The sequence below is a fragment of the Arachis ipaensis genome, chromosome B4 (assembly GCF_059453495.1).
Source record: "Arachis ipaensis isolate K30076 ecotype BB chromosome B4, ASM5945349v1, whole genome shotgun sequence".
NCBI lineage: Eukaryota > Viridiplantae > Streptophyta > Magnoliopsida > Fabales > Fabaceae > Arachis > Arachis ipaensis.
In genome coordinates, this window is record NC_142439.1 from 131004470 (window position 1) to 131148648 (window position 144179).

The 144179-nt window shown below is 35.3% G+C and overlaps 4 protein-coding genes, 1 non-coding gene and 1 pseudogene across 5 annotated transcripts; 4 read left to right on the forward strand and 2 right to left on the reverse strand.

The window, feature by feature from the left end:
• Positions 1-36251: 36251 nt before the first annotated feature.
• LOC107634950 (uncharacterized) lies at positions 36252-38411 on the forward strand. The gene is made up of 3 exons (XM_016338282.3): positions 36252-36832; positions 37400-37503; positions 37894-38411. The coding sequence occupies exons 1-3, from the start codon at positions 36671-36673 to the stop codon at positions 38201-38203; spliced, it is 576 nt and encodes a 191-aa protein (XP_016193768.1). The 5' UTR covers positions 36252-36670; the 3' UTR covers positions 38204-38411.
• Positions 38412-69781: 31370 nt separating this feature from the next.
• On the forward strand, positions 69782-72553 carry LOC148569239 (uncharacterized; annotated as a pseudogene).
• Positions 72554-73627: 1074 nt separating this feature from the next.
• Positions 73628-74693, forward strand: LOC107634952 (AP2-like ethylene-responsive transcription factor SNZ). Its single transcript, XM_016338285.3, has one exon. It carries the CDS (start codon positions 73857-73859, stop codon positions 74412-74414), a length of 558 nt encoding a protein of 185 aa, XP_016193771.1. The 5' UTR covers positions 73628-73856; the 3' UTR covers positions 74415-74693.
• Positions 74694-74721: 28 nt separating this feature from the next.
• Positions 74722-78530, reverse strand: PFC1 (Ribosomal RNA adenine dimethylase family protein). The gene is made up of 10 exons (XM_016338283.3): positions 78144-78530; positions 77676-77825; positions 77362-77418; positions 76724-76822; positions 76402-76497; positions 76121-76205; positions 75863-75915; positions 75651-75734; positions 75317-75427; positions 74722-75184 (listed from the first exon to the last, which is right to left on the reverse strand). The coding sequence occupies exons 1-10, from the start codon at positions 78351-78353 to the stop codon at positions 75119-75121; spliced, it is 1011 nt and encodes a 336-aa protein (XP_016193769.1). The 5' UTR covers positions 78354-78530; the 3' UTR covers positions 74722-75118.
• Positions 78531-78822: 292 nt separating this feature from the next.
• LOC107634953 (5'-3' exonuclease family protein) lies at positions 78823-82637 on the reverse strand. The gene is made up of 8 exons (XM_016338286.3): positions 82252-82637; positions 81552-81728; positions 81203-81373; positions 80884-81065; positions 80343-80583; positions 80120-80255; positions 79530-79996; positions 78823-79211 (listed from the first exon to the last, which is right to left on the reverse strand). The coding sequence occupies exons 1-8, from the start codon at positions 82447-82449 to the stop codon at positions 78951-78953; spliced, it is 1833 nt and encodes a 610-aa protein (XP_016193772.1). The 5' UTR covers positions 82450-82637; the 3' UTR covers positions 78823-78950.
• Positions 82638-102399: 19762 nt separating this feature from the next.
• LOC148569240 (small nucleolar RNA R71) lies at positions 102400-102507 on the forward strand. Its single transcript, XR_015882639.1, has one exon. It is a non-coding gene; the product is annotated as a small nucleolar RNA R71 (small nucleolar RNA).
• Positions 102508-144179: the final 41672 nt, after the last annotated feature.

Below are 144179 nucleotides of genomic sequence, written 5' to 3' on the forward strand. Positions count from 1 at the left end.
CCATAACCACATCTCACATGGCCGAACTTGGAGAGGAGGAAGAGGCAGTGATCCCCACTGAGGAAGACCTCAATGGACGCCCACTAACCTCCATGGAGTTCCCTAATGAGGAACCATGGGAATCTGAGGCTCATACGGAGACCATAGAGATTCCATTGAATTTACTTCTGCCATTCATGAGCTCTGATGAGTATTCTTCCTCTGAAGAGGATGAAGATGTTACTGAAGAGTAAGTTGCTAAGTACCTTGGAGCAATCATGAAGCTAAATGCCAAGTTGTTTGGTAATGAGACTTGGGAGGATGAACCTCCATTGCTCATCAAAGAACTGAATGACTTGACTAGGCAGAGATTACCTCAAAAGAGACAGGACCCTGGAAAGTTCTCAATCCCTTGTACCATAGGCACCATGACCTTTGAGAAGGCTCTGTGTGACCTAGGGTCAAGCATAAACCTTATGCCTCTCTCTGTAATGGAGAAGCTAGGGATCATTGAGGTACAAGCTGCAAAAATCTCACTGGAGATGGTAGACAATTCAAAGAAACAGGCTTATGGGCTTGTAGAGGATGTCTTGGTAAAGGTTGAAGACCATTACATCGCTGCTGATTTTATAATCCTAGAAACTGGGAAGTGTATGGATGAATCCATCATCCTTGGCAGACCCTTCCTAGCCACAGCAAAGGATGTGATTGATGTTGACAGAGGAGAATTGATCATTCAAGTGAATGAAGACTCCCTTGTGTTTAAAGCTCAAGGATATCCCTCTGTCACCATGGAGAGGAAGCATGAAAGCTTCTCTCAATACAGAGTCAAACAGAGCCCCCACAGTCAAACTCTAAGTTTGGTGTTGGGAGGCCACAACCAAAATTTAAGTTTGGTGTTGAACCCCCACATTCAAACTCTAAGTTTGGTGTTGGGAGGTTCCAACATTGCTCTGAACATCTGTAAGGCTCCATGAGAGCCCACTGTCAAGCTATTGACATTAAAGAAGCGCTTGTTGGGAGGCAACCCAATCTTTACTATTCTATGATAATTTTCTATTTTCTATTGTTACTTTATGTTTTCTGTAGGTTGATGATCATGTGAAGTCACAAAAACAATTGAAAAAGCAAAAACAGAAGGAAAAACAGAATGAAAAACAGAACACCCTGGAGGAGAAACTTACTGGCATTTAAACGCCAGTAAGGGTAGTAGAATGGGCGTTAAACGCCCAGTCTGGCACCATTCTGGGCGTTTAACGCCAGAAATGGGCACCAGACTGGCGTTTAACGCCAGGAATGGGCAAGAGGCTGGCATTAAACGCCAGAAATGGGCAGCAGCCTGGTGTTTAACGCCAGGATTGGCAGCAAGGGGCGTTTTGCACGCCACATAGTGCAGGGATGAGAAATCCTTGACACCTCAGGATCTGTGGACCCCACAGGATCCCCACCTACCCCACCACTCTCTCTCTTCTTCACCCATTCACCAATCACCTCAATACCTCTTCCCCCAAAACCCCTCACCTATCAAATCCCACCATTCTCTTCACCATTCACATCCCTCTTTCATAAAACCACACCTACCTCACCATTCAAATTCAAACCACTTTCCCTCCCAAACCCACCCATAATGGCCGAACCATACCCCCTCTCACTCCTATATAAACCCATCTTCACTCCTTCATTTTCACACAACCTAAACACCACTTCTCCCCCTTGGCCAAAACACAAAGCCCACTCTATCTCCTCTATTTCTTCTTCTTCTACTCTCTTCTTTCTTCTTTTGCTCGAGGACGAGCAAACCTTCTAAGTTTGGTGTGGTAAAAGCTAAAGTTTTTTTTTTCCATAACCATTTATGGCACCAAAGGTCGGAGAAACCTCTAGAAAGAGGAAAGAGAAGGCAAAAGCTTCCACCTCCGAGTCATGGGAGATGGAGAGATTTCTCTCAAGGGTGCATCAAAACCACTTCTATGAAGTTGTGGCCAAGAAGAAAGTGATCCCCGAGGTCCCTTTTAAGCTCAAAAAGAGCGAATATCCGGAGATCCGACATGAGATCCGAAGAAGAGGTTGGGAAGTTCTCACCAACTCCATTCAACAAATCGGGATCTTAATGGTTCAAGAGTTCTATGCCAATGCATGGATCACCAAGAACCATGATCAAAGTGTGAACCCGGACCCTAAGAATTGGCTTACAATGGTTCGGGGAAATTACTTAGATTTTAGTCTGAAAAATGTAAGGTTGGCATTCAACTTGCCCATGATGCAAGGAGATGCACACCCATACACTAGAAGGGTCAACTTTGATCAAAGGTTAGACCAAGTCCTCATGGACATATGTGAAGAGGGCGCCCAATGGAAGAGAGATTCAAGAGGAAAACCGGTTCAACTAAGAAGGTATGACCTCAAGCCCGTGGCTAGGGGATGGTTGGAGTTCATCCAACGCTCAATCATTCCCACTAGCAACCGGTCTGAAGCTACTATAGACCGGGCTATCATGATACATAGCATCATGATTGGAGAGGAAGTGGAAGTTCATGAGGTTATATCCCAAGAACTCTACAAGGTGGCGGACAAGTCCTCTCCTTTGGCAAGGTTAGCCTTCCCTCATCTCATTTGTCACCTTTGCAATTCGGTTGGAATTGACATAGAGGGAGACATTCTCATTGATGAGGATAAGCCCATCACTAAGAAAAGGATGGAGCAAACAAGAGAACCTCATCAAGAGCATGAGGAAATTCCTCATGAAACCCCTGAGATGTCTCAAGGGATGTATTTTCCTCCACAAAACTATTGGGAGCAAATCAACACCTCCCTAGGAGAATTAAGTTCCAACATGGGACAACTAAGGGTGGAGCACCAAGAGCATTCCATCCTCCTTCATGAAATTAGAGAAGATCAAAGAACCATGAGAGAGGAGCAACAAAGGCAAGGAAGAGACATTGAGGAGCTCAAGCACTCCATAAGATCTTCAAGAGGAAGAACAAGCCGCCATCACTAAGGTGGACCCGTTCTTTAATTTCCTTGTTTTTTATTTTCCTGTTTTTCGAAAATTATGTTTTATGTTTATCTATATTTGTGTCTTTATTACATGATCATTAGTGTCTTAGTGTCTAAGCCTTAAAGTTATGAATGTCCTATGAATCCATCACCTTTCTTAAATAAAAATGTTTTTAATTGAAAAAGAAAAAGAAGTACTTGAATTTTGAATTTTAAAACAGTTTAATTATTTTGATGTGGTGGCAATACTCTTGTTCTCTGAATGAATGCTTGAACAGTGCATATTTTTGAATTTGATTGTTTATGAATGTTAAAATTGTTGGCTCTTGAAAGAATGAAAGAAAAATGAGAAATGTTATCTGATGATCTGAAAAATCATAAAATTGATTCTTGAAGCAAGAAAAAGCAGTGAATAGAAAGCTTGCAGAACAAAAAAAGAGAGAAAGAAGGAAGAAAAAGCAAGCAGAAAAAGCCAATACCCCTTTAAACCAAAAGGCAAGGGTGATAAAAAGGATCCAAGGCTTTGAGCATCAGTGGATAGGAGGGCCCACAGGAATAAAATCCTGGCCTAAGCGGCTAAACCAAGCTGTCTCTAACCATGTGCTTGTGGCGTGAAGGTGTCAAGTGAAAACTTGAGACTGAGCGGTTAAAGTCGAGGTCCAAAGCAAAAAGAGTGTGCTTAAGAGCTCTGGACACCTCTAATTGGGGACTCTAGCAAAGTTGAGTCACAATCTGAAAAGGTTCACCCAGTTATGTGTCTGTGGCATTTATGTATCCGGTAGTAATACTGGAAAACAAAGTGCTTAGGGCCACGGCCAAGACTCATAAAGTAGCTGTGTTCAAGAATCAACATACTTAACCAGGAGAATCAATAACACTATCTGGATTCTGAGTTCCTATAGAAGCCAATCATTCTGAACTTCAAAGGATAAAGTGAGATGCAAAAACTGTTCAGAGGCAAAAAGCTAAAAGCCCCGCCCATCTAATTTATACTGATCTTCATAGATGTTTTTGGAATTCATTGTATATTCTCTTCTTTTTATCCTATTTGATTTTTAGTTGCTTAGGGACAAGCAACAATTTAAGTTTGGTGTTGTGATGAGCGGATAATTTATACGCTTTTTGGCATTGTTGTTAGTATGTTTTTAGTATATTTTAGTTAGTTTTTATTATGTTTTTATTAGTTTTTAAATAAAAATCACTTTTCTGAACTTTACTATGAGTTTGTGTGTTTTTCTGTGATTTCAAGTATTTTCTGGCTGAAATTGAGGGACCTGAGCAAAAATCTGATTCAGAGGCTAAAAAAGGACTGCAGATGCTGTTGGATTCTGACCTCCCTGCACTTAAAGTGGATTTTTTGGAGCTACAGAAATTCAATTGGTGCTCTCTCAATTGCGTTGGAAAGTAGACATCCTGAGCTTTCCAGAAATATATAATAGTCTATACTTTGCCGGAGATTTGATGGCCCAAACAGGCGTTACAAGTCAGCTCAAGAATTCTGGCGTTTAACTCTGGAACTGGCACAAAAGTTGGAGTTAAACGCCCAAACTGGCACAAAAGCTGGCGTTTAACTCCAAGAAAAGTCTCTACATGAAAATTCTTCAATGCTCAGCCCAAGCACACACCAAGTGGGCCCAGAAGAAGATTTATGCATTAATTACTCATTTCTGTAAACCCTAGGCTACTAGTTTTCTATAAATAGGACCTTTTGCTATTGTAAAAAAGAATCTCTGGACACCTAGTCCTTAGACCATGGAGGCTGGCCTCACGGCCATGCCTAGACCTTGTTCTTATGTATTTTCAACGGTGGAGTTTCTACACACCATAGATTAAGGTGTGGAGCTCTGCTGTTCTTCATGAATTAATACAAAGTACTACTGTTTTTCTATTCAATTCACGCCTACTTCTTCTCTAAGATACTCATTCGTTCTTCAACTTGATGAATGTGATGATCTGTGACACTCATCATCATTCTCACCTATGAACATGCGCCTGACAACCACCTCTGTTCTACTAGCAATGGCTTGAATGCGTATCTCTTGTGTTTCTAATCTAAGATTGGAACCTTCGTGGTATAGGCTAGAATTATTGGCGGCCATTCCTGAGATCCGGAACGTCTAAACCTTGTCTGTGGTATTCTGAGTAGGATCTGGAAAGGGATGACTGTGACGAGCTTCAAACTCGCGATTGTGGGGCGTGTGACAGACGCAAAAGGATCAATGGATCCTATTCCGACATGATCGAGAACCGACAGCTGATTAGCCAATGTTATGACAGAGCATCAGGACCATTTTCACTGAGAGGACGGGAAGTAGCCATTGACAACGGTGATGCCCAACATAAAGCTTGCCATGGAAAGGAGTATGAATGATTGGAAGAAGGCAATAGGAAAGCAGAGGTTCAAGGGGGAACAAAGCATCTTCATACGCTTATCTGAAATCCACCAATGAATTACATAAATATCTCTATCTTTACTTTATGTTTATTTTCATCACCTTAAACTCCATAACCATTTGAATCCGCATGACTGAGATTTACAAGATGACCATAGCTTGCTTCAAGCCGACAATCTCCGTGGGATCGACCCTTACTCACGTAAGGTATTACTTGGACGACCCAGTGCACTTGCTGGTTAGTTGTGCGGAATTGTGACAAAGTGCGATTCACGTTTAAGAGCACCAAGCCTTTGGCGCCATTGTGATGATCACAATTTTGTGCACCAAGAAGCGATATAAGGAACAATACACACAATAAAATATAAACATTTTTCTCTCTCCTTGTATATATATTATATATATGAATCATCTCTATTATATTGAACAGAAAAGCTCTGCATCCATGTATTTTTTACATGGTTGTTAACCAAGTAATTTCCTCCACACGCGCGTCCCCCACCCCTCAATCGTTTGTTATACACGCGCTACATATAACGTGCTGCAAGCTAAAGTTTTGCTCAACGTAAACCTCCTCCTCATTCTTCTTCTTCTCCTTCTCCTTTTCCTTCTCCTTCTCCTTCTCCTTCTTTTTCTCCTCCTCCTCCTCCTCCTTCTTTTGCTCCTTCTTTTTCTTCTTCTTTTTCTTCTTCTCTGCTCGCGTTCTTCCTTATTAATCTGCATTGCCTTCGTCGTTCTCCTCTGGTTGCGTTCATCTTCTCGTTTTCTTATTTTGATCTGGTTGCATTTATTTTCTTCCTATTCTTCTTCGTTTTCTTCTTCGATCTGCACTTCTAAATCGAAACAATAAATGACTCAACTTCAAATAAGGAGAGCGATTTGGATTAGTCTTCTGAAATGAATCAAACTGACAAAGTTTGGATTATTCAATTTTGAATCGAATTGAATGGAATGCAATTGCTAATTTGAATTGAATTAAATGGACAGAGATGTAATGAATTGAATTGAATTAAATTGATAATATGTAAATTGTAGGCAGAGTTATTTGAATTTGATTTTATATAATGGATTATGTTTCGTTCACTCAGTACTATACAATTGTTTCACCATGAGTACTATGTTCAGTTCACCATGAGTATGTGTTCGGTTCACCATGAGTACTGTGCTCGATTCATTCTGCACTATTCAAAACTCTTCTTCCTCACTTTCTACTGCTTCTTCACCAGAGAGAGAAGAAGGAAAAGACAAAAAAAAAAAAATACAGCAGCAACAACAACAAAAGAATGACAATAGGGTTTCAGGGTTTAGGGTTTTAGGGTTTAGGATTTATGGGTTCAAGGTTCAGTGTACATGGGTTCAGTGTGTTTCAAACTTTCGGATCGCCCCGTGTATTAATTTCAGTTCACCATGTTCATGGTTGAGGGTTTAGGGGTCTAGGGTTTAGGGTTTAGGGTTCAGAGTTTTAGGGGTTTAGGGTTTACGGTAGGGTTCAGGGTTTAGGGTTTAGGGTTTATCATTCAGGGTTCAGAGTTCAGTGTTCAGGGTTCGGGTTCAAGATTTAGGATTTAGGATTTAGGGTTTAGCATTCAAGGTTCAGAGTTCAGAGTTCAGGGTTCCGGTTCAGGGTTTAGGGTTTAGGGTTTAGGGTTTAGAGTTTAGGGTTTAGGGTTTAGGTTTTATGGTGTAGGGTTTAGGGTTTATGTTTTAGGGTTTTAGGGATTTAGGATTTATGGGTTCAGTGTTCAGGGTTCTGGTTTTAGTGTTTAGGGTTTAGGGTTCAGTGTTTAGGGGTTCATAATTTTTTGGTAAACAGGAGAGCGATTTGGATTACTCTTCTGAAACGAATCAAACTAACAAAGTTTGGATTATTCAATTTTAAATCCAATTGAATGGAATGCAATTGCTAATTTGAATTGAATTAAATGGACGGAGGTGTACTGAATTGAATTGAATTGAATTGATAATATGTAAATTGTAGGCAGAGTTATTCGAATTTGATTTTATATAATGGATTATGTTTCGTTCACTCAGTACTATAAAATTGTTTCACCATGAGTAATGTGTTCGATTCATTCTTCAGAAAGCTGTTTGAATTTGATTTTATATAATGAATTATGTTTCGTTCACTCAGTACTATACAATTGTATTGTGTTCAGTTCACCATGAGTACTGTGTTCGGTTCACCATGAGTACTGTGTTCGGTTCATTCTGCACTATTTAAAACTCTTCTTCCTCACCTTTTACTGCTTCTTCATCAGAGAGAGAAGAAGGAAAAGACAAAAAAATATAGCAGCAACAACAACAAAAGAATGATGATAAGGAGAAAACACGTGAAGAAGAAGGAACGTGGAAAAGGAGGAACGCGAAGAAGAAGGCGAAGAAGAAGAAGACGCTCCATGCATAAACGAGCATGAGAAGAAGAAGAAGAAGAAGCGTGGAGGAGAAGAAGCGTTGGGCAAGAGCGATTTCGTGTGTGTTGGGCGCGTGTATTTCAAGTTTCATTTAATGGTATTGGATTTTTTTGGTGTTGGGCCAACTTGGTTACATGGTTACATGGATGTGTAGCATCCCTGTATATTGAAATAATAATATTAGTGAACATGAATACTACAGTCTTCTGTTTACACTTCTTTATTTTATATTCATTTCTTTTTCTTTATTTATTTATTTATTCTACGACACGTTATCAGCACGAGACTCTGATCAAATTTTAGGAAGACTCAGGCAATAAATTTTTATTATGTCAAAACTCTCTCATCTTGAATTTAATGCTCTTGATATATCTGTAAACAACTATTTATCATGGATACTAGATGTCGAAATCCATCTGGATTCAATGGATCTAGGAGATACCATTAAGGCTAAAAATAATGTATCCCAGAAGGATAAAGTCAAAGCCATGATCTTCTTTCGTCGTTATCTTGACGAAGGATTGAAAAATAAATATCTCACACTAAAAGATCCTGTAGATCCGTGGAAAAACCTTGAAGAAAGGTATAATCATTAAAAGACAGTGATACCTCCTCAAGCCCGATATGAGTGGACGCGCTTGCGTCTACATGATTTTAAATCTATAAATGAATATAATTCAGCAATGTTCCGAATTACCTCACGAATGAAATTATTTGGGAAAAAATAATTGATAGTGACATGATAGAGAAAACTTTCTCGACCTTCCATGCCTCGAATGTGCTCCTGTAGTAGCAGTATTGAGAAAAAGAATTTAAAAAATATTCTTAGCTAATTTCTTGTCTTCTTGTTGATGAACGCAATAATGAGTTGCTTTTAAAAAATCATCAAGCGCGCCCAGCTGGCATCACTTCATTTTCTGCAGCAAATATGGCAAATCATTACCCTAAAAGAGGTAAATGGCAAGGTTTTAGTAACAAGAAAAATTATGGAAGGAAAAAAAAATATGTTTACAAGAAAGGATTTCACTAGAAATGGGATAAAGAAAGAAATAATAGGCAAAATAAATCAATAGAGGATAAATATTTTCGTTGTGGTGGAAAAGGCCATTGGTCGCGTATCTATCATACTCCCAGGCACCTAGTTGACTTTTATCAAGCATCCTTGAAAAAGGATGACAAAGGAAAGGAGACGAATTTTGTTTCAAAGGATGCTGCTGAAAATTACACCACTCATTATGAAGTATCTGATTTCTTTGAGGATCCTGAAGGAAATATTGGTCATTTGATCAATGATGGAAAAGTTTGATATTTGGGTTTAGTACTTATATAAATAAATAATGTAAAAAATTTTTAAGTTTTATTCCTTATATATTTAAATTCCAAGTGTGATGTATATAAATAATATTTAATAAAATATTTATGTTTATGAATTTCAAAATTACTAAATGTGTCAAAGTTCTAAAATAATAATAATAATAATAATAATAATAATAATAATAATAAAATTTTTAGTATATGACACTATTTTTATGTACAATACTTTTTAGAAAAACAATGAAGAAAATAATTTTACTGTGCATATACTTTTACTCATTTTATTATTATTATATGTCTTTGAAAAAGATGGTAAGGATATATAGTGAAGATGTTTGCTTTGCGGATAGTGCAAGTTTGCATACCATTTTCAAAAGTAATATATATTTTACACATCTTATACCAAAAGAAGAATATATTAATACTATTTTTGGCTCAGACAATGTGATAGAAGGCTTCAGAAGAGCTATGATTTTATTTTTCGGAGGAACAAAATTCATAATAAATAATGCATTTTTGTCTACCAAGTCTTTAAGGAACTTGTTGAGTTTGAAAGATATTCGCTGGAATAGATATCATATTGAAACAATGAAGGAGGGAAATCATAAGTATTTATGTATCACAACTCATGATTCAAATAAAAAGGTTATATTAGAAAAGTTACCCTCACTTTCATATGGGTTATATTATACTAAAATTAGTGCAATTGAATCACATGCCATTGTAAACCAGAAGTTTACTAGCCCAAATGAATTTATAATTTGGCAGGATCGATTGAGTCATCTTGGAACAACCATGATGTGAAGAATTATTGAAAACTCCCATGGATATTCACTAAAGAACTAGAATATTATTAAATTTAGTGAAGTTTGTTGTGCTGCATGTTCTCAAAGAAAGCTAATTTTAAGACTATAATGAGTAAAGATTGGATTTGAGTCCCCTGAATTCCTAGAAAGGGTTCAAGGCGACATATGTGGACCTATTCATCCACTATGTGGATCTTTTAGATATTTTATGGTCCTAATAGACGCATCTTTGAGATGGTCACATGTGTGCTTATTGTCTTCTTGCAACCTGGCATTTGCGAGATTACTTGCTCAAATTATTTGATTAAAAGCATAGTTTCTAGAAAATCCAATCAAAGCAATTTGTCTTGATAATGCTGGTGAATTTACTTTCCAAACCTTTGATGCTTATTGTATGGCTAACGGAATAAGCGTTGAACATCTAGTAACTCATGTTCATACACAAAATGGGTTAGCAGAATCATTTATTAAAACGCCTTCAATTAATTTCTAGACCCTTACTTATGAGAACAAATCACCCAACTTCGGCTTGGGGCATGCTATTTTACGCACCGCAACACTTATTCGTTTGAGTTTGAGGCCAACAAGTTACCATCAGTTCTCTCCTATGCAATTAGCTTTTGGCCAGCAGCCAAATGTTTTTCATTTAAGAATATTCGGGTGTGCGATATATGTTCTCATTAAACCATCTTCTCACACCAAAATGGGACCCCAAAGAAAATTGGGGATATATGTTGGATATGATTCTTCCTCTATAGTGAGGTATCTTGAGATACAAACTGGTGATGTATTTAAAGTCCGATTTGCAGATTGTCATTTTGATAAATCAAAATTTCCAACATTAGGGGGAGAGAATGAGGTTCTTGAAAATGAACTTAATTGGAATGCATCATCCTTGATACATCCTCGATCAGGACAATGTGAATTAAAAGTTAAAAAGATTATACATTTACAAAGAATAGCAAATGAATTGCCTGATGCATTTTCTGATACGGAAAGGATAACTAAATCCTATATACCAGCTGAAAATGCTCCAATTTGAATTGATGTCCTAGTCGAACAAATGACCATCAAAACAAATTCACGTCAGAAGCGTGGTAGGCCTATCGGTTCCAAAGACAAAAATTCTTGAAAAATAAAAGAGATAAATGTTATTCCTATTGAAAAAGATAAAGACATAGTAAAGGCACCTGCAGTTGTCCAAAATTCTGATATAGTTTTGATGTCAAAAGACATTCAGGTACCTGAAAATTGTGAAAATGATGAGATCTCGATAAATTATGTCTTTACAAGAGAAAAATGGGATTGAAATAAGACAATTGTCAATTAAATATTTGTATATAATGTGGCATTAAATATCATGCATGAAAGTAAGGATTTTGAGCCAAAAACAGTCGAAGAATGTCGACAAAAGAATGATTGGCCAAAAATAAGAAGAACCTATGAAGGTTGAGTTAGACTCACTTGTAAAACGTGAAGTCTTTGGACCTGTAGTCCGTACACCAGAAAATGTAAAACATGTTGGGTACAGATGGCTATTTGTGAGAAAATAAAATGAGAAAAATAAAGTTGTAAGCTACAAAGTTCGACTTGTGGCATAAGGTTTTTCACAAAGGCCTGGTATAGATTATGAAGAAATATATTTTCCTGTAATGGTTGCAATAACATTGTGTTATCTAGTTAGTTTATCTGCATACCACAAACTACATATGTATTTAATGGATGTGGTAACAGCCTACTTATATGGATCATTAGATCGTGATATCTATATGAAAGTCCCTGAAGGATTAAAGATATCTAAATCATCCAATTAATATTTATAGGGGTTATACTCAATCAAATTGCAAAGATCTTTATATGGTCTAAACCAATCTGGACGAATGTGATATAATCGTCTTATTGAGTATCTGGCCAAAAAGGATTTAAGAATGATGATATCTGTCTATGTGTTTTCATAAAGAAATCTGCATCTAGATTCATTATAATTGCCGTGTACGTTGATGATTTAAATATCATTGGAACTTCTGAAGAGATTCCAACAATTATAAATGCTTTAAAAGAAGAGTTTAAGATGAAAGCTTGGAAAGACTAAATTTTGTCTTAGCCTGCAGATCGAACATACAAAAAATAGGATCTTTATTCATCAAACAACATACACAAAAGATTTTGAAGAGATTTTAAATGGATAAGTCACATCCCTTAAGTACTCTGATGATCGTAAGGTCTTTGGAGGTAAAAAATGATTAATTCCATCCTAAAGAAGAAAATAAAGATATCCTTGGTTCCGAAGTACCATATCTCAGTGCCATTGGAGAACTAATATATCTTGCTAATAATACACGACTTGACATAGCATTAGCGGTGAATTTACTAGCAAAGTATAGTTTCTATCTAACCAGAAGACATTGGAATGGAATCAAACAAATCTTTCGATATCTCCATGAAACGGTTGATATAGGATTGTTTTATCCATATGTATCCAAGTCACAACTAGTGGGCTATGCAGATGCTAGATACTTGTCTAATCCACACAAAGAAAAATCTCAAACAGGATACCTATTCACATATGGTGGTACAGCTATATCATGGAGGTCTACAAAACAGACGATTGCAACAACATCCTCTAATCATGCTGAAATACTAGCGATACATGAAGCTAGTTGCGAGTGTGTTTAGTTCAGGAGTTTGATCCAATATATTATGTCATCATGTGGACTGATTGATCATAAGATAGCTCCAACTGTTCTGCTTAAAGATAATACAGCATGCATTGCTCAACTTAAAGGTCGATACATCAAAGGTGATAGAACAAAGCATATTTCTCCCAAATTTTTCTTCACTCATGACCTTCAAAATCAAGAAATAATTGATATCCAACAGATCCCCTCAAGCGATAATCTGGCAGATTTATTTACAAAATCACTTCCAAAATCCTCCTTTGAAAGATTGATACATCAGATTGGGATGCACCAATTTCGAGATATAAAATAATGTCGGCAAGAGGGGAAAATTGTACTCTTTTTCCCTTAGTCAGGTTTTTCTCCCTATTGGGTTTTTCTTGACAAGGTTTTTAATGAGGCAGTCCTCATTACAAAGGATCTTGTACTCTTTTTCCTTCACTAAAGTTTTTTCCTACTATATTTTTCTTTAGTAAGGTTTTAATGAGGCATAATCCTAAATGGACATCCAAGGGGGAGTGTTGTGATAAGATCAAAATGGATGCCCGTTAATATGGGCGGCTAATTTTATTTTCAACACTAAAGGACTCAGCTTCTCAAGGCAAACCAAAGTTAATGAAGTTGAAAATATAAACTTCACACGCATATAAATAGAGAAGCGATATGAGGAACAATATACACAATAAAATATAAACATTCTTCTCTCTCCCAATACGTGTAATATATATAATATATATGAATAATCTCTATTATATTGAGATAATAATATTAGTGAATATTAATACTACAATCTTCTATTTACACTTTTTTATTTTATATTTATTTTTTTCTTTATTTATTTATTCTACGAAAATTTGATTCATTTTTACATGTATTTTCCACAAATAACTATTACCCAGGTTTTTGTCTTATGTTTCTTAATATATAACTTTTTTTTAACACTCAAAATTAATTAATTATATACAAACCTAAAACGGCTAATTTTTTTTATATGAAAGTAACGTGTGTGTTGTGTTTAGATATGGAAATATGGTGTGTTAGCTATTGGGGTAGTGGTTACTTTTTTTTAATTTATAGTCTAAAAATTAGATTGTCTAATTTTTTTTTGTCAAAATTTTGATATAATTCAAATGGTTCGATTTGTCTAGAGAAAAAAAATTAAAATTTCGAGATATTTAAATCGATAGGTCTGATTTGTATGGTATAATTTTTTTTATTTAGAAAGAGCAAATCGAACCGTCCAATTTGCCTAATTTATTTTTAAATGGCTAAATGCAAATTAGTAGGTCCAATTTGGTGCATATATATACGTTGTCCGTGACCCAGTTGGCAGATCTCTCTTCTTATTTTTTATCTTCCTTTAGCTCTCCTCTCTCATTGTATTCTTATTCTTGCAAAACAGTGAAGCTCATTTTAATGTGAGTGAACAAAATATGAATGATAGAGTTGTGTTAAAGGTATGTTATTATGGTCAGATTTTGTTACAAAAAGTTGAAAGAGTGAAATTTGTATGTGAGAATTCGTTAGATATTGTTATTCCATTCACACTCTCATTTGAAGAACTAAAATGTGTGATTTGTGGGAAGATAGATTCTCAAATGTCAAAGAGAGTGCCATGTATTTTATACAAATATTTTATATCGGTATTTGGTAGATTCATTCAATTTCAAACCAAATATGTAACTGATGAAACGAGCATGCAAGAGATGTTTTCAATGTATATTGAAAGTCGATCTCAGATGTCATTCGTTGCGTCATATATTGAGTTCACACAATCTGAAACCGACTGAAACAATAAATAGGAAGATTACAATAGTGACAGTGAGGAAGAGTTTGAAAACAACTACGAGATTGTTGGTCCAGATGAGAACGAAGATCAAGCTGACGGTACTATAGAAGTAGAAGTGGCAAATACACTAGCAAACCAACATCTGTTTGAGAAGCTATCTTTCATGCATGTATTGGATTTGGAGGCCATGCATGCACCGCAGTTTCCTAAATATATGAATGCAGGTATGTAGTTTGAATATTTGTACGAGAGATTAGAATTTTGTTATTTTTAATATTGTCAGTTATGTAACATGTGAAAACATAGATTATTAGCATTTATTTATGTATTTATTTGGTTAAACGTTTTATTAGCATATATTTATGTACTTATATATTTCTTTGGTTGAAATTGAGATAATTACTTTATTAGAATAAACATGTGTATATATTTATATTAATTTAGTGAATACTTATTTATGATGTATAAATTTAATATAAATTCATAATATTTATTTATTAAATATTTATCGTATGGTGTTGTTGTAGCAGAACATCCTATTGTGACGGATGGTGAATTTGTCGTAGGAATGGAATTCAGTTCCAGGAAAACTATCATTATGGTGATGAAAGATTATACCATCCACAGAGGTGTAGACTACCGGGTGTATGAGTCGAAACTAATGACATTTTATGCCAAGTGTACACAGTATGGATCAGGTTGTGATTGACTGATCAGGGTTAGCATAATCCGCAGAAAGTACTATTGGGTTCTAAGGAGGTATAATGGTAGTCACACTTGTACAAGAGCCACTATTTTTCAGGACCATTCGAAGCTAGATTCCAACACAATTGCAGATGCAATAAAGCCGTTGGTGGAGGCTGACTCGTCTATAAAGATGAAATCAGTAATTGCGAAAGTACAGTCAAATTTCAATTACACTATCAGTTATCGCAAAGCATGGTTGGCAAAGCTAAAGTCAGTAAAAAAATTTTTGGAGGTTGGGAAGCATCTTACGAAGCTTTGCCCATATGGTTTGAGGCTATGTATCACAAAGAGCCATCAGTTGCTGTCTATTTTGAAACTATACCTGCATATCAGGGTGATGACTTGGTGACTGATATCCGAGTTTTACATCAAGTCTTCTAGATGAGAGACACCCTAGATTAAACCAAACTGTCTCCTATACCTATCAGTTGCATGTCACTCAATGCATTCGAATGATATTAACAGCACTGTATCACTCCACACAACTAAATGGGCACTGATGTCTGCCGAAATCATGTCTAGCTCAATCAGACCAACACCATTAGCCTCCCACACAAATTGGACACATTAAAGAAACAAATGATTGCAAACTAAATAATAATAAGGTTAAACCAAACATATACACTTATATCATAAAAACATACTTGGCCTTCTTGCAGTTCATCTAACGACCTTCTAAAGTGAGCTAGAGAATAAAATCTACAAGGTCGGTCAGCATGCACCCAATTACGCCACCTGATATCATTTATTTTATTAGAAAACCGTAAACTGAAACATCAAGATACAATGATAACATATATGAAGTTGTTAGTAGATAGTTTTACCTGTTTGCAAGCGAAAAAAGTCGGGGGTTGACAGGAATCGGTGCAAGAAACGATAGATGGATCCATGCTCAGGTTAACAAAAGTGTTAGTGGATTATCGATCTCGTTGAAGTCAAACTGAGATGTCTTGCAAAGAGCTCTGTATAAGTATGTTAGGCATACCGATCCCAACTAAATTCACCGATATTGGCAAAGTCGCGCATCAAAAGCAAAAATTTTCAGTGCACTACTGTCCCTGACTTGTCTCGAAATAGTATCATCTCGAATAATAATATGATATGACACTTTACATACCTCTTAATCCCAATTTCATCATTCAAGACTAAACGATCTTTCAGGTTCCGTAGCAACGTCAACTTTATAAAACTACCTCTGCAACCTGCCTTCCTAGGAGCCACCCCAAGGTGATCTAAGCATTCAGCCTCTAAGGCATCGAAACTACTAATGGTCACTCCTATCACTGGATGACCATTAGTCGGAAGACCAAGTATAATAGCCATATCTTCAAATGTGATGGAACAATTATCAATCAGAAGATAAAACGTATGCGTATCTGGGTGCCATCTTTCGATTAGTGCGTTTACCATTGTCGATTAACACTGAATTAATCCAATCTGAAAAACGTGATAAAAATCAATCACCCATAAATGCCCATCCACAATGAAATTGTACGGATTCTATGGCAATAAGCGGTTACACGTCAACATCCGTGAACCCTACAAAGTGTATCCAAATTACACGTTAAACAAGGATATCCTTAAAACTTAATTATAATACATATATTAATCATATATACTATATCTCTAACCATAATTAATTAACTAATAAAATTTTAAAACTCACTAATTATATAACTAGAAATATTAAAAACTATTTGAATAACTCTAACATCACTAGGTTAAATTTATTATTATTAATAAATAACTTATTAAAATAATTCCAAATTAAGTGTTAATAACTATTAATTAACTAAATACTTTATTTATTTACACTAAATTAATTATTAATTAAGTAAATGTACGCACAAAACAATCACAATAATATATGTTAATTACTTAACTACTATTATAATAATGATAACAATAATAATTATATCTAAAATCTAAATACTTAATTATAATATAATAAATATATTAATCAACTATCTAACAACAATTAATTCATCATTAAAATCTAAAAACATCTAAAATTATTAAAAGCTATCTAAATAACTCTAATATCACTATAGAACAATCCCGACATTTTGCGGCGGTTCTGAGGTCATATTGCGGCGGTTAAATACCCGCTGGAAGATAAGCCGCAGGTAAACGGTTAGCGGCGGTTTTAGCTAACCGTTGGAATGACCGCCGCTAAATAAAAATAGTTTTGCGTCGGCTTTTACCCACCGCCGTTGGAAATTTGAAATTTGGTCTATTATTTTTGCGGCGGTTTGTAACCGCCGCTAAATGGCAGGGGAATTGGAAACCGCCGCTACATGCTAGAAAACGAACAATATTCTTATTTTGCGGCGGTTAGAAACTGCCGCCAAATTCATGATTCCCATTAAAATTTTAGCTTTTTTTTATTATTGTGCCTCTTTTAAAATAGTCTGTTTATTCAACTTTAATTTATTAGTTACCGATTAATTTAAAGAACTTCCAACCAAATAAAACAACTAAATAACATAACAAAATAAGTGCATCATTAAATATGGAGTAAAATTCGATAATTTAGAGAAAATGAACATAAAGCAATAAACCAACTTAAATTCAATAGTATCTAATAACATTGATTGAAAGTTACTATTTTTGTTGCGGGTCATGGTTGCAAGATGAAGATGGCCTTGCACGCGACGAGGTCGGTGTACTGCCCAAATAATCTAGCTCTGCTGCAACGTCAGATGGCAAATTGCCTCCTTGCTGTTGGATTAGATATCTTAAAACCTTCTCTATTAACTATCTCTTCGCCTGTTCTTCTTCTATCTTAGCTGTTAATTATGAAATCCTCCTCTCATACTCTTTGTTTAGCTCACCAGAACCCGATGGTTGTCCAGCAGTGTTACCAAATACTTGGGTGGGATATGGTCCAGCACCTAAGGCACGAACTCGTCTTGGGTGCTCCTTTCCAAGAACTTGTGCTAGCGAATCATTTTGTGAAAGCTGCTTAGAGGATTCATCCTGCCTCTCAACGTTCGCAATTGCTTCCTAAACATATACAAGAAATCAGAAAGGCATGATTTAAAATTAGCACGATATATACAGTTAGCTAAGTTTAAAATTTTCAGACATTACTTACACTAACAACATGCGCATCGGGATGGATATACAAGCCATTTTTTTCTTATGAGTGATGATAAACAACTCTCCTATACCAACGGGCCTTCCTTATTCTTTCTCCTATATCATTGATATCGACACAATTATATAAATAACAACACCATATTCAGGAAGATTAATCAAAATCTGAATGCAAATAATTACTTATTACCACTTTGTCTTTTTTTTTCTGCCAATATTTTGGAGCCGCCAGTATGTGTGTAAAGTTTCTTGCTCCGATTTAAAGTATTTTGTTTACACTTTTTCTATGAAAAAATAACAGAACAAATATAAATGAGAATAGGATGTTGAATATAAAATGTAAGGAGTATAATATGTATACGCATGTATGTTTTTGTGGAAATAATAAAAAATACCAAGGCTTACCTTTGTTTCTTCCTTCTGGCGATATTCAAAAAACCATTTCCAATGATCTTCTTCTATTCCTTTCGGGCGATGCTCAAGATTTTTCTCAAAAGTCCTTGTTTCTTTGTAACACTTATGATACAATTTGTGTTTGTTATCCTTCCAGTTCTTTCCTAATCTTTGCATAATTTTGCGCTTTATTTTTCTTTCGGCATCGTCCTCATAGTGAAAGACCCGTTGCAATTAGTTGCCATTATCATTAACCAAAACTAACTAACAAGCATAAGACTGGTAATTTGAAGAATATCCACAACCATTACAGGCTACTTTAAATTAAAAAAGTATAACACTCAAATCCAGTACAAGAAGTCGCAGTTATGTATAATATAGAAATGCTGACATAAACATGTGCAAAATGAAATATGGAAACTTAACCAGCAATTTAATTTACCCATGCAAAAGTTCTTACACAAAAAAAACTTGAATACTAAATTTGCTTAATATGTTGAAACTTAAAGATGTACTTTAGTCATGTTGTATGCATGTTCCTTCTTGGCTTTGTTCACGTGCTTCCAACTCTCTTCACATATGGAAAAGTTTGAATAATCAGCACCCAAACTCCTTAAGAAATCACTGAATAGTCCAACTGCCTGACCAATTGGTTACAACTCTTTGTTAAATAGGAGTATTATCTTTGTATTGGAAGGAAGTGCTATAGCCTTCTTCACGCTCAGCTTAGACTCTTTTCTCACGCCATGCTCTAAAAAGTGTATGGAAAAAAATTACTATCTAATAATTGCACAAAAGAGAAATAGAAGTAAAGGACTTTCAAATAACTATTTACAAAAAAAGGAGGAAAAATATACCGATGATAGTAACATTCTAGTAATTTGTATCTTTGCGTTTCTCGTCATTGTTCTGACCTTCAGCTTCTTAGGCAGTAAACAAGTCGTCAATGTGGTCATCAAACGACGAAACTTCATCTGCCTCCGGGTCGTAATCTTCATCCTTTAATTGATGATCAGCCACTTCATCGTGATGCCAAGTATCTATGCATTCTGTGGGAGTTTGAGGGTCATCAACTGTACTTGACAGTGCAAGCCTTTTATCGCTGTGCAGTGCACAAAATGATTCATTGATACGGGAAGATGGAGCTCTATTAGATGAGGATGAAAACAAAGGAGTTCTGTCACGTGGTTGCTCACGTGATATCTGAGATCCTCTGATCATGGATCCAACCTTAAGGCATGAAATCATTTAGAATTATATTGAACAAAAAGATTTAATATTGAATATTAATTGAATTCATAGACTAGTAATTTTTGACAAAAAATTTATAACATAGCTGAATGATACAATTGAAGGCTACATAATTTTCACATAAGATTACGTAAAGAAATGTTAATCACGAACACTTACCGTAGTCTCCTCAGTTTTGGCATTAGTTCTAACATCTTTTGGGGTTCTCATATAATGTTGTACCGTGGTTTCCTAGGCATTCTTACAAACTTTGACAGAAAACAATATTGATAGACAAATATGAAGACACCAATGCTTGTCCAAATGATTGTATGCTGTACCGAGGTGATGATGAAAATTTGACCAGGTGTAAGCGATGTGGGTGTTCAAAATAGAAGCAAAAGACTAAAAGAGGCTCTATTGTTAGGCTCAATGTACATGTGAAGAGAAATGGAAAACCTATAGCAGCCAAGACTCTTCGTTACTTTTCTCTCATACCATGACTGCAACGGTTATTCATGTGCACAAGACATCAACTGACATGTTATGGCATAAACAGGCGTGTAATAACAATGGTTTGCTTACGCATCCAAAGGATGCTGAAGCATGGAAAACGTTTGATGCAAAGTATACTAATTTTTCAAAAGATTCGTGCAATGTTCACGTAGCCTTGGCGAGCGATGAATTTAATCCTTTTTGGAAATATGAGCGCAAAGTATTTCATCTGGCTTGTGATTCTTATTCTGTATAATCTTCTGCCCTGGCTTTGCATGAAACATACATCTTTCATTCTATCCACGCTTATTCTTGGGCCGAAAATGCCAGGTAATGACATAGATGTTTACTTGCAGCCTTTGATAGACGAGTTGAAGCAATTATGGGATGGCGTTGAAACGTATGATACCAAAGAGGAAAACACTTTCAAGATGTGTGTGGCACTAATGTGGCTATCAGCGACTTTCCATGATTAGAAAACGTATTTGGCTGGAATACACACAGTGGGTTTGCGTGTCCTACGTGTAACCTGGATACTAAGCCACATCAGCTGAAAGATAGTAAAAAATAGTGTTTCATGGGCCATCATCGCTTTTTGAATCAGAGACATAAATACATACTAGACCGGAATAGATTTGACGGGCAGGTCGAAGGTAGATATCCACCGAAGTTATCTGGAACAGATGTATTCAGGCAACAGTCTAATGTGCACGTTTCATTTGGGAAGATTTCAACTGTGACATCCAAAAAAAGACGCAATGGCCAGGATGCGGATGAAGATGACTCACATTGAAAAAAGAAGAGTGTATTCTTTGACCTCCCATACTGGGAGGATCAAATGTTGTGTCATAACTTCGATGTGATGCATATAGAAAAAATATTTGTGACAATGTGGTCTTCACTATCTTAAATAATAGCGGCAAATCAAAAGACAATCTTAAAGCTTGCAGAGATTTACAATGCATGGGCATAAGGCCTGAATTGTGGCCAGGCGAAGGTGATAAATATCCTTCTGCAATATTTGTGATGTCGAATTCACAGGGGGATGTATTCTTGAAGACTCTACAGAATGTGGTCTTTCCAGATGGTTACTCTAGCAATGTTGCTCTTTGTGTTGATTTGCGACAGGGAAAGTTGTATGGGTTGAAAAGTCATGACTACCATATTCTGATGGAACAATTACTCCCGATTTTGGTGAAGAATGCACTTCCGAGTCTGGTGTCCAATGTGATTGTAAATTTGTCATCATTTTTTCGAGAACTTTGTGGGAAAGCCATAAATCTTATGTAGCTTGCTAACCTTCAAAACCACGTTGTGCAAACCCTGTGTCAAATGGAAATGATTTTCCCTCCATCATTCTTCACCGTTATGGTTCACCTCATGGTGCATCTCGTTGATGAGGTAACTCTTTGTAGACCAGTACATTATCGTTGGATGTATCTAATAGAAAGGTTAGCTTGCTGATAAATCCCTTTAATACAATCAGTTGAATTAATTGTATATATACTGAGCGTTATGTTGTATTTATATAAAAGGTATTTAGGATATTTGAAGCAATATGTTCGTAATAGGATACAACCAGAAGGCTCAATTGCAGAAGGCTATTTATCTGAGGAAATTCTGATTTTCTATTCTAGATATTTGGATAATATTGAGACTAGAATCAACCGACCAGGGAGAGTTGATGATCAACCCGTTGATGTTACACATAATTCAGGGAAAACTATGTTCCCAGTTATTGTAAGGGCATTAAGGGCTGTTTCGCATTTCGAACTCACTCCAATGGAAAAAGGTCAAGCACATCGTCATGTGCTAGTCAACTGCAATGCCGTGGTTTCGTTTGTTGAGTAAGTATACACATGTATTTTTAAAACACCAATATAACTCTTTTCTCCCAGTAACTAGTTGGACTAATTTTTTTTCTCTCATAAAGTACATTTAGAGAAAAGAGAAAGCGAAGCTTACGGGATCAAACAAGGTCGCAATCTAAGATAGATAGTGTTGTGCATGTGGAATTTCCTCGGTGGTTCAAGCATGAGGTTGATAGAATATTAACCTGGCCAATGTGTTTTTAGCCTAGAATTAGTACTTTATGAAATCCGATTTTAATATAAAGCATGAATGTTATGTGATTTCAGGTTCTAATGGAAAGTACGCTTCATTTGAAAGAAATGAAGTTGCTTGCGTGCGGTCCCATGATTCAGGCAAGACGTCTTCGGGCGTAAAATATTAACGGGTGCAAGTTTAGAACTATCACAAAGGAAGGCGGGCTGAAAATCTAAAATAGTGGAGTATATATATCATCTAATATAAGAAGTTATGCAAACATGCGTGATAATAGAGTGGCTGTTGGTAGTATTCCGTATTATGAAAAAATTGTGGACATAATTGAATTGAATTATAACTATCATTTCACAGTGGTATTATTCAAATGTGTTTAGGCTGATACCACTATCAGTAGAGGCATCAAACAAGATCATTTAGGGCTTACCAGCGTTAATTTTTCTTGTCCGACACACACTGGTGATCGAGAAGAAGATGAATCGTACATATTGGCATCAGAAGCTCAACTTGTATACTATGTGGATGATGAAGTAGCTAAGGAATGGAGTGTTGTAGTTCATGTGAAACCACAAGATTTGTATGAGATGGGAGAAGAAAATGGAGAAGCTGAAGTTAGTTTTTCTCCATAGCCAAGGTTGAACATGTCTGCGGAAGGTGACATTGGAGATTTACTGTTGACAAGGGAGGATGATATAGAAGACCCCACAGAAAATGCTTCAGAGAATTTTGATGATGTCGTGTAATGCTTATATGAAGAATTTTAACGTAATTTAAAAAGGATCTTTGTGTCATGAACTAAGCTAAATAAACTCAACAATGTATGTTATTTTCTTTAGTTACAAAAAACTTATGTATTTTTTATTTGCAGTTAAGTATTTATTGTATTGTGAATTTTCATGAGTAAAAACATATTTTCCGTTTCTTTCAACGATTTTTTTCGTCAAAAGTTAGTTTACGTTAAATCTTTAATGTTGTTTCAGTTGTTGTTTTTCTTAGAGTTGCAGTTTTGATAATCTTGATATCTAATATTCAATATCAATTTCAATAGTGTTACGTTTTTTAAATATTAGTGAACATAACATGACGGTGGAACAGGACAAATGAAAACTGATGACTTTTCGTCATCCTCTGCAAGCACAACATTTGCTATAGAGCTTCTGTCAAAGAAATTTGCCCAAACTACCAACAAAGAAGATGGTAATTGTCGAAAATTTGCGTTTAGTTTTAAAATTGTCTTAGCATATTGTCGTCTATTTTTTTTTAATTCAGTATTTAATGACTTGGGAGTTCTCAGTTTCTTCTGGGTATACTCATTTTGTTGTATGCATGTTGATATTTTCAGTATTACCTAAATATTCCGGAGAAATAGACAGTCTAGATGGAGAAGAGTCTGATTCAAAAGATAATTTAGATGATATCTCCTCTGTTGGAATTGATAGATCCATGTAGTTTGATCTCAATAAGGTTCCGGAAGAAGACAATGAAACTTTAGAAGACCAACAAAGGAAAGATGATATACATGTTAAGAAAAGGTGCTTTAATATGAACAAAAAGTCATGGTATGGAAATAAAATATCAGCTCTTGTAAAACGTGAAACCCATAGATTCTTGACAGAGTATTTTTCGCCAGGTCAATACAATGTTGAAGAGAAATTTCAATCTTTTATTATAAGAGTTACATTGATTCCTTTAATTTAATGATTTTGATCGCAGTTTTACATGTTTATCTACTTTTAGAGTTTCTTAATTTAGGTTTAGTAAGGCATAACTTCAAAGAGGAGTAACTTTAATTTATGCTCATTAGAACTTTATTTTAACTTTATAAATTTAGACTATGCCTTTATTTTTTTCTTTTACATTTATGTTTGAATGCAAATTTAAATGGCAATAAAGTAAACAAGAAAATCTTATTGGTAAATTTGTTCACATGAGTTAACATATATAGCTTATTTAACTTGTGAACTTTTTTACGTAAAACGAATCTAGAAAAAGTGTTACGAGTTTAAGTAACAATGATTTGAACATATATAGTTTAAAATGTTAACTTAACTAGATTATACCCACATGGTTATTACTAAAGAAAACATTGAAATATGTGGTTATACGCATTTTGCGGCGGTTGAAAGAAACCGCCACAAAATATAAAACGATAACTCATCCGACGTTACATATAGCGGCGGTTCTAGAAAAATCGCCGCTAAATACAAGGCTGATTGCAACCCCACTCTTAACCGCCGCGATATACACCGCAATTATTCATTTTAAATCGCCGCAAAGTTTTCGCCGCTATCTGCCGAAATTGTTATAGTGATATAATAATATTTAACACTAAATTGAATAATAATAATGAATTACATATTAAAAATATCAAATTTAGTGTTAATAATTATTAAATAAGTAAATAACTTACATTAATTTCAATTATTCCTTGACACGTAGGCTACCAACACCATATATTGACTACTTAACTACTATTAATATAATGATAACAATAATAATTATTATGTCCAAAAATTTCAAAACATAATTACAATTACGATACCATAAATATATTCATAAACTATCTAAGAACAATTAATTACTTACTAATTAAAATCTAACAGCAATTAACTAATTATATTAAAATACCTAACTATTACTAATATATTCATAATAACAATTAACATATTCATTCCTAAAAAATATTCAAAATTTATTTTACAAAAAAAATCACATAACACTAATTACTAATAATTATATTTCGTAACATTACTAACTTAACTACATGAATGTTTACATCTTTAATAATTTTATATATCACATTGTTAACAATATTAACTATTATTTTATTATTATAAACAATATTAATATTGATCTCTAATATTATTTTTACTATTATTAAATTAAAAAATTGATAATAAAAACATACATAATGAGAATGATTGAAATAATTAACAATGTGAAATTCTTGACGAACAACTTCCTTTATTTTAGGTCTTTTAAGCATGGTGATTTTTTTAAATGTGATGAAAATGAAGAATAACAATGGTGTTGTTGAAGAGCAACGAAGAAGAGGGAAAGAGAACTATGTATTGTGTGTGGGTGGGGTTACTTTGTGAAAGGGATGTGTGAGTGAGAATTACCTTCGCATGCGAAGATAAGGATTGGAGATGGGAACAGAATCAATGATTAGGACTTTGACTCAAAGTTTGCGTTCATCAAGGCCTTTGTAGGAGGGGGAGAAGAAAGAGTTCCTACTGGCATGGCCCATTGCAGATGGCAAACATCGTTCAACAGAGCCATGGCAGTTGACCATGGAAGGAGAGATCCTTCGGCAAGGGCAAGGTCTGAGGAGCAACAGTAATCACCGAGAAAGTAGAAGATGAGGTTTGGGATCATGTATAGGTGTGGTCATTGATGCTTATGGAATGAGCCGTGGGAACAACGACGTCGAAGTTGTCATTGTCCAGGTCATCATCTTGCAAGTCCGTCCTCCCTTTTGAGCAAACCTTAACACCAAGCCTCTCAAAGAACTTAGGAGCAAACTAAGAAGGTGAGACTTAAGGATGTGCCGAAGACACTGACAACAACAGATCTTCGACGACGTCAGGGGCGAAGGAAGAGGGAATTGCGGTAATTTTAATGGCGGTGGTTGAGGGTGGGTTAGTGAGGGTTCGGCGATGAAGTGGCGGGTGTGGTGACGAAGGAGCTGTTTCTGGAGGGCGGATGGGATGGAGACGATGGGATTTAGGGAAGAAGAGAGGGCGTGGAGTTGAGGTTGAAGATAAAAGGTGAGGGTAATTTGAAAATTCTGTTAAAATATCAATAAAAAATTAAGGTTTGGCTACTTTTGTCGTACGGAGTCTATCTTTTATGGGTATAACATTAGTTTCCTTCTTTGACAGATACTTTTATTAGCGTTCACAAAGTTCATGGATACAAATGGTTGTTTTTTCTTTATTTATATATTATTCCATACTGATGATAATTAATTAAAAGATTTATCTATTTTGTGTTTTGAGGATATATGTTAAGATTACAAATTGAACAAGTTTTTATTGGAAATACAAAAAATTTAAATTTTTAATACATTTATTTTGTATTTATTAAATGAAAAGATTTAAAATCTTCTACTAATAGTAAACTTATTAATTTTTAATTTATTAATTAATTTAAAATCCTTAAAACACATATTAACTAAATTTTTAATTTAATAATTAATTTTTAGTAGATAAATAACATATTTTTAGAGACCCAAACTTTTTGATAGTGAATGGAGATTGTTCTTTTGTAAATAAACTTAAGGTATAATTTCGTCTTATGCAATGTTAAGATACATTTTTTTTTATATAAAATGAGTATAAAATGTCTAAAAATATAGAAATAGATACTACAAAAAGATATTTTGATATTCAAAAAAGTTTATATGTGAATTTTATGTGATATTATTTTTCAAATAAAAACCTATCCCTTTTCATTCTTCTGAAATTCCTTTATAAAGGAATGAAAATAAATTATTGTATCTTTTTATATGACTAGTTATCAGTATTTATTAATTGCAGTAATAAGACCAATCATAATATTTTATAAACGCCTTATAAATAAAAAAAATTATTTAAAATCTAATTTTATTATCGATTATAGCCCGTTATAACATATAAATTAGAGACAAATTTCACAAAAATAAAAAGTGTTTCATTTTTATGACCAATTTTTTTTAACATAAACCTTGTATTCCATCATGATTCTCTAAACTACAAGAATCAATAATCAAGTCCTAATCATCTCATTGAAATATGCAAAAATATTAAAACTATTTTAGGTACGATATAATTTCTGTAAACTTCATACATGACTTCAATTACGTTATAACTTGAATGTTAAAATATTTTTACAAGTACTCTAGCAAGCAGAGTTAAATTTTAAAGTAATTTTTGATATTGTCGTCGTGTACTAAAATCGTTTATTAAAATTATATTTTTGAAATTGACAAAAGTATACCACGTTAGTCATTGATTCATTTTTCATTAATGGCGTGTTTATGTGGCTTGATGATATAAACCGTTAGTGACACGTATAATTTTATGATTTGACTACGTATAATGATATAATGACAGGTCGATTAGTGACACATGGCATACTGACGTGGACAGTTGTGCCACGTGTCAAAATATTTTTTGTGCACATGTCATCCGCTATGTCATCATTATAGATGTACTAAATTGGTTTCTAACTTTGCATTAAGTGACTCATTTTAGTCATTGAAATTGAATGTCGTACACCAAATTCTAATTTTTTTTCTATTTTTTTATAACTTCAAAATTCTCAATATCTTTAAATGCACTATTTCAATTTTGTTTTTTCACATGTCGTCTAAATACAACTTTTATAAAATATTTTATTTTTAATTATATATTTTTTTTACAATAATAAATTTTGTAATATATAAGTATGTTATTTTAAAAAAAGAATGATATGATTAATTAAACGTTTTTTTATTTTCGTCTAAAAACACGTGTATTTTTAGCAAGAAATTAAGAATAAAAATATAATTTTTTATTTTTTTGGTTCCTATAAAATATATGTTTATTGGACTTAAAAAATATTTTTTTAAATCAACCATATAATTTTTTTATTGCATAATATAATTATTATTACGAGGCATACCTAAAATTTGTTATGCGTAAATAGGTTAGATGAAAGAGGCACTGAGCGTATTTAAAGTGCCTTCATATTAGGTCCAAGACGATAGTTAGAGGAACTTACAAGGGATTCTGATTCCTAAGTCGGCAAGATAGAGAGTTCAAGCTTATTTATGTAAGAATTGAGTTGTGAAATACCGCAGTTTATTGGTGTATTTATGGAGAGAGTCATTCAAGTTGATGATCTTATCTACAATGAGTGTGTAGTTTTTTCATTTATTGTATAGAAAGTTACCTAACGTTGCATAATTATCAGTATTAAATTATTATGAAAAAAAATGTATGATTAAAACTAAAATCTTAAAATATTTATCAAAAGCACTTGTATTTAAATGTAATGTGAAACATAAAATTGAAAATTAGTGCATCCAACGATATTGAGAATTTTAAATTTTAAAAAATAGAAAAAAAATAAGTGAATAGACTAATTTGGTGCACAACATTTAATTTCATGGACAAAACTGAGTCACTTAATGTAAAGTCAGTGACCAATTTAGTACATCTACAATGATGACATATTGGATTACACGTGGAATAATATTGCGATATGTTGCAACACGTGGTACAATCGTCCATGTCAGCATGCCACGTGGTCAAACCATAAAGTGTCACTAACAATCCACATAATCAAGCCACGCTAACACGTTGTTAATGGAAAATTACTCAGAAACTAATGTGGTACACTTTTGCCAATTTTAAGAATATAACTAGTGCAATTAAAATATCAGAAATAATTTTGGTGCATGACACCAATCTCAGGAACCATTTTCAAGGTTAACTTTTCAGCTTCACGCACATATATTAAAAATCTTGTCTGATCCTTCGTACTCAAACGAACATCATATCTAATTATAGAGTAAATACCGAATTTGATCTCCAAAATTCAAATCATACATCAATTAAATCTTTGGATTTTATAAATGACCAACTACATCCCTTAAATTGAAAAACGTGAGTCCCCAAGTAAACTACCATTACCAAAGCCATCACCACTACTTTGTCTCTATCATCAACACCACAGTATCCTCACCCACTACCACCACCACCACCACCACCACAACCATCATCTTGTTTTTGTCTCCGTCATCAACCGCACTATGCCCTCACCCATTTCCATCACCTCATTCAACTTATTATTGTCCTCTCCATACCTGTGATCCATCATCATCCATTCTCCACCTTCATGCTTACTAACCACTCCATTTTGCTGCCTCACCCTCACTCCCATGTGGCCACGTCACCATTACCATCTCTCTCTCTCTCTCTCTCTCTCTCTCTCTCTCTCTCTCTCTCTCTCTCTCTCTCTCCCCTCACGGGAGTGGTCATCATGACATTAACTGCACATGAAAAATCGCTGCTAGAGGAGAGGAGCAGTGTCACAATATTGCCGGAGCAGAGACATCTTCAAGGAGGAGGACACGACATGTGGTCAAGTAAGAGGCCAAAGAAACTTCTTAGGCAGATTAGGGGTCACCTACAAAGATGATACTCGGATTTTTCAAATCAGGAGAGGCGCGGTGATGGCCTTGCATGGCAATGTCGAGTGTGAGGCTCAGTCTCGGCATCATGCAATATGCAGTAAAGGAGTCTCCGATGGTAATAGCTTCTTGGAATGAAGTGTTGATAGATAAGAAAAAAAGGGAGATGGAAATTCCGAGTCTCAGCAAGAGTGGAGTGGGTTTTAGGTGGATTCTCCTTGAACAACGTCATTTTTATATTGCAAAGTTGACACTTAACAAAACACATCAATGTTGTTAAGATGGCAATTTATTCGGAGACAAACAGAGATTCACATTTTTCAATTTAAAGACATAGTTTTTTTTATCAAAGGTAAAGATATTATTCAATTTAAATTGAAAAAGAATAAAATGTCCAAATATGACCATAGTAATTCAGACAAGAAAGAAAAATCCCAAGGCTCAAGTAGTGAGCAAGAAACATAATATCAATTAAGTGAGAAAAGAAATCCCTAAGTCAAGAATTGGTAACTTGGAGAAGACACATCTGAAGAAAGGAACCGCAAGAGTCTTCTCGCAGCTTCATCAACTTCTTCTGGGGGCTAATTCTTTGTTCAAAAATGGTTTCATTATGGGCACGCCAAATGGACCAGCAGTACACGCTCAATGCCAACAGACTGGCCATCTCCATCTCATACTGGTTCAGGTGAGTATGCTTCTGCTCCCAACACTGGTAGAAAAATTTTGCTTATTCCCGATGGTCCATACCACTGAACGGACTTTTCAGCCATACTTGTTTTGCATGAACACAGGAGAAAAGACAGTGTATGATCGATTCCGCAGCAGCGCTACACCTTGGGCAAGTCTCGGATCTCCTAGGCAGCCGCAGGTGAAGAAGCTCCATAACTGGAAGGCGCTCATGCAAGGCTCGCCATAGGAAGATGCCAATTTCGGGGGGGGGGGCTTCAATTTTCATAAGTTCACCCAAGTGTTTTTCCTCTGTTGGAGGTTCGGGATGAGGTCCAAAGGGGGATGATTGAATTGATAATCTACTCGGTACCCGGGAGAGACTTCATATTTACCAGATTTATGAAACATCCATGTAAGTTTATCATTACCATCAATAATTTTGGTTAGTAAAATCCGGTTGCTAATTTGGGCTGGAAATATGCTTTGAATGATCTGCTGATTGCATTGTTTACTGGGGGTTAACAGGTCACTGACTCTGATTACTGCTTGGTTTGTCGAGAAAGCATTCAGTCGGAAGAGTGGTGAAAATTGTTGAGGGGAAGGAACCCATGGATCGGAAAAGATATTCACATACTGACTAGTTCCAACGCTCCAGATAAGACCTTTCTTAGTGACCTTTCGACCTTCCAGCATACTCTTCCAACCCCACGAAGGTGAGTTCCCACTTTCTGCATTCATAATATCTCTGTATCTGTAATACTTGCCTTTTAGAACTTGAGCAATTAACGAGTTAGGTTGAGTTGCGAGTCGCCAGCATTGTTTTTCTAGTAAGGCCAAATTTTGAGCACCCAAGTCTTTGAAACCCAATCCTCAATCTCTCTTGGGTCTTGACATAGTATCCCAACTCACCCAGGAAGTCTTTCTTTCGTCTCCCTTCTGTCCCCACCCAAATTGTCTTAGAATTCCATGGATCTCGTGGATTAAGGAATAAGGGAGTTTAAAGCACGATAGTGTATAGATGGGTACTGCTTCACCACTGCCCTTGTTAGTACGTGACGCCCACCGAAGGAGAGCAACTTCCGTTTCCAGCCCTCCACCTTCTTCTGCACCTTATCCTTAATAGCACCAAAAGTTGCCTTTTTTTATCTTTGAACAATAGATGGTAGGCCTAAATATTTGTCTTGTGCGCTAATATAAGTGATATTCAGCAGGTTAGCCAGCATAATTCTGTGATCTTGTGGAGTATTATTGCTGAAAAACACAAACGACTTACTCAAGTTTATCTTTTACCCACTATATCTTTCATAATTATCCAACAGTTCCAAAATATGCTCACAAATATAGGGAGGAGCCTTTCATAATAATATAGAATTGTCAGCAAAGAGAAGGTGGTTAATTTTAGGGGAACGCCTGCAAATCTAAACACCATAAATGATTCATTTTGCTTTGCCTTGTGTAGCAAAAAGGATAGACCTTCTGCATAAAAGAGAAAAAGATATGGAGACAGAGGGTCACCCTATCGGATGCCTCTGGTTGGCCAGAAGTAGCCATACGGTTGTCCTTCCACAATAACAGAGTAAAAAACAGTCATCACAACTTCCTGAATCCACCTTATCCACCTTACATCAAACCCCAATTTTTCCATCATAAACCATAAAAATTACCATTCCACCCTATCATAGGCTTTACTCATATCCAGTTTAAGAGCCATTTCTGCTTCAATATCAAATCTCTTTGTCTTCAAATAATGCATATATTCATGGGAGATTAGAATATTGTTCGAAATTAACCTCCCTTTTAAGAAAACACTCTGATTTGCGAGATAATTCATTATGGCTTGTAGTCTATGAACCAAAATCTTTGAAATAATTTTATACATAACACGTGCGTCAGGGACTTTAGGAATGAGGCATATCTAAGTATGGTTGAAGCACTTTAGCATTCGACCTCCCGATAAAAAACTTCTTATTGCTGCAAATACGTCTCCTTCTATAATGTCCCAAAAAAACGTAAAAGAAATTTGCTGTGAATCCATCATCTCCAGGAAACTCTAGGAATGGATACTAAATGTAGCTCTCTTCACTTCTTCCTTTGTAACTGGGTGAAGAAGATTACGGTTTATAGTTGGCGTAACCTTTGACTCAAAATCTTCAAAGACTTGGCTCGGATCCTATATAGCTGAGGTCGTAAAGATCTTCCTGAAATAGGATTTCGCCACTCCCGCAATCTCTATATTTGTGGCTGCTGTAGCACCGTCATTACCCTCCAAACTCCAAATTTTATTCCTCCGAAACCTGATTCTCGTAAATTGATGAAAGAATTTTGTGTTGTGGTCACCTTCCTTTAGCCACTTAATTCTTGCCTTCTCCCTCCAATAGCTCTCTTCATTGAGATATGCTTCCTTCAGTTTCTTTTCCAAAGCTGTGATCTGTTCTCCCCCAAAAATACCTTCATTTCTAAAATTTTTCAGATCCTCTTTAAGTTCTTAAATTTGCTTTTAAGAATTAGCTCTAGAGTTTTGTTGCCAATGAACTAAAGAGTGCTTGCACAATTTCAGCTTTTGAGTCAAAACAAACATAAGAGAGCCCTCAAACACCGATCCCCATGCCTCTTTGACTATGGATTTTACTTCCTCATTCCAGCACCAGCGCTCCTGAAATTTAAATCTCCGTTTTGATCTCTCTAACGGTAGATTAGAATCTAGTAAAATCGGTGCGTGATCTAAACCATCCTCATTAAGCCTTCGGACCACAGCAGTCAGGTAAAGGGAGAGCCATTCGGCTGAACCAATCACTCTATCAAGCCGCTATTGAATTAACTCCTGCCCTCTTCGTTTGTTTGACCATGTAAAGGGCCTTCCTACCATCCCAAGATCTACTAAATTGTTCCCATTAATGAAGTTATTGAAATATGTCACAGCTGAATCTGAAACTGCATTGCCACCCATCTTTTCTTGAAGGTTTTTAACAGCATTAAAATCTCCAAGAACTATACATTTGCCCTAAAAAACTGCATTACTCTAGAAACAATATCAAATTGTTGCACCCAAATCTACTCTGAATAGCTGAAATGAACTCCAATTAGACCCCATGCCTCTTGTTTTGAATCATCCAAAACTCTAGCAGTCACGAAGAAGTCACTTGAGTCAATCACCTCCACATTAATCCCTTCTTTCCATGCAAGTGCAAGGCCACCAACTGCCACTATTGGATTGCAAAGGAACCAATTTAAAAACCACACGCTCTCAACTTTCTTTTTACCTGTCGAGTTGGTTCTTTGTTTCACAGATAAAACCAACCTCGGGGAAGTGGGATCTACATATCCCTTTAAGATTTTGGAATGTCAGGGGCCTCTCCAAACCTCGACAATTCCAAGAGAGCACTTTCATATCACTTGGGGCGCCATTTGACGGCTGACACCCTCCACCTCAGTAGCAGAATTCTGATCGACATTCAGACAGATTCTCTTGTTCGGATTATCATTTTACTAGCCATTTAAACTCCGTTTGATACCACTGCAGACCACACTTCTCCCATCTTTTTTCCTTGCTAGTTTTTTTTTTTTTTAATTTTAATGCTTCTATTAGTCTTTCTTATATCACCAACATTTGACTGTAGTTGCTTAACCACCAAATAAGTGTTAATTTATGTCAGACCATCTTTTTTAGCTGAACTTTAAAAGGTCCTTTTAGTTCCTTCTGGTCACCCACCACCTCCTTATTAGCAGAGTGTGCAAAGTCTGATTTAGTATTGAACGACTTTTTCTTATCCTCCTTCATGAAGAGGCCCTAAAAACAATTAATAAGCCAAGACGGCATGAATTTTTTCTTTGGTAGATTTTTATATTTTTAGTATTTATTCTCCCCACTCCATTTAGTCACAATTATAGCTCAAATTTAAAAGACATAGTTGATCATTATAAAAATCAGAAATTTAATTGACACGTAATTTAAATTTTAAGGATCAAATTGAGCTTTTACTCTCTAATTATATAATTGATTGCTCATGTCAAGCATATATATTATATGTACTAATTTTATTATTTATCATGGTTATGTTATATGAATAGGAAATACGAATAATTTCAAAGGAATACTAACGTGTGAAAATATTCAAACCGGCAAGACATGAAATCTTGTACTTATCCTAATAAGTGAGAAGGTATGGTGGGAGTGCAACAATTGGAGAGTGGTGAGAATCTAAACATCAAAATCCACATGGAATCTCTTCAATTTACTAACTCTTCTTAAATTCTCATTCAATATTTTATATATAGGTAATTTATTTCAATATTTTATACCATTTCTAAATATATTTTTCCCCAAATATATCATGGACATTTATAATTGATCGTTAAAAAGATGATTAACTTGATTTGATTCCATTTAGATCCAGTGAATATATATTTTAGAGATTAATTTTAATATAATAATAATATAAATAATAATTTTATATAATCAATTAATTAATTATATATTTAAACAATATTTTAAATAATAAATTTTAAAACTAATTATCTTTATCAATCCAGTAATATACAATTAGTCCATGTAAAATGTTTTTATACCCATGGTACTTTTAAAATTTATATATTAATATAAAATTTATTTCCAAAAGAAAAATCATATCATGACAAAATATATTAATAATTTTTTATGTCACAATTATAAGACTACGTTTGATTTTGAGAATATGTCAGGATAAGATATTAAAAATAAAATATAAAAAATAAAAATATAAAAATTAATGTTTTTATATTTTATTTAGTAGTAAATTGAATATAAGATAGAACAAATAATAAAAATCTAATTTATTTTTCACACAATATTTAGAATAAAAAATAAAATATAATTATAAAAATTTGATAATAATAATAATAAATAAATAAATAAATTATGTCTTTATTTAATATTATTTTTGTCAAAAATAACATAAAATATATTAATTAAATATTTTAAAATATAATATTTTTATTTATATTTTATTTATTAAATATAATTTTATATTTTTGTAATAACTCAATGTTCTATCCTTATAAATAAATGTAGTCTAAGTCATATTCTTAGTAACTTTTATCAATAATGTAACCTACTTAGGTATAACAAATGATAATGAGTATTCATGACACGGGTAGTTACTTTTTTATCCTTCGTTATCAATCTGAAAATGCTAACAAAAATAATTTTCACGGTTGTTAATGATAAAGGTGTCTTCCATAAGTTTAAAAATATTATTAAAATATTCAACTGTAAAAGAAAAAGCCTTTTTCTTTATCAAAATTAACTGAAGTGTAAAACGAAAATGCTAACGTGACATCCGTTACATATTAATCTTATTTTCACTCCACTTCCCAATATTAAATTCTAATGTCGGTCATGGATAAGTCTTCTCTTCCCAAATAACAATAATAGCACAGTGAATGACAATTTTATTAATGAAAAAAAATATTTTTTACAGTTAGATATTTTTATAATATTTTTAAATATATGAAATATTTTTATTATTAACAATAGTTGAGTTTATTTTGTTGGCATTTTCATAAATTATAATGGATTTAAAATTTACTCTAATTTTATCTTCATAAATATCTGCGTATATCAATAAAAAATTTGAAGTTTCTAAAGTTAACAAATTTATAAAATAATAAAATAATAAATTAATTACCATTATATTTATAATTTATATCATATAAAGGTCTCGTAATCTACTAATCTTAACTTAAAGATAATTAAATAATTACTTTTATTAGTTTACCAATTTTTTTATTTTAAAAGAATTTGATTTATCAATAAATATTAAATAAACAAATAATTTTCTCCCTTTGTTTTTTTTTACCGTTAAGATATGTTGCGGCCGAAAAAAGTGAGACCGAAATTTGCAACCGTCGGATCTAAAAACTAGAAAGGGCACAGTTTTGGTCTGAACTCAACTGAGCTGTGTGTTGGTGATGGGACCCACACCCTCTCATGCACTGTGGACCCTACGAACACGATTCCCATTTTTCAGTGATATCATGAAATGAAGAAGAAGCCGCACACTCACACCCCCAACTCACGAAAGAGAGAAGAATGAATTGAAAAGAAAAGAGTCTTCTTCAACTCTTCTCTTCTTCTTCTTCTTCTTATTCTTCACACCAACACCTTCCTTTGAGTCACACCAAAGCCACTTCTGATTCCTACATCTCCATACCCTTTTCAGCTTCCATCTGACACCGAAAGTTTCCATTTTTCTCACATGGGTCATTTCTATTTTCCCTCTTTTCTTTAGTTTCCATCACCCTTTTGTCCCCGTTGGACTTCGTGTCTATCTGGGGTTGAAGCTTCCAAGTGGGGTTCTGTATTTTCATGCGGTGGTGGTAGCTTGTGTTCTTGAGCTTTTTTCCGGCTTCTGGGGTTCTGGTTTTGGTTGAATCTTGTGTTAAAATTTGAAAAAAAAAAATTGGTGATTGGAGATGATGGGTTCAGGTACCAATTTGGTTACCACGGTCATTGGGTTTGGGATGAGTGCCACTTTCATTGTGTTTGTGTGCACAAGAATCATTTGTGGGAGGATAAGAGGGAGTGTTGAATCTCGCATGATGTATGAGATTGAATCCAGGATTGACGTAGAACAGGTAAAAATTTCACCTCTTCAGACCCCCCCCTTCTTTTCTGAGCTGATTTTATTAAGCTTTTTTCTGGGTTGTGATTTGTGAACATGAGTTTGAGTTTTTGATATTCTGCTCAACTTTTGTGAAAATTAGTTCTACACTATGTATTATTTGGTCATGGTTACTAGATTGTTGTTCTGATCCAATCCTCCTTGAAGCATATAAGGAATGAGGACAGCTATAATTTTGGTTCTTTTGTAAGCTTCTATATCAAATGATGCAAATGCTGCATCCTTTTCCTAGAATAAATCTGTGACTTGGCTATAAATTTCAATCAGATGTAGAATTGGTATATAGGTATTGAACAATGTATATACTGCCCTTTCATTTGATTTGTCTTTGTAAGATGAGTATGTGGTTGAAACTTCTTCATAGGTCAGTATTCCATATATCATATAATTCAAGTTGATGATATTATTCTTTGCCTAATTAGTAGTTTAGTTTATACCTAAGTGGTGGTTTTGTTTATTTTACTTGTTTATCTGTTCAGGGTGGGTGATTTAGATTTTAATTTTTCGTTGTTTATGATAGCCAGAACATCATGCTAATGACCCTGAACCCGAGCCTGTTATGCTTGATGCAATCCCCACTTTGAAGTTCAACCAAGAGGCCTTCAGTGCCATTGAAGATACACAGTTAAGTTCGGTCTCTCGGTTTCAGCTCATGCACAACTTGTTCCTCATATGTTCCTTTACCTCGTATTGTAACTTCTGGTGTTTTCTAGATACTGTAATTGTCTTAACATCGTTTTTTATACTTTATTCATGGAGTTCGATTTTGATGTTTACACTGTCATCCAATCAAATCCTTTCTTTTGGACAACCATTCAAGTAGTTGATTTCAAAAGTTGTTACTTTTGCCGAAGGACATAATTGGATGTCCGTGTAAGACATCTTTACAATGATAGTCCGTAGAAATTAAATCCACGGTTACAAGAGCTAATGATATAAGAAAAGCACTTCATGGATTTGAAAGCTCAACCAAGGAGTCAATGAATGGATAACTAATTCGCATTACTTCTACAGGTGTGTCATATGTTTGGCAGATTACAGAGAAAGAGAAGTGTTACGCATCATGCCGAAATGCGGTCACACATTTCATCTTTCTTGCATTGACATATGGCTGAGGAAACAATCCACTTGCCCGGTATGCCGTCTGCCATTGAAAAACTCGTCCGAGGCGAAACATGTTAGACCTGTTACATTTACCATGAGCCAGCCTCTTGATGAGTCGCACACACCAGAAAGGAATCAAGATAGTGAGAGTCGTGTCGAACCGGCCGCTAGCAACTCCTCACAACCACCACCTCCCGGAGAACCAGAAGCAAGGCAATGATCTACTCGGGGGAGAAGGGTTCTTCTCAAAAGAAAGTAGTGTACAATTTCTGCTTCTATAGAGAAAGGCTTCTAATTAGATTGGATTCAAATTCTTTGTCTGTACTCTGTAGTATGGCATTCATATTCACTTGGTGGTTTAAAACAAGGCTTGTCAACAGTGATTTCTACAGCTTACATGTAAATAAATATGTTTTTGTTTTGGTGCATATGCTGATCTAGGTTTTGATGGAGTTTCTTGCATTTCTATTTAAAATTGACTTCTTTTAGCAAGCAATAACAGATTGAAAAGAAATACCAAATCACATGATTTTGTTTCTTGTTAAAGAATTTGGTCAATGGCAGAATTTTTGTTCCTTGTCACAAGAGGGTGAGTCTTGGAGGAAGGGTGCAATCATGTTTTATGACATGGGATTTGTTTGGTTAGGGAGTAAAAATAGGTTAGAAATTTTCATAGATAAATGTATTCTTGAAATTTTTCATCCTTTTATTATTTTGCAAAATCCTATTATTTATGTAATAAGTTCTATCAATGATTTCGATTGTGGGCTTGTGGCAGGTGACTCCAGACAAATCTTCAAAACCAAGTATATATTATAGCTATATATAATGAAAAAAATAAGCTTAAAAAACCTTGTTCAAATTGCGAAACTTATTCAAAAAATAAACTTAAAAAACTTATTCAAAATTGTGAAACTTAAAATCATTGTCATTGTCGATTTCATCTGCTGTTAACTTGGATTCCAGGAACTCAAACACAAAATCTTAAATATGTTAACTTAGATTACCAAACATAACTTGCAACTATGATCTGTCCATGTGCATATATGGTTTTAGAATTTTCTTTATGCCAAAGAGTTGTATTTGGAGCTTTGAGGTGCAATTGTGAAATATGCTTTTTTTGTATTTGAAGTTGGTAACTGCATTAAGGTGGAAACTCACATGGAGTTGTCTTCATGTGAAGTTGATAATCAAGAATCGTTAGATGACAATTTAGTCAAATCTATCAAATCATACAACGATTTTCGATTATCAACTCAAGTTACTGGAAAATACTAGTGGCATAATCTATAACTATGACACATAATTATGTCTCAGAAAAATTTGAGTAAAATGGCAAATGCAAAATGAGCTTTTCCTTAGACACTTCTTTTGCAATTTTTTGAGAGCAATATTATCCTAAGTTTTTATATGTTTCTGGAATCTGTTGATAGGAACATGTGTCGTTGTTTTTCAATAGATGGACACCAAAGTGAGAGGCAGAATTTGAGTGTCTTGTCATGTTTGCTTTGAATTTAGCTGTATATAGTACATATGATCATAGTTGTACTACCACACTGTTTTTTCTCCCTTTCTCTTTTTCACTGTTTCTTTCAAATATTCCACCTCCTTATTTGTATAAGACTTCCCTATATTTAGTTATATGATTCAAAATCTACTTAATATACTAAAATTGGGGTTTTCCCAACTAATGAAAGTGAGATGTCGATCCCTCATGATTCCTTTTTTCCTCCAAAATAAATACACTTTTCTCTATTCTAAATTATTTTATATACAAAATATCTTTATTATAATTATATTATAATTAATATTTAATAAATAATACATAATTATACTAATTTATGAACATATCTTCATTATAATTATATCAAATCAATATTTAATGCATTATTAAATTACTTATCAATTGTCAATTAAAAATACTTTTAATAATAATAATAATAATAATAATAATGACACCGGTTATGGTAATCATGGTAAGAATATTTTATTCTAATCATAAAATGATCAAATCTTATGATATTAATAACGCACATTGATTTTAAATATTTTTAGTCATTTTAATTATATTAATTTTAAAAATATTGATATAATTTTAATTCTTATTCATTATCCAATAATAATAATAATAATAATAATAATAATAATAATAATAATAACTTGAAAAACCTTATATAATCTATTTCAATTATCCGTGTATTATTATCAAAATTTTATATGTTCCTAAATATAAGTCTTGAAAAACACGATATGGCACGGACTATTAGTGTAGAGTTGTTTAGGTTTGTTTAGGAAGATATAATAGAATTTATATTTCTAAATCTACTTAATATACTAAAACTGGATTTTCTCCCAACTAATGGAAGTGAGGTGTCGATTTCTCATGAATCTATTTTTCTGCCAAAATGAATGCACTATTTTCACTTTTAAGTTTATTTTATAAAAATATCGTATAAATATGATAATGTCCTAATATTTTAAATATCATACAATTTATTATAATTTCTATCAATCAATTAATTGTAATCCAAATTGAATTATTATTTTGTTACGAAATTATTATTTCCTAATCTATTTATGGGCAATACATATATTAATTATAATCGTAAATTAAGCTATTTTACATTAAATGACTTATATAATGGTCATCTCATTTATTATCATAAATGCTAAATTAAATAAGTCATCATTACTTTTGATTTAGAATTGAATGAGAATAAAACTAGATATACTATTTTATTTGGTCTTTCGGGTTTAATGATTGTGACACTCAAATATAAATAGTGACTTCCGGATTTTGGTCTCCAACACATCAAAGCCATCTCTGATCCGTAACTCTTTTTCCATAAAAGAAATTTCGATTCAACTCTATAAGGGATACAGAAGGTTTTCAAAGAACAAAGGAATTGTCTGAATTTGCACGAATTCTAAATGTTCGAACTTACAATGTTGTTTCAGTTCGTTGTCGTTACGAGAATGACTCTAATCTATACGTGTCTAAGGACTAGAATAGATTAAATATTATTTAAGTAATTTATTTCTAATATTAATATTTGATTAAACTAGTTTTAGAGAAATTTAAATTGTTGACTCAATTTATATATTACGACTATTCTTTTTGAATATATTATTTTTATATTTGTTAATATAAAATTTCTTTTTTTTTCTGATTTTTAAGTTTATTTTCTTTCTCATTTTATATTTCAGATTAGTAATGTAATTATTAAGAAAAATGTATTTAAAAAAAAGAAATATTAAAACATCACTATTTTAAAAAAAAAAGAAAGATACGTGAAAAAAAATAAAACAAAAAATTAAAATATCACTATTAGAAAAATATTGTTAATATACGTATGAATGGAGTCGAAATTGAGGAATATATATAGATATAAAAAATAAAAAATTATTATACGATTGTAGAATAAAAAATAATCATATATATATATATATATATAACAAAATAATTATAACAAAAAAAATTAATATATGTGATTTAGATGTTTTTAATAACCGGTAAGATAGAATTTAACAAAATATAATTCACATATTTTTTTATTTATGTATATGTATAGAACTGTTTATGTATATGTATATATATTAAAAAAAAACTACTGTAATATATATATATATATATATATATATATATATATATATATATATATATATATATATATATAGAGAATTATTTAACAAAATTAATATATAAGGTTATGGAAAGTTCTATCCAAATTTGACAAGAACAAGACGACTTACATAGAAATTGTTTTCATGGATAGCAAGGTAAGTTGATTATTTTCCATGATTCTTTCAAGTGATATTAGGTCCATTTTATAAATATTTTTGGTTCATATATTTTAATGTTTTTAATAACCAGTAACATAGAGTTTAATAAAATATAATTCATATATTTTTTATTTATGTACATGTATAGAATTATTTATGTATATGTATATATATTAAGAAAAACTACCGTAATATATAAGGTTATGGAAAGTCTCATCTAAATTTGACAAGAACAAGATGACTTACATAGAAATGGTTCTCATGGATGATAAGGTAAGTTGATTATTTTCCATTATTCTTTCAAGTGATGTTAGGTCCAATTTATAAATATTTTAAGTTTATTTAATAAGTAAACTCTTGCACGCGAACAAAGACAGTGTGATTTTATAGATTTATAAGTGCTAATAACCTTTATATTTAATTTGTTTTATAGTATGATAATAACTAATATGTTGATTGGTGGATTTAACTATTACTATATTATTTATGATCACATTAAGTATATAAGTCTGATTTATTGAAAAAAGTAGATTATTAAAACCGATTAATAAACTATTTTAGAATTAATCCAATTAACACTAAATTGAAAAAAAAACATAACATGTTACTTTTTTATTAATCAAATTATTATAATTTAAATTAATTTTAAAATTATAATTTTAATCTTATCACGTGCATGACACGAGTAATTATACTTGTAAGTCATATTTTTCAGTTTTCTTTGTTTGATTGTTTCCAATCATTTTGGACTGTGTCTGTTGAGATTTTTCCGAAAAACTCATGATTTTTTTTTTTTGGAATTTCTACTGTTGAAAATAGATAACATATTTTGGACTAATTTGATAACATTTTAATATACCTTAAAATAATTTACATATCAATTTCTATCATTTATCTTCAAATTTTATCCTTAATATCCTTGACCTATAAATAAGTTTATCCTATTATACGCAATATGCACATGTCAGTAAGACAATAACATCATTAATATATAATTATTCTATTTTCTGTATTCTATGCCAATACCATCTTATTCCCCAATTGGTCAGGGATATCAACACCTAAACCAACTACGTGACTGTTTGATTGGCTTCTTAACACAAATTTTATTGAAGTTTTAGAGTTCTTGCAAAACAACCTTTGTCCATGATGTCATAACATGTTAGTGTGTTACCAAACTTACCATTACTACCATTTCATCATCTCTTGGGTTTTTCTTGGTGAGGTAGCTGCATATTTTGACAAAGAACAATGCTGCATATAGCACATATCTTATCCTACAAAGTTAAGAACCACTAGAAAAAAAAAGGGGGGGGATCTTGTTCTTGAATTTGAAATAAAGATGAATATTTTTGAAATAGTATCGAGGGTTAGGAAAGGTTATACACAAGCAAAGGTAACAGAGAGGGAAGCAGGGAAAGGTTTTCAATGTATTTTCTTGTATATTCTTTGTTTACAATCACTCTCTTAATATAGAATTCTAGGAAACTAAATACAGAAAGTATTCTAAATAAATATAATTGATTTTCCTTGATTATCTCTGATATCCTGTGATTTGTTACTCTAATTATAATATTCTAACAAATATTCTAACACTCCCCCTCAAGGTGAGCAGTGGAATCACCAATGCTTAGTTTGTTAAGAACACGGGTAAATGTTCTGTCTGCAACGGCTTTGGTGAGGATGTCTGCTAACTGGTCTTCTGACCTTATAAACGGAAGCTCAACACTGCCATCCTCAATCTTCTCCTTAATGAAGTGTCTATCAACTTCAACGTGCTTAGTTCTGTCATGTTGCACAGGATTCTCTGAGATACTGATTGCTGCCTTATTATCACACTTTAATTGACTTGGTAGTTGTGGTGGAAAACCAATCTCGGTCATCAGTTTTTTGATCCATAAAACTTCAGTTATACCTTTGGCAATTCCCCAAAATTCAGCTTCAGCACTGGAAAGAGCAACCACTTTCTGCTTCTTATTCCTCCATGTCACCAGGTTACCTCCCACAAGAGAAAAATAGCCCGATGTAGATCTCCTGTCATTTGGATTACCAGCCCAATCAGCATCAGTGTAAGCCTCAATGTTTAAGTGTCCATTCTTTTGGAACATGATCCCATTTCCTGGTGTCCCCTTCAAGTACTGAACAATACTCATGGCAGCTTTCATATGATCCTCTTGAGGTTGGTGCATAAACTGACTTATCACCCCCACTGCATATGCTATGTCTGGTCGAGTGTGTGACAGATAAATCAATTTCCCAACTAACCGTTGGTACCTCTCTTTATCTGCTAGATTAGCCCCTTCCTCAAACTTTAAACTGTGGTTAACTTGCATAGGAGTATCTGCTGGCTTACAATCGACCATCCCTGTTTCTGCAAGTAAATCCATGATGTACTTTCTCTTAGAAATAAAGATCCCTTTGTTGGAGCGAAGAACCTCTATTCCCAAGAAGTACTTTAGTCCTCCTAAATCCTTCATCTCAAATTCTCTGAACAAGTTATTCCTCAGTTTTGCAATTTCTTTCAAATCACTTCCGGTTATGATCATGTCATCCACATATCTTATTAGGCACGTGATCATATCTCCTTTTCTTTTCAAGAATAAAGTATGGTCAGAGTTGCTTTGTTTGTACCCATACCTTTTCATGGCCACTGTAAACCTTTTGAACCAAGCACGTGGAGACTGCTTAAGCCCATAAAGTGCTTTCTTCAATCTGCAAACTTCATTTCTTTGGAAATCTTCAGAGAACCCTGGAGGAGCTTCCATGTATACTTCTTCTTTCAGATCCCCATGTAAAAAAACATTTTTGACATCAAACTGATGGAGTGGCCAGTTTTCATTTGCTGCTATTGAAAATAGTACTCTGATGGTGTCAATCTTTGCAACTGGTGAGAAAGTTTCTGAGTAGTCAATGCCATATGTTTGTGTATAGCCTTTTGCCACCAACCTTGCCTTATATTGCTCAATGGTGTCATCTGCTTTGTGTTTAATGGTGAAGACCCATCGACACCCGACTGGTTTCTTCTCTGCTGGTAAGATGCACCTCTCCCAAGTTCCATTTTTTACAAGAGCCTCCATCTCCGTTTTCATAGCTTTTCGCCATTCACCCTTCTTATTGGCTTCCTGAATTGTTCTGGGAATGTCTTCAGCTAGAAGGGAGGTAAGGAAAGCTCTTGCAATGTCTACCACTCCTTCTCTGGTTGTCTTTATAGGATACTTTAAATTTCGAGGAACATGTTCTGGAGAATATCGGACAGGTGGTACCCCTCTGTTTCTTCGTGGCGGAAGTGTGAAAGGTTCTGGTTCCGATTCTAACCTGTCATTGTTAGTGACTTCATTCATAACAGGAGAAGACTCAGCAAAGTGAAGGTCACTTACCTCTTGTTGGACATTCTCAGAAGGATGCTCATTGGTTGTGTTGGTCTCTTCTTCGTTAACAGAGGCATGCTCGTTGGCTCCATCTACTTGCTCTTTTGGAACAGTTTCTTGGCAACTCAGGTTAACCAACCAACTTGGTGGTTCACTACTAGTTTTCTCCCCTTGAACATCAAGTTGGCTGCTGAAGAAATATTCCGATTCCAAAAAATCACAATCCATAGTTACATGTACACGATGAGTGATTGGGTTATAACATCGATACCCCTTTTGATGCGTAGCATACCCAACAAAGACACATTTCTCAGCACATGGGTCAAATTTGGTTCGGTTAGCTCTGGGTATATGGACGAACACAGAGCACCCAAAAACTCGTGGTGGTAACATTTGGACAGGAGGGATATTAGATTGAGTAGCTAGGATCTGTAGGGGTATTTTGTGGTTGAGGGTCTGAGAGGGTAGCCTGTTCAGAAGATAGGCTGAGGTAGCAACAGCTTCAGGCCACAAACGTGTCGGAACCTTTGCATCAAAAATCATGGCCCGAGTCATCTCCAGTAACTTACGATTTTTCCGTTCTGCCACACCATTCTGTTGGGGTGTGTTTGGACAGGAAGTTTGATGAATTAAGCCTTTTTCTCTAAAAAACTCTTGCATCGATTTGTTCACAAATTCACCACCATTATCTGATCTAAGTACTTGAATTTTTTTTATCAAACTGAGTGAGAATCATTTGATAGAATGCATAGAACTTGTCGGGTACTTCAGATTTGCGTTTTAGAAAATATACCCAAGTCATGCGAGAAAAATCATCCACAAATAACACAAAATACTGAAATTGATTATTATGAGAATCAGGAGCTGGACCCCACGCATCAGAGTGCACTAATGAAAAAACAGAATTGACTCTAGTATTGCTAGGGAAAAAAGTAACTCTATGATTCTCTGCCTGAATGCAAGTTTCACATTTGATGGGCTCAGTGTTACCAGTAAATAAACTAGGGAATAAAATCTTAAGGTACCCAAAGGAAGGATGTCCCAAGCGTCTGTGCCATAACCAGAGTTGCCTTGTAACCGTTCCGTGAGCAAGCATGGCATGTCCCTTGTGAACAACCTCATTAACGTAATAAAGACCTCCACGTTCAGTACCACGCCCAATGATCTCATTCGTAAGAATGTCTTGTAAAAGGCAAAAAGTAGAGAACATGAGAACCACACAATTTAGTTCCTTTGTAACGTGGCTTACAAAAAGTAACTTTGATGACAGTGCAGGGACATAGAGACAATTTTTTAATTTTAATTTTTTTGAAAAAATAATGGAGCCTTCTCCTTGAACCGCAATTAATTCTCCACTGGCTGTTTCAATATGAGTTTTAACAGGTGTGGAGAGGCTGTCAAAATCATGAGGATCATGGGTCATGGTGTCAGTGGCCCCACAATAAAAAATCCACTGATAAGATTTTTTTGGGCTGGTATATTTTTCTGATTGGGATATTTTAAAAGATTTTGGGCTTTCGGCTGGGTCACAGAGAGAAGGAATTCGGGCTTCCCTTTTTAGTGGGCCATTTTGCTCAGGAGACCCATTAGGGTTCCCATTCTCTTCTGAACTTCCATTTCCTTCTCCCTTATGCGCCGCCTCCTCTCTTCTTTTACCTCCATGAGCGACCGCGGCTTTTCCATGAACAACTGCTGATTTTGTTTCTTCCTCTCTTCCTGCGTCACTGATGAGCGGATAATTTATACACTTTTTGGCATTATTTTTAGTATGTTTTTAGTAGGATCTAGTTACTTTTAGGGATGTTTTCATTAGTTTTTATGTTAAATTCACATTTCTGGACTTTACTATGAGTTTGTGTATTTTTCTGTGATTTCAGGTATTTTCTGGCTGAAATTGAGGGACTTGAGCAAAAATCAGATTCAGAGGTTGAAGAAGGACTGCTAATGCTGTTGGATTCTGACCTCCCTGCACTCAAAGTAGATTTTCTGGAGCTACAGAACTCAACATGGCGCGCTTCTAATTGCGTTGGAAAGTAGACATCCAGGGCTTTCCAGCAATATATAATAGTCCATACTTTGGCCAAGTTTAGATGACGCAAAAGGGCGTTGAACGCCAGTTCTACGCTGCTGTCTGGAGTTAAACGCCAGAAACACGTCACGAACCAGAGTTGAATGCCAGAAATACGTTACAAACTGGCGTTCAACTCCAAGAATGACCTCTGCACGTGTAACATTCAAGCTCAGCCCAAGCACACACCAAGTGGTCCCCGGAAGTGGATTTATGCATCAATTACTTACTTCTGTAAACCCTAGTAGCTAGTTTAGTATAAATAGGACTTTTTACTATTGTATTTGACATCTTGGAACATCTTTTGATCATTTTGAGATCTCTAGACCTCCATGGGAGGCTGGCCACTCGGCCATGCTTACCCTATATTCACTTATGTATTTTTCAACGGTAGAGTTTCTACACTCCATAGATTAAGGTGTGGAGCTCTGCTGTTCCTCATGAATTAATGCAAAGTACTACTGTTTTTCTATTCAATTCAACTTATTCCGCTTCTAAGATATTCATTCACACTTCAACCTGAATTTGATGAACGTGACAATCATCATCATTCCCTATGAACGTGTGCCTGACAACCACTTCCGTTCTACCTTAGATTGAATGAGTATCTCTTGGATCTCTTAATCAGAATCTTCGTGGTATAAGCTAGATTGATGGCGGCATTCATGAGAGTCCGGAAAGTCTAAACCTTGTCTGTGGTATTCTGAGTAGGACTCTGGGATTGAATGACTGTGACGAACTTCAAACTCGCGAGTGCTGGGCGTAATGACAGACGCAAAAGGAGGGTGAATCCTATTCCAGTATGATCGAGAACCTCAGATGATTAGCCGTGCTGTGACAGAGCATTTGGACCATTTTTACAAGAGGATGGGATGCAGCCATTGACAAGGGTGATGCCTCCAGACGATTAGCCATGCAGTGACAGCGCATCGGACCATTTTCCAGAGAGGATAAAAAGTAGCCATTGACAACGGTGATGTCCTTACATAAAGCCAGCCATGGAAAGGAGTAGGATTGATTGGATGAAGACAGCAGGAAAGCAGAGGTTCAGAGGAACAAAAGCATCTCTATGCGCTTATCTGAAATTCTCACCAATGATTTACATAAGTATTTCTATCCTTATTTTATTATATTATTTTTGAAAACTCCATAACTATTTTATATCCGCCTGACTGAGATTTACAAGATGACCATAGCTTGCTTCAAGCCGACAATCTCCGTGGGATCGATCCTTACTCACGTAAGGTTTATTACTTAGACGACCGAGTGCACTTGCTGGTTAGTTGTATCGAAGTTGTGAATGAAAAACAATTTATTAAGACGTGCGTACAGAGTTTTTAGCGCCGTCCCTTCCCTATATATAGCCCTCCATTCTTCCTCATTTTCACACAACACAATCCTCTCTTCTCTTCTTGGCCGAATAGCATCCCTCCTCTCCTCCATATTTTCTTCTTCTTCTTCATCTATTCTTTCTTTTCTTGCTCGAGGGCGAGCAATATTCTAAGTTTGGTGTGGTAAAAGTATAAGCTTTTTGTTTTTCCATTACCATTGATGGCACCTAAGACCGGAGAATCCTCTAGAAAAGGGAAAGGAAAGACAAAAGCTTCCACCTCCGAGTCATGAGAGATGGAAAGGTTCATCTTCAAAGCCCATCAAGACCACTTCTATGATGTTGTGGCCAAGAAGAAGGTGATCCCCGAGGTCCCTTTCAAACTCAAGAGAAATGAGTATCCGGAGATCCGGCATGAAATCCAAAGAAGAGGTTGGGAAGTTCTAACAAACCCTATCCAACAAGTTGGCATCCTAATGGTTCAAGAGTTCTATGCCAATGCATGGTTCACTAGGAACCATGATCAAAGTAAGAACCCAAACCCAAAGAATTATATTACAATGGTTCGGGGGAAATACTTAGATTTTAGTCCGGAAAATGTGAGGTTGGCGTTCAACTTGCCTATGATGCAAGGAGATGCGCGCCCCTACACTAGAAGGGTCAACTTTAATCAAAGGTTGGACCAAGTCTTCATGGAATATGTGTGGTAGGAGCTCAATGGAAGATTGACTCCAAAGGCAAGCCGGTTCAATTAAGAAGACTGGACCTCAAGCCTGTGGCTAGAGGATGGTTGGAGTTCATCCAACGCTCCATCATCCCCACTAGCAACCGATCTGAAGTTACTGTGGATCGGGCCATCATGATTCATAGCATCATGATTGGAGAGGAAGTAGAAGTTCATGAAGTCATCTCCCTTGAACTCTACAAAATAGCCGAAAAGTCCTCCCCTATGGCAAGGCTAGCTTTTCCTCATCTTATTTGCCATCTATGTTACTCAGCTGGAGCTTTCATAGAAAGAGACATTCCCATTGAAGAAGAGAAGCCCATCACTAAGAAAAGGATGGAGCAAGCAAGAGAGCCCATTCATGGATCTCAAGAGACGCATGAAGCTCATCACCATGAGATCCCGGAGATGCCTCAAATGCATTTTCCTCCACAAAACTATTGGGAGCAAATCAACACCTCCCTAGGAGAATTAAGTTCCAACATGGGACAATTAAGGGTGGAACATCAGGAGCACTCCATCATCCTTCATGAAATAAGAGAAGATCAAAAAGCAATGAGGGAGGAGCAACAAAGACAAGGAAGAGACATAGAAGAGCTCAAGGACATCATTGGATCCTCAAGAAGGAAACGCCACCATCACTAAGGTAGACTCATTCCTTGTTCTTATTTTCTGTTTTTCGTTTTCTATGTTAAGTGCTTATCTATGTTTGTGTCTTCATTACATGATCATTAGTATTTAGTAACTATGTCCTAAAAGTTATGAATGTCCTATGAATCCATCACCTCTCTTAAATGAAAAATGTTTTAATTCAAAAGAACAAGAAGTACATGGGTTTCGAATTTATCCTTGAACTTAGTTTAATTATATTGATGTGGTGACAATGCTTCTTGTTTTCTGAATGAATGCTTGAACAGTGCATATGTCTTTTGAAGTTGTTGTTTAAGAATGTTAAATATGTTGGCTCTTGAAAGAATGATGACAAGGAGACATGTTATTTGATAATCTGAAAAATCATAAAAATGATTCTTGAAGCAAAAAAAAGCAGTGAATACAAAAGCTTGCAGAAAAAAATAGAAAAAAAAGGCTAAAAAAAGAAAAAAGAAAAAGCAAGCAGAAAAAGCCAAAAGCTCTTAAAACCAAGAGGCAAGAGCAAAAAGCCAGTAACCCTTAAAACCAAAAAGCAAGGATAAATAAAAAGGATCCCAAGGCTTTGAGCATCAGTGGATAGGAGGGCCTAAAGGAATAAAATCCTGGCCTAAGCGGCTAAACCAAGCTGTCCCTAACCATGTGCTTGTGGCGTGAAGGTGTCAAGTGAAAACTTGAGACTGAGCGGTTAAAGTCAAGGTCCAAAGCAAAAGAAGAGTGTGCTTAAGAACCCTGGACACCTCTAATTGGGGACTTTAGCAAAGCTGAGTCACAATCTGAAAAGGTTCACCCAGTTATGTGTCTGTGGCATTTATGTATCCGGTGGTAATACTGAAAAACAAAGTGCTTAGGGCCACGACTAAGACTCATAAAGTAGCTGTGTTCAAGAATCAACATACTGAACTAAGAAAATCAATAACACTATCTGAACTCTGAGTTCCTATAGATGCCAATCATTCTGAACCTCAATGGATAAAGTGAGATGCCAAAACTATTCAAGAGGCAAAAAGCTACAAGTCCCGCTCATCTGATTGGAGCTATGTTTCATTGATAGTTTGAAATTTATAGTATATTCTCTTCTTTTTATCCTATTTGATTTTCAGTTGCTTGGGGACAAGCAACAATTTAAGTTTGGTGTTGTGATGAGCGGATAATTTATACGCTTTTTGGCATTATTTTTAGTATGTTTTTAGTAGGATCTAGTTACTTTTAGGGATATTTTCATTAGTTTTTATGTTAAATTCACATTTCTGAACTTTACTATGAGTTTGTGTATTTTTCTGTGATTTCAGGTATTTTCTGGCTGAAATTGAGGGACTTGAGCAAAAATCAGATTCAGAGGTTGAAGAAGGACTGCTGATGCTGTTGGATTCTGACCTTCCTGCACTCAAAGTAGATTTTCTGGAGCTACAGAACTCAAAATGGCGCGCTTCCAATTGAGTTGGAAAGTAGACATCCAGGGCTTTCCAGTAATATATAATAGTTCATACTTTGGCCAAGTTTAGATGACGCAAAAGGGCATTGAACGCCAGTTCTACGCTGCTGTCTGGAGTTAAACGCCAGAAACACGTCACGAACCAGAGTTGAACTCCAGAAATACGTTACAAACTGGCGTTCAACTCCAAGAATAACCTCTGCACGTGTAACATTCAAGCTCAGCCTAAGCACACACCAAGTGGGCCCCGGAAGTGGATTTATGCATCAATTACTTACTTCTGTAAACCCTAGTAGCTAGTTTAGTATAAATAGGACTTTTTACTATTGTATTTGACATCTTGGAACATCTTTTGATCATTTTGAGATCTCTAGACCTCCATGGGAGGCTGGCCACTCGGCCATGCTTACCCTATATTCACTTATGTATTTTTCAACGGTAGAGTTTCTACACTCCATAGATTAAGGTGTGGAGCTCTGCTGTTCCTCATGAATTAATGCAAAGTACTACTGTTTTTCTATTCAATTCAACTTATTCCGCTTCTAAGATATTCATTCGCACTTCAACCTGAATTTGATGAATGTGACAATCATCATCATTCCCTATGAACGCATGCCTGACAACCACTTCCGTTCTACCTTAGATTGAATGAGTATCTCTTGGATCTCTTAATAAGAATCTTCGTGGTATAAGCTAGATTGATAGCGGCATTCATGAGAGTCTAGAAAGTCTAAACCTTGTCTGTGGTATTCCGAGTAGGACTCTGGGATTGAATGACTGTGACGAACTTCAAACTCGCGAGTGCTGGGTGTAGTGACAGACGCAAAAGGAGGGTGAATCCTATTCCAGTATGATCGAGAACCTCAGATGATTAGTGGTGCTGTGACAGAGCATTTGGACCATTTTCACAAGAGGATGGGATGCAGCCATTGACAAGGGTGATGCCTCCAGACGATTAGCCATGCAGTGACAGCGCATCGGACCATTTTCCAGAGAGGATAAAAAGTAGCCATTGACAACGGTGATGTCCTTACATAAAGCCAGCCATGGAAAGGAGTAGGATTGATTGGATGAAGACAGCAGGAAAGCAGAGGTTCAGAGGAACGAAAGCATCTCTATGCGCTTATCTGAAATTCTCACCAATGATTTACATAAGTATTTCTATCCTTATTTTATTATATTATTTTCGAAAACTCCATAACTATTTTATATCCGCCTGACTGAGATTTACAAGATGACCATAGCTTGCTTCAAGCCGACAATCTCCGTGGGATCGACCCTTACTCACGTAAGGTTTATTACTTGGACGACCCAGTGCACTTGCTGGTTAGTTGTATCGAAGTTGTGAATGAAAAACAATTTATTAAGACGTGCGTACAGAGTTTTTAGCGCCGTTGCCTGAGATCACAATTTCGTGCACCAGTCACCACCGCTGCTGCTGGCGGTCTGCGGAGTGCCCACTATGGTGGCGGCCTTGCGATTTTTTGGTTTGGGATCTTCCCACCATTCGGGATAACCCACGATTTTGAAGCAAGTCTCCTTGGTGTGTTTTTTCATTCCGCAATGAGTACAATGGAGGTGGCTTTTGTCTTCTTTGTCTCGCTGTGATGAACGACGTCCGGCAGTTTCTGAGCGATTCCATCCCTGTCCCTGTGGTCTGTTTCTTGCGATTAGGCCGATTCCGACCTCCCCTAATGATGTGTCCCCTCTGCTACTGGTGGTAGGCTTCAAAATCTGGAGTCGGGCCGCCTCTCTTCTGACGGCAGCATAGGCGGACTCCACTGAAGGGGTCTTCTCCTGCATCAAAAGATCCTTCTAATGGCTTCAAATTTTTCATCTATCCCTATTAGGAATTGATATAGTCTCTGTTCTTGTTTAATTTTGTTGAAAATTGCAATATCATCTGAGCACTTCATAGGATTCGGTTATTTTCTGTCAATAGCCATCCATATAGCCTGTAATTTATTCCAGAATTCCTCTAGGGTATCCTGTCCCTGTTTTTGTGTGTTTACTTTTCGGTGTAAATCGTAGATTTGTACTGGGTCTATGCTGCTCCCATAGGTTGTAGCCAATCCCTCCCATAAAGCCTTTGCAGTTGGGAATTGGGAGACATTGTTCATCAAACTCGTCTCAATATTTTGAATTATCCAGGTAAAGACAGCTTGATCTGCCTGTTTCCATTTTTCCTATTATGGTTCTCTCTCTTCTGGTGTAGGGGGAATACCTGTCAGATGGCTTTTCTTTCCTCTGCCACCGACAGCTTTCTTCATAAGTGTTGCCCACAATGGATAATTGTCTCCATTTAATTTAAAACCAATTGACAAATTGTCAGGATTGGCTTGTGTTTGCTGAATTCCTAGGCCATTACGAAACATATTTGCAATTTGCAAAGTTAGCTCATCAGTAATGATTGAGGAATTACTCTGGTTTTGGTTTTGGTTCATATTGTTGCTAATTTCATCCCTTGAAGATGACATTTTTTTTTGGTTTTTTTTTTTTTTTTGGTGTTTAGGGTATTGGAACAATGATGTTGGTTTCTGAGTTTCCAGGATCTAACACCGCTCTGATACCATCTTGAGATGGTATCGAGGGTTAGGAAAGGTTAGACACAAGCAAAGGTAACAGAGAGGGAAGCAGGAAAAGATTTTCAATGTATTTTCTTGTATATTCTTTGTTTACAATCACTCTCTTAATATAGAATTCTAGGAAACTAAATACAGAAAGTATTCTAAATAAATATAATTGATTTTCCTTGGTTATCTCTGATATCCTGTGATTTGTTACTCTAATTATAATATTCTAACAAATATTCTAACAAATATTGGGATATGGCTGAGATAAATTAGCATAAATGAACTCATTGAAGGAGATACTTCTAAGCTTACTGCATAATATTGGAATAATATTTTTTTAAAAGAGTGGATCAATAAAAAATAAAATAAAATAAAATTGATATTATTTTGAGTCATAAGTAAAATGAGAATATGTATATAGAGTTGGCAATGGGTACGGTATGATAGGATTTGGGATCTACCCTATTCGCAGTGGGTTGAATAGACAACCCTACTTGACTGGATAACTGGGTTGGATAGAGTTGAATACCCGCGGGTTGAGCACCATATCTTATCTATTTGTAAAAAAAAAAAAAAAGAATTTCGTATATATCTGTTAGTCAAAGAATTTCGTAAATCAAAATGGTATTTGACGAGATTTACAAGGATAGTAATTTAAAGAAAAAAAGGATATCAAAAGAAAGGGTTTTTTTCATCTACCACGATTTGTCGAAGAATGAGGATCGATGGACAATGTGTGAAGATCGACAGTACATCACAAGGGCAGTTATTCGATTCTGCATTTGGTGAGAACAGTTATTTTGCGACTGTTTAAAGATGACATTTGGCAGTATAGGATTGATCGAACAAGTCTATAAATAAGTAAGGTTTGGAAGGAGCAAGGGTTCAAATTCGTCTTCAGAAAACACTATCGCACATTCACATCCCAGCGACTTTCTGAGTTTACCAAGAATTTATTTTCAGTAGGGTTCCTTCCATGTCTTTTCATTTCTTTTAAGTTTTCTATAATTTTCTTTTTGCTTTCTTTAAATTTAAAGTCATTTACTTTATTTTCTGTAATTTCAAATTCAAATAATTCAATTCCAGTTTATATTCCATGTATTTTTCTCTTTTACTTTTTTAAAATTGAGTCTTTGGTGCAATTTGCAAAATTGGTATCCGCAAAAGAAGAGTATGTTTCGCTCTCATATCATAGATATCGAACCATTCCAAATTTACTAAAAATCGACATAACAATATAATATGGGAGAAAGTAATCAATGTGAAATAAATTTTTAGGTATTCCAAAAAAAAATTAATTTTAATAGTAATTTTACACATGCATCTAATTACATAACACCACATCAGTAAAAATAACCACCTTTTACATTGACCGCGTGAATGAACATCCAAAAGAACGAATGTCATTGCACGACTGTATAAAATGCTTTACACTGTCGGTGCATCAAAATTAAACACATTCCAAAAATACTGATATCTCAATAATTTTAGTCATTGATGTTAATTTTATATATATTATCAATAGTTAAAACCATTAGAATATTGCCAATATTTCCAAAATACCTGAAATTCTTCTTATATACACCAGAATGAAATGACTTCAAACCCGTTTAGTGTATTTTGTCTAACAACAAAAGAAAAACAGTAGTTTGTAGATTGAAGGCTTCCTGAAAAGGAAAAACAGGAAAAAGGGAATGGTATTTGCAACACACTTTATCTGAATTCGAATATTAGAAAGGCCAAACAGTTGTGAAGACATGACAGTCTTGTTGTTTAACTAATAATGTAACAGCACAATCTTTTTTCCTATCTTTCCCTTCGCGGTGAAAATTACAATCTTTCTAGATTACATTTCAACCTAGACTTATATTTATCCATTTTTTGTACTATAATAATTTGACTTTTTTTAAATGAAATCGAAATCAAAATAAAAACAAATATTTTTTAAAAAACTTAGATAAGTTTTTGATCCTGCAATATATATATATATATATATATATATATATATATATATATATATATATATATATGTGGTGAATTTTACTAAATTTTTCTAATTTTAAAAAATAAGTTATTTTTTATTATATGTCACATTATTATTGGTTGAAATAGGTTGATTTATCATAGTTAAATTTAACTTTTTATTTAATCTAAATTTTGATAACCCAACTAATTAATTATAGTATAATTTTTTTACAATTTATAAAAAACATTAAAAAAGATCATTTTATAATTTATTTATTCTCAAACCACATATTTTATCAATCATTAAATCTCAAAAGATAAAAAAAATAAATATAAAAAGAATTTAAGAGACACTAAAAATTTTTAAAACACTATATTTTGATAATTCTCTTTTGCTTTTATTTTCATATTTTTTGAAAAATCTTCTTCATATATATAGTATATTTGGTAATTACTAGAAAATCTTCCATTACAATAAAATGTATTTTCAATTACAGTTCAATTAGAGTCGTACATGTTCAATGAACTTATTGAATAAATAAATTGAAATATATATAAGCACATAAAATCATAGAAAATTTTGAGAAAATAACAGATTTTATAAAATAAACCTTTTTAATTTCATCCAATTAAGTTTAAATTTTAAATTAGGTGCAGATTGCATAGTTCTTTTCCTCTTCTATTATTTTCTCCTACTGTCAATAATCTCGAGTTTAACTGTTGTTTTTCCTAAATTGTCTTCGTCTATGTAAGAAGAATGAATTTTTTTTTAAAAAAAATAAGAAAGAAGTAAGATAGGCGATAGTGTTATAAATTTTTTTTATATCTTTTAAATTTTTTTTATTTATTTTATTGGATCTTCTTGGTTGAAAATGTTTAATAAATATATAATTTGAGAAAAAAATAAAATAGAACTTTTTTAATAATTTTTATAAATTGTTAAAAGAATTATATTATAGTCCACTGGTTAAGTTATAAACAGTTAAGTTAGATGAATAGTTAAATTTAACCATAATAAATTAACTTATTTTAACTAATAATATTGTAATAGATAATAAGAAGTAATTTATCTTTTAAAATTAAAAAAATTTAGTAAATTTCATCTACATACATACATACATATATACATACATACATATAGTTATGTATGTATGTATGTATGTATGTGTGTTGGAGTTTTTTTTGTTTTAGTTTCTATAATTTTCTTTTCAGTTTTGGTACATTTTTTTTAGATTATTAAACTACTATCCACCTTAACCCATGACAGTAATGAAAAATTTTTACAGTCCACAAATTCAACTCAACAAAATACATAAATTTAGTTACAATTTTAGCCTTCATAATATAATTCAATTAATCAAAAATCAATAAAAGTTGTTCATCTTTTCTTTTTTTATTTTTTCACAATTTTATCATGGTATCAGAGTTTTGGTATTCTCCTTGAAGAGGATACATAAGTTATCATCTTTCCGTGAGAAATCACCATACTTCTTTTTCAACCTCCTCCCACAATGAATAATCAATCTTCCAATTTAACTCAAAATCAAACCAATCTCTATTACATCCATCCAAGTAAAAATCCAACATCAGCCTTGGTTACCCCTATTCTAACAGGAAACAACTATCATTCATGGAATAGTCACTATGACCTATCTGCACCTTCTTCCTGCTTCTATCTACGCCTTCTTCCAATAGTTCCGTCTGCATTATGTTTCAGCAGTCATATCTATATTCTGTTTCAATAATTCAATATGTACTTTGTTTTAACAGTTTCATCTACATTCTTATTACGTTCCATGCGCCTTTTTTTGAATAACTTTTATTTTATTTTAAAAAGATAAGATAAAATAAGATAATAAAAATATCTCTATTTTATTTTCTATCACTGAATTTGAACTCATATTAAGTTTCAGTTTGATAGAACATTATCTTTTCAAAAGTTATAACAATCAAACAATAAAAATAAATTTCAATAAGTATAAGATACAAAAATTGTATTTAGTAAAATTATTTTTAATGTTTAAAATGATTATACTAGATATATATATAAAAAATAGTAAGAATAAATCAGAAATTCATTAATATATAAGGTCCATATATGAATATTAGACTTTTTTTAACTTAAAAGCATGAACTAATTTTAAAAGATATTTTTATAAATATTTTAAAAATTATTCCTAACTTTTTAAAATTAAAAGTACAAGCATAACTAAGAATATAAATATACGCTAATTTTTTTTTATAGGAGTGATGAGATGAATGATGTATCTCTATATTATAATTTTTGATATTTTTTAAAATTGTAAAAACACAAAAATTAAAGGTGCGATTTTATGGGGGCAAATATTTTAATGAAAATCGGATGGACTGATTTTATGGGGGCAAAAGTTTTGAATTTTTTGTAGGATAAATCGGACCAAACAATTTTCATATTGGATTACAAGCAAACAAAATATGATAAACAAATGGGTTGGAGACTTGACTAGGTCAAGTAGTGAATGGGGGCTCAAACTCAATTTTATAGTCATAATCATAATATTATCTATTTTATTATTTATTAAAAAATCCATTTAAGGAGCTCAAGAATTTGAATATGGGAAAGACGGTGGTGATTTTGCCAGAAATGGGAGAACTATGTGTATTACCCTTTGGTGGACGTCAGTGATGCAAGGTCAACACGCAGGGGGCGTGTTACCTGCTACACGCCAGGGGCGTGAAGAAACGTGGCGCGACGTCGTTGGTTGGAGCTGGAATCACGTCGGGGGCGTGTTGACTCAGCATCGGGGGGGATGAGATTATGTGGCAGAGCGTGATTGGCGGATTCAGGTAGCACGTGGGGGCGTGATGACATGGTGATAGCACGTGGGGGGCGTGCTGACACGTGGCAAAGCTTGATTGGCTAAGGCAGGCAGCACGTGAGGGGCGTGGTGAGTGCTCCCCTCTATATATAGGCAGAGCTCGGCTGCATTTTCATTCTGAGTAAGAGTGTGTGAGTATTCTTTGAGTGTTCTGTGAGTGTTGGTAGTGCAATGGAGGGTACCGCAAACTTGGTGGTGTATCGCAACGGTGAGATAATACGTAATACTCATGAGGGAGTGAGGTTTGTCTGACAGAATCCGTTTTCGTTTGTGGTTCCATGCACCATGACGTTAATAGAGCTTCAGAACGGTCTCTGTCAAAGCATGGAGAACGGTACGTTAATAAGAGTGAGTAGAATTTTGTACTGAAATCCAGTTGTAGTTTTTGGTGGTCTAATATAGTTTGATACCATGCCAATTACTGACGAAGGGAGTATGCAGAATATGTTTTAAATTTACCGGCAGACTCAGATGCGACAGCCACAGATTGAGCTGTATGTTGAGTTTGAAAGCGTAGAGGCAGAAGAGATTCAAAATATTTTAGATATAGATGATGATAGAGCTGCAGTGTACGAGGGAATGAATAGTGACAGCGAAAAGGACTTCGAAGCCACTTATGAAGCCGGCGACGAAGACGAGGATGATGATGTGGGAGTTGAGACAGCAACGGAGAATATAGTGGTTCATCCCTCGAGCAGTCAACCGATGAACATGCCACCTTTTATGCGTGAGTTGGATCTCGACGCCATGCATGCACCGAAATTTCCGGAATATGCAAACATAGGTATGTGATGACTGAATAATACGTTTTTGTTAATTGATACTTTGGATTGATTAATGAACGTTGATTTTCTACTTTTTGTAGGTGTTGCTGATCCTGAGGAGAAGAGTTCCGGATTGGAATGGAATACAGTTCCAGAAAGTCGGTCGTGGCAGAAATTAGAAGATACACTATCGCTAGAAGAGTTGACTACGATGTGTATGAGTCTGAGCCACAGACCTTCTATGCAAAATCCAAGATATATGGGCGTGGGTGTGACTGGCTTATCCGAGCCAGCTTGATATGGAAAAAAGGTTGTTGGGACATACGCAGATGCAATGGAAGGCACACGTGTACAATGGGAACGATTTCACAGGATCATTCCAAGTCGGACTCGGATACCGTTGCTGAGAGTATAATGCCCTTGGTCGAGACTGACCCGTCAATCAAGATGAAATCTATAATAGCGGAAGTCCAGTCAAGGTTCAACTATACCATCAATTAGCGAAAGGTTTGGTTGCCAAAGCAGAAGTCCATAGCGAAAGTTTTCGGTGGTTGGGAGGATTCTTACCAAGCCTTGCCATGGTGGCTCTCGGTTATGGTTCAGAAGATGCTTGGGTCAGTTGTGCAAATAGAAACACGCCCACTGTACAACGGGAATGAGGAGGCGCAAGGTGGAAAAATACTTCATCGCGTATTTTGGAGTTTCAATCCATGCGTTAGGGCATTCAGGCATTGCAAGCCTCTAGTTCAGGTTGACGGTACACACCTATACGGAAAATACAAAGGAACACTTCTGGTCGCTATTGCACAAGATGGGAACCAAAATATTGTGCCTATAGCTTTTGCTCTGGTGGAAGGGGAGACAACTGATGCGTGGCACTTCTTTGCAACTGGTATCTCAACGGGTGGAAGGGTGTGTCTCGGTACGGGCGCAATACACGGCATTCGCTCCCATGCCCAAACAAACAACAAATTAAGAGGTCCATCCATCTCCTTTGTATCAAATCGTGATGCACGGCATAATGTTCTATAAAGATGTGCGAGACATGCTGACCCCCAACTATTAGTATGGATCCGGTCGAAATCTTGAAGCAACGATAGATACTTCGCGTGGGCATATGCGGTCGACTAATCCGCAAATACGGTCGACCCCAACAAACAGAAGATATGACATCTGACGTATCTCCTAATGGAATCCTCAGTGTCTAATGGCTCCGTGTCTCTGACACGTCGAACCCAAGCCAGCTTTATATAGGATTTTGAAGAACTACTGACTTTTGGCTCACGACCGAATACCGTGTAGCTCTGACTTTGGACGAAGTCGCCACTACTATCTGTCCATCCACTCACAACCTCTCCGTCAATGGGTAGGCCAAATATATGAGCAACATCTTCCAATGTCACTGTAATCTCACCCACCGGCAATACGAAGGTGTGAGTCTCTGGCCTCGACCTTTCAACCAGAGCAGCTAATAACGGGTGAAATCCTCGTATCACCCTGGTAGTTTTTCACCATCGGATTCCACGTCTGTGGTGGATCCAGTTTACGCACCAACAAATTCCTGTTAGGCTGCAGGAAAAAAAATTGTTAGTTTAAATAGATTATATTTATTACAAAAAAAAATTGTTATTAATATTTATTAAATTATTTATTAATATTCAAATTGTTTGCTAACCACACGAATAAATAAATCCATTCTAAGAAAAGTAATTAAAAAAAAATTGTATATTAACATTTATTTATTTTTTACCTACTGTAAAAAAAATTTACTGAATTAAAATAAATAAATAAATAAATAAATATTTTAAAATATATTTACTGAATTACATATTTTCTTTAGCTACTGTCACACAATTTTTTTAAAATAAATAAATATATATGATTTTTTTTACATAATTAAATAATATTTTTAGTATTATTTATTTGTCAAAATACGTATTTATAAAAATATTTATTTTCTCAATACTTAACAACGATATATATTTCATATATATTTATCTATTTATTATTATTATTATTTTATAAATACCGGAAATTATTTAGTCTTAACAAATCAAAATATTTATTTATTCATTACTTTCATTAATCATAACAAAATTTATATATTCAAAAATAAAAATAAGATGTATGATACTAAAAAAAATTATATACAAAAGAGATATAATTATATTTTACAAATTAAAATTTTATTCTATCGTAAAATACAAAAAGAAATGAGACTTCTTCTATATATTTATAAAATACTAACAACGACAATATTTAAAAAATTTCAGTATATAAAAAATTAAAATTTACCAACTTACATAAATTGGATGCTCCAAATAATTGATAATATGTTCTTCAGGCGCCGCATAATTACGTACCATTTTTTTAAATCTCTACAATTTTTTTTTGATTATTTTTTTCCTACAAACACCCAAACTAGTTACACCTACACTTCCACTACTATTACTCAAGCTACTGCGCCACACTCTATTTTAACACTCACACTCAAACACACTGCCTTTTTTTTTTTGCTTTCTTGCTTCAAAACCATATGCCACACTCTCTGTTTACTTCAATGGAGGAAGGGGGTTGAAGAAGCTGAAATTATAAGGGGCTGGGTGCTGGTTACCGGGGCGGGGGTGTTCCCTGCATGCAGGCAAGCCTGCAACACGTCCCTCACGTGATGCTGCTACACCTTAGAACCCAGCAAGATTCACAGATTACACAGCTTCACGCTCCCCGTGTTGTCTGTGTAGTGTCTTGTCGGCAGATCATCACGCCCCTGGCATGTTGTACAGGAACTGTCACGTCGCTGAACTCGCTCAGGCACCACGCCCCGGCGTGTTGTTCCTAATACCACCCTTCCACAAAACACCTGCTTCACCCATATTCGGCCAATACACCAACAATATTTCCATAAAGAAAATAATTTCTGGCAATGGGATTTTGCTTTAAGAAGTAGGGAAATGCTAGGGGGACAATGAATTTGTTGAACAATATGAACAACGGGCCCTAAAAACTAGCCCAATTAGCTTACTAACACACCTTATACACCCCCTTCCCAAAATCCTAATTTTAATTCTCTTAATTATTAACATCGTAATCATCCCACATTCCCACCCACTCCCCCCCTTTTTGACCAGCCGGTAAAAACTTTTTTTCTTCCCCTTAATTCAAACTCCATTCAGGAACTAGTACCCTTTCCCTACCCCATTTGAAACGGCATTGAGAAACTCGGACCAACCCATATCCAGTGCTTCTTCTATGCTCCTTCCCATCGTCCATTCTGCCATCGCCGAACTGACCATCCCTTGGGGAAGGCCTCCGTTGTGAAGAAGAGCAGCAGCAGGCGAATCCCCGAGTCGGCGTCATGTAGAAGTCGGCCAGCCGCCACCCACGTTGTCTGTTAACGGCCATCTCCGGAGGTTAAAATCACTGTATGTTCGCACCGCTTGGAGTCTTTCTTGGGCAACACCAAAACAACCGTGGGGGTGTGTTTGCATGCCGCTATTGAAGATCAGTTTCCGATAGTCGTTCCTTCATGTTATGGGTTGCATAGATGTTCACCGTAATTTTTATGTTATGTTCTGCCTGTGTACTCATATTGTGTACGACTGTGGGTGTTCTGCGGTTGATTTTCATATTTTTTTTTAAATTACAGCAAAGATAGTAATATCATATGGTTCATGGATGCTTGGATTAAAGCGAACGGTATGAAATTTGATGGAGTTTAGGCTTCATATCTTAGAATTCTTTTCTTTATATGTTTCTGGTTCATGTGATTGACTTTTAATTTCTATGAATTACAGATGTTTAATTTTGTAAGAAACGATGGATGCAAAAAAGAGATGGCTTTTAGTGGTAGCTTAACTAGATATGAGTTAAATTGGTTGTAAATACTATAGTTGCATAATGTTTGATGTCTACATATTTAAGACTTTATTATTTTCGATCATGGATGTTGTAAAGACTCGTGTTAAAATTTTAAGAATAATACATAGTTATATAGAAATAATATTTTTTATGCGTGTGAAATTTTCTTTTCTAAATAATGCGAGCGGACTATTGATGAACCTATGAGGAATAAGAGAAAGCAATAGATGTACCTAGAGCCCGTTTGGGAAGTAGAAGAAGCTACTTTTTTTTTTTTTTTTACTTTTAAATTATGAAAAGTCACAATAAAAAAACTAAAAAATAACAACAAAATATACATTAACACACATTTCATATTTATTTTTTATTTTCACCTACCATATCATGCACAATAAAATAACAAATACTAACTATACAATAATTTCTTTTGCATTGCCATCAAGATTATTATGAATTAGAATTTTAATATTTATTCTCTTGTGTAAAAAAATTGTATTTTTTCAGTTATTTATCCAAACACTACAACTTTAAAATAAGTACTTTTATAACTAAAAATCAACACAAAATAACTTATTTATAAGTTGCTATTAATAAAAGTCCTTCTACTTTAAGCTCTTTTTTCAAAAGAGCTTATTTAAGTTGTTAACCCAAATTGGACCTTAGTCTTAAGACCACAAATACATTTTTCACATTGTTTACGTATTTTCGTGGTGGAATTTTGTTACAACATAAATGATAAATTTCTATGCTGAATAACATTTTTAGTTCTCTAACTACTTTGATTCTGTTTCAAGATATTAGCGAAGCGTAAAAGTTATTAGTTAAGAATAACCATCTAGTACCAACAAAAATAACCATCCGCTATCATATGGAATCGAACATCCAGCCTCTACTATTTGTTACTATTTATACACTACACCAAGACTCTTCTAAATAACCATTTGAGTGACAATAGAGATAACCATCTGATAGCCTATAGAATCGAACATCTAACATTTATTACTTGTAACTGACCACATACTCTACACCAAGACTATTACGAATAATCATTTGGGTACCAGTAAAAATAATCATCCGCTATCCTATTGAATCGAACATCTATATTAAAATACTTGCAACTAATCACACACACTACACCCAGATTATTCGAAATAACCATCTGGGTAACAAAAGAAATAACCATTCGCTTTCCTATTAAATTGAACATCCAGTTTATAATACTTTTAACGAATCACGCACTACACCCAAACTATTCAAAATAACCATCTGGGTAACAATAGAAATAAACATCCGCTATCCTATTAAATAGAATATCCAGTTTAAAATAATTGTAACTAATTATACACACCACACCAAGGCTATTACAAAATAACCATCTGGGTACCAAATAACCATCCGCTACGCTATTGAATCGAAACCGACTTTCTTTGCATATGTTGCATAAAAATCCTAAGCCAGCTTCAAATGCTCAAACCGCATCCCAACTATTGGTATTTCGTCTTCGACAAGGCAACTATGATCCGGTAACTGCGAATCAGTTCAAAACATACATCATTCGATGAACATGAGGATTAATAGTCGATTCAAATATGCCGTTCACAAAAAAACAGCAATATACTAGAGACCAAACCTCATCAACAAGATCTGTGTCATCACTTCCAGTAATGTCCGTACATTCTATGACCTACAATCAAACATACACAAACTAATTAGATACCGTACTATTAAACAAGTTTCAACTAAAAAGATTTTATTAATACTTTTTCCAAAAATATCATTAAAAATTTATTACTATACATAACTTACAAGAAATAATAACAATGAAAAGTGTACTCATAAAAAATCTCACCTAAGTAGTTAGGCTTATATTAAGTATTTGAATAGAGCATGCATGGATCTGCTACATCTGAATCACACCTACACAATCTAAAATCAAGTCCATTTCTATGCTTTGAAAAGTCAAAAAGCTCATTATTTCTTCTTGGATATGAATGATACATTCCCATTCTCCATTTTCGTTTCTTCAATTCCTTCCTTGTCAATCCTCTCTTATTTCTTCTTCTCCTTATTTGTTTATTAATTAATTTATTTTTCTTATAGTAGTAATTAGTGTTGTATGTATTATGGACTTGCTAATTGAAATTTTGAGACCTTTGAGTACTATATTCTATCTTATGCACAACTGTACATATATTTTCTAGCAATATTATATAGCGTGAAAAAATAAAAAAGAATGCAAAAACAAAAAAAATACATTTAGTGAGCATTCAAATTGAACAGCATCTCCACTTAGAGCATATATTTCCATATGTAAAGTGAGTTGTGACCAAATTTGTTTGTGCATGTCTGGGATTGAAGTATAAGAATGAGAATTTAAAATAATCTAATGGCAACCATGTGGAATGTTTAAAACATACCTGAATTGGTAGTTTCATTCAATTCTCTTAACTAAACATGATATGAATTTCTTAAATTACACTAATCAAATGACTAAATTTAAAATTTTAAACCAATTTGGTGTTTAAACAAAACTAATAATCAAGTGTCATGTCAAAACTCAATCTAAACATCATTAAAAATAGCATAACATTACACAATTTTGAATTATAATGCCTAAAGATAACAAAATTTAAGACAAATATTGGCCGAACATAAGAATTAAACAAAAAGTTTCACTCAGGCATTTCATCGAGCATATGGTGTGCACAATATGTAAACAGGGATTTTAAACTCAATTTAAGCAGCAATTAATCCAGAAAAATCAGCCATCAAACATTTTGAAATCCAAAAAGTATCAATCCATTAATCTAAGCCTAATCTAAACACTAAAAGCAGAATTAAAAATTAGTTAAAATAAATAAACGAAATAACACAAGTAGGAGGAAGCATGGAACCTGCGTTGGTGAAAGGGGAAGAATGGAAAGAGAGGGGTAGCAGAGGCGGTGTTGCAGCGGCACAGAGCTCAGCCGCTGCTGGGTTGCATTGGGGTTTCTCATGCGGAGTTGGACTTTGCACAGAGACCAGGGGTAACGTACAGGGGATTGAGGAGAAATGGAGAAAGAGGGAAGAAAAAGAGAAGAGAGGGAAGAGAGAGGGGTTGGCGACGGTGGTCGCCGGTAGTGATGGCGGTGGTGTCGGACGTTGGCACAGGGGGCAGTGTGGGTTGTGGGTGGGCTGGGAAGTGAGCCTTCTTTGTTGGGAAGGACCACCACAAGAGAGAAGAGATATGGTATGAGGATATGAAACGTGTTACAGCTCTCTATTTCAAAAATCTGATATTTTAAATTTTAAAAAATGGTTATTATTATAATTAAATTAATTACATCATTAATTAAATTTATGAGTAATTTACATTTATAACCCCATTGTTTATATTGTTCACTAGGATTATTGTTCACCTATACTTTTCCTAAGAAATAATGTGGTTTATTTGTTTTACTTTTTAATTAATATGAATATTTAAATAATTTTATTTGTTTCTATTTTTATATTTATTTTAAATCAAATAAGATATTGAGATATAATTTAATTGTATATATTTTATATTGAATATAAGACAGAGACTTAATTTAATTTTTGTCTTTTATTTTTTATTTTTTTATTTTATTTTTTTTAAATACAGATTTAGATATTATATGTATGAGTGTGGTGTGAATAAATTTATTTATAATACCTAAAATAAAAAAAAGCAATCCAATTTATTTATAAAAAAAAAAAAAAACTCATGACTGACACAAGCAACATCAGCATAGACCCAACAAATTACAAGCACAAACAAATACCTAAAACTTACAAGCACAAACAAAATATATAAGCAAAACCTAAAAACCACATGACCGAGACAAGCATCATAGGCACAGACCAAAGGAATGAAGGACATTATAAAATAGTGATGGTTATGATATCTAAAATTAAAGTATTTGTTTAATTTATTTAAAAAAATAAAAATTAATATTTAATTTTAAAAGTATAAAAAATAAATAATTATTAAATATTTACATTTTTCATAAAAAGTAAATTAAGTAAAAATTAAATATTAAATTATAGACATCGTCGAATTTATTGTCATAAAATATAAGAAAAATGGATACATATACTGATATACATATGAAAAATTATACCATGGACAAAATTATACGCAAATCATTTAATAAGTTAAATGTACACACATAAATTCTACGTTCTGTTGGCGATATTCACTATTCCATCAATAGAAGTGCGTTGTCGTTACTGCACCACATTACATTTTCTCCTATCCTAACATTATATAATGAGTGATATGGCTATTTTGTAATTAAGTGAATATTTAAATTAAAGTTGAGATCATCCTCTCTCCTTCTTTCCATAACTAGAAATTGTGAAATCCTAACAAAAAAAGAATAATCTTACTCCAAACTTTATTTTTGAACAATTACCATAAATAACAATAATGCACGGATTTCCAATCCTAAGCAAATAATACCCTGTATTATTTTTCTATTGCACTTTAGTTTTTTATTAATTTGAGTAATTGTAGATAGCAATTTTTTTCGTATATATTTTCATTCTTCTTTAGTGCACCAACAATAAATTCTGCTTTTTGGGACATAAATTTTTTTATGATTTTCTTTATTCCTTTATAGAACTCCTAAATTTCTTCTATCATCTCCAATTTTATTAGCACATACAAAATTCTTATATCTATATTCAACTTTCTGTGCAATTTAGAGAAAGAACATGTCATAGAATAAAAGAAAATTACAACAGCAATGCAATGCGACAATATATCTTTCATGGAGGACATCGAAAAAATAATTTTTTTGGATTTCATTCTATTCTAAACAGTATCATTGTATTAAGCCGTGCAAACACTTATTATTATTGTAATTAAACTATTTTTAATTTTCTGTTCTCCAATAATGAAGAGGAGCCACTGAAAGTACTGGTACAACTAAGGAATATGAGTCTCTTCTTCTGTTGAGTTGTAATCGTTTTTTTATCGTTAAAGTTCTATAATTTTTCTCCAATTTTTTGTTATAGAATGAGGGAAGGAACATGAAAGTAAAAGAAATTTTAATCTCAATTTTAATTTAAAAATATTAATCAAATATCCACCTAATCACTAAGGTAGTGTTTAGTTAGTGGGTGTATCTACATAAAATAGAAACACGTCTTATGTTTGATTGTTAAGATACAAAATTTTAAAAAATATGTTAATTTATAGATTGACATAAATTATATATATTTAGTATACTTTTAATAAATTAAGACGCAAAAATTAATATTAAGACATTAATTATTTTAATAATTTTATTCTTGTTTTATTTTTATATTTTTATTTTAATCATCTCTTTTTATTTATCTCCAAATTTCTTTATTTTTTTTTTCTTTTTTTCTTCTTCATTTCAATTTCTGTCTCTTCTTTTTTCATGGCCAACCAAACAAAATTTTTTTTTCTTCTCTTTTTTTCTTTCCATTTTAATTTCTGTTTTTTTTTTTCTTTTCATGGCAAATCAACCTTCTCTGTTGCTGGAGACACATGTGTTAGAGTAGAAAAAAATATGATACAGATGTAATTCTATTAACAAAGAAATATTTTCATTGATAAAATGATAAATTATGTGACCAACAGAATACAAAATTTATGTATACATTTAATTTATTAATTAATTTATGCATAATTTTATTTATCATGTGATCTTTTATGTGTATATTTATCCATTCTTTTTAAAATATATATACAAAGTAACGCTTCTGCACTTGCATGTAGCCAAATCGAACCATCTGACTTCTTCAAGATCTTCCAATTTGTGTATAACAGCCTCCATCCATGAGTAAAACACGATACTATACAATAAGCGAGTATTACACCTTAACAACAACAATATAATAATTAATTTATGTATGAACATATGATTTTTTCCATTAATCGAACATAAAAAAAAAACACATATCTTTAAAAAATTTTATCAATCAGATTTAATCAAGTTAAAATTTGAATATAAATAAGGGTAAAAAACCAAAATAAGCTATGGTTGGTTTAATATTACATGAATAAGCCAATAAAAAATTTGATTCAGCAATCAACCAACGTGCATTACTATGTAATTCGAATCACCAGGTATCGAACTCAATTTGAATGTAATTCGAATTAGTTCAATTCGAACTACTTAGTAACATGCATTGAACGTAATTCGAATTGGTGCAATTCGAATTAGCATGATATCGCAATCTTAAATAATTCGAATCTCAGTGATTCGAACTATGCACGTTTCGCCACTAGTAGTAATTCGAATCGGGATGTTTCGAATTACACTAGATTTTCCTATAAAAGGAGTTCGAATCCACCCCATTCGAACCACTTTCCCACTCTCAGACCCCACCAAATCCCAGAGAAAACGACATAGTTTCGCCCCGATAAAGGCTGGAGCAGAGTATTTAGCCGATGGAGGACGATCCAGGTAGACTATATCGGTTGGATGGAGTGGCTCATATTGCCGGGGTCATTAACGAGGAGGTTAGTTTTTTTTTTTTGTGGTTTATTTTTTTGATGCTGCACGTGGTTTTTGTTGGTGGTATTGCATGTGGTTTGTTGAAGTGATTTTGTTTGTGGTTTGATAGGCGGTTTATTTTAACGGTTTTCGTTACTGGCTTTGCATGTGGTATTGGTAGTGGTATTTGTTCAGTGGTTTTGCATGTTGTAGCGGTTTAAGTTAGCGGTTTGTGTTAGTGGTTTTTTATTAGTGGAATTGTCAGCAGTATTGTATGCGGTTTATGTAAGTGGATTTAAATGCGCTTTTGGTAGTGGTTTATTATATGGCTTTTGTATGTGGTTTATTATATTGCTTTTGTAAGTGGTCATTGTTTTGGCAGCCGCAGCGTTGCATCTCGAGCATGCGGCGGCAGCAGGGCATGCCACTCGATGAGAGATACGTTCCGTACCTGCAGATGACCGGATTATACCATCTTGCAAGGCTGAACGATAGATGGTTCCAATTAGATGAGCCCCTTGTTAGTGCATTCGTCGAGCGGTGGCATTCGGAGACACACATCTTCCACATGCCGTTCGGAGAATGCACGATCACACTTCAGGATGTGGCATACCAGTTGGGGTTGCCAATGGACGGACGCTATGTCAGTGGTTGCCTTACAGATTTCCATGTATACATTGAGGGTGGCCATCCTGCCTGGGTGTGGTTCCAGGAGTTGCTTGGAGTGATTCCTCCTCCGAGCCAAGTTCAGAAGTTCGCTGTAAACTGCACTTGGTTCCAGGAGACTTTTGGAGAGTGCCCCGCGGGAGCCGATGAGGAGACTGTGCGGCGCTTTGCTCGTGCATATATCATGATGTTGTTGGGTACTCAGCTGTTTGCCGACAAGTCCGGCAACCGCATTCACATCAGATGGCTTCCATACGTTGCTAGGCTTGAGGAAATGGGTACCTACAGCTGGGGGTCTGCACCATTAGCATGGTTGTACCAGTGCATGTGCCGAGTGGCGAACAGACATGTGGTAAAGTTAGCGGGCCCACTTCAGTTACTTCAATCCTGGATCTTCTGGCGCTTTCCTAGGTTTAGGCCTGCTGGGTATGATACGTGCAGCTGGCCCTTGGCCTCGAGGTACCGTACTTAGACCATTCTATTTCAATTTAAAATAGTTGATTACATACTCGCTTCTTATGTTATACAAATCTGTCACACTTTTAATTCGCTGTAACACCAATGTGAGATACAGGTGGTCAGATTACAACCCTCTCGGTGGCGAGAAGGGACCTAGAGTGCAGAACTAGAGACTGAGGCTAGACATGTACAGGCCACCGATGTGAGTATACTAACCTGCTATGTTTATTTAATTAATTAAACTTTATGACTTCAGATCATGCATTGAACAGAAAAATGTTGGAATCTTTCTGCAGTTTATCTGGATGCCCTATAGCTCCCCCGAGGTACTGCAGGTTGTGCATCCGGAGGTGTTGGAGCCTCGGCATACGGCGATGTGGCAATCTGTGACGTCACTGATATACTTTGCCGTGATAGAGTGGCATCAGATAGATAGGGTTTTACCTCAGTTCGGCGGAGTCCAGCCCCGTCCACATCCCGCCCTGAACATCGACTTTCTTATGTCGAAGGACGGAAGAGGGGGTGATCGTTGGTTCCCGTCGGCTCTTCAGATATGGCATCTTCATTGGGAGAGCCGTGCCGACCACGTTCTTCGCTTCGATGTTGTTGCAGACCCTGGACCATCACATGATTACCTGCAGTGGTGGAGTCAGCATGGAAAGAAGTTTCTGTCACCAGAGATGTATTTGGGTGATCCGAGAGCCGTTCCTATTCCTGTGGAGGCGTCGCAGAGGGGTCCTGGGCGAGTACCCGACATGGATCGTGTTGACGACGTCCCGGATAGGCGTCGGGTCGAGAGGAGAGCTCGTGTGGGGACACGTCGGAGCCAGCGCGAGTGGAGGTGGCTGGACCAGGCTATGGAGGAGGGTGATGGGGACGGCCGCCCTGGAGGACGACGACGAGGCCACAGAGGCAGATGGAGAGAGCGTGCTGCGGCCGACGATTACGGACACCATGGTCATGACGACGACGACGATCAGCACGGGTCCGTGGGTGGGGACGCTGAAGGGCATGCTGCAATAGGGGGTGTTAGTCCCCATCATGTAGGGCATGGAGGTGAGTGGTACGGCTCCGGTGTGGGTGACGGCACAGATTAGGGTGGTGGTGGACTTGGCTCAGGGCCGCTAGGCGATTACTTCGTTGGTGTCCCTGCCGATGATCAGACACTTCAGGATAGTACGCCTTGGGTTAGCCCGGGTTCCATGTTTTCAGACTTCCTGGCAGCTGACGGGCTTGATGCGGCATACAGCGGTTCACACTTTCTAGATGAGCTTACCACCATCATGCAGGAGGATGATGCGGCCCGTTGGCGTGGTCAGAGTTCCGGCACGCCTGCACCTTTAGCTGTCGATCTTAACGAGCCTCCTACGATGCCAGCTGCCGACCCTTTTGCATTGGGTGGTACTCCTCCTTCCGCCTATACTGCTGCATCACATTCAGGTGCCGGGCCGTCTGGGGCCTCCGTCTAGCCTAGGCCACCTGCACAGCCTGCCCCGGACGACGAGGATGATGAGATTGAGGACGAGGAGCCGCTTATCCGGAGAGGCCAGAGGACACGGGTACCCCGTCGTTGCTTCACCGGTTCACATCTTTTTAGATGATTGTTGTATCTTGTATGGCTTTTTTTCATGTTCATTGTTATATTTTAGCGAACTTTGTTATTGTACTTTGACTATTTATGTTTCGGTTCGTTAGAACTTTATCATGATGTTGTACTCTGAAAACAGCCTCTTAATGCTACTTTCGGTAACTATCTTATTGTCCCCCACATGTATGCATTTAATTTCTAGACCTTTTCTTTGCCTTGTGTTTTCAAGAGACTTCTCGAATAATTTTTTATCTTAATCGATCCTCTATGGTGAACCAACAATACAAAACGTGAACATCCTCACTAATTCGAACTACCACAATTCAAATTCACCAATGTGTAATTCGAATTACTGCTACTTGCGAAACATGCATAGTTCGAATCACTAAGATTCGAATTATATAGTGCTGCAACCTCATGCTAATTCGAATCACCCTGTTTCGAATTATATGAAGCTAATTCGAATTGCATCAATTCGAATTACGTTGCATGCATGGGTGTGAGTAGTTCGAATTGCACTAATTCGAACTACATGCAAATTGAGTTCGAATCGTTGTGATTCGAATTATATAGTAATGCACGTTGGTTGATTGCTGAATCAATTTTTTCATTGGCTTATTCGTGTAATATTAAACCTACCATGACTTAATTTGGTTTTTTACCCTATAAATAAATTCAGCTCATTAATTATAAATAATATATATCTACTTATTAGAAATTATAAATATTTACATTATTATTAATATATATTATTTATTTTACAATTCTAATTTATAATATGTATGCATCATATTGATTTTAATTTTTAACATAAAATTTATATTTAATTATGTTTATATTCGTAATTATGATATAACAAAATATATGAACTAAAACTAAAAGTGATACATATAATAATAAAAAATTATAATTTTAAAAAATTATGATCATTTGAATTATTATCAGTTAATTTTAAATCATCTTGTGAAGTTTCTGTCTTTCTGATAATTTAAGCTGAGAGTCAAATTTATTTTGACCTAACTCTCAATTTTCTTCCAACCCTAATACAACTCATCATAGTAGCCCAACAGATCTCAAAACTGAAGGCAAAGTACTCTAATCAATCTGAAAAGCAAAAAAAAAAGGGAAATTAAGATTCAACTCAACCGTGTTTTCCAGACAACACTGTCAGCAACAAAAACAACTTCTTTTGCTGCAAAACAACACAACCCCCCTCCCTTAAACGCAACCCTGTTCTTCCAACAAACAAAACACAATACTGTTCTGTTCTGTTTCAACACACCCCACAACCCAAAAAGGAAACTTTTTTATGTGCCATGGATGATTATGATTCTTCCATGGCAGAACATCAGCACCCATCAACGCAACCACCATTATCAGAACTTATTCACTCTCTAGAACAAGCAACTTTCATGGCAAAACAGCTTCAATCCACGACCAACCCTTCCCACCTTCTCCAAATTCACACCTCCCTCCACCATGCCCACCAAAACCTCTCTACCTTCCTCTCCACCCTCCAATTCCCCCATCCCCCTCCGCCACCGCCCGCCGCTGAGAACTCTGTCTCCTCCGCCAATGGGGCCGCTGGGGAACCGATGCAGATGGGTGATGATGATGGTGGTGGTGGTAATGGTGATGATGGGGTGGTTGATGCAGAGGAGACATCAAAGTGCACAATTGAAAAGGTTGAGGAGAAGATGAGAGACTGCTTCATCAAGAATAAGAGGGCTAAGCGGCCCCTTTCGCCTTCGGCGGCCGCGGCAATTGAGGAGAAACGGTTGTCTGATGAAGGGTTTGTTGGGAGAGTTAAGGACTATGATCCACATGCAATGAAGTTGAGAGCTTTGGACCTTGTTTATCAGTTTCATGGTTGAAGAAGAAAAACCAGTTTTATTTATCACCATCATCATCATAGAACACAAGCATTGAAGCATGAGGATATAGCTATTTTTGTAGATTCATCTCTGGGATATAGTTTCAATTTGGAAGATGTCACATATGATATGTTAATTTGGCCTATTTTCTTTTGTTCTAGTTTTGGTGTTTTTCATCTGGCAGCAGAAATTTTCTTTTTCATTGGGGGTATTATTTTTTGTGACTTATTGATAGAACTCTCTGATTGCATATAAAATTAGTATTGATTTGTGTAGTTATTCTTGATACATCATTTTTGCTGGCTACATTAGTTTGATACTTTGTCAATCAATGAGGTCTAAAATTGAAGAATTTTCAGAAACACGTTTATTTACATTCTGGTGTGATTCGGTCGAACTACATTGTTTTTCATAGCAGTCCAACTTATAAAAACCAAACATCACACAAGGGAATACAGTTCTAATTATATTTCTGATTGGACATTGGGGTTTGAATCTGCAATTAAGAACGTGCCCTGAAATATCAGTAGAAGACTTCTGATAATATAATGTATCCTCAAGCTGAAATGCCATAGCTCTTCATCAAAGTTTGGTTCTTTTCTTGGATCATATATTTGCGGCCACAAGGAGCCTTATAAATGGGCAAACCTGAACCTTGTTCCTATATGAATTGCTCTTCAAAAGTTCAGCATCAATGCAGATTGCTACTCTTTGACAATCAAGTTATGCAACTTTACAAAATCATCCAATGTTAGTTCTTCTGGTCTTGACTGTGGCCATTGAAAGCATAGATAGGTTAGCATAGTAACCCTTGAGAAACACAATATGAACGAGGGGATAAGAAGAGAGAAAAGGGGGGGGGGGGGGGGGTAGAGATTGCAGCATGTGATGTGAACACTTACTGTTGGTAGGAGACTAATGCTTCTTAAGGCTTCTTCAATCTCAATGGATGTGCATATGTGCTGAAGTGACTTGCGCAACATCTTACGCTTCTCATTGAAAGCTGAATTGACCTACAATTATATATAAGAACCAACGTGTCATTGAAATAATGGTGAAAGATATCATATTACTTTTGCTTTATGAGTTAATACATGGTGGCTCACATTAATGAACATTATATATTTACATATAATGCAACTCGGTCATATCTATGTACTAAGACTTCAATAAAATTATAGGTGCACTTTCTTGGAAATTCAATTCATGATGTTATATGCTGGATAAAAGGGTTACCATTGAGAAGAAGCTTTTCCGGGAAGAAACTTCTGGGTAGTCTTTTGGCTGCTTCAGCTTGAATGAGACAACAGCTGCATCTACCTATACATAAATGAAAACCAAGCTGTTTGATTTCTCATCCTACTCGCAAATTCTTTTATGTAGTATTGTAATCTAATGCCAGAATCAACATCATACTCATGCAGACACATTTGGATAAGATTACTTACATTAGGCTGAGGAAAAAAATTTGTCCTTGGGACCTTAAATTTGTACTCAGGATCTGCAAAGGAATAACCAAATTTTCAGGGGTGGATAGCAAAATTTTCAGTTCCTATTTTGATGTGCAACCAATTTCCCATGAAACCATATGCAAAGAAGTTAAATCCAATAATCCTTTTCAAGAACTTATTTGATTTATTGCTCCTTGTATCATAAATGATCCGTGTTCTAAAGAGAATACTACAAATCATTCAGAGCAGAAGTACCTGAGTAGAAGTTAACAAATATATTGATGGGACGATACTCGGAAGTCCTGAGTGATGATTCTGCCAACCGCAAGGCAGTCTCATCCTGCATTGAATTGGTGACTGTTTAGTTAATAATGGTTGATACTTGTTACATTTAAGTTTCATGATCATAGGTTGATTGAACCCCTGCATTTTTCAAATTGGTGTACAACTTGAACAAATAAACCATTAGAATTAAGCAAACATGAAAGACAGGAAATGATATGCACATACACTAGACTGGAGCTTTCAATTCTAACCTGAAGCAATAGAACCACTTCTGAGAAAATGTCACCCATTGGAAGTAGCAGTTTGATCACATCTGTACTGATATTAAAAGGAATGTTGGCAACCACCTGCAACCAAAAATAACCACAATAAGATCAATTTAGGATCTTCCTTTTTTGTGCTATTTAGGATAATAATTTGTAAAGGTTAAGTTTCAACTAATTTGAACCTTGAGGAAATGCATTACCAATTCTTTCTACGCTTTTACATTGGAAAATGAAATGAATCGGATAAAGTATCACATTACATAAAAACGAAAATACGTTTGCTAGTTTGGAAGTTGAATGTTCTCACTTTTGCTTTTTTAGTTTCAGGATCCATTTCTGTTATACTTTCAAACAAAGATGACACATGGGAGCGCACATGACATTTGACAATATCCTCAGTCAAAACCTGCAGATATTTGATCATAAGGTTAACATTAGTCATAATTTCTACAGCAAAACAGTTCTAAGTATCATAATTTTAGCATGAAACATAGCCAATGGAAGAGGAACATAGGCATTAATGAACAGACTGAAGTGACAAATGAGCTAAAATATATCAAGAATTATGGATAACTTACAGGTGTAGCATGAGATAACTTCCAAATACAATAAGAAGAAATTGATGAAAAGAAGAAACCAAGTGAAATAACTCTTTCTTACCCTTTATTAATACATATGACCAATGCTGAAGATTTTCAGTAGGAAACTTGTAACAGTATTGGCTTATATATCACAAGGAAATTCACCAAGATCTTCAAAAACTTGCCAAGCTAGCTTAATTTTCCAATTCAGTTTATTAAAAACAGCCTAATTGCTTTCACTTTGCTGATTGGATGGTTCATACAAGATAGTAAACTGAATTCTATCTCAGTATTCCAGAAACCTAATATGCATCTCATCAAAAATGGTTTGTAAAATAAAGTTCCAATCCACCATGAGTTGTACCTTCAGCTTTCCTGTGCTCGAAAATCTTTCGCTCACAAGGGTGGCCATGTGTTTGTCCTGAATCCCATAGAAGATGAAAAAGCATATATGTGAATTGAAGTGAAGAGGGCAATGAAAACTTCTCACTTCAACATAAAACTAGTATAACAGAGAGAAATAAACTCATACTTTCATTCATTCACATACTAAACAGATATAACTGATTTTCTCTACGTAGATAAACTGCAAAGAATTCAACAAGAGAGTGGAGACATAAGGATCTGATCATATGCATCTTTGTATTAAGATCAGTTCAACGACGAAAACCAGCTAACCTTCTCAACTGCAAGAACGAATGCACCACAATTTAACAGAACATTGGTCAAGGAACCGGTTCCTGGCCCAATTTCTAGCACAACATCACCTTCTCCAACACCGGCTGCAGCAGCAAGATGATCGTTGATCTCGGAGTTCAACATATAATGCTGCAAGCAACACCAACACCCAAATAACCAGAATTAAATAAACAAACTCATGTCACACCAAGCTTTCTATTATGAATTCCCCCAAAATCACTTCCAACAACAAACAATTATAAAAAAAAAAAAATGGATTTTAGTGAGATAAAACACTAAATCTAGTTCACACCAAAGCACCCACCACATGTTCGACAAAACGCCCCAATGAAACTAACCGAAAAAAAGCACTTCCAAATAAAACAAAGTACGGATTTCGGTGTTGAACAACACAATTAAGTTCCTTAACTTTTCTCGGAAAACAAACGGCTGGAAAATGAGGTGAACCTGGCCAAGAGATTTTCTGGGGAACCTGCCTTTGGAGTTGAGAGCTCTGAGAGTGGAATGGTAGTCGTCAGTGGCTGGCCTCGCAGCTTTGCTGCCTCTTCCGGCACAAGCAATGCGCAGCGTTCGGCGCCGTACGCCGGCTTTGCAAACTGGCTCCGGATGAGGAATTGGCGGGAGCGTTTGAAGATAGGAAAGCGATGAAGGAAGCATGTTTTCTTTACGTTGTTCGTTATTCCTTATTAGATTTTTATTTTATTCTTTTTTAATTATGATTTCATCAAATCATATATTCATATCTGAATAAGTAAATAGAATTCAAATATGAACCATGACAAGTAGGGATATCAGATAATCCGCACAATTTCTCAATATAAAAGTTAATAAAAAAATTTAAGAGGTTATAAGAATAGAGCGAATTATATAGTGCACATTTTTATTTTTATTTATTTTTATAAAAACAGACCAAGATAGTTGTTAACTTATTTTAATAAAACAGTAGTTGTACAATTATATTGAAAAGCAAAACAATACCTTCACAAAGGTCATTCAATTTTAAGAACCAAGAGAACTAGAGAAGAAGTGGTAACAAATTAAACTATTGAAGAATCGGATAAAAGAGATTACTAAGAAGTAAGAACTAACGAGTTGAAAGAGAAGACAGACAGAAACAGATACCAACATATCTATACTCACTATAAAAAAGTTTAGCTATTTATAACAAAATTGTAAGGTACTGAGGTATATATACACATTTGTTACTGCTTCACCACCCTGCAAAATAGTGCCACAAGAACCAAATATACAACACTAGTCAAATAGAAGGCGGCGCCTCACGGATTTCGAGAGGTTAGAACTTGATTCTTTCCTCTTTCCTTTGGAGGCTCCACTATCTTGGCTATCACTGATTTCCTTGGATGAATCGTCTGCTTTCGATTGATCTTTAACTTTTGTTGAAGGGAAGAATTCTGTGATGTTTAGCTGCAACCTCTTTGAGCTTGGTGATGCTGAATTTTCATTTTTATCTGATCTTGAGGATGGGCTCTTTCTTCTTTTCAACTCCTTCAGTTCCTGCAAAATTCGGGCACCAACGATATTTATTCCATCTTTCCTTAACTCTCTTGAAAGACTGATTATCAGGCTTCTTTGAAGTGCAGGTTGCACCTTACTCTCTAAAGAGCATCAGAACTTTTGATGAAAAATTCAAATGTTTAAGATTATATATGCATGTGTTTGTATCTCATTGAATGTAAAACCATTGTTTTTTTGCCAATGGTTCAGATGCTACACTTTAATCACTAGAGTGCAACTTGAGATTTATATGAGACGAATCCTTGAAAGAAAATGAAAATAGTAAGATAATTAAGCTATATGGGAAATGGTAAACACCTGTTCGTGCCAAAACCTTTTTACTTCTTTTGGAAAGGCAGCTGCGACAAGGTCCATATTTTCATCTGTCAATAGAAAACTAGATCCCTCATCCATGAGAACCTCGGGAACATCACAATCATCTAGTAAATCCTCTGTTTCATCCAGCTCTCTAGTACCTTGTTGTGGCGTGTCAGGTACATTTGATGGAATTCTATAGGCAACGTTGTTGAATGCTCGTTTCCACTTGACCACATAAAACTGATGTCCATATCTCGTCTTTACACGTTCCAAGGAATCAAACTCGTACTGTCCAAATAACAAATCTTCTGCTGTAGTAGTAGTGATATCTCTCAAGAAGATGGTGGACATAACAGGAAAGATCAGCCGCCGAACGTAGGATGGATCCCAGTTCTGATGGAAGTTTAAGAAATCAATCAGCATCTCAATATTAGGTTTTTCCCAACACATGCAAGGGCCATCCTTTTCTGAAAAAGTATACACTTGCAGAATGAGTGACAGATAGATACACTGGCCCATATAAACTACCCCAACAGCAAAACCATATCCAAAAAATATGTCATTGTTAACATCAATCTTGTTCAACATACCGGAGAAGTAACCATTGTCTTTATGTAAATACATATCAATGATTTCATCCTTTGGAAAATCTGGTTCCTTTGCAATCTTGTCGCAAACTTTTGTGTGCCAAATTTCTAGCCTTTTCTGCTCCTTATGTTTCCTGTTCTGCAATCCAAACCAATATCATTTAAGTGAAATTGAAATTTAGAATATGTTAAGTTTTATAATAAAATATTAACTGCAAGGTCATACCATATCACAGGAGAAGCAATCACATTTGAAACCCTCCGGTTTTCTCAGGCAACCTTCTTCGTCATTAGTGAGACAATATTCACAGGAAAACTTCGTGTGATCCCTTTTGCTGCCAGGATGCCCACAGAATGAGCAGTGGGCTTGTTTTTTATTCGGGGAGTTCTCATCCGTATCCATATAGTCCCCAGATTTAATGCTTATGGGAACTTGAGAAGTGTTTCCTTTGCCTATCTCATGTAATCTGCATCGAGTATCAGTGTCATTCCAGAAAATCCAACATTTCCTTCCTAAACATAATAGCTATAATATAATCACCGATTTAATGAAGAATATGAAGCTTGCTCGGCAGAGATAGATACCACCTAAAGTGTTTCTATCAAGGTCTAAAACAAACATCCTACGTGCGAAAAATCTCATAACGAGGAATTTCTTGAAATTCAAAACAGCAGAGGTTTTGTAATTTCTCCAATCTCAAGGGATATTCATAATCTTATTTACAAATTTCAGAGCACAAAAAGTTTTACGAATTGAAGGATTTTACCTATTTAATATATCATCTTCACTAAAAGCTCGAACAAACTGAAGAGCAGTATCAAGTCCTATCCCTCGCACACCATTCATATCATGATCATTTCCAACCAGAAGAGCAAGTGCTATTAAGTGTTTCCTCTTCAACCCAAGGCCAGCTTCAATATCTGACATATTGTAGCTCTCAAAGGGTTCCTGCATCCAATGAATTTCAATTTGCTTTTTATAGAAAAACAAGACAAATATCAAATAAGCTTCCAACAACCTTTTGTATGGGGTGAAGGGAAGGGTTGGTGTGAAATATAAAAAAATACAGTCAAGTACCCACTTACTTTGGAATTGGGGCGAAAACATTTTACTATACATTTGGCCCCAAAGAGAAATGCATCACTGTCAACTGTGATGCAAGCATCTACATGACCTTCACAATTTAATTGGGCGCAAAGTGCTTCGGCCTCTCCTTTAGCCTTTAATACAGGCATTCCAAGTAGTTCAACAAGTTCCTATCACCAAACAATATGTAAACACTAGAGAAGGCCATTTGAAAGAAAAAGAGTAGAAACCCTAATATAAGAAATAGAGGCAAAATTTGTATATGAAAGCTAAATGGCAATTGCCAAAACAATCTGCAAAATAGTTTCAAGTTGATTGAAACCATCAAAACAAAAATGATTATCGCACCACACATTCTTGAACACATTTTGTAAAAGCACTGTTCCTTTCAGCTGAGACACCTCCTTCAGGCACCGGCAAGCTAGTTAATTCAATGCCAGAAGACCGGAAAAATCTTGCAATCCGTGCCTCTGATTTCAACGGCGATGGAGTTCCATCAACAACAAACACTGGAAATGCTCCAAACTGCATAGGTCACAATGTTATCATCACAATCACTTCCATGCCATGTTTCACAATTCCATAAAACACCATACACAAAAGAGCAAAACGAACAATAATTTTAACTTTGACAGATTGCAATCCATCAACTACTCCAACGAGTAATTTAAGTTTAAACTAAGCCAAAATTAGTATGACGCAGAAATACCATATACTAATCAAGAAGCAAAATGGTAAACAACACATTTCATTTCATCACATCAATTTGACCAAACTAACCAATTAATCTCATTTTGTTTCTAATTCAATCAAAAGAATTCCCCTTCGCAAAATTACTTGACTTTCACACAAATCACATGCAAAACTAGACCATGTAAGAGAATAACAACACATTTCATCACTCATTCCTCTAAACTAATCAATTAAAAAATAATTTTTTTTCCTTTACTTATTCAACCAAATCACACACAACAAAACAACTAAAATGACATCATATTCAGCACTACCAAGCTATAAAAAAAGGGGTATAATGGGGGAAGAAATGGACCTTGGAGAAGAGATTGATGGTGCGGAAGAAGGTGAGTCTGAGGTGGGGTTTGCGAACATGATGAGCCTTTAAGGCAGTCTCGTGGGCCACAATCCAGTAAGAGAGGTCCACAGCCACTCGCTTGTTCCTCAAGAAATCAAACCCTTCGCTCCGTGCATAGGGCTTTAGTAGCTCCCAGAAATTGCCACCAACGCCCATTCTTTTCTACTCAATTGCACAAATGGGTGTCCCAAAGCATCGTCAAAATTCAATTTTGCATTCTTCTGAAACACTCAGTGAACGAGTTCTTGTGCCGTGTGTTAGGTTTTCCTCTTTGGAGTTGGAAGAAGAACAGACGAAAAGGGTGCGTCTGCTCTCTGTTGCTTTCGTTCTTTCTTTTTCTTTTTAATTTATTTTTTTTGGAGCAAGAAATATAGCCGTTGGAAGTTGTGCGTTATTTTTATTTTTTGAAATTGTAAGAATTTTCTTATTGGGCTCAACTTTTGGGACCAAAAACTCACAAACTACGGCTTGAAGATTAACCCAAAAAACGGGAAACCAACAAAAAAATTATCATCAGATTCACCACATATCTATGCTTCTTTGCCTCACCTCATTCTTGTGACCCCTAGTGCACCCACTTACTCATGCAATTCAACGCCAAGTGATCCCATTGCTTATTAAACTTAAATTGCTTATCACCTCTCAACTCATCTCATACGTTTTGGAGAAGAGCTTTCATGCATGCTGTTCTATTTAGCAAACAATAAAATTTTACGTCCAAGTCATGACCCTAACTAAATCCAACCAAATATTTTAAATTTATACACGCCTACTATTATTGTCATCACTAACATCACCATCTTAACTTCTTTTTTTTTTCATTTGAATTTTTTTTTCCTTTTTTTTTCTTCTCCTCCTCCATCATCATCATCATTGTTATCATTATCATCATCTTCTTCTTATACATATCGTCATTATCGTTATCGTTGTTATTGTTATTGTTGAATTTTTGTCATGTTGATGATGTTGTCTAATCCAAAATTAATTTTGGATATATTTTTGTTCACAATTCAGTCTTGTTTGTGTGCTTATTTTCGAACTGAGTTTATGTGTCGCAATCATTATGTAATTTCGGTTCATTTCTGAGTTAATTATGTCGCAATCCATTATGTAATTTCGGTTCATTTCTGAGTTAATTGTATCGCAATTATTATATAATTTCAGTTCATTTCGGAGTGAATTAAGGTGTATTTGGACTCGTTGTCCTGTACAGTTCAAAACTCTTTCTCCTCTTCCTCCTCATCTTCTACTACTTCTTCTTCTTTTACATCTTTTTCTTCTTCATCTTCTTCTTCTTTTTCTATTTTCTTATAATTCTTCTTATTTTACTCTCTTAAGAGGAATAAAACTAAGAAAAAGAGAAGAAACTATCAATCAAAAAAGAAGAAGAAACATATTAATAACGTTGTTTGATCCAAAATTAATTTTGGATGTGTTTTTATTCATGATTCAGTCTTGTTTGTGTGCTTGTTTTCGAACTGAGTTTATGTGTCGCAATCATTATGTAATTTCGTTTCATTTCTGAGTTAATTGTGCCACAATTGTTATGTAAATTTCGGTTTATTTCTGAGTTAATTGTGTTGCAATCCATTATGTAATTTTGGTTCATTGAGTTAATTGTGTCCCAATCATTAAGTAATTTCGATTCATTTCTGAGTGAATTAAGGTGCATTTGGGTTCGTTGTCCTGCACAATTTAAAACTCTTTCTCCTCTTCCTCCTCGTCTTCTACTGCTTCTTGTTCTTCTTTTTCGTTTTTTTTTCTTCTTCATCTTCTCCTTCTTATTTCATTTTCTCAAAATTCTTCTTGATTTACTCTTTTGAGAGGAATAAAACTAAGAAAAAAGAAGAAAATATCAAACAAAAAAGAAGAAACATATTGATGACATTGTCTGATCCAAAATTAATTTTGGATGTGTTTTTGTTCATGATACAGTCTTGTTTGTGTGCTTGTTTTCAAACTGAGTTTATGTGTCTCAATCATTATGTAATTTCGGTTCATTTTTAAGTTAATTGGGTCGTAATTGTTATGTCATTTCGGTTCATTTCTGAGTTAATTGTGTCGCAATCCCTTATGTAATTTCGGTTTATTTCTGAGTGAATTAAGGTGCATTTGGACTCATCCTACGCAATTCAAAACTCTTTCTTCTCCCCTTCTACTGCAATAACAGCAGCAACAAAAGAATAACAATGAGGAGAAAATACGCGAACGAGGAGGAGGAGGAGGAGGAGGAGGAATGTGAATAAGAAGACGACGATGACGTAAAGCCCCGTGCATGAACTGATGGGAAGGGAAACGACGATTCGAAAATTTAGCAAACAATTTCTTCGTTGATAGCATAGTCCAAACCGACAAGTAACCCTCTCAATCAAAGTTTAATTCAAATAAAAATAACCGAGAGTAATTAAACCTCGAGTCGTCTTCCCTAAGAACTAGTGACCACAAGCGAACAATTTTGGTTGTGAAAATCAACAGAGTTTTCAATAATGAAGCAAACAATTAAAGGAATAAAAGAACAATTAAAATTGTAATTAATAAACTAATAAAGGAATAAAAGAACTATTTATGTAATATGGACAAGTAATGCTTTAAAATGATGGAAATTATGGTTCAAAACATAAATGGAAACCTTGACTTGGGATGAGTTATGGAATCCCTTCCTTGCCAAAACCACAACTATGATAATTATGATGGACTAATCTCACCTAGAAAACCCTTAACATCAAAGAGTAAGTCAAGTGAGTATAATTGTTATTAATCCACAAATTCTAGCTAACTTACTAATTACCTTAGTAAAAAGCTAGCGTTAGTGGAAATAATTACAACTAACAACCTAAGAATAATCACTAAATGTCGGACATTATGACTCTAGTATTCCTTAAATTCATTTTCCCAAGCCAATGAGTGAAAATCTACCTCATATTTAAAATTGAAATTTTATCAAACACATGGTAGGCATATTCACAAAACATGACAAAATTAAAAAAATGCTTGAAACTATGAGCAATAAATGATCAAAATTAACAAGAGTAACTCAAACAAACATATATTAACCAACAATCATCAAATTCACTAACTAGAAATCAAAATTGCAAAAGCATAAATGTATTGATAAAGGGGAACTAAAATGTAAGAAAGTATAGAACAAGTAATGCAATAAAAGAGAAAATTAAGAAAATACTTACAATGAAAATAGTTAGAATCCAATATCAAAATTGGAAAATAAAAACTTGTAGTATAAAATCTAACTAAGCCCTAAGAAAAATTGAGAGAAAACCTAAGTTAAACTACCCTAAAACTACCTAAAAATATGCCTAAGTGTGTTGTGTAGTGTATGGTCTCTTGTATGGTTGCTAGCCCTTCCTTATATGCTTCAGCAACTTCAGAAATGAGCCAAAAAGCCTCCCAAAAGATGAGCCACGTGACTTTTTAATGAAGTCACGCGCTGGGACTTGTGCATACGCACAGGTGTGTGTACGCACACTTGCTGAATTTTCCACTTATGCGTACGCATAGGAATTTGTGCGTACACACACTTGCTAATTTCTGCACTTGTGCGTATGCACAGAAGGTTGTGCGTATGCACACTTGACTGTGTGCTCCTCCTTTGTTTTCTTCATATTTTCTCCCAATTGCATGCTTCTCTTCCACTCTTATCAAGCCATTCCTACCTATTACACCTGAAATCACTCATCAAAAATATCAAGGCATCGAATGAAATGAAAGTGGAATAAAATTGATTAAATTAAGCGCAAAATAGTATGTTTTCAAGATTAGGCATAATTTAGAGAGAAAACACAAAAGTATGCTATTTAGGTGAATAAATGTGGGTTTATATGATGAAATCCACTCAATTCAATCCACAATTTATCGTCAAATGTGTATTCATCAATTTCCTCACACTTAAATAATAGTATGTCCTCATGCTAATCACAATCAAAAGAGAAGGGAAAAGGGCATGCAACTACCTACATGCATACAACTATACTAGATATTACCTACTCATATCTACACTAAGGTCTCTACCGAAATTGGCAAACAAACAATAGAATTTCAATCAATCCAAAGTAATCCTTAGGACTAAGGTAAGGAATCAATGAAGATAATCAATGTCCAAAGATTTGACTTGAAGTTTTTAAAATTAATTCCACAACTTGAAAGAAAACCAAGATAAAAGATGGAAACATAGAATAGAGCAATTGAACCCCTCACCGGATGTATATACGCTCTAATCGCTCAATGTTTAGGGCTTAATCACTCAATTCTCCTTTAATCATATTTTTCTATAATTTGCTAGTCATCTAACAATCAACAAATACTTGATTCATAAATGCAAATATCACGAGGTCTTTAGAGGGTTGTAACAGGGTTAGGATAAAGGTAGGATTAATATAGTTAAGTGGACTAGTAGATTGGATCTTTGATTAGCTCAAGTATCCCACCTAATCCTATATCAATCTATTTACACCAAAGAAAACAACCTAACTTCCCATTCTTTTCCTTTCTCACATTCACTCATGCATCTTCTTTCTAATTCAACTACATATGCATTCTTTATGTAGCCTTATTATTATCATTCATTTTTTTCTTTTCTTTTCTTTTCTTTTCTCTCTTTTTTTAAACTAACAAAAGCACATAGACCAACATTTTTTTTCTTTTATCATTAAAAAGAGATGCATATGTTTTAAGTAATGAATGCATGAGTGTTTACCAAATTTTTCAAAATTTTTAAATGAACACCCAAAGCAACTTTCTACCAATATTTCTTCACAAATTCTCCCCACACTTGAGTAACATACACTCCTCAACCTAAACTAATCAAAGATATAATTTATGGACATTAATGATTTTGTGCTTACAATTAGAATAAAAAGGAATTAAAAGGCTCAAAAGTGGGTTACAAAGGTAGATGTAAGGGTATGGCCATGTGGGTTAGTGGGTTTTAATTTCAAAAATGGCCTTAATCATACTAAGTGCATTCAAAACATCAAATAGAGGACATAAAGATTCAAGCAAATCCAAGATCACAATCATAAAGGAGTATAGCACACAAGAATAAAATTTGTGGTTGAAAATGTGCAACCATCCAATAAAGCTCAAATCTCACTAGGTGTTTTGTTCAAACTCTTTTCTATGTTCCATAAAAATACTTCAAGCAAGTTGAAAAATAAGTTTTCAAATCTAATCAATGGAACGCCCTAAAAGAGATTTCTTAAAAATTCTTTTGTTGTTTTTACCAACTTATTTCCTATACTAGGCAACATGCAAATATTTACTACCATAAGGCTATAAGCAAGCTAAGATATATATATATATATATATGCAAACTAAACAAAGCGCAATGTAATGAAATACCAAAAACATAACTATTAAAAACTAGAAAGTAGTTGTTCATGCCCTGGGTCGAGCTGTATGACCCGGGCTGATTGACGACAAGTCGAACGACCTCTTCAGGTCAGGATTACCCGACCTCCTCTTAAAGAGTTCGGCCAAATCACCAGGAGAAGCCCAAAAAGGGCCCAAACAGAGGAACACGACCCAAGTCCAAAGGCAGCCCAAGCCTAGAAAGATAAGGACGGTTCCCTTAAAGATAAGGTAACTCCACTCAAAGATAAGATAAGATAGCTATCTTATCTCCAGAAAAGATCACTCTACAACATTATAAATACATTGGAGCACCCAGGTATAACTCATACTCTGATTCTACTAAAAACCTGGTTAATACCCTTGCTAACTTAAACATCGGAGTCCCTTGCAGGTACCACCACCCTCCGGTAACGAAAGATCAGCACCACCACCAAGTCCAACAAGTCGGGCACGGCGGCTCCAGCCACTATCATCAAGTCGGACACAACCGCGCCGACCAGCATAGAAGATCTCGTCCGAGATCGACCTACAGTTTCAGGTAACCCTCGGAACATTGGCGCTATTGTCGGAGAACCTGGAAGTCATCCCATCATCATGGCAGACAACCTTGACAATGACCACAATTCTGATTTAGAGAACAGAACGCCGCATAAGAACGCGACATCACACCAAACGATACTTCTCAGCCAAACAAAGACAAGAATTTGCCAAGCACAGGAATCATGGAAGCGCTTCAAGCTCAACAAGATCGTCTCAAACAGCTCGAAAAAGAGGCCGAGCATCAACGGGAAGCCAAGAGGGACCTACGAAGGGAAACTAAGCAACGCCGAGAGTTAGAGGACAAGCTCCTAAAGCTTGAAGCCGATCTCAAAACCAAGACTACCCGATCCAGTCATGAAGATAGCCCCCACAAGGATCAAGACCCATTAACCAAAGAGATCATGAAAGCCAAAGTCCCAAAGGACTTCAAAGCTCCCGACATGACCCCGTACGACGGCACATCAGATCCAAGCCATCATCTCAGCAATTTTAGAAGCAGAATATATCTCACCGATGCCTCGGATGCTATTCGATGCAAAGCCTTCCCAACAACACTAACAAAGACAGCAATTAAGTGGTTCGACACTTTTCCCCCCAGATCCATCACAAGTTTTGACGACCTGGCCAAGAAATTTTTTGCCCGATTTTCCATCCAGAAGGACAAAGCCAAACACATCCCAAGCCTATTAGGAATCAAGCAAGGAGATCGAGAGAGTCTTTGCAGCTACATGGAGAGGTTCAACAAAGCATGCCTGGACATACAAAGCCTACCAACGGAAGCAGCCATTATGGGTCTCATCAACGGCCTGCGAGAAGGACCTTTTAGTCACTCCATATCAAAGAAACATCCAACATCTCTGAATGAAGTGCAGGAACGAGTTGAGAAGTACATCAACATGGAGAAAAACTCTCGGCTAGGAGAGACCTCAAAATCCGGATTCTCTTACTCCTCCCGGGATAAGGAGAAAGAGTCCAAGAAAAAAGAAGATCAATACGGCGAGAAGCCTAAAAAATACAACAACTATACCCATCTCCGGGTGTCTCTTGTGAATGTTTACCGAGAAGTATGCCATACTGAAAAGATACCACCACCCCGTCCACTCAAAAGCAAGAAAGGAGGAGAAAATTGGACAGAATACTGTGAATATCACTGAATCTACAGACATCCTACCAATGAGTGCTTTGACTTGAAAAATGTTATTGAGAAATTGGTAAGAGAAGGACGACTAGATTGGTATTTAGCCAACAAATCGGATGAGCCTCGAAAAAGAAGAAAGGACGAAGAGGTCGGGCAAAGAGAACGACCACCTCACACCCCAGAGAGACACGTTCACATGATAAACGGATGATTCATAGGAGGGGGGATCTCAAAATCATCTCACAAAAGGCACCTCAAAGAAATATATCATGTCGAGGGAGGAGAAGGATCACCCGACCTCCCTACAATTACTTTCACCCAAGAAGACCCGGCAGGCATCATCCCGGGACATGACGATCCTATGGTCATCACTATCATATTGGCCAATGCAAATCTCCACCGCACACTGGTGGACCAAGGAAGATCGGCGGATATCTTGTTTAAACCTACCTTTGATAAACTCGGCCTGCAGGAGAAAGAACTTAGAGCATATCCGAACAGCTTGTTTGGACTAGGAGACACTCCAATCCAACTGCTTGGATACATCTCACTACACACAACCTTCGGAAAAGGAACTCGATCAAGGACACTCAACATAGACTACATTGTAATCGACGTAAGCTCAGCCTACAATGCCCTGATAGGTCGGGCAATACTGAATCAGCTCACAGCAGTAGTTTCAACTCCACATCTATGCATGAAATTTCCAACTCCAGAAGGGATTGCTACGATAAAAGGAGATTAGAAAATAGCGCGTCACTGTTACAATGAAAGTCTGAACCTCATAGGCAAAGGGGAAGAAATCCACACCATCGAACTCGGGGGAGTTCGAGGTCAGGAAGAACTTCGCCCACAACCCGAGGGTAAAATCGAAGAAGTCCAGATCGGAGACACCCCGGACAAAACAACAAATATTGGGGCAACCCTAAAGAAAGAGGTAAAGAAACCCTTGATACAATTCCTAAGGGATAATGTCGACCTATTCGCATGGAGGGCTGCAGACATGCCGGGCATAGACCGCAAGCTAATGTACCATAAACTGGCAGTATACCCAGGATCTCGGCCAGTACAGCAGAAGCGTAGAAAGCTCAGACCAAAAAGATTTCAAGCTGTGGAAGAATAGGTACAAGCTCTACTAGAGGCAGGATTCATAAGAGAAGTCAAGTACCCCCTATGGCTAGCCAATGTTGTCTTGGTGAAAAAGTCAAATGGGAAATGACGGATGTGCACTGATTACACCGATCTCAATAAAGCTTGCCCAAAAGATCCCTATCCACTCCCAAATATCGACACTCTAGTGGATGCCTCCTCCGGATACAAGTACCTCTCGTTCATGGATGCTTATTCAGGATACAATCAAATTCCAATGTATCCACCCGATCAGGAAAAAACCTCATTCCTAACTCCAAAAGCAAACTATTGTTATGTCATCATGCTATTCGGACTCAAAAACGCAGGAGCTACTTACCAAAGATTAATGAACAAAGTCTTCGCAGACCATATCGAGAAACTCATGGAGGTATATGTAGATGACATGTTGGTAAAAACACAGAGTGAAGAATCGCTACTATCCGACCTCACCAAAGTGTTCGACACCATAAGAAAGCACGGTATGCAACTCAATCCAGCAAAATGTACCTTTGCAGTAGAAGCTGGTAAGTTCTTGGGCTTCATACTCACACAAAGAGGAATTGAGGAAAACCTGGATAAAATGTCAGGCAATACTCGACATGAAAAGTTCGACCTGCGTCAAAGAGGTACAACAACTCAACGGAAGACTGGCAGCCTTGTCCAGATTTCTAGCCGGATCGGCCATAAGATCTCTCCCCTTCTACGCCACTTTAAAGAAAGGAAAGAGGTTCAAATGGACAACGGAGTGCGAGAAGGCTTTCCAGGATTTCAAATGGTTCCTGGGACAACCACCTATTCTAACTCAACCACGGGAAGGAGAACCACTTGTATTATACCTCGCAGTAGAAAATCAGGCAATAGCCTCAACTCTAGTTAGAGAAGACGGGAATGGCAACAACCCATCTACTTTGTCAGCAAAGCTCTACAAGGGGTAGAACTGAACTATCAAAAGATAGAGAAGTTCGCCTATGCCCTTATACTAACTTCCTGACGACTTTGCCCCTACTTTCAAGCTCACACCATCAAGGTTCGGACTAATCAGCCATGAAAGGCACTCTCCAGAAGACAGACTTAGCGGGAAAAATTCTACAATGGGCAGTCGAGCTATCTGAGTTCGATCTTCAATACGAAACTCGAACGGCCATCAAGTCCCAATATTTGGCCGACTTCATTGCTGAGTACACTGACACTCCGAGAACTCCCATAGAATGGAATCTCTACGTAGACGGCTCTTCAAACAAAACTGGAAGTGGCGCAGGCGTGATAATAGAAAGTGATCAGGGAACTCAAATCGAACTTTCCCTCAAATTCGGGTTCCCTGCTTCAAACAACCAGGCCGAATATGAGGCACTACTAGCTGGTTTGAAACTGGCTAAGGAAGTTGGAACTCAAAATCTTATCATCTTCAGCGACTCACAAGTAGTCACCTCACAAATAGCAGGGAGCTACCAAGCCAAGGATCCCACCATGAAAAAGTACTTGGACAAAACCAGCGAACAGCTCGGACAACTCAGGAAATATGAGGTCCGCCACATACCTCGGAAATAGAATGCTCGAGCTGATACACTCTCAAAGCTAGCCAACACCAAACCAGAGGCAACAATAGAAGCCTCATCCAAAAAATACTACAGAACCCATCAATCTCGGAAGAAGAAAAGGTCCTAGTCATAACAGGCCTGGATCAAGGATGGATGACTCCCATAATTAACTACCTCAAAACAGAAACACTCCCTACAGATAAGAAAGAGGTGAAGAGGTTAAAACGGGAGGCACAATACTACACCATCATAACCAATACTCTATACAAGAGAGGGATTTCAACATCACTGTTAAAATGTGTGCCGACTTCCAACACAAAGGAAGTTTTAGAAGAAGTGCACAGTGGCATCTGTGGCAACCATCTCAGAGCACGAGCTCTCACCAAAAAAGTACTCCGAGCAGGATTCTATTGGCCAACTTTGCAAAAAGAAGCAACAGAGTTCGTAAAGATATGTCCACCATGTCAGAAACATGCCAATTTCCACATCGCCCCACCAGAGGAACTCATCAGCGTAACCTCACTCTGGCCATTTTCAAAATGGGGACTCGACCTCCTTGGGCCCTTCCCTCAAGGATCAGGACAGGTCAAGTTCCTTATCATAGGGGTAGACTATTTCAAAAAGTGGATTGAGGCAGAGCCCCTAGCTAACGCCACTACTCAAAGAAGTCGAAAATTCCTATATAGAAATATTGTCACAAGGTTTGGGGTTCCTTACTCTATTACCACAGATAATGGCACCCAATTCACAAACGCAGGCTTTAGAAAATTGGTGGCCGACTTGAAAATAAAGCACCAATTCACTTTCGTAGAACACCCCCAAGCTAATGGACAGGCAGAAGCCGCCAATAAAGTCATATTAGCCGGGGTAAAACGGAGATTACAGGATGCAAAGGGAGCCTGGGATGAAGAACTCCCACAAGTCCTATGGGCATATCGGACAACTCCACACTCCACGATGAGGGAATCACCCTTCCGACTAGCTTACGGAATGGAGGCAATGATCCCACTGAAAGTAGAAGAAGGGTCCCCCAGAACGATCTTCTACAGTGAAGAGGCCAACCCCCAACTTCAAAAGGAAGAGCTCGACTTACTTCCAGAAATACGGGAAAGAGCTCGGATTAGGGAGGATGCGTTAAAACGTCAAATGGCCTCAAGGTACAATCAAAAGGTAGTACAGCGAAGTTTTGCCAACAACGACCTCATCCTAATCCGAAATGATATCGGAACGAGTCGACCTGGAGAGGGAAAACTGGCAGCTAACTGGAAAGGACCCTACCGAGTCACAGAGGTATTGGGAAAAGGCTACTACAGGGTGTCTGAACTCGAGGGGCGAGAGCTACCAAGGTCATGGCACGCCTGCAACCTAAGAAGGTATTACAGTTAGGAAGTAATAAAGGATCTTAGGCCAAAGGTGCACTCTTTTTCCTAAAAAGGTTTTTTAATGAGGCACCAAGCCAAGATCTGTAAAACTGCCTAACTTAAGGGGGTAAAATCTCACATATATATATTTCTCCTGTATGTCCACTTTCTATTTGAATAAAACTTTTCAGATTTTTGCTACAAAGACTCTCTATAAGTCGGCAAGGTGAAAACAAATTCACCGCCCGACCACGATGAAAATCAAATTCATCGTCCGAATTTCGACAAAGATTGGCAAAAAATGAAAACCAAATTCACTGCTCGATCAAAGACAAAGCTACAGGTCGGCAAGGTGAAGATCAAATTCACCGTCCGATCGCGACAAAATCGACAAAGTTATAAAAAGTAATCCATAAGCTGAGGCCTGGCCAGCTCTGACTAAAATGGATTACTAGAAATAACTTGAGAAGGACCGACATGAAGAAGTCGGACCAATCGACCAAAGCGACAAAAAAGTTATAAAAAAAAGTGATCCATAGAAAGAGGCCTGACGCGGTCTGAGAAAAAATAGATTGCTAAAAATAACTTGGGACAGACTGATGGTGCGGAATTTATAACTACAAACTAACCGGCAAGTGCACCGGGTCGTACCAAGTAAAACCTCAGGTGAGTGAGGGTCGATCCCATGAGGATTGAAGGACTAAGCAACAATGGTTAATTAATTTACTTAGTTAGGCAAACAGAAAGTAGTGTTTGAGAGTTCAAAAAGCATTAAACTGAAGACAGGCAATTAAATAAGTTGGGAATAAAATATGGAGAAAATAGTTAAGGTTTCAGAGTTATCTATTTTCTGGATTGACTTTTCTTATTAATTTATTCTAATCATGTAAGATTTAATTCATGGCAAACTATATGTGACTAGACCCTAATTCCTTAGACCTTCCTAGTCTCCTCTAAAATTCATCAACCACCAATTCCTTAGTCAATTAATTCCAATTAGAGGGTGAAGTTCAATTCTAGTTTATGTGCCACAGAAACTCTAATTACCAAAATATAAAAGGATTATATGTCATATATCCCGTTAAATTCAGATAAACTAGAAATTTAGGAGAAGTTGTTTTCAAGCTGTTGTTCAAGTAAAGAGCTTTTCCAAGTTATACAAGAACTCAATTAGAAAGAGGGTCATACTTTCGTTCCACCCAAATTCATAAAATAAAGAACGAAAACAATTCTTGAAATATAAATTAAAACATGAATTAAAATAGAAAAATAATAGTATCAATCCATACAATAGACAGAGCTCTTAACTTTAACAGTGGAGGTTTAGTTGCTCATGGTTCAGAGAGAAAATAAGGATTCTGATAAAATGTATTTTGGCTGAGGTCCCATCAAAAGTTAACTAATTGAAAATCCTTTTATATCTAATCCTAATTAATTTAAAATCTATCTTCTAAAACTAAGAATAATATATTTTCCTATTTTAAAAATAAAAATTAAAGTTTAAATCAGATTTAATTATAGCAATCAGCACGTCTTCAATTGATGGATGGGGATCACTTGCTTCGTAGGGTCCACGCCTAACTTGGAGTGGGCATAACCATTCTTGTGTGAATCTCCCTTGAGTTTCTACTATCTCCTGGCTCTAGTCTGTGTTTCTGGGCCAAAAACTGGGTCGAAACTCGGCCTGAAATCGCCCCCAGCGTTTTCTGCATTTTCTGCACGTGGCGCATGTCACGCGTACGCGTCAGTCACGCGCACGCATCGATGATCATCTTCGCGTGTCACGCGCGCACGCGTCAGGTACGCGCACGCGTCACTGTGCAACTTCGCTTTTCACGCGTACGCGTCAGTTACACACACGCGTCGCCATGGAAAACTCCAAATCACGCGCACGCGTCAGGCACGCGCACGCGTCGCTTCTTACTATTATCTCCTTTGATTCTTGTGCTGATTCCATTTGTGCAAGCTTCCTCTCCATCCTTCTAAGCTGTTCCTGCCCTATATAGCCTTTTTCTCTTTTTTTGCGGAAGCTCCATCAAATCCAACCAAATGCTACCTAAAATAAACAGAATTGCACAAGACTCAAAGTAGCATCCATAATGGCTAAAAGATAATTAATTCTTAATTAAACTTAACAATTTAAATGCAAATTCACTAGGAAAAGATAGGAAAGATCCTCACACATCAACCGACATGAAGAAGTCGGACCCGACTGATCAAAGCGACAAAGTTATAAAAAGTAATCCACAAAAAGAGGCCTGATCAGCCCTTATCAAAAGTGGATTACTAGAAATAACTAAGAAGGGACCAACATGAAGAAGTCGGCCCAAACCGATCAAAAGCAACAGACAGAGTTAGTAAAAAGTAAATCCATAAAAAGAGACCCGGCGAGGTCCAACTAAAATTGGATTACTAGAAAACAACACGAAAGATTTAACGAATGAAGTCAACCAACAGAAGGCGTGCGCTAGAAGGGACACAGCTCGACCCAAAGAAAGCCAGGACCTCACCAAAATCAAGTCACAAGTGTTCTATGAGAACACTAAAAAGAATAGCTGAACAAAGGCTAGCCTCAAAAGGTCACTTCGACCAAAGCAGGAAGTAAACAAACACAAAGGCAAAAAGCAACAACATTCTACAAACAAACACGTCAAGAAGAAACACGAAATTGTGATCATCAACAATGACGCCAAAGACTTGGAGCTCTCAAACGTGAATCACACTTTGTCACAATTCCGCACAACTAACCAGCAAGTGCACTGGGTCGTCCAAGTAATACCTTACGTGAGTAAGGGTCGATCCCACGGAGACTGTCAGCTTGAAGCAAGCTATGGTCATCTTATAATTCTCAGTCAGGCGGATTCAAATGGTTATAGAGAAGTGATAATTAAAAGATAAACATAAAATAAAGATAGAGATAGAGATAGAGATACTTATGTAATTCATTAGTAGGAATTTCAGATAAGCGTATGAAGATGCTTTGTTCCTCTTGAACCTCTACTTTTCTATTGCCTTCTTCCAATCATTCATACTCCCTTCCATGGCAAGCTTTATGTTGGGAATCACCGTTGTCAATGGCTACTTCCCGTCCTCTCAGTGAAAATATTCCAAATGCGCTGTCGCCGCACGGCTAATCATCTGTCGGTTCTCGATCATGTTGGAATAGGATCCATTGATCCTTTTGCGTCTGTCACACGCCCAACAATCGCGAGTTTGAAGCTCGTCACAGTTATCCCTTCCCAGATCCTACTCGGAATACCACAGACAAGATTTAGACTTTCCGGATCTCAATAATGACCGCCAATAATTCTAGCCTATACCACGAAAGTTCCAATCTTATATTAGAAACCCAAGAGATACGCATTCAAGCCATTTCTAGTAGAACAGAGGTGGTTGTCAGGTACATGTTCATAGGTGAGAATGATGATGAGTGTCACAGATCATCACATTCATCAAGTTGAAGAACGAATGAATATCTTAGAGAAGAAGTAGGCGTGAATTAAATAGAAAAACAATAGTAATTGTATTAATTCATGAAGAACAGCAGAGCTCCACACCTTAATCTATGGTGTGTAGAAACTCTACTGTTGAAAATACATAAGTACAGGGTCTAGGGATGGCCGTGAGGCCAGCCCCCAAACATGAAAAGGACTATGAAAGTATGATCAAGTGTATCCAAGTATGATTAAAAGATGAAAATACAATAGCAAAAGATCCTATTTATAGAGAACTAGTAGCCTAGGGTTTATAGAAATGAGTAATTGATGCAGAAATCCACTTCCGAGCCCACTTGGTGTATGCTTGGGCTGAGCATTGAAGCTTTTATATGTAGAGACTTTTCTTGGATTTAAACGTCAGCTTTTGTGCCAGTTTAGGCGTTTAACTCCAGCTTTTATGCCAGTTCTGGCGTTTTGACGCTAGAATTCCTATGCTGACTTGGAACGCCGGTTTGGGCCATCAAATCTTGGGCAAAGTATGGACTATTATATATTGATAGAAAGCCCAAGATGTCTAATTTCCAAAGCAATTGAGAGCGCGCCAATTGGGCTTCTGTAGCTCCAGAAAATCCACTTCGAGTGCAGGGAGGTCAGAATCTAACAGCATCTGCAGTCCTTTTTCAGCCTCTGAATCAGATTTTTGCTCAGGTCCCTCAATTTCAGCAAGAAAATACCTGAAATCACAGAAAAATACACAAACTCATAGTAAAGTTCAGAAATGTGATTTTTATTTAAAAACTAATAAAAATATGATAAAAACTAACTAAAATATACTAAAAACATACTAAAAATAATGCCAAAAAGCGTATAAATTATCTGCTCATCACAACACCAAACTTAAATTGTTGCTTGTCCCCAAGCAACTGAAAATCAAATAGGATAAAAAGAATAGAATATACAATGAATTCTAAAAACATCTATGAAGATCAGTCTTAATTAGATGAGCGGGGCTATTAGCTTTTTGCTTCTGAACAGTTTTGGCATCTCACTTTATCCCTTAAAGTTCAGAATGATTGGCTTCTATAGGAACTCAGAATCCAGATAGTGTTATTGATTCTCCTAGTTAAGTATGTTGATTCTTGAATACAGCTACTTTATGAGTCTTGGCCGTGGCCCTAAGCATCTTTTTTTCCAGTATTACCACCGGATACATAAATGCCACAGACATATAACTGGGTGAACCTTTTCAGATTGTGACTCAGCTTTGCTAGAGTCCCCAATTAGAGGTGTCTAGAACTCTTAAGCACACTCTTTTTGCTTTTGGACCACAAGCACATGGTTAGGGACAACTTGGTTTAGCCGCTTAGGCCAGGATTTTATTCCTGTGGGCCTTCCTATCCACTGATGCTCAAAGCCTTGGATCCCTTTTATTTTACCCTTGCCTTTTGGTTTTAAGGGCTATTGGCTTTTTTGCTTGCTTTTTCTCTCTCTTCTTTTTTTTTTTTGCAAGCTTTTCACTGCTTTTTCTTGCTTCAAGAATCAATTTTATGATTTTTCAGATTATCAAATAACATTTCTCCTTTTCCATCATTCTTTCAAGAGCCAACAATTTTAACATTCATGAACAATAAATTCAAAAAAATATGCACTGTTCAAGCATTCATTCAGAAAAACAAAAGTATTGCCACCACATCAAAATAATTAAACTGTTTTAAAATTCGAAATTCATGTACTTCTTTTTCTTTTTCAATTAAAAACATTTTTTATTTAAGAAAGGTGATGGACTCATTTTCATAGCTTTAAGGCATAGACACTTAGACACTAATGATCATGTGATAAAGACACAAATATAAAAAAACATAAAGCATAATTTTCGAAAAATAGAAAATAAAGAACAAGGAAATTAAAGAACGGGTCCACCTTAGTGATGGCGGCTTGTTCTTCCTCTTGAAGATCTTATTGAGTGCTTGAGCTCCTCAATATCTCTTCCTTGCCTTTGTTGCTCCTCTCTCATAACTCTTTGGTCTTCTCAAATTTCATGGAGGAGGATGGAATGCTCTTGGTGCTCCACCCTTAGTTGTCCCATATTGGAACTTAATTCTCCTAGGGAGGTGTTGATTTGCTCCCAATAGTTTTGTGGAGGAAAATGCATCCCTTGAGGTATCTTAGGGATTTCATGATGAGAAATTTCCTCATGCTCTTGTCCATGAGTGGGATCTCTTGTTTGCTCCATCCTTTTCTTAGTGATGGGCTTGTGCTCATCAATGAGGATGTCTTCCTCTATGTCAATTCCAGCTGAATTACAGAGATGACAAATGAGATGAGGGAAGGCTAACCTTGCCAAAGTAGAGGACTTGTCCGCTATCTTGTAAAGTTCTAGGGATATAACCTCATTAACTTCTACCTCCTCTCCAACCATGATGCTATGGATCATGATAGCCCGGTCTATAGTAACTTCAGACCGGTTGCTAGTGGGAATGATTGAGCGTTGGATGAACTCCAACCATCCCCTAGCCACGGGCTTGAGGTCATGCCTTCTTAGTTGAACCAGCTTCCCTCTTGAATCTCTCTTCCATTGAGCGCCCTCTTCACAAATGTCTATGAGGACTTGGTTCAACCTTTGATTAAAGTTGACCCTTCTAGTGTAGGGGTGTGTATCTCCTTGCATCATGGGCAAGTTAAATGCCAACCTTACATTTTTCGGACTGAAATCTAAGTATTTCCCTCGGACCATTGTAAGCCAATTCTTAGGGTCCGGGTTCACACTTTGATCATGGTTTTTGGTGATCCATGCATTAGCATAGAACTCTTGAACCATTAAGATTTTGACTTGTTGAATGGGGTTGGTGAGAACTTCCCAACCTCTTCTTCGAATCTCATGTTGGATCTCCGGATATTCACCCTTTTTGAGTTTAAAAGGGACCTCGGGGATCCCTTTTTTCTTGGCCACAACTTCATAGAAGTGGTCTTGATGCACCTTTGAGATGAATCTCTTCATCTCCCATGACTCGGAGGTGGAAGCTTTTGCCTTCCCTTTTCTCTTTCTAGAGGTTTCTCCGGCCTTTGGTGCCAAAAATGGATATGGAAAAACAAAAATTAATGCTTTTACCACACCAAACTTAGAAGATTTGCTCGTCCTCGAGCAAAAGAAGAAAGAAGAGAGTAGAAGAAGAAGAAATGGAGGAGATGGAGGTGGGTTGGTGTTTCGGCCAAGGGGGAGAAGTAGTGTTTATGTTGTGTGAAAATGAAAGAGTGAAGATGGGTTTATATAGGGGTGGAGAGAGGGTTAGGGTTCGGCCATATAGGGTGGATTTGGGAGGAAAAGTGGTTTGAATTTGAATGGTGAGGTAGGTGGGATTTTATGATGGATGGATGTGGATTGGTGAAGGGTTTATGGAGAAGAGGGTAGGATTTGATAGGTGAGGGGTTTTTGAGAAAGAGTTATTGAGGTGATTGGTGAATGGATGAAGAAGAGAGAGAGAGAGAGGTGGGGTAGGTGGGGATCCTGTGGGGTCCACAGATCCTGAGGTGTCAAGGATTTTTCATCCCTGCACCAAGTGGCGTACAAAACGCCCTTCTCTGCCAATCTTGGCGATAAACGCCAGGTTGCTGCCCATTTCTGGCATTTAACGCCAGCTTCTTGCCCTTTTCTGGCGTTAAACGCTAGCTCTGTGCCCCTTTCTGGCGTTAAACGCCCAGAATGGTGCCAGACTGGGCGTTTAACGCCCATTCTGCTACCCTTATTGGCGTTTAAATGCCAGTAAGTTTCTCCTCCAGGGTGGTCTATTTTTAATACTATTTTTCATTCTGTTTTTGCTTTTTCAGTTGTTTTTGTGACTTCACATGATCATCAACATACAGAAAACATAAAATAACAATGGAAAATAGAAATTTAACATAGATAAGTAAAAATTGTGTTGCCTCCCAACAAGCGCTTCTTTAATGTTAGTAGCTTAATAGTGGGCTCTCATGGAGCCTCACAGATATTCAGAGCATGATGATGGCCTCTTAACACCAAACTTAGAGTTTGAATGTGGGAATTTTGTTTGACTCTGTATTGAGAGAAGCTTTTCATGCTTCTTCTCCATGATTACAGAGGGAGATCCTTGAGCTTTAAACACAAGGGAGTCCTCATTCACTTGAAGGACCAATTCTCCTCTGTCAACATCAATCACAGCTTTTGCTGTGGCTAAGAAGGGTCTGCCAAGGATGATAGATTCATCCATATACTTCCTAGTCTCTAGGATTATGAAATCAGCAGGGATGTAATGGTCTTCAACCTTTACCAAGACATCCTCTACAAGTCCATAAGCTTGTTTCCTTGAATTGTCTGCCATCTCTAATGAGATTTTTGCAGCTTGAACCTCAAAAATTCCTAGTTTCTTCATTACAGAGAGAGGCATGAGGTTTATGCTTGACCCTAGGTCACACAGAGCCTTTTCAAAGGTCATGGTGCCTATGGTACAAGGTATTGAGAACTTTCCAGGATCTTGTCTCTTCAGAGGTAATCTTTGCCTAGTCAAGTCATCCAGTTCTTTGATGAGCAATGGGGGTTCATCCTCCCAAGTCTCATTACCAAATAACTTGGCATTTAGCTTCATGATTGCTCCAAGGTACATAGCAACTTGCTCTTCAGTAACATCTTCATCCTCTTCAGAGGAATAATACTCATCAGAGCTCATGAATGGCAAAAGTAAATTCAATGGAATCCAATGGTCTCTGTATGAGCCTCAGATTCCCATGGTTCCTCATCGGAGAACTCCATGGAGGCTAGTGGACGTCCATTGAGGTCTTCCTCAGTGGAGATCATTGCCTCTTCCTTCTCTCCAGGTTCGGCCGTGTGGGTTATGGTGATGGTCTTGCACTCTCCTTTTGGATTCTTTTCTGTATTGCTTGGAAGAGTACTAGGAGGGAGTTCAGTAACTTTCTTACTTAGCTGACCCACTTGTGCCTCCAAATTTCTAATGGAGGACCTTATTTCAGTCATGAAACTTTAAGTGGTTTTAATTAGATCAGAGACTATGGTTGCTAAGTCAAAATGACTCTTAGAATTCTCTGTCTGTTGCTGAGAAGATGATGGAAAATGCTTGCTATTGCTAAACCTATTTCTTCCACCATTATTGTTGTTGAAGCCTCTGTTGATCCTTCCAAGAGAGGTTTGGATGATTTCTCCATGAAGGATTATAGGTATTTCCATAGGATTCTCCCATGTAATTCACCTCTTCCATTGCTGGGTTCTTAAGATCATAAGCTTCTTCTTCAGATGAAGCTTCTTTGGTACTGCCTGTTGCTGCTTGGATTCTAGACAGACTTTGAGAAATCATATTAACTTGTTGAGTCAATATTTTGTTCTGAGCCAATATGGCATTCAGAGTATCAATCTCAAGAACTCCTTTCTTCTGATTTGTCCCATTATTCACAGGATTCCTTTCAGAAGTGTACATGAATTGGTTATTTGCAACCATTTCAATGAGTTCCTGAGCTTCTGCAGGCGTCTTCTTCAGATGAAGAGATCCTTCAGCAGAGCTGTCCAATGACATCTTGGACAGTTCAGATAGATCATCATAGAAAATACCTATGATGCTCCATTCTGAAAGCATGTAAGAAGGACACCTTCTGATCAATTACTTGTATCTTTCCCAGACTTCATAGAGGGATTCACCTTCCTTCTGTCTGAAGGTTTGGACTTCCACTCTAAGCTTGCTCAATTTTTGAGGTGGAAAGAATTTTGCTAAGAAGGCATTGACTAGCTTTTCCCAAGAGTTCAAGCTTTCTTTAGGTTGTGAATCCAAACATATTCTAGCTCTGTCTCTTACAGCAAAGGAAAAAAGCATAAGCTTGTAGACCAAGGGATCAACCCCATTGGTCTTGACAGTGTCACATATTTGCAAGAATTCAGCTAAGAACTAATGAGGATCTTCCAATGGAAGTCCATGAAACTTGCAATTATGTTGCATTAGAGAAACTAATTGAGGCTTAAGCTCAAAGTTGTTTGATCCAATGGCAGGGATTGAGATGCTTCTCCCATAGAAGTCGGGAGTAAGTGCAGTAAAGTCACCAAGCACCTTCCTTGCATTGTTGGCATTGTTGTTGTTTTTGGCTGCCATGGCTTCTTCTTGTTTGAAAAGTTCTGTTAGGTCCTCTATAGAGAGTTATACTTTAGCTTCTCTTAGCTTTTTCTTCAAGGTCCTTTCAGGTTCAGGATCAGCTTCAACAAGAATGCCCTTGTCCTTACTCCTGCTCATATGAAAAGAGAGAAGAAGAAAATATGAAATCCTCTATGTCACAGTATAGAGATTCCTTGAGGTGTCAGAGGAAAAGAAGAATAGAAGGAGGAGGTAGAGAAGAGAGAATTTGAACTTATCAAGGGAGATAGAGTTCGAATTGCATATTGAGGAGGAGTGTTAGTCCTTAAATAGAAGGGTGTGAGAAGAGGGGAAGAATTTTTGAAAATAAAGTAAAAGATTTTGAAATAATTAAAAGAAATTTTGAAAATTTGGTAATTGATTTTCGAAAACTAAGATTGGGAAAGAAATTAAGTGATTTTTGAAAAAGATTTTGAAATTAGAAATAAAAAAGATATGATTGAAACTTAATTTTGAAAAAGATGTGATTGAAAAGACATGATTGAGATGATATGATTGAGAATCAAATTAAAAGGAGAAAGTTTTTAAAATTAAAGTTGATTACTTGACCAACAAGAAATTAAAAGATATGATTCTAGAATTAAAAATTTTGATCCTTTCTTAATAGGCAAGTAATAACTTGAAAATTTTGAATTAAATCACTAATTGTAGTAAGGATTTTCGAAAATAGTAATAAATAAAAAAATGGAAAGAAATTGATTTTGAAAGGATATGATTGAAAAGATATGATTTGAAAAAGATTTGATTTTGAAAGAATATGAATATTTGAAAAAGTTTTGAATTAAAAACAAGATCTTCCCCTAGTGTCCTCCTGGCGTTAAACGCCCAGAATGGTATCCATTTTGGCGTTTAACACCCAAAATCCTACCTTTTTGGGCGTTTAACGCCCAGCCAGGTACCCTGGCCTGGCTGGCATTTAAACGCCAGTTTTCCTTTTTCACTGGGCGTTTTGAACGCCCAGATTTTTCTGTGTAATTCCTCTGCTGAATGTTTTGAATCTTCAATTCTCTATGTTATTGACTTGAAAAGACACAATTTTGAAAAAAAAATTTGAATTTTTAATGATGAGAAACAATAAAAATGCAACTAAGATCAACTAAACAATGCATGCAAGATACCAAACTTAGAAGTCTGTATACTAAGGACTATAACAATTTGAAAATGCATATAAGAAACAACAAAAGACACAAAATAAGAGAAATTAAAGATCAGAGCACTGAAATCATCAAGAATAACTTGAAGATCAATGAAGAACATAATGAATGTATTCGAAAAATGCAAGAAGAATAAAGACATGCAATTGACACCAAACTTAAAAATTGATACTAGACTCAAACAAGAAACATAAAATATTTTTTATTTTTATGATTTTATAATTTTTTTTGTGATTTTTTGAAAATTGAGTGGAAAAGAAAATAAAGGGATTCAAAATTTTTAATAAGAGTTCCAGGAATCATTACAATGCTAGTTAAGACTCCGGTCCAGGAATTAGACATGGCTTACTAGCCAGCCAAGCTTTCAATGAAAGCTCTGGTCCAAAACACTAGACATGGCCAATGGCCAGCCAAGCTTTAGCAGATCATTGCTCACAATAGCAAAATTGATAGAAATCAACAAGCTCTTGTGATGATAAGTTGAAACCTCGGTCCAATAAGATTAGACATGGCTTCACAGCCAGCCAGACTTCAACAGATCATCATGAAACTCTAGAATTCATTCTTAAAAACTCTGAAGAACAAAATAAAAAATATTTTTTGTATTTTTGAAAATTTTTTTGAAAACAAAAAGTAAAAAGCTTAATCATAAAATAAAATTACCTAATCTAAGCAACAAGATGAACCGTCAGTTGTCCAAACTCGAACAATCCCCGACAACGGCGCCAAAAACTTGGTGCACGAAATTGTGATCATCAACAATGGCGCCAAAGACTTGGAGCTCTCAAACGTGAATCACACTTTGTCATAATTCTGCACAACTAACCAGCAAGTGCACTGGGTCGTCCAAGTAATACCTTACGTGAGTAAGGGTCGATCCCACGGAGACTGTCGGCTTGAAGCAAGCTATGATCATCTTGTAATTCTCAGTCAGGCGGATTCAAATGGTTATGGAGAAGTGATAATTAAAAGATAAACATAAAATAAAGATAGAGATAGAGATAGAGATACTTATGTAATTCATTGGTAGGAATTTCAGATAAGCGTATAAAGATGCTTTGTTCCTCTTGAACCTCTGCTTTCCTATTGCCTTCTTCCAATCATTCATACTCCCTTCCAAGGCAAGCTTTATGTTGGGCATCACCGTTGTCAATGGCTACTTCCCGTCCTCTTAGTGAAAATGTTCCAAATGCGCTGTCACCGAACGGCTAATCATCTGTCGGTTCTCAATCATGTTGGAATAGGATCCATTGATCCTTTTGCGTCTGTCACACGCCCAACAATCGCGAGTTTGAAGCTCGTCATAGTCATCCCTTCCCAGATCCTACTCGGAATACCACAGACAAGGTTTAGACTTTCTGGATCTCAAGAATGACCGCCAATAATTCTAGCATATACCACAAAGGTTCCAATCAATTAGAAACCCAAGAGATACGCATTCAAGCCATTGCTAGTAGAACATAGGTGATTGTCAGGCACATGTTCATAGGTGAGAATGATGATGAGTGTCACGGATCATCACATTCATCAAGTTGAAGAACGAATGAATATCTTAGAGAAGAAGTAGGCGTGAATTGAATAGAAAAACAATAGTAATTGTATTAATTCATGAAGAACAGTAGAGCTCCACACCTTAATCTATGGTGTGGAAACTCCCCCGTTGAAAATACATAAGTATAGGGTCTAGGAATGGCCGTGAGGCCAGCCCCCAAACGTGAAAAGGACTATGAAAGTATGATCAAGTGTATCCAAGTATGATTAAAAGATGAAAATACAATAGCAAAAGGTCCTATTTATAGAGAACTAGTAGCCTAGGGTTTACAGAAATGAGTAATTGATGCAGAAATCTACTTCTGAGCATTGAAACTTTCATATGTAGAGACTTTTCTTGGAGTTAAACACCAGCCTTTGTGCCAGTTTGGGCATTTAACTCCAGCTTTTATGCCAATTCTGGCGTTTTAACGCCAGAATTCCAATGCTGACTTGGAACGCCGGTTTGGGCCATCAAATCTTGGGAAAAGTATGAACTATTATATATTGCTGGAAATCCCAGGATGTCTACTTTCCAACGCAATTGAGAGCGCGCCAATTGGGCTTCTGTAGCTCTAGAAAATTCACTTCGAGTGCAGGGACGTCAGAATCCAACAGCATCTGCAGTCCTTTTTTAGCCTCTGAATCAGATTTTTGCTCAGGTCCCTCAATTTTAGCTAGAAAATACCTGAAATCACAGAAAAACATACAAACTCATAGTAAAGTCCAGAAATGTGCTTTTTATTTAAAAACTAATAAAAATATAATAAAAACTAACTAAAATATACTAAAATTAATGCCAAAAAGCGTATAAATTATCCGCTCATCAAGCACCAACCTGTAGAGGAAGAAGAGACGAGCGTGAGGAAAAGGTTCGGAGGAAATGGCGGTGACCAAGCACCCTTAAGTCAAAGCGAACAGAGGGGAGGAAGCACCTCAAGCGAAACGACGGAACGCAAAGGGTTGAGAGAAACAAAGTGAAGCAGAAGCGAAAAGAAAGGAAGCAAGAAACTGAAAGATAAGACTTGAAAATTCAAAGTAAAAAGAAAAGAGGGAAAGAAGGAAAACGGCAAAAGGGGGAATTAATGAGCATTTAAAACCTCACACGTTCCCAAAACAAGAGCACAAATGCAAAAACGCGCGTTTCAAACTAAAAGGAGTGAAGGAAAACGCTTCACATTCAAGAAGCCTCAGCGGAATTAACCAAAGTTCTCGAGCTCGACTTCTCCAAAGAAGGATCGAAGTCCTAAAAAAGGACTCGACCTCAAAAGGAAGACCACGCTCGAGCAGTGGCACTGTTCATGCCCTGGGTCGAGCTGTATGACCCGAGCTGATTGACGACAAGTCGACCGACCTCTTCAGGTCAGGATTACCCGACCTCCTCTTAAAGAGTTTGGCTAAATCACCAGGAGAAGCCCAAAAAGGGCCTAAACAGAGGAACACGACCCAAGTCTAAAGACAACCCAAGCCTAGAAAGATAAGGGTGGTTCCCTTAAAGATAAGGTAACTCCACTCAAAGATAAGATAAGATAGCTATCTTATCTCCAGAAAAGATCACTCTACAACATTATAAATACACTGGAGCACCCAGGTATAACTCATACTCTGATTCTACTAAAAATCTGCTTAATACCCTTGCTAACTTAAGCATCGGAGTCCCTTGCAGGTACCACCACCCTCCGGTAACGAAGGATCAGCACCACCACCAAGTCCAACAAGTCAGGCACGGCGGCTCCGGCCACTATCATCAAGTCGGACACAACCGCGCCGACCAGCACAGAAGATCTCATCCGAGATCGACCTACAGTTTCAGGTAACCCTCGGAACAGTAGTGCAAAGTGTTAGAAAGAGAAATTTATGCTCCAAAATTACGGATCCTCCCCCACACTTAAACATTGCACGGTCCTCCATGCATGCACATGATCCGGGGGACGAAGGACTAAAAGGTTCCACCTTTAGCTGATGGACACTGGTGCTTGGGCTGCTGTATAAAACAAACTAACAGAAATTGAGGAAGAGTTCATATGAGTGTGGTATGATAAAAGACAATGTGTGTATTCTAAATATGCGCACGGTTTAGAACACACACATTGGCCGGGTAAAACGGTAAGCACACAATTAAAAGAAATAGCACGTGTTCCTCAATTAAGTAGCCTAGATTGCAAGTAAAGAATAAGCAAGAGATAAAGCACAAACAAATCTAGGTAACCACAACTAAAGTGAATTCAATATTTGAGATATTGGATATTGAAATTGTGCGAGTGAAAGCGCAAAATTGATATGGAAGCACAATAAATAATAACCAATCCAATAGTGAAAAGAAAACCACTTATTCATCTTAAAACATAATGAAATAGTCACATGGTAAATGTACTTGTTGTAAAATGTGACAAGCTCGACAAGAATCCAGTCAAGTCATTCAAACAAGTGCAAAGCATTAAAAGAAACAAGTACCTTGGTATGTGATTATATTGATTTGTGAACCATGATGAACAAGTAATTCAACTCAATTCACTTAATTTAATACACTTACTGAAAATTTCACCTAATATACAACAAAATATAAATGTGCAAAGCCATTTAGGTACTAGTAATTTAAGGTGCAAAGTATAAGTGCATTGATGAAATTCAATTTCATATAACATCAACGATGATATAAGGTGCACAATTCATGATTAAGTTGCCAAACAAGGATATAGTCTAATGCATATGGGAGCTACAACATATGAATTAAACTCAAAATTCATTTAGGCAATTAAACAAAGACTTAATGCTTAGTGCACATATTCATAAAAAATTATGTCAAATTTCAAGTAAGAAGTAACCCAATCAACATCAAGTAAACACTTGCAACTTATTTAATTAACAAACAATTAAACCAAAACTAATATAATTACTAAAATCAAAATCAGGTGCAATGAAAATTAACTAAAACAAGTAGAATAATAGGTAAAAAGCTAGAAAAGAGAGGGATGGAGGGAGCAAAAGTGCGTTAGGGCTTAATTCAAAGAGCAATCAAAAGTATACCCAAAATAGCACTTGTGCGTACGCACACAAGGTGGAAAATGAAAGGCGAGTGGACGCATAAGGTGTGCGAGCGCTTTCAGCGGAGAGGGGATTAAGAAGTATGCATATGCACAGAGGGTTGCATACGCACAGAACACCTTTTTTTTTTACAAATAACTTGAAAAAGGATCATGTGTGCGTGCGCACCTAGGCGTGCGTATGCACAGGGGTCAAAATTGGCTGAGGTGCGCACACACAAAGGTGTGCAGTCGCTCCCGGCAGAGGGGTTGTAAATGAATGTGCATACGAACATAAGGGTGTGTATGCATAGAATGCACAAATAAGGGTTGGTGTGCGTACGCGCAAGCTTGTGTGCACGCACAAAGAGCGAAAAACCTGGGATGCGCACGCACAGAGAGGTGCGAGCGCACTCCCAACAGGGGCTATGCAGAAGAGTTGGCGTACGTATACGCACAAGATGCAAAATTCACTGATTGTGTGCGTACACACACTGCCCTGTTTCTCCAAAAAATTTGCCTCAATTTCTAAGGCACTCAACTTTAGCTCAACAAAAGTTTAACCACAAAACATTCAAAAATTTAGAAACTCATGATCCATATGAAATTTAACCTAACTAAGCTCAAAAGTAAACTAATTATAAGCTAGTAAGACAAGTAAAAATGCAATAAACCAAAACTATAAACAAAGAAAAAGGTTAGAAAGATGTTACCGTGGTGGAGTGTCTCCCACCTAGCACTTTGGTTTATTGTCCTTAAGTTGGACATTTTGAGGAGCTCACATCAAGGAGGCTTGTGCTTCTATTCCTCCTTGATCCTCCACCCATACTTGGTCTTCATTTGACCTCTGGGGTCCCACATTTTATTTGTTGACACCCTTCTTTGTTAATCTTTAAGCTTCCAATGGGGTGACCAACTTCTTGAATTCTCACCAAGGCTCCAAATCCTCATTTGAAAACCATTCAATTGTGCCTCGCATCACCCTTGAAACTCAAATCTTGAGGGTTCAAACTTAGTTAGCCTTAATCCACCATGCCACCAAACATGGATCTCTTTCTCACTTAGCACTCCACAAAATACCTTAAGTTGACCATTCGTTTCCAACAAAGCATATTCATGTGAGTTAATGAAGTTAAGGGATGAGATTGTTATCCACTTAAATGGTGTATCGGATGGTTGCTTAGGAAGGGAGACTTCCCCTAACCTTGAAATTTTCACTCCCTTGCACTCCTCTTCGATTACCTCCACTTCTTGTTCAATCCTCCTCAATTCTTCAACCACTTCTCCAACTTCAATAAACTAAAATTCATCCACTTGTGGCGAATCATGCTTCAACTCTTCATCTTCTACTTGGAGTTCCAAACCTTCCCTCATCCCGTACTCTTCAATTGAGATTGGTTTTTCACATTCATCCATAAAATTGCTTTGGTTGCGACATGAATATGGCAAGTCTAAGCGGGCTAAGACTTCGGTCAAGGTAGCCATAATAGTTTGATGACGCTTGACCGATTCTTGTTGCTCATTATCATTCAAGGGAGGTTGTGGTGGACTAGAAGGCTCATCATATGGGAGAAAGTCTTTATATATGTGGGTTGGTTCATAAGGGTGAGGATCTTGAGGTGGTGTATATGGAGGTAGTTGGTCAAGTTGATTATGGGAGTAGTGATGTTGGAGTGACGGTGGTTCATAAGGTGGGTTGTGAGATGGATATAGAAGTGGATCCCATATAGGTATTTGGTGATGTAGTGAGGCTTGAAGGTGTTGTGGTTGAGGATAATATTGAGGGTAGGCTTCATAGGAATATGGTGGTTAGTATGCACTATAGGATGAAGTATGATCATGGTGGTATGGATTGGGAGGTTGCCATGAAGATTGACCATATGAGTATGGTTCCTCCCTCAAGTGATAGCTCAACCCTTGGTGCACGCCATCATTAAGATTGTCATTCACTACAACATTGTAATAACCAAACTCCAAGCCAAGAGGGTGATAGCTCATAGAGAAAAATAGAAAATAAGAACAAAAGACATCAATTAACAAAAGAAACAAAATTCTAGTTACTAACAAGAACAAACAAACAACCCAAAAAGTATCTATTCACACTATTCACATATTCACAACAACAAAAATTATAGCACTCAATTGCACTAGCTCCCCGACAACGGCGCCAAAAACTTGATAGATAGGATTATGCCGATTCAGAATTTAGACAAAACGATTCCGTTGGTAGCATAGTCTAAACCGGCAATGGATCCTCACATCAAAGTTTAATTTCAAATAAAAATAACCGAGAGTAATTAAACCTTAGGTCGTCTTCCCTAGGAACTGTGACTACAAGTGCACAATTTTGGTTGTGAAAATCAAGAAAATTTTCAATAATGAAGCAAACAATTAAAGGAGTAAAAGAACAATTAAAATTGCAATTAATAAACTAATAAAGGAATAAAAGAACTATCTGTGTAATATGGACAAGTAATGCTTTAAAATGATGGGAATTGTGGTTCAAAACATAAATGAAAATCTTGACTCGGGATGAGTTATGGAATCTCTTCCTTGCCATAACTATAACTATGATAATTATGATGGACTATCTCACCTAGTCAACCTTTAACATCGAAGATTAAGTCAAATGAGTATAATTGTTATTAATCCACAAATCCTAGCTAACTTACTAATTACCTTAGTAAAAAGTTAGCGTTAGTAGAAACAATAACAACTAACAACCCAAGAATTATCACTAAATGTCAAATATTATGACTCTGGTATTCTTTAAACTCATTTTTCCAAGCCAAGGAGTGAAAATCTACCTCATATTTAAAATTGACATTTCATCAAACATATGGTAGGCATATTCACAAAACATAACAAAATTGAGAAAATGCTTGAAACTATGAGTAATAAATGATCAAAATTAACAAGAGTAACTCAAACAAACATATAATAACCAACAATCATCAAATTCACCAACTAGAAATCAAAATTACAAAAGCATAAATGTATTGATAAAGGGGAACTAAAATGTAAGAAAGTGTAGAACAAATAATACATAAAAGAGAAAATTAAGGAAATACTTACAATGGAAATAGCTAGAATGCAGGATCAAAATTGGAAAATAAAAACTTGTAGTATAAATCCTAACTAAACTCTAAGAAAATTTGAGAGAAAACCTAAGTTAAACTATCCTAAAACTACTTAAAAATATGCCTAAGTGTGTTGTGTAGTGTATGGTCTCTTGTATGGTTGCTTGCCCTTCCTTATATGCTTCAGCAACTTCAGAAATGGGCCAAAAAGCCTCCCAAAACGTGAGTCAATGAAGTCACGCACTGGGACTTGTACATACACACAGAAGGTTGTGCGTACGCACACTTGGCTGTGTACTCCTCCTTTGTTTTCTTCATGTTTTCTCCCAATTACATACTTCTCTTCCACTCTTATCAAGCCATTCCTACCAATTACACCTGAAGTCACTCATAAAAAATATCAAGGCATCGAATGGAATGAAAGTGGAATAAAATTGATTAAATTAAGCGCAATATAGCATGTTTTCAAGATTAGGCATAATTTAGAGAGAAAACACAAAAGTATGCTATTCAGGTGAATAAATGTGGGTTTATATGATGAAATCCACTCAATTCAATCCACAATTTATCCTCAAATGTGGATTCATCATGAACGTAAATGACATGGTTGGAAGAATGATGTGTGCGCATGTAATCACGCTTTTTTTAATGAGGGTGATTTTTGTTGGTGTTGGGTCTACTTGATTAGACTTGGATAACAATATTGCTTGGATGTGTAGCAGATCTGTTCACCAAAACCACCTCTGCTGTAATATTTCTCTTTTTTCATTGATCCAATATTCCAATCTACCATAATTTTATCATCAATTCCACTTGGTAGACAATGAGTATACAACTTGACCGCATTTCAGACCCACTAAATATCCAATTTCACTTTCACCCTTCACTCCTCTCTTTAACCTAATTTCACCCCTCCTAACCCAAACTCCTTTTTCACCGCAGTCAGCCGCCCCCTACTCTAGGAGGTAGCCACCCTCACTGGCGACGAAACTCTCCAGTGCTGTTTCTCCACTGTCACCAACCCATGGAGCAGAATCACCTCTGTCCCCTTGTCACCGAGTCGCCTTTCATTGTGAACCACCGTGTGTTACTACAGTTCCCATTGCGAAGCACAGGAACCTTGCCAAGTCGGAGGCCTTGTTCTGCCAAAGCTTCCACGCGCATCCTCTCTGCTTGTCGCCATGCCAAAATGTCGTATCCTCTCCTCTTCTATCACCAGCCGATTGTCTTCATTCACCCATTGGAGAACAAGAGGTTAGTACTATATGTTGCTTCTCCTGTTAAATAACTTTAGATGCTTGAACATCTGGTTTATACATATTTAGTCAATAGCTAGTGTCTACTAAATCTGTATAAACTAAATGTTCAAGCATCTAAAATAATTGGTTAACAGGAGAAGCAACATCCAATACTAATCTCTTGTTCTCCCATGGATAAATGAAGACAATTGGCTAGTGGCGATGGAAGAGGAGAGAACACGACGCCTCTTCGTGGAGACAAGCATAGAAGATGCGTGTCGAAGCTTCGGCGGAACAAAGCCTCCGATTTGGTAAGGTTCCTGTGCTTCAAAATGAAACAGCAACGATGCCTGGTGCGTGATTCACGATGAAAGGCAATGGCGCGTCGGTGATAAAAAGGCAGTGGTGAGACGTAGGGGTAAGATGGAACAGTGATTCTACTTCCTGAGTTGGTGACAGCGGGAAGTTTCATTGTCGGCGAAAATGGCTGCATACTAGGATGGGTGGCAGTCCGCTAGCTGCGGTGAAAAAGAATTTGAGTTAGGAACAAGTGAGATTAGGTACAAGAGAGGAGTGAAGAGTTAAATTGGATATTTATTAAGTCAAAAATATGATTAGTTGTTCACAATTTTTATTGTCTATCTAATAAAATTATATTTTATAATTACGAGATATTTTTGGTTCTATAAAGTAACTTTAGAATTGAGTTAAGTCTACTAAATTATAATAAAAAACAGGAGTAAAAAACAAGCTTTATGCTAAAATATTAATATGGATTATTAAAGTGTATATCTTTATTTTTAAATTAGATTATTCGGTTTAGTAAGGTTTTATAGAAAATTAGGTAAAGCTATAATGAATTTAGTTAAATGCCTATTATCCATCTTATCTATGATTTGAATTATTAGCTCTATCATAATTTCTAGTTTGTATGTCGAGTTTAATTTATTATCGTTGAATTTTTTTTTTTTAATAAATCTAATAGGTAATGGGCCAGCTAGTTTTGATTTATTTTAGATATATATTAATCTTGATATCATCAAATACGGAGTTTTGGACTTTTAATTTGGTTCCTTTATTCTTCCCTTATCCCTAACCTAGCTAATACCTTCAATAACAACAGCACCAATAATTTATTGTCATCAATCATAAGAGAAGAGGAAAAATAAATAAATAGTTAAATAAAGTTTGTAAAATATGGCACACCTAGCTTGTGGAAGTAGTATATATATTTAGTCACAAGTAAAGTGTCATTTACTAACTCAAATACTATATTTCAAAGAAAATAAGAAATATATAAACGCTTTAATTCAAGCGTCTTTAACAACACTCTGTTACGTATATATGATCCAAAATGTAAAGGATATAAATTTTAGTTATATATAGTTTATATGCTACTAACTACTTTTCAATTATATATGGGCACAATATATTTCACACATATTCTAGAAATAATAAAAATAAAAAAATTTATTCTACTTTTTTGAAAGATACTAAAATAATATTTTTTTTCTTTATTTATATAATGTATATAAGTATATTCCTCTTTTTTATAATTTTTTAAAAAAAAAAATTAATCCATTTTAATTTTTGTGTTAATTAATGTTAATTTTATCCACTTTTCAAGAAAAAATAAATTATTTTTATAAAAATATTCTTTAGCAAAAATTTTATTTTTTGTTATTAAATTTTACTTACCAAAATACTCTTTAATAAATTATTTTTATTGATTAAATTGTATTTTTACCAGATAATTTTTTAAAAAATTTAATAATTAAATTATTTTTTTCTAAGATACTGTTTAATAATTTTTTAATTATTAAATTATGATTTTATCAAAATTTTCGTTAATAATTATAGTTAAATTTTACTATTAATTTTTTGATATCAATATATATTATTTTAACATTAAATAAAAAAAAATTTAGTAAGATTATTTTTCGATATCAGTATATATTAATTGTTATACATATTAATAGTGGTAATATTTTTTTTATTTAATGTTAAAATAATATATATTGATATCAAAAAATTAATAGTAAAATATAAAAATAATTATTAACAAAAATTTTGGTAAAATTATAATTTAATAATTAAAAAATTATTAAAAGATATATTAGAAAAAATAATTTAATTATTAAATTTTTTCAAAAATATTTTGATAAAAATATAATTTAATTAATAAAAAAATAATTTATTAAAGGGTATTTTGATAAGTAAAAATTAATTAAAAAAAATAAAATTTTTGCTAAAGGATATTTTTGTAAAACACAATTTATTTTTTCTTGAAAAATGAATAAAGTTAACACTAGTTAACATAAAAAATTTAAAATTAATTAAAGAGGAGATTTTTTAAATGTTATAAAGAAGGAAAATGTACATTTTACAAATAGAGAGGAGGAGAGTGTCATTTTAGCATCTGTGAGAAAAAGAAAGTAAATTTTTCTCTAAAAATAAGGATAAAGTATATTTTTTGTCTTTAAAATTTGTTAAAAATTTTAAAAATATATCTAAGTTTTGTTTTGTTTCAGTTTTAATTTAAAAAAATTTTATTTGCATCAAATTTATCCTTAACGACTAATTTTTCAAAACAATATAATTATGACTAATTCAAGAATAACTTCACAATAATAACCTTTAACACAAGCAAATCAAACATATTTATCATGCGTTATTATTGGATTAGTTCTAAACTTTTTAAAATTTAATTATATATATGATGCAAATCTAAAATTTCTGAGACAAAATTAAAACATAATAAAATTTATTAGGAGTATTTTTAAAATTTCTGACAAACTTTAGAGACAAAAAATATATTTTACCCTAAAAATAAACGACGTTCACACTGACACCATCATATATATGCATATTAATATATAGGGTAAAGTATTATTTTGGTTACTAATTAATATTTAGATTAAGCTTTAATTTAGTATTAAATATTTTATTTCAATCTTAAAAAATTTTAAATTTTTTATTTTAATGTTAAAAGTTTTCAAATGTGTTTTAACGTTATTCTACAGTTAAATCTGACACGAATAATTAACATATTAAAGAATCAATAACGTTTGATTTTTGTACATAAGTAAAATTGATCCACACCAACGATTACTAATATAAAATTTTTCTTTGATGCTGAAGTGTTGATGATTGATCGATAGAATTTAGAATTTTTTTACAAGAAGGAGATCAACAAGAAAAAAGTGTTATAATAAAATTTTAGTTATTTTTTTTAATACACAAAAGATATAACTTAACAATAACGTTATTAATGTCTATATATATCATTCTATTAATTATTTGTGTCAAATTTAATAACAGAACAATATTAAACTCGTTTAAAATTTTTATAAATAAAAATAAAATATTTAAAACATTAAAGATTAAATTAAAATTTGGTTTAGGTACTATTAAAAAGGAGAATAATAATCCCCTTAAATTTTAATTTTTTATATAAATTATAGGGCAATTTACGCATCTAAATTGTTTGACCCCCAATATTACGCAAATACATTGTTTCCAAATTTAATACGCAAATGCATTGTTTCACTATTTTATGTAAACCGCTACTGGTAGTAGCGGTTTACAAATGTGCATAAACCGCTACAACCAGCCGCGGTTTATGTGTGTGAGTGTGTGAGTGTAAACCGCTGCTGCCAGCAGCGGTTTACGTGCGTGTGTATGTGAGTGTAAACCGCTACTGGCAGTAGCGGTTTACGTGCGTGTGTGTATACTATTTAAATAATATTATAAATAAAAAATTTAATTTATCATTTCACAATATAATTTAAAAAATATAAATATGCATGTAATAAATTTTTTATTTGTATTTATTATTAGAAGTGAGACCAAATTACAAATAAAAAAATACAGTCTTCAAAGTATTGAATTATATAAAGCAAGACTAATTTTTTTTATTCTCATCTCTTTTAAAATTTATAAATAATAAAATAATTTATTTTTAGCCAAAAGTTTACTAAATTATATATTTTACTCTTTAAAAATCACTTCATTCTCTTTTATTTATATCAACCATACAAAGGAGATTGGAGAGTTTAGAAAATGGGTTGTGTTCTTTACTGCTGATTTGAGGTTCTAGCTAAATGATTTTTTTTATTTGTGCAACTTTGTTGTCTTATACCAAAAAATAAAAATTATTTGTATTTTACAGTTGATTAATTAGATAAATAATAGTGATAGCATCATAATTTTGATGAATAAAATAAAAAATATAAATATGCATGTAATAATTTTTTATTTGTATTTATTATTAAAATGAGATTAAATAGCAAATCAAAGAGTGAGTACTCACAGAGTACTAAAATATATAAACTAAGACTAAATTTTTTTTATCTTCATCCCTTCTAAAACTCATGAATGATAAAATAATTTATTTTTAGTAAAAAATTCACTAAATCATACACTTTTTCTTTAAAAATTACTTCATTTTTTATCCATATAAATCATATGATTGCAAAAAATATATACTCCGTTTTCTTTCTCTCAATTTTTTTGTAACTTAATTTAGCATAAACAAACATTTTTTCTAATCAACGTAAACCGCTAGAGGAACACAGAAACCGCTAAATTAAGTTACAAAAAAATTGAGAGAAAGAAAACGGAGTATATATTTTTTGCAATCATATGATTTATATGGATAAAAAATGAAGTAATTTTTAAAGAAAAAGTGTATGCTTTAGTGGATTTTTTACTAAAAATAAATTATTTTATTATTCATGAGTTTTAGAAGGGATGGAGATAAAAAAAATTTAGTCTTAGTTTATATATTTTAGTACTCTGTGAGTACTCACTTTTTGATTTGCTATTTAATCTCATTTTAATAATAAATACAAATAAAAAATTTATTACATGCATATTTATATTTTTTAAATTATATTGTGAAATGATAAATTAAATTTTTTATTTATAATATTATTTAAATAGTATACACACATACACGTAAACCGCTACTGGCAGTAGCGGTTTACACTCACACACACGCACGTAAACCGCTGCTGTTACTCACACACTCACACACATAAACCGCGGCTGGTTGTAGCGGTTTATGCACACCTGTAAACCGCCAGTAGCGGTTTACATAAAATAGTGAAACAATGCATTTGCGTATTAAATTTGGAAACAATATATTTGCGTAATATTGAGGGTCAAACAATTTAGATGCGTAAATTACCCTAAATTATATATAAATTTTAGTTTAATTTTTTTTTAATTTTAATTTTAATTTTATTTTATTATGAAAATAATTTGTAGTCTTTTTAATATTTTATCTATCTCATCGCCGCGGTTCAAAATAGTAATATGTAATATAATTGAAGGTGTATAGGAATAAGAAGAGTAGCCATATAAGCAAAGGGAGTGGCATGTGCATATTACTATTAGTCTATTACTATTAGTGGAGTAGAGTGGACTTCAAGTTAGGTGAGAAACAAGAGAAGCCGCCATCTTTCCATGCATAATTAACGACCTATTAAAAAAAATTTTCAAGAACTAACAAAATTTATTATTTTTTATTATTAATTAAATTTTTTAGTTTAATAATATATTTTTTAATTTATATTTTTAAATATTAATAATTAATTACAAATTAAAAATAATAAATTTTATTAATTTTTTAATATTTTTCAAAAAATAAAATGCATTTTGTTTCGTTTTGTTTTAAAAATATTTAATAATAATAAAAACTAAATCACATTCATTTTGTATATGTATTTTTTTCTTTTAATTTATTTTATAATAAATATTTTTATAATTAATATGTATTGTACTCTAAATTTTATTATAAAATTTTTTACACTATATAATGAAATTATTATTCCAAAAATTTAAATTAATTAAAAATATAAAGATAAATAATTATAATTTTAATATATATCAATTAAAAAGTAAAATTAAGATTCATTTCTGGCTTAGGAGGATTATCATCCATTTTTAATAAAGTTTACTATGCTTTCTAAGTTTCTGTTTGATGAAGTGACTGACCAAATTAAAGTATCATTATGTGAATATGTGATACAATTCTACCTCAAATTAAATTATAAATCTCTCTGATATTAATGTGTTGACGTTGAAGTGCGTGATTGGAAGGATTGAAATGCATGCTAACCATTAAACCGACATCTTTTTGTCTACCAAGGATTTGTGTCATATTGTTCTTTTGTTAATGTTGTTAAGTTGCAGCCACTTTTAAGTACTAAGTTTTTTTAAGTTTTCAAATTATACATACTAGCGGCTCAACAGGCACTACCGTGCCTGTTCAGCCGCCTTTTTTATGGGATTTAAAGTTAATTATTTTAATAAATTTTAAAATTTTAAATTCGAATAACATAAAAATAATAATATAGAATAATCAATGATAATATAAAAATGTTCAAATTAAAATAATTATATATTACCTATCTATAAACAATAACAATATAAAAATGATTTAATTATAATGAACACATACATCACATATCTACAAATCTACAAATAACATAATTCATAAAATAATTATTACAATATATTATTTTAACTTCTTCTATCTAACTCAAAGTCATAAAAATAAATAGAAAAATACGATTGTTTACAAAAAATGAGCCATATTTAAAAGTCATTTTTTTTCTTTGTTTAGGGACCTTTTTTTTAAGTGGTAAGCCAAAGTACGGATCTGTATTTGAAGAATCTTTCTTGTGCCTACAAAAAGTGTAAAGAAGAAAAATAATTATGTCTTTTTTTTTGTGATTATATATCAAACTATAAGTAAAAATATTAAGATAAATCTAAAGTAATTTCTGAGAAAAAATCTTTAGCAATTCCTCGTACATCTCCTTATCAATAAATTCTTGAGCCTTGAAGAACTACAAAATTTAGAAATCAATAAAATATACCATATGCCAATACAAATTTTATTATATTTGAACGAAAAGTTAACAATAAAAAATATAAAACCTGCAAAATTGAAATTTCTTGTTTGAGGTTGGATTTCCTACACATGCACAACAAAAAAGCCATTAAACCCTCTGTAGAGCATTCAAATCTATAAGTATCCGATATTACCTCTATTTTGTGCGGTTTCTTAATCTAATGATAGATACCTGCAATGTTGTTCTTTACTAACATCAGTTGGTTCCGCTCCTATGAGTTTGTTGCTGGAAAAAGAAAAATGTTTAATTTATTATCAGTAGTTTAAAATTATTTTGTATAACTTTATTCAACATGAAAAATATAATCTCCGTTACAATCTCAGAGTAACCTTTTAATATTTTAGTCATATACTTTTTTTTCTTCATTTTTTATTAGTAAAAGAAGAACATAGAAGGGGATAGATAATAGGCATATCAATAACATTCTGATTACGATGATTGTGTTACCTTGTATGTTGTTGGAGCAGTATTTCCTTTTTTATCATCTTCCAGAATTGGGTCTTGTCTGTTTTAACCGTTCCTCCCCAACCAATAGAATAAATTTGAAGGGAATGAACCTATTAGATAACATATGATTATGATTACTAACAGAGAAATAGAAGTATGTATATTGAATGCAATTTTGACAGTGATTAATTTAAAAAATTACTTTATTGTCTATTGGTTTGATTGATGCAATTGCTTGCTCATCTTTCCATGCACTCCAGAGATTTTGAAATCCTTCTTCCTATAATTGGTTCATATTTTATTTATTCTATTACTTCTAATAATTTTTATTTTGTATGCTTTCACCTAGAGTTATATTTTAATTTTTACTATTTATTTCATTTCTTAAAATATATTTTATTTAATCATTTTATGTTGTCATATTTGTGTAAATTATAATAAAATAAATCAACAAAATATAAAATTTTTTAAATTAATTTTTTTTCGTTTTCACTTAAGTTTCCATATTTTTCATTATGATTGGCAAATAAATATTTTAAGTATTATATTAATTTTTATAAAATTTTTTGTGTATAGATTTTAATTTTTTTTGTTAGGCACGGGCACTCTTTTTTTATAATTGGTGCTTGTAATGATCTTAAATAAATAAATTTTTTAATATTTTATTTAATTATTTTATTTTGTCATGTTTGTGTGAATTATAACAGAATGATTTAACAAAATATAAAAATTTTTAAATTACCTATTTTATTATTTTTGCTAAAGTTTACATATTTTTCATTTTAATTGGCAAATAAATATTTTAAGTATTTTATTGGTTTTTATAAAAAATTTTTTGTGTATAGATTTTAATTTTTTTTTTGTTAGGCACTGGCACTCTTTTTTTATAATTGGTTCTTGTAATGATCTTAAATAAATAATTTTTTTAACACCAATTATGTTCACACTTAATGTTTACTATGAATACATTAATATGCTAACATATAAGAATAAAATAATATTTTTTTATAACTTTATTTACCTATTAAAATTATGTCACAATACTAAATATATAAAGAAAAAAAAGTATAATACTAACCAGTTACATTTTTTTCACGTCTACTGTTTTGATCAGATCTATTTCCATGAATTTCTGATAGTATGTAAAAAGAACACATCAACAAATTATAAAATTGTTCATTAAATTAAGTCGGTACAGTATCAGTGGTAATTGAGAGGTTACTTTTAAAGAAACAAATCATACAAAATTAAATTGATTGGAAGTAATAGAATACGTAGAATACTCATTAATATCATAATTATCCAAACTCTGAATAACTAAGAAGAATAGATAGTGTCCATAAAATACAAATACATGATAGGCAGTTTGAGTTCTGAAAAAGGTTACCATTTGAAAAATAATTCAAGTGTAACCGTATAATAGATTTATTAAGTGAAGAAATTTTCATTTATTTTTTACAATGATATATATATTTATTAAAAATATTTTAACCCTTTTTGTGTATTAAATAAAACGTTTAAAAGAATTGTAGAATATTAAAAAATATATGAAACGTAAAATTCTATTAGATATTAATTGGACCACTATTATTATGAGCATCTGAATAATAGCAATCATATTATTGGAACGACAATAATGTATTTTAAATGATTATATTTTACAGTGTTTAATTTTTTTTTAGAGATAAATAATTCGTGAATATAAAAATTATATTAAACTGGTAGCATAATAATTATATTAAAAATAGTAAATTTATCAATTTAAATTTATGTAGTGAAGTAATTAATACTTCTGATATATCTATTTTTGATAAGAAAAAGTATAAAAAAATATCGAAATACTAATTATTTTTGTTATACAGTGAAAAAATTTAAGTTACAATTATATTATTAAACACATATATCTAATATAATTTTTTTATAATGATGCGGCGCGAGAACATTTTATTTATTCTTATAATAATATTATATAGGTCAATAATAGAAGGTTTATTGAATCAAAATTTATGAAAAAAGAAATTACTATTAATTAAATAAATATACAGGAGTTCTATCCATATTTATTACCATTTGGTCTATTACTTGAATCAATTTTGCTTTTATTATGAGTATCTAAAATATTTAAAAAATTTTATTATTAACATGAAAAGAATGTATGTTGACAATTTAAGAGTACATTCGGTAGATAAATTATAGATAAATAGTACTAAGAGTACATTAACATAGAAATATTGTAGAAATAATTCAAATTAAATGACAAATTAAATTATAGAAAAAAATTAAAAAAAAATATACCAGAATTATCTACTAAAATTTAATAATAAATATATTATTAAACATTGAACATATATATTTTTCTTATAATAATACAGTTATAAAAATTGTTTGGCAGTATAATATTATATTAAAAAATTATTAAACTATTTAATAATCGAGATTATTAATTATATAAAGTACATTAAGACAATATAATAATATCTATAATAATATTATTTAGGCCAATAATAAAAGATTTATGGAATCAAAATTTAAGAAAAAAATAAATTATTATTAATTAAATAAATATAATAAATATAAATATAAATATATAGGATTCCTTCCTATATTTGGACTGTTTGGGAACGACAATAATATATTTTAAATGATTATATTTTACAGTGTATAATTTTTTTTAAAAATAAATAATTCGTGAATATAAAAATTATATTAAACTGGTAGTATAATAATAATTATATTAAAATAGTAAATTTATCAATTTAAATTTATGTAGTGAAAAAATAATCACTTCTGGTATATTTATTTTTTAGAAGGAAAAGTATAAAAAAAATATCGAAATTATCAACTAATTTTTTTTGTTATACAGTGAAAAAATTTAAGCTACAATTATATTATTAAACATATATCTAATATAATTTTTTTTATAATGATACGGCGTGAGAACATTTTAAAACAATAATGGAAGATCTATTGAATCAAAATTTATGAAAAAATAAATTACTGTTAATTAAATAAATATATAGGAGTCCTACCCATATTTATTACCATTCGGTCTATTACTTGATTCAGTTTCGCTTTTATTATGAGTACCTAAATATTTAAAAAATTTATTCTTAACATGAAAATAATGTAGGCTGAGAATTTAAGAGTACATTCGATAAAGTACAGTAATATAGAGATATTGTAGAAATTATTCAAATTAAATGGCGAACTAAATTGTAGAAAAAAAGTTAAAAAAATATACCAGAATTATCTATTAAGTTTTTTTTGTTACAGATTAATAACAAATATATATTATTAAACGGTGAATATATATATATTTTTCTTATAATAATACAGTTATAAAAATTTTATATTTGTATGATATTATATTAAAAAATTATTAAACTATTTAATAATTGAGATTATAATGATATAATGATGTAAATTACATTTAAGATAATATAATAACATTATTTAGGTCAATAATAAAAAATTTATTGAATCAAAATTTAAGGAAAAATAAATTCTTATTAATTAAATAAATATAAATATAGGATTCCTACCCATATTTGGATCGTTTGGTATATTACTTGAATCAGCTCCAGTGTTATTGTGAGTATCTGTATATGTAAAAAATTCAGTATTAAAATGAAAATAATGTAATTTGATAATTTAACGGTACACTCAAGAAATAAATTATACATAATTGGTATGTACTAAGAGTCCAGTAACATAGATATATAGTAAAAAATAATTTATATTAAATAATAAACTAACCATATAAATTTATTAATGAGAAGTATAATTTAGAGTACCTTAGATAGAGTATTGAGTATTGTTGATGAGGTATATTTGTGATATCTTGTAATGGTGTTGCCATGTTAGTGGGTCCACTTGATGTATGGATTTGTTTTCCTCGTCTAATACTCTTTTGGTAACTGGCACGCCTTCTGGCAAGGTATTGTTGCCTCTGTTCTTCACTCATATTTTGTCTTCGTTGTCTGGCATAGTCTTGCCAAGTTCGTCGACCACTTCCACGTGAATCTTCCATTGGTATGTTGTCAACTATAATTAATCAAAGAAACATATAAAAACAGCCATACACTTTTATTTAATGACGAAAAATAAATCACAGTAGATTTTACATTATATTTAGGCGAAGTGAGAAGAATGCAGGAGAAGACAGAGGAGAAATGAAGGAGAGAGATTAAGAGAAAAAATTGGGAATAATACAATTGACGCAGTAATTGATGTGAGAGGAAGTAACTGATGTAGTAGTGGGGAATTAAGTAGTAGAATTCTGTAACTGATGGGTGATGTGAGAGAAATTAACGTGGAGAAGTTATTATATAGAGGTGAACGTGGATGGAAATGAAGTAGTAGCTGTAACTTGAGGTAGGTTACTAAAAAGGATAAAAATGGAAAGATAAATTGGACACCAAAAATGGGTTTTCCCATTATATATTGTTATAGATTACTCTTATTTGGTTTATAATATTGTTCGGTTGCTCGGGAGAATAGCGGATCGGATGAAGTGGAGGTTGGTGCAACCGGATGAGATAGGATCTAGACCTGGATGCGAGTTTTTGAGATGAGATGATCGTTCGAGTCATTAATGGGTTGGCGGGTGGGGCTACTTGCAAGGACACCCCAATGTTAAAATCAGTGTCCGTACAAAGAGGCGGCTAATTAAGGTAAGAAAGGTGACGTACCTCTGGAAAGGGGTAGGTCCCTCCCTATTTATACTCTGTACTCGGGCAGGCTCATTCTCTTGGACCCATTCGTCTAGAAACTTCTGCAAGCTGTCCAGATTCTCTGTAGGTCATGAGGTGGCACGCGGGTTACCTCTAGGCGTGCGTCGAATGCCCGGCGGGTCGGGAATCCGCAAGTGGATCCATGGCCGTTGTTAGGCTGGACCGGAACAGTGCCCCCAACGTACCAGGCTGCGAGTTTCGAAGCTCGTGGTTGGTACGTTTGATATTCTTGCGCTTTCCTGGGTCGGGCCCTTTTTTGTTTGGGAACCATCGACGAGATCCACGCCTCCAATGCGCGTGAGTTGCCCCCAACCGTTGCTTGGGGCGTTGTTTCGATTTCTATGTGAGAGCATTTATTGCCCTTTATAACTGATTTAAAAGCAGGAAAAAAGTTAGTTTTTTCCCTGCCTTTTCGCGCTCCCCTAACGGTTACCATTTTTCACCCTTTGCTTTCTATCTTCATAATTCCCACTTCTCCCTTTCACTTCTCAAATTTCCACGTTCTCTCTTACTATCTCCATTTTTGAATTCTCATTTGGCTTATTGCGAGGCTTATTGCATCTTTCTATGTTCACCCTCCCTTGATCAATCCTTCTTGCATTACCTCCTGGTAAGTGATTCTCTTATACCTGCCTCATTTTTTCTTTGTTGTTGATGGTTGTATTTTCGTATTTTTGGCTTCCTGTTAGATTTTGACTCTACGTAGGCTAGTGTTGCCACTGTTAGATAGTTCTTTAAAGAGTATCGTAGGCGTCTTTTTCCTGGCTTTATGTATTTTTCTTAGATTTAGGCCTTGAACTAGTGCAAATAGTGTAGAGTAGTAACGTAGCAGGATATAGTTCCATCTTTTTTTTCCTTTCGAATTTTTGACTTTTCAAGTTGACTTAAGTGGTGCTCCCACTATAGGTATGGCGCAACAACCTGCGGCACGCAATGTTGTGGACCGCTATATTTGGGTTACCTCTAACATGAAGGACACAGCTTCCCAGGTGACCCGAGAGGAACTACAGGAGCTGCATGACTCCGAGGCCTTGTGTAGAGGAGGTCCGGAAGAAGCGAATTATCAGGTTTTTGTCCCGGGTGAACGGGAGCGCATCTATCACTTGAACATGGCGTCTCCATGGATAGTTGATTGGATGTGGGTGTACAAACCAATGTTCACCATGTTAGGTCTCCGTCTTCCCTTTTCTTCTTTCATCATCTCCCTGCTAAACCGTTGTGATGTCGCTCCGTCGCAACTTCACCCAAATAGATGGGCAGCCTTTCGATAAGTGGGCTATCTCCCTTGTTTTGTCAATCAAATCATTTTCGATTGCTTCAGTACCACTGATGAGACGCAAAAGCTGGTGAATTAAAAATTATTAAAATGGTTACGTTGCAAGTATAGTTCTTAACTCACCGAAAATCTGCCTATCAATTTAGAAGTATGTCACATAGAGTTTGAATTAAAAATTACTGGGAGTTTTAAGTCCCAGGTCGTCTCCTAACGAGTTGCAGAAAAGTGTGCTATCTTATTAATCAGATGTTCAAAGAAGTTGAGTTAAGTAAATTGGAATTTAAATTGAGGAAATTTAATTAATATGAGTAAAAGCCTTGACTGGGAGTTGATTGGTTGGAATTTCTACTATTGATGGAGTGATTGTAAGATTAATTTATAATTAATGGTTGTTCTGTTTGGTTATCCTTTACTAGGTAAGAAAAAGTCAAACAAGTTGGAATGCCAGATCTGTTCACAAGTTGCAACCCACTTAGTTCAAAGGGATTGGCGTTGGTGACAGGATAGCAATCCAACATTTAACCCAATTACAAATTTTTCCTTCAATCCTTCCAACTCAAGAGTTCCTTTTAATCAACTCCTCATCAAGTAAAGAAACTACTCACGCATTGTAAATAATAAATCCATAGCACATGAAAGGGAATTAAAAGAAGACATGATTATTGGAATTGAAATTGAATTAAAAAGAAATAATCCTTGCATTAATTAATCATAAAAGTATTCAAATAACAAAATTGAACAAAACAAAGAACATGGAAGAATGAAACCAAGTTAAGAAAACGAAGTAGAATGACGAAGTCTTGATGATGAAATAACTTTTCTCAATGTTCTAATGCTAAGATCAATTGAAAATTAAAAATTCTAAAACCTAGAGAGAAAAACCTAAGAGAGTAAAACTAGATCTAAAACTCTCTCTGAATGAATGTGTGTTTGTTTCTGCATATTCTCTGACTCTAGTCTGCTGTTCCGGACCGAGAACTGGGTCGAAATAGGGTCCAAAATTACCCCCAGCGAATTCTGCAGATTATGCAGATCGCACATATCACGCGATCGCGTCATCCATGCGGACGCGTCACTTGTGTTTTTCCTCGCCACGCGTTCGCGTCGTCCACGCTACCGCGTCGCTTGGGCTTTCCAATCCGCGCGGCCGCGTGAGCCATGCGGCCGCGTCGCTGCGATTTGCTCTCCTTCGCGCGGTCGCGTGAGCCATGCGACCGCGTCGCTTCTCGCTGGTTATCTCCTCAAATTCTTGTGTTTCTTCCATTTTTGCTAGCTTCCTTCCCAATCTCCAACTCATTCATGCCCTATAAAATCTGAAACACTTAACACACAGATCATGGCATCGAATGGAATAAAGGAGAATTAAAATTTAATAATTAAAGTCTCTAGGAAGCAGTTTTCAAACATGTAATAAATTCCGGAAAGAAATCTAATATGCATGCTAATTTAATGAATAAGTGGGTAAGGATCATGATAAAACCACATAATTAAACACAATATAAACCATAAAATAGTGGTTTATCAACCTCCCCATACTTAAACATTAGCATGTCCTCATGCTTAATTGAAGGAGATAAGGAAATAAGTATGAACATGTAGAAACTCATGAAATGCAATGCAAACCTATATATATATATAAATAAATGCAACTATATGGTTCTTGCCCACTTGATCAAAAGTAAATAAGCTCTTCAAAACAATTACAAATCAAATTCCACCAATTCTATCATTATACAATAAAATGGATAAAAGTGCAAGAAGATAGCTCATGAAAGCAGGGAACATGAAAATTCAAGTATTGAACCCTCACTGATAATGTATGTACGCTCTAATCTCTAGTGTATAAGGTGATCACTCTATCCTTCTCTAATCATACTTTCTAACTTTTGTTCTTCTCCTAACCAATTAACAACAGTTAATATACCAATGCAAACATCATGAGATCTTTTCAAAGTTGTAATGGGGCTAAGGTAAAGGTAAGGATGTATATATATATATATATATATAAGGCTAAGTGAGCTAACAAAGTGAATCTTTGATTAGTCTAAGATCTCACCTAACATATACATACTTTATACAAGTTTAAAATCATACCTAGCTACCCATAATTCCCACTTTTGTATGATTCCCATACTCATGTACCAAATTTTTCTTTTTAATTTGTCACATGTGCATTGATTAACATTAACATTGGGGTAATTTTTGTCCCCTTATTTATTTTATATATATATATATATATATATATAATTTTTTATTATTATTTTTTTAATTCATAAAAGCAAACATAACGTATCAATGCACATAGATTCTTCATTATTTTCTAATTTGGTTTTTCTTTTCATGAGTAGGTTCCCAAATTCCCAATATTCAAATAAATTAAATACATTCCCTTATTACCCAATGTTCCCACACTTTAGTTGATACACAATTTCTATCTTAAGCTAACCAAAGATTCACTTGGAATTTTTAATTTGTTTTTCTGCTTAAGGCTAGTAATGTGGTTATAGAACAAGAGGGGATTAAAAGCTCAAGGGGCTAACAAAGGTGATGTAAAAGGTAGACTTATTTGGGATAAGTGAGTTAATAACAAATAATGGCCTCAATCATGTGCAAGCATGTGAATATAATAAATATTGGACATATAAGATAAAACAAAATATAGATTACAATCATAGAGAAGTAAACACACAAGAATGAAATAATTATGGTTAAATAATGTAACCATACATAAAGGCTCAAATCTTTCACAGGTTGTGTGTTCTTTAATTCAAATATCATGTTCCAAATACAACTCAAGCAAATTTATCATAAAATTTTTTTGAAAAATTAGTGAAATTTTGTTCCAAAGATAGATTTTTAAAAGAAACTTATTGTCTTTTCAATCAAGTAGAACATGCATGCAACTATCCTAACCTACGCAATTTATTCTATTCTATAAAGGAAAGAAAATCTAACTAAAATAGCCTAATTATTGGTGCTAGTGAAGAGAAATTACCTCCGGAAGTCAGGTACTGACCGACCTCCCCACACTTAAGGCTTTGCACCGTCCTCGGTGCCATCTGTCAGGAACAGGGGTGGGCTGGTAGTAGTATCTCCATCATCGGGACCGTCATGGCTCCCTGTGCTAGTAAAGGAAGTGGAATCCGGGGTATCTGAGTCTCTGAAGTGTCCCTTGAGTAGCTCCTTGAGGTGTTTAAATCGGCGCTCGTTACGGTGCTCTCTCATCTTTGCTTTCTGTTCTTGCCGATCCAACCGTTCGATTATCTGCTGGAGCAATTTCTCAGTTGTAGATGCTTGTGGTGTTGAAGAAGGATTATCTTCAACTGGAGCAGTAGGAAGGCTTGTAGTGGCTGCTGAGAGTCTGAGGTATTTCCCGTTAGGGACATACTGATCATCTCGTGGAAGCACGGCTTTGGTGTCCCCAGCTCTGTAGGAGACTCCGGCTGCTAAGACAAGATCTGAGACCAAGGTGGGAAAAGGTAAGTTGCCCGCAATTTGTACGTGTTCCATAGCATTCCGGATATGTCTTGAGAGATTCAGAGGTTGGTCTGTAAGGATGCACCATAGTAGAACAGCCATGTCCGCAGTGAAGGAGGACTCATGAATGCTCGGAAAGACGTAATGGGACATGATCTGTGCCCATACGCGAGCCTCCAAGGTAAGTGCTGAAGCCAAGATTCCCTTAGGGCGGGTACGGTGGTATCCGTAGATCCAACGGCTGCCAGGTGCTGCGATGATTCCGAGAACGGAGTCCCAGTCAAATTGGTATCTCTGGCGCTGAAGGATGGCTTCTTGAAAAGCGTCCATTCCTGCTGGAATAGGGGGAAGACTCAGAGCTTGCTGAATGGCCTCTTCTGTGACGGGGACTTGTTTCTGCCGGACATAAACAGACTGCAGGGTCGGCATGTAGAAGTTGGAGTAGAACTCAACTACCCAAGAAAGATTGACCTGCCTTGGCTGTCTCCGTAGGAAACCCCATTGTCTTCGCTCAATTTGCAGCTCAACAAAGGTGGCAATATTGGACGGGAGGATAAGAAGGTATTCATTGTTATAGTTTCTTTCTGCCAGGATAGGGAACATCTGCTCACAGTAGCGATTGGAAAATCGCGCAGCGTCCTTTGCTGGAAAGGCTTTCTCCTTTTCATCAACCTTTATTATCCTCTTAACTCGTTTTGTTGAGGGCTTGACTGCAGTTGAAGAAGGCTCTGCCACTAATGCTCTTTTAGTTCCTCTTCTTGCTGGTGGTTTGGAAGTTGCTTTCTCCTTTCCTTTCTTGGTGGCCATCCTGAAAGAAGGAAAGAGAAAGAAAATTAAATTTAAAGAGATATACAGCAAGGAAGGAAACGGAAAAGAGGGTGAATGATGCACAGCAAAATGTAGATGACATTAACACATGCTCTCAAGTGCATATGAAAAGTCAACAGTGGAAAATAACTGGTGCATACAAAGACAAGTGGATGCAAGGCGTTTATTGGCATGCCGGAAAAGGGCATGAGTAGCATAGACCAAGCAATACTATGTAACAAGCCAAAATGTTTGTATTGACAATAAAATTCAATTAATATAATAGTAAGGGAAAGTTGTGAAAAGCAAGCATTGAATAGTATAGCGTAGAGAAGTGCATCATGCCATATGAGATTTTTCACAAACACATAGCATGCATGGTGAATAGGGTATAGAAAATATGAAGATGAATATGCAAGCAATCCCTTAAATAGGAGAAAAAAATAAATGTCAAATAATTTACAATAATCCACAAGCATATAATGAGGGATGATGACTCCAAAAAGTTTCTAGCACCATGTAAAAAAAGAAAAGAAGGAGAAGAAAAAGAAAATAAAAAAAATTGAAAAGAAAAAGAAAAGAAAAGGAAATAATAATATATATATACATGAAATAATAAGAATGATAGAAAAGAGAAGAAGGAAGAAGAAGGTAAAACCTTGTTAATGGTGGTGAGAGAGATAGAGAGTGAAAGGTGAGATAGAAAGGGGAAGGGGGAAGGAAGAAATAAGGAGGGAAAAGAAAAATTAGGATTTGGAGGAGGGGAAGATAAGGTATGTGGTAATTTTAGGTTGAGCTGTGTGGCGCATGCGACGCGGCCGCGTGGGACACGCGTTCGCGTGGGTGCGCTTCCAGGTAAGGGGGCGCGATCGCGTCGGTCACGCGGTCGCGTGACCCATGTTACGCTGCTGGCGCGAGTGCAGCCTCGCTCCAGCACAACTCTCTGTTCAATTGATTTTAATTGCCAAAATTAGGTGACGCGATCGCGTGGGTCACGCGGCCGCGTCGGCGACGCGGTCGCGTGACAAGGATTGTGCTTCCAGCACCAATCCAGCATCACTCTCGCACAGAATGTTACTGTGCACCCTTTTACGTCGAAAACTCAGGGCACGCGGCTGCGTGGGGCACGCGCTCGCGTGGGAGGCCATGATTCCCATGCGACGCGAACGCGTCAGGGACGCGGTTGCGTGGGTCGATTTGTGCCATTGGCACGCCTCCAGCCACGCTCCAGCGTAACTCTCTGTTCATTTATTTTTTTTCTCCACCGCCCTTGCGACGCGGACGCGTCGCTGATGCGATCGCGTCGCGTGGCGAAAAACCCCTTTTTCTTTTTTTTCGTTTTTTTTAAGGAAATATAAAGACGTGTAAATGAAAGAGCATGAAAGCACTAATAAAGAGAAGATTTATTAAAGAAGAAAAACTAAAAGTGAAGAAAAGAACGATCATACCGCGGTGGGTTGTCTCCTACCAAGCACTTTGCTTTAACGTCCGTAAGTTGGACGCTCCACTAGCTCAATCTGCTGCGATGTGGGGATCTTCCAAGCGGAAGATCTCAAGCTCCTTATTTTTCTGCACCTTCTCACCATGGTATAGCTTCAGGCGTTGTCCATTAACCTTAATAAGTTCAGAGCTTGAAGGATGGCTTAGGTGATAAACTCCGTATGGTTCAGCCTTCTCTACTCTGTATGGACCTTCCCATTTTGATCTCAACTTACCGGGCATGAGCCTTAGTCGAGATTTGTAAAGGAGGACAAAATCTCCAGGTTGGAACTCTTTCTTCTTGATGTTTTGATCATGCACAACTTTCATCTCTTCCTTGTAAATTCTGGAATTCTCATAAGCTTCTAGGCGAAGGTTCTCCAGTTCCTGCAGTTGCAACTTTCTTTCAACTCCAGCATTCTCAATTCCCATGTTGCACTCCTTAACTGCCCAGAAGACTCTGTGTTCTATTTCAACTGGGAGATGACAAGCTTTTCCGTAAACCAAGCGGAAGGGGCTCATCCCAATGGGTGTCTTGTATGCTATTCTGTATGCCCACAGTGCATCTTGTAGCCTGGTGCTCCAGTCTTTTCTATGAGGCTTTACTATCTTTTGCAAGACACGCTTAATTTCTCTATTTGACACCTCGGCTTGCCCATTAGTTTGGGGATGGTAAGCTGTTGCAACTTTATGGATTATCCCATGCTTCTTCATCAATCCTGTTAGTCTCCTGTTACAAAAATGGGTGCCTTGATCGCTCACGATCGCTCGTGGTGATCCAAAGCGACATATAATATGATTTCTCACAAAGGAAACAACAGTGTTAGCATCATCAGTGCGGGTAGGAATTGCTTCCACCCATTTGGAAACATAATCCACAACTAACAATATATAAAAATATCCATTAGAATTTAGAAATGGACCCATGAAGTCAATGCCCCAAACATAAAAAATTTCACAGAAGAGCATATATTGTTGAGGCATCTCATCCCTCCTGGATATATTACCAAATTTCTGGCATGGGGGGCAAGATTTACAAAACTCAGCAGTGTCTCTAAAAAGAGTAGGCCACCAGAATCCGCAGTCTAAGATCTTTCTAGCTGTTCTTTGAGGGCCAAAATGTCCTCCACTCTCAGATGAGTGACAGGCCTCTAAAATGGACTGGAATTCTGATTGAGACAAACAACGTCTAATTATCTAGTCAGCGCCACATCTCCATAAATATGGGTCATCCCATATATAATATTTAGACTCGCTTTTCAGCTTGTCTCCTTGATGTTTAGAAAAATGTGGAGGAAATGTGCGGCTAACTAAATAATTAGCGACAGGTGCATACCAAGGGACTACCTCGGATACTACTTGCAGGTTGTCAAAAGGAAAATTATCATCTATAGGAGTAGAATCATCCTTAATATGTTCAAGGCGACTCAAGTGGTCTGCTACTAAATTCTGATTACCACTCCTATCCTTTATTTCTATATCAAATTCTTGTAACAGCAGTATCCAACGTATAAGTCTTGGTTTGGATTCCTTTTTAGCTAATAGATACTTTAGAGCTGCATGGTCCAAATACACTACTACTCTAGTACCAAGTAAATAAGCTCGAAATTTATCCAGAGCAAAAACAATAGCAAGAAGCTCTTTCTCAGTAGTAGTATAATTGGACTGGGCAGTGTCTAAAGTCTTAGACGCATAGGCAATAACAAAAGGATTCTTACCTTCACGCTGAGCCAGCGCTGCTCCTACTGCATGGTTGGAAGCATCGCACATGATTTCAAACGGCTGGCTCCAGTCTGGTCCTCTCACAATTGGGGCTTGAGTTAGAGCAGTCTTCAGCTTATTAAACGCTTGTTTGCAATCCTCACTGAACTCGAACTCAATATCCTTCTGCAGTAATCTGGATAAGGGAAGTGCCACCTTACTAAAGTCCTTAATAAATCTCCTGTAGAAACCTGCATGGCCAAGGAACGAACGGACTTCCCTCACAGAAGAGGGGTAAAGTAAACTAGAAATAACATTCACCTTTGCTGGGTCTACAGAAATGCCATTATTAGATACCACATGTCCTAATACAATCCCTTGTTTTACCATAAAGTGGCATTTTTTGAAATTCAATACAAGGTTTGTATCAACACATCTATCTAATACTCTAGATAATCCCTCTAAGCAAAGGCTAAAAGAATCACCATAAACGCTAAAATCGTCCATAAAAACTTCCATACAGTCCTCAATAAGATCAGAGAAAAGACTCATCATGCACCTTTGGAAGGTAGCTGGTGCATTGCACAAGCCAAAGGGCATTCTCTTATAAGCATAAGTCCCAAAAGGACATGTAAAAGTAGTCTTTTCCTGATCCTCATGAGCTATATGAATCTGGAAATAACCTGTGTAACCATCTAAAAAGCAATAATGTGATTTACCTGACAGGCGATCCAGCATTTGATCAATGAATAGAAGTGGGTAGTGATCCTTACAGGTAGCTTGGTTGAGACGCTTGTAATCAATGCAGACTCTCCAAGCATTCTGAACTCTAGTTGCTATGAGCTCTCCATGCTCACTCTTCACTGTAGTGACTCCAGATTTCTTGGACACCACTTGTACTGGGCTTACCCATTCACTGTCTGAAATGGCATATATGATACCTGCTTCCAATAGTCTGGTCACTTCCTTTTTGACAACTTCCAAGATGGTGGGATTCAATCTTCTTTGTGGTTGACGGACAGGTCTTGCTCCCTCTTCTAAAAATATTCTGTTCTCGCATACTTGAGGATTGATTCCCACTATGTCTGCCAAACTCCACCCAATTGTCTTCTTATGCTTCGTCAGTACATCAAGTAACTGCTCTTCTTGTTGAGAAGTCAATTCCCTTGCAATAATAACCGGAATCTTCTGCTCATCCTCAAGATAAGCATATTTGAGATGTGGAGGGAGAGGCTTCAATTCTAACTTTTGATCATGGGCGGGCTCTGGATTATCTGGGGATTGTGAAAATGGCGAAGTGCACCCATTGTCAGTTAAGAGGGTCCCCACACTTGGACCTTGTCCAGTGTGCCTCTCTTCAAACTCTTCCTTTTGAACTTCAGCCACACTTTCGTCTATGACATCACACTGGAAGATAGAACGATCTTCTGGGGGGTTGTCAACGACTCCATTCAGATTGAAGATTACTATGCGGCCATCTATTTCAAAGGAGTATGTTCCTGAAAAAGCATCCAATTTGAATTTTGATGTCTTCAGGAATGGTCTTCCAAGTAGGATTGATGATGGCTTATCTGAATCATTGTGGGGCATCTCCAAGATATAAAAATCAGTGGGAAATGTGAGCCCTTTAATGTTCACCAAAACATCTTCAGCAACTCCAGCCACTGTAATAATGCTTTTATCTACTAACACAAAACGAGCTGCCGACCTTTTTAAGGGAGGGAGCCTCAAAACATCATATATAGACAAAGGCATTATACTGACACATGCTCCTAAATCACACATGCAATCATAAATTACTACACCACCAATAGTACAACTAACTATGCAAGGACCTGGATCACTACATTTTTCAGGTAATCCTCCCATTAAAGCAGATATAGAACTACCTAAAGGAATAGTTTCTAATTCATTAATTTTGTCTTTATGGATACATAAGTCTTTTAGAAACTTTGCATATTTAGGTACCTGCTGAATAACATAAAAAAGGGGAACAGTTACCTCAACCTTTTTGAATATCTCTACCATTTTAGGATCGGGTTCCAGCTGCTTCCTGGGCTTCCTTGCAAGTTGTGGAAATGGAATAGGAGTAGTGTTTTCTGTGGTGCCTGCGCCTTTTGGTGCTTCCTCCTGTGGTTGAGCTGTTTCTTCTTCAGCTATGTTCTGTATATCCTCTTCCTCTTCAACATCTTCGATTTCTACCACCTCTTCAGCTGAGGCGTATTCTGGTGAGCTTGGTTCCTCCTGATTCCTCTCCTGCAGTGTGGTTCCGGACCTCAGGGTGATGGCATTAATGCCTCCCTTTGGATTGGATAATGGTTGAGAGGGGATTCCAGTGGTGCTTGAAGGTTGGTTACTGGAATTTTGTGCTGATCCAAATTGTGTCATAAAAGCTTGCAGAGTAGAGGTGAGACCATTCAGACTAGCATTAATACTATTCATGATGTTGTTTTCCATGGTCTGTTGTCTTTTCTCAAAAGATTGTAGTAGATCTTCATTAGAAGATAACGAAGAATGAGTAAATTGAGAGGTCTGCTGCTGATTGTTCTGTGGTCCTTGGTTCTGCCTTAGGTGAGGTGCTCTGTAAGGTTGATTTTGCTGCCTGTTGTTGTTATTGTTCCACCTCTGATTTCCCTGATTATCTCTGCCTCCTCTGTTATTGTTGTCCCTCTAATTCTGGTTTGAATTGTCCTGCCATCCATGGTTATTATTTCCACTTTGATTGTACCCTTGGTTGGGGCGGTCATAGAAGTTGTGAGTGGATGCCACCATGTTGTCTTCTTGTTGGAGCTGCGGGCATTCATCAGTGTAATGGCTATAATCAGCACAGATTTCTCAAATTCTTTGTGGGACTAGTTGTTGGTTTTGCTGTGGTGGAGGAGGTTGAGCTTGCTGAGCTTGTTGATTCAACTGCATTTGCTTCAGCAAGTTGGTCATTTCACAGATGCTTTGAGTTAGAGCAGCAGTCTCTCTGCTAGAAGATACTTCTGCAACAACTTTTGAACGGCCTTGCTTCTGTCTGTGGTTCCTAGTGGATTCAGCTAAATCACTGATCAATTGCCAAGCTTCATCAGTGGTCTTGTACTTCTTCATAGACCCATTGCTGGCACTTTCCAGTGTGGTCTTATCTTGGGGCCTCATACCCTGTGTAATATAGCTAAGTAGCACGATCTTGTCAATCATGTGATGGGGGCATGCTTCCAGAAGATTATTGAAGTGCTCCTAGTATTCAAAGAGAGTCTCATTGTCATCCTGAACAATTGTGGAGATATCCTTCCTCAGTTTATCAGTAACTTCAAATGGAAAGAATTTCTCCAGAAACTCCTTTCTGAGTGTATCCCAGTTGGATACATTTGCTAGAGGTTGAGTGTAGTACCACTCTCTTGCTTTTCCCTCAAGAGAAAATGGAAAAGCTTTCAGCAGAATTAAAGTTTCATCAGTGCCATCACGCCTGACAGTAGAACAGGCTGCCTGGAAATCTCTCAAGTGGTTGATAGGCTCTTGAGCAGGTAGGCCATGAAACTTGGGCATCAAATTTAGCAGTGCGATCTTTATTTCAAAATCTGTAGCTACCGCTGGATGATGCGCTTGAAACGGTTGCATTGTAAAATCAGGGGCTCCTTCCTCCTGGATGGTAACTCTCCTAGCTGCCATGTTTTCTGCACGTAAAACAACCGAATCAGTAGAACGGAGGCTGGTTTCTTCCTCAGATTCACTTTCAGATCTGCCCTCAGAGTGGGCTAACTGACGCTGTTCTCGCCTTATTCGTAAAATTGTCCTTTCAATTTCAGGATCGAATATTAGCAAGCGTGGATCAGGAAGTGAACGCGTCATTTGACGGAAGAAACATGCAGCTCATAGTAGCAAAATAAAATAAAATGCAAATAAATAAATTCTAATTAATAAAATTAGCACTCTATTGCAACTCCCCGGCAACGGCGCCAAAAATTGATGAGACGCAGAAGCTGGTGAATTAAAAATTATTAAAATGGTTACGTTGCAAGTATAGTTCTTAACTCACCGAAAATCTGCCTATCAATTTAGAAGTATGTCACAGAGAGTTTGAATTAAAAATTACTGGGAGTTTTAAGTCACAGGTCGTCTCCCAACGAGTTGCAGAAAAGTGTGCTATCTTATTAATCAGATGTTCAAAGAAGTTGAGTTAAGTAAATTGGAATTTAAATTGAGGAAATTTAATTAATATGAGTAAAAGCCTTGACTGGGAGTTGATTGGTTGGAATTTCTACTATTGATGGAGTGATTGTAAGATTAATTTATAATTAATGGTTGTTCTGTTTGGTTATCCTTTACTAGGTAAGGGAAAGTCAAACAAGTTGGAATGCCAGATCTGTTCACAAGTTGCAACCCACTTAGTTCAAAGGGATTGGTGTTGGTGACAGGATAGCAATCCAACATTTAACCCAATTACAAATTTTTCCTTCAATCCTTCCAACTCAAGAGTTCCTTTTAATCAACTCCCCATCAAGTAAAGAAACTACTCACGCATTGTAAATAATAAATCCATAGCACATGAAAGGGAATTAAAAGAAGACATGATTATTGGAATTGAAATTGAATTAAAAAGAAATAATCCTTGCATTAATTAATCATAAAAGTATTCAAATAACAAAATTGAACAAAACAAAGAACATGGAAGAATGAAACCAAGTTAAGAAAACGAACTAGAATGACGAAGTCTTGATGATGAAATAACTCTTCTCAATGTTCCAATGCTAAGATCAATTGAAAATTAAAAATTCTAAAACCTAGAGAGAAAAACCTAAGAGAGTAAAACTAGATCTAAAACTCTCTCTGAATGAATGTGTGTTTGTTTCTGCATATTCTCTGACTCTAGTCTGCTGTTCCGGGCCGAGAACTGGGTCGAAATAGGGTCCAAAATCGCCCCCAGCGAATTCTGCAGATTATGCAGATCGCACATGTCACGCGATCGCGTCATCCATGCGGACGCGTCACTTGCGTTTTTCCTCGCCACGCGTTCGCGTCGTCCACGCTACCGCGTCGCTTGGGCTTTCTAATCCGCGCGGCCGCGTGAGCCATGCGGCCGCGTCGCTGCGATTTGCTCTCCTTCGCGCGGTCGCGTGAGCCATGCGACCGCGTCGCTTCTCGTTGGTTATCTCCTCAAATTCTTGTGTTTCTTCCATTTTTGCTAGCTTCCTTCCCAATCTCCAACTCATTCATGCCCTATAAAATCTGAAACACTTAACACACAGATCACGGCATCGAATGGAATAAAGGAGAATTAAAATTTAATAATTAAAGTCTCTAGGAAGCAGTTTTCAAACATGTAATAAATTCCGGAAAGAAATCTAATATGCATGCTAATTTAATGAATAAGTGGGTAAGGATCATGATAAAACCACATAATTAAACACAATATAAACCATAAAATAGTGGTTTATCAACCACCGCCGAGGAGTATCCTTGGGCTCGGTTCTCCGATTTTCACAGGAATGACCGCGTCGACCCCTAAGTAAGACGGAAAGGTGTCTCCCCGGTGGAGGACTGCGGCGTTGTCCTATAGGACCATAAAACTGATGAAGCTAGCTTGTCTACCCAAGAGCCCTTTCGTTGATCAAGGCGCTTTTTTAATCCATTGAGGATAACCTTGTTCACCGCCTCGACTTGACCATTATTTTGGGGATACTCTACTGAGAAAAACTTTTGTTTGATTCCCAACCCAGATAAAAACTCTCCGAACTTTCTGTTAGAGAACTGTGTCCCGTTATCCGAGACCATGACCTCTGGGATTCCAAACCTGGAGATTACTTGTCTGCACAAGAACTTCCGACAATTTGTTGACGAAATGCTGGCTAACGGTTCTGCTTTCACCCACTTGGTGTAGTAATTGATGGCCACTATGAGATACTTAACCTGCCTCCGGGCTACTGGAAATGGCCCCAAAAGGTCGACTCCCCACCGGAAAAAGGGGTCACGAAGCCAACATGGAACTCATCTCCTCTGCTGGGGGTCCTGTAGAAATTTGCATTTTCTTGATATTTCTTGCATTTTCTTACGAATTCTTGGGCATCCACCATCATAGAGAGCCAATAGTATCCTGCTCTAACGAGCTTTCTGGCTAGCGTTTTTTCTTCAATGTGATGGCCACAACATCTCTCGTGGACTTCATTTAGAATGTAGTCCATCTGGTTAGGACATAGGCACTTCAGCAGAGGCTGATTAAGCCCTCATTTGTAGAGCTGCCCCTGTATTATCACGTACTTGGCAGCTTTCCTTCTTGTCACCTTAGCTTCCTTTTTGTCCTCAGGAAGTGTGCTATCTTTGATGAAATGTTGGATTGGGTCGATCGACGACGGGAGGCTTGGGACTTGGTTTACACAAAGGGTCACCGTCGATTCTTTCACCAGGCCCTGAATAAGGGATCGGTTCCTCGTACCGTGCTTGGTGCTCGCGAGCTTCGATAGGAGGTCAGGCCTTGCATTTCTCTCTCTGGGCACATGCTGGATTACTACTTCTTCAAAACCTTCACACGACTTTTTTGTTCTTTCCAAATACTTTTGTAACAAGGGATCTCTAGCTTGGTAGGTTCCGTTTACTTGAGAAGTCACGACCTGCGAGTCACTGCTTTTCAATTCCCACAGTGGATGAGTTATTGGATGAATTATTTGGAGCTACGGTTTTTTCCTAAGCTCGATTTATGCTCTGGCTACCACCAAATTTTAGTGAATCCTGCGGATAGATTCAAGACAACATTTTGAATACATCAAGGACTTTATGAGTGGCTAGTGATATCATTTGACTTGACCAATGCCCCTGCAACATTCCAAAGCCTCATGAATGATATATTTCTACTGTATTTAAGGAAGTTTGTGCTGGTATTCTTTGATGATATCCTTGTTTATAGCTCAAATTGGCATAATCACTTATAGTATTTAGAGACTATGTTAAAATTATTGCAACAAGAAATCTTATTTGCCAAATTATCTAAATATCTTTTTGGTGTGTCTAAAATAGACTATTTGGACCACATAATTTTAGGTCATGGAGTGCACATGAAGACTGAGCAGGTGAAAGCCATGATGGATTGCCAGCAGCCTTTGAACCCCAAATAGCTTCGCAGATTCCTTGGCTTGACCGACTATTACACAAGACTTATTAAAGGTTATGCTTCCTTAGTTGTTCTAGTAACCAATTTGCTCAGGAAAGATGCCTTTGAGTGGAATGACATGGTTAAGTCGGCTTTCCAAGACCTCAAAAAGGCTATATATTACAGACCGGTCTTAGCCTTGTCCAATTTTGAGTTGCCTTTTGAATTAGCGACTGACGCTTCTGGAACTCGTATCAGAGAGATTTTGTCACAAGGTAAGCATCCTATTACTTATTTCTCAAAGAAATTGTCATCGTTGATGCAAAACAGTTTGCGCATACTCGTGATTCTTTTGCTAGTAGTTGCTAAGTTTTGATACTATCTATTGGGGAAGAAATTTGTTTTTTAAACTAATCATAAGAGCTTAAAATCACTGCTGGAGTACGATTTGCATACCTCAGAGCAGCACAGATGGCTGCATAATCTCTTCAGCTATGACTTCGAGATACAATACAAATCAATTTTAAAGAACATCCTCATTGATGTGTTGTATCGTCATTATTTTGCTACTTGGTCCCATCAAACGTCTGATTGGTTAGAAACTTTAAAAAAGGATGTTGAACATGATGAAAAGCTTAAGGTTATCCTTCACCAATGTATCAACAATTCTCTTGAGAGAAATTAAAAAATTATAATGGTTTAATTATTTAGTCGGTCTATATAATTTCATCGAATTTTCAATTAAATTTTTGTACTTTTTTTTTCTTTTTAATCAAGTCATATACTATATAAAATTTTGTAACTAATTCTCTCCTGAGTAAGAACACGTGGCAGAAGATCCAGACAATTTGGGCCAAAAAAAGTGTGAGAAAGAGAACTAGAAGGTTGAAAAGGCTACCATTGATAGGGAGCTGTGGTATATTTTTTCCTCTACTAATTTTGCATTCTTTATTCTTCTTCTTAGTGACCTATTCTTCACTCACTCTTCCGTCCTTATTCTGATCCAGATTTTCTTGCACGTTGGTGGCCTTCATTTGTGGAACTTGTTATTTCAGACTTCTTTTTATCTTGTCTGCTGTTTACTTCTAATTCTATTGCCAATTTTTATACCTTATTTTTCATTCTTTGTCTCTTATTATTGTTTTATTGAGCTGTAACCTCTTTAGGTACACTTGTACCACACTCTCCATTCCATATCAATACAACTATCACTATTTCACCTTTCAATATTCACATTGTGCACTTATTAGAATTAATACAACTTTCGATAATTAATCTCAAAATCACCTTGGATTCCTCATATGGATTCAAGATTCCAAATTGATTTTTTGTCCATTATAAATTTGGAACTCACATTGATTTCACTTTGAAGTGAAACTTTATTAACAAGTGTTAAATTATAAATTTTTAAGTCAAAAACTCTAATACTATAATCTTATAAAATCATTTAATTTAAAATTTTAAAGTGTTAGATAGAAATATATAAACAATTATATATTTTTGTCAAAAAAATTTGTTATTCTAAAAGTTTTTTTAAAGTTTGTCTTGCGCTGAATTTTTATTTTTTTTAGAATAATAAATTCAAACTCTAAAATCGTTATGTCATGAAAATTATTTATCTAAAAAAGTTAAATCGATAAAAAGAAGTCATCCAATATACTTATAAAAGACATGTTTTACAAATTAAACTTGTATTACTGTCCATCTTTGAAATAAGAATTTCTGTATCAATTAACTTAATTATATCGGCAATAAAGAAAGAAATTATAAATTCTCTATCTATATTGGGATAGACATTGATACATAAAAAAAAATTAAAGATGAGAAGAAAGAGACAATACACTTTTTACTTTTTATATTAGGTTGATAATTATGTTTTTTAAAATTATAGATGATTAAAATATTAATTTTAAATGTGGTATTGTTTGATTTAAAATACACCAGACTAATATAAAAATTGAATTCTAAAAATATAGAGATCGAAAAGTTCGATTTTTATATTTTAAGAAATCAAATTCTTTGATTTCTGTTTTAAAAAATAAAAAAAATTAGGTAAAAAATTATATTTTTTAATTTTAATTTCTTTTACAATTTTAAAAAATATTAAAAATAACAATGTTAATGTATATTACTTGTCTCACTTTCTTATAAAAAAAATAGTCATTGACAATAACCATGGTTCTAGGTGTTGCTACTTTTGTCATACATTTCATATGACGTGACTGAAACGGAACAACACCAATCAAATTCTGGAGAACACCACCCATTCTTCTCAAATGCTGTATGCTATTTGCTTAGCCTTTTGCTTATACTCTTAATTAACTTTTATTTATTTATTATTAGTCATTCTGATCTCTTTGGGTTTCTTACTTCGTTCTTTGCATCTTTCAATATTTTCCTTTTCCTAATTTGTTCAACGTGATATGCATTAATTCGTTAGAGATATAATTATTTATATTTTTTATTAATTTAAATTTTAAAAAATTATGATATAATATTAAATTTTTTATTATTTATAGTTTAAAAAATTTATAATTTAAAAAAAATTAAAAAAATTATTATAAAATAAATTAAAAAAATATACAAAAGTTCACGTAAATTCAAAAAATATTTTTATAAATATATAATTATTTATATATTTTTTTGTTAATTTTAATTAAAAAAAATAGTATCAAAGCTTAATTAAGAGATCTTTTAAACTTATCTAAAATAAAGCAAGGCCAGGTCTAACTTTTTTTTCTCTTCACTAATTGAAAATAAAGTTGATACAATAATTAGGTTTATTTAATGACGACTAACTTTGTTGCAATATTGTGCTTCCGTTTACTAGCTATAGTAAAATCAATAATGCTAGGGAATTAAGATGGTTTCAGCAAAAAATCAGCCAAATATCTTTGGGTAAATTCAAAATTTTTGTATAGATTGTGCTTATGTTAGGCATTATGATATATTTTTTTTGTAAATTGGATAGTTCTGAATCTGTTTTTTGATTTATCATGTTTTAAGCATTTAGAAAGAGAAAGAGGGTGAAGAGACGGAAGCTAATTGAATCAGTTTCCATGATTCACGTTGCAATGATACTGAATGTATCTCTTCCTAATTTGAATGTGGTGAAATATTTAATAATTAATATTTTAAATTATAAATAAATAAAACTAATTATTATATTTATAATTAATTAAGTTGTTCATTCTTGACTGATTTGGAGTTGGTTCATATACTTTTCCTAGTAAAATATATCTACATATATACGTAACACTAATTGATTGTCAATTACTCAATTAATTAATAACA

What these genes read in the sequence shown, in the direction of transcription:
- LOC107634950 (XM_016338282.3), top strand. Translation starts at nt 36,671, where the DNA reads ATGATGGGTTCAGGTACCAATTTGGTTACCACGGTCATTGGGTTTGGG. An exon ending in CCAGGATTGACGTAGAACAG is followed by an intron (nt 36,833 to 37,399) that starts GTAAAAATTTCA and finishes TGTTTATGATAG; the next exon opens with CCAGAACATCATGCTAATGA. An exon ending in AGTGCCATTGAAGATACACA is followed by an intron (nt 37,504 to 37,893) that starts GTTAAGTTCGGT and finishes TTACTTCTACAG; the next exon opens with GTGTGTCATATGTTTGGCAG.
- LOC107634952 (XM_016338285.3), top strand. Translation starts at nt 73,857, where the DNA reads ATGGATGATTATGATTCTTCCATGGCAGAACATCAGCACCCATCAACG.
- PFC1 (XM_016338283.3), bottom strand. Translation starts at nt 78,353, where the DNA reads ATGCTTCCTTCATCGCTTTCCTATCTTCAAACGCTCCCGCCAATTCCT. An exon ending in CGAGCACAGGAAAGCTGAAG is followed by an intron (nt 76,823 to 77,361) that starts GTACAACTCATG and finishes AAATATCTGCAG; the next exon opens with GTTTTGACTGAGGATATTGT. An exon ending in GGAAAAGCTTCTTCTCAATG is followed by an intron (nt 75,428 to 75,650) that starts GTAACCCTTTTA and finishes ATATAATTGTAG; the next exon opens with GTCAATTCAGCTTTCAATGA.
- LOC107634953 (XM_016338286.3), bottom strand. Translation starts at nt 82,449, where the DNA reads ATGGGCGTTGGTGGCAATTTCTGGGAGCTACTAAAGCCCTATGCACGG. An exon ending in GTTTTCGCCCCAATTCCAAA is followed by an intron (nt 81,066 to 81,202) that starts GTAAGTGGGTAC and finishes CATTGGATGCAG; the next exon opens with GAACCCTTTGAGAGCTACAA. An exon ending in GAAGATGATATATTAAATAG is followed by an intron (nt 80,584 to 80,883) that starts GTAAAATCCTTC and finishes TACTCGATGCAG; the next exon opens with ATTACATGAGATAGGCAAAG.